This window comes from Schistocerca cancellata, chromosome 3, assembly GCF_023864275.1.
Source record: "Schistocerca cancellata isolate TAMUIC-IGC-003103 chromosome 3, iqSchCanc2.1, whole genome shotgun sequence".
Classification (NCBI taxonomy): Eukaryota; Metazoa; Arthropoda; class Insecta; order Orthoptera; family Acrididae; genus Schistocerca; species Schistocerca cancellata.
The window spans coordinates 10,163,384-10,307,562 of record NC_064628.1 but is presented as its reverse complement, the minus strand read 5'-3'; the positions used below and the strand labels follow the sequence as shown (position 1 = coordinate 10,307,562).

Below are 144,179 nucleotides of genomic sequence, written 5' to 3'. Positions count from 1 at the left end.
TCCCAAGTTTCAACCCCAGCCATGTTGCATCTCACCAGGTGCGCCTTCGGCCATGCAGAACAGTGTGCTGCCCTGCCAGATGTGTGTCATTCACGTGTTCTGGACTGCCACCTGCCTCCACACACAGCACACCACCATTATACGTCACCACTGATGCCGCACTCCCCTTGCACACCCAGCCATTTTCACCCACCACACATTACACCCTGCTGTCAACACGGCGGCTGTTAGGCAATACGGACCTGCCCACGCCATCGCCACCAACACTCACCTCTGTAGCACCTCCAATAGAGTTGAGAAACGAAGGAGGGGGGGGGGGGGGGGGGGGGGGAGGACTGTGTGGTGCCTCTCTAAATTCTAAAATTTTGTGAGTCCCACAGTCTGCCATGGCAGACGACTTTCCCCTTGCATTTGCACCTAGACCCTCTCCAAAGCACCTGCACCATAGTGGACACCTATCAAATGGAATGTCTTTTCCCCAACTACTGCAATCTGCCTGCTGGTGCTTCTGCTCGGAATTCCTGTCTGCGTGCGAGGTAAGCATTCTTTGGCATGTGTTAGTGATGAACGGTTGATGCAGCATCAGTGCAAATGCTCCTCCTTTCATTTGTGAACCAGTGCTTCCATTTCAGACTAGTGCTTTCAACGAGGACTCGTCGCACAATGCTTTTTCGAGGACAAATCTGGTGAATCGACCTTGTGCATTGCTTCAGGCTGATACCGTGTGAGTGCCCTAGCTTCTTGAGCAGGACCAGTCACAATCCAGTGATTTATGGCATACGCTCCTTTCCCCGAGTCTGTTTGGAGAGCTGCCTTCAGATTTCCGGAGGTAGTTAATTCTACGTGCAGTGACACACATAAATGCAATGTACGTTGTGTTGCTTGGTGTCAGTGCTGAGTACCCTCATGGACCAGTCCATTCAATTATCACACTGCTTTGCACACACCACAGTGTCCCCATTACTTTGTCATTATCTGCGGCTGCTGCTAAGGACAAACTTTTAGTGTGTATGCTGCACTTTTGAGCTTGTATAGTTCTTAGTGAAGGCTCCTGCTGAACAACTTTAAACATGTATTTGTTCCTGTACCGGAACTAATAAACTGAGAACTTTTGCTGTGCAAGTTGCACATACAGATTGTACATTTCACTTTTTGTTTTTGTTAAATAAAATGTAGTAGTTTGTCGACCTTAATAAATGAAAGCATAGGGAACAATGCCATCATCAAATTGAGGGTGGATGATTATGTTTCATTAACACATATTTATCTCGATTTTCCCAATTCATAGGTTGGGGAAAACTTCCTTTAGGACAGCTGAGATGTGGCATCTTCTCACCTGGCTCATCTTTCAAGTCTGAATTCATCACTTTTCTGATGAAATCATTCCATAATTTCATTCCTGATTTGCAGATTGTCAATTGTACTATATCCAGTTCTTAATAAATACTTCGTGTTGCCAAAAATTTGTTGCTTTGCTTTTTTGTTGCTTCACTGGAACATGCGGTCCATGTCGTTTCCTGCCTTCTCATTCTTTTCTCTTTAACATCTCTTGCCTGAAAGCTGTGATGTGCATTGTGCAGTGAAATATTTACGGTGCTGCCAGTGTTACCACAGCTCACTAATGGTATATTTTAAGTGTTATGTTATCATTATTCTAAAAAATCAAAGACCATTAAAAACTTGAGTTTCCACACACTGTTGACTGCACCAAGCATTTGGAAATGGTGTAAACACGAAACTTGTTTGGAAAATCTAATCCTTTACTTGCTCTTAGGCCAAGTCAGTGGCAGCCAGAAACGCTTTCATTTCAATATCATCTGTATCCCTCCACCTTGGGAGGAATTTTTTGACACTAGATTCAATAAATAAGTGGAGGAAAACATTTCTTTCAACTCTTCACAATCGTTCAGGCAAACATCATAGCCAGACAAGTGATTCGCCACATCTGCACTGATTATGTTGATATTATGATCAATCATCATTTTGGTTTCAGAATTTTAGCTGAGCTCCATTCAGCTATAATGGAAATGAAGTGGCATTGTTTTTTATGTTCTTTGGAAAGACACCAGATATATTATTTTGATTTCTGCTTCAGAGCCAAGAGACATTCTTTTTTGAGAAACGTACACCCACCACTTTTTCTCCTCGATACGAGTCTTGAGAAATGCAGACCTTTATGTTTTTGATCACAGTTCACATTGACACCACCTCTAGATGTTGATGACCTGCTACCAGTCTTCAGCAGGCCACTGGACACAAGAGCCCAGAATGTGGTTCTTGATGGCCTTCCCATTCTCATCTTCCTCTCTGTGACTTTTCATCAACTGGCTGGAGGGGTGATAGGATGTTCAGTGACGTCAGAAGTATGATGGATGCCACACTGAGCCAAGACTTCACTTTGGAGGCAGCAGCATGACAATAACAGTCTCGTTCAAACCATGACTGCAATACAGTGCATGTCACATTTTTGTATTCCTTTGCCTTTTGTTGTTTTTTTTCTGTTGTTCTTGTTATCATTGCTGCTTGTTCTATCTTCAGCCAGGAAATAGGGCAATAATGTGTGGAAGAGTGAAGCTAACAACACAGGAGGTAGTGCAGCACCTGTTACACAAGCTGACAGAGATACCCACAATCCTTCTCATCCCACCCAAAGTCATATTCCACAGTCCATTCAATCTATGCAATTTCCTAACCCATCCTTGTGTCACACTCACTCCCAACCCTTTGCCACATGGGACACACTCTCTTGGAAGACATAGGGACAAGACCTATCAGATATTTCCATCCAGCACATCCCATCACAAACTTATTCTATCCTACCAGAGGCAAGTCGACCTGTGAAATCAGACATGAAATACACCAGCTCTATTGCAAGCATTTTATTTGCACATGACCACCAACTGTGTACCACAATAAATGACCACTGTCAAACTGTGGCCATCAGTTGACTGCGATTTGCTCAATTTCAATGGTTGATTCACAATTCGTGTCTTCACAATCCATCTCCTTCGTGACAGTCTCTTTGAATTACACAGATGCGAGTTGGTTTTGCAACACATCCTTTGATCCCATAATCATCTTGGCCTTGATCTCTCATAGCCCTCTACCGCACACTCATCTCCACCTTGCCCCAGGACCCTAACTTTACTCAGCCTGCACTCACACCCTTTTCCCTGAAGTCTCCCCTTCCTCTGTTCTGTCTCCTCGCCAAATATATTCCTCGATGTCACTGTGTGCACCACAAATTCATCTACTACAATGTCTGTTCTACATTTCTATCCTCTGTATTTGCTACCTCTTCCTCCCAGCAGCCAACCACCCTCCCCCAAGCCCCCCTCCAATTATTCACCTCACTTCTCCCCTTGCCCAAGCTAGTGAACATAACCCCTCACCCTAGTTGAGCTGCAGTGCCCAAGTCAGCCAGTGTATTGCAGCCATACAGTGTGTGTGTGTTGGGGGGGGGGGGGGGGGGAGAGGGAGTGAGAGAGAGAGAGAGAGAGAGAGAGAGAGAGAGAGAGAGAGAGAATTAAGTGGCAGTGTAAAAAGTGAGGTGTTGGTCTATGTTTACAGTCTGGTGTACCATACCCAACAATTATACAAGCTGATATGTATTAAATCTGATTTCAAGGCAACCAATAGGATATTTAAATACAATGCCATAAGGTTAATGCATAATCTTCACTAAAATTATCACAAACTATGCAGAAGAAAAATTAAATTTTAATATCAAAAAGGGACAAGCTGGCCTTGGTAGTGGATATAGTGCAATTGACAATCTTCAAATGAGAAATGAAATTATGGGATGACTTCATTAGAAAAGTGAATTCAGACTTGAAAGATGAGCCAGGTGAGAAAATGCCACATCTCAGCTGCCCTAAAGGAAGTTTTTCCAAACCTATGAATTGGGAAAAATCAGGAAGAAATATGTGTTAATGAAACATATTCATCCATCTTCAATTTGATGATAGCATTGTTCCCTATGCTTTCAACCATGAATGAAAGATTTTAACAAAGTCAGAAGGTCACATGAAAATAAATTTTACTAAGACTAAAATATTATATAACCACCATATCAAAAAGGAGATACAACAAATTCATAAACGAGTCATAAGACCATAGCTGCCATCCTCGAGAACAGGCTGTCAGTAATCCCATTGCAAATATGTATGGGGGTCTAGGTCGCCCTATTTCCCCCCAGAAAATTTTAAAAATTACATTTGTGTTGTGGTCTTCAGTCCTGAGACTGGTTTGATGCAGCCCTCCATGCTACTCTATCCTGTGCAAGCTTCTTCATCTCCCAGTACCTACTGCAACCTACATCTCTTGGTCTCCCTCTACGATTTTTACCCTCCACGCTGTCCTCCAATACTAAATTGGTGATCCCTTGATGCCTCAGAACATGTCCTACCAACCGATCCCTTCTTCTGGTCAAGTTGTGCCACAAACTTCTCTTCTCCCCAATCCTATTCAATACTTCCTCATTAGTTATGTGATCTACCCATCTAATCTTCAGCATTCTTCTGTAGCACCACATTTCGTAAGCATCTATTCTCTTCTTGTCCAAACTATTTACCGTCCATGTTTCGCTTCCATACATGGCTACACTCCATACAAATACTTTCAGAAATGACTTCCTGACACTTAAATCTATACTCGATGTTAACAAATTTCTCTTCTTCAGAAATGCTTTCCTTGCCATTGCCAGTCTACATTTTATATCCTCTCTACTTCGACCATCATCAGTTATTTTGCTCCCCAAATAGCAAAACTCCTTTACTACTTTAAGTGTCTCATTTCCTAATCTAATACCCTCAACATCACCCGACTTAATTCGACTACATTCCATTATCCTCGTTTTGCTTTTGTTGATGTTCATCTAATATCCTCCCTTCAAGACACTATCCATTCCGTTCAACTGCTCTTCCAAGTCCTTTGCTGTCTCTGACAGAATTACAATGTCATCGGCGAATCTCAACGTTTTTATTTCTTCTCCATGGATTTTAATACCTACTCCGAATTTTTCTTTCGTTTCCTTTACTGCTTGCTCAATATACAGATTGAATAGCATCGGGGAGAGGCTACAACCCTGTCTTACTCCCTTCCCAACCACTGCTTCTCTTTCATGCCCCTCGACTCTTATAACTGCCATCTGGTTTCTATACAAATTGTAAATAGCCTTTCGCTCCCTGTATTTTACCCCTGCCACCTTTAGAATTTGAAAGAGAGTATTCCAGTCAACATTGTCAAAAGCTTTCTCTAAGTCTACAAATGCTAGGAACGTAGGTTTGCCTTTCCTTACTCTTTCTTCTAAGATAAGTCTTAAGGTCAGTATTGCCTCACGTGTTCCAGTATTTCTACGGAATCCAAACTGATCTTCCCCGAGGTCGGCTTCTACTAGTTTTTCCATTTGTCTGTAAAGAATTCGTGTTAGTATTTTGCAGCTGTGGCTTATTAAACTGATTGTTCGGTAATTTTCACATCTGTCCACACCTGCTTTCTATGGGATTGGAATTATTATATTCTTTTTGAAGTCTGAGGGTATTTCGCCTGTTTCATACATCTTGCTCACCAGATGGTAGAGTTTTGTCAGGACTGGCTCTCCCAAGGCCGTCAGTAGTTCCAATGGAATGTTGTCTACTCCGGGGGCCTTGTTTCGACTCAGGTCTTTCAGTGCTCTGTCAAACTCTTCGCGCAGTATCGTATCTCCCATTTCATCTTCATCTACATCCTCTTCTATTTCCATAATATTGTCCTCAAGTGCATCGCCCTTGTATAGACCCTCTATATACTCCTTCCACCTTTCTGCTTTCCCTTCTTTGCTTAGAACTGGGTTTCCATCTGAGCTCTTGATGTTCATACAAGTGGTTCTCTTATCTCCAAAGGTCTCTTTAATTTTCCTGTAGGCAGTATCTATCTTACCCCTAGTGAGATAAGCCTCCACATCCTTACATTTGTCCTCTAGCCATGCCTGCTTAGCCATTTTGCACTTCCTGTCGATCTCATTTTTGAGACGTTTGTATTCCTTTTTGCCTGCTTCACTTACTGCATTTTTATATTTTCTCCTTTCATCAATTAAATTCAATATTTCTTCTGTTACCCAAGGATTTCTACTAGCCCTCGTCTTTTTACCTACTTGATCCTCTGCTGCCTTCACTACTTCATCCCTCAAAGCTACCCATTCTTCTTCTACTGTATTTCTTTCCCCCATTCCTGTCAATTGTTCCCTTATGCTCTCCCTGAAACTCTCTACAACCTCTGGATCTTTCAGTTTATCCAGGTCCCATCTCCTTAAATTCCAACCTTTTTGCAGTTTCTTCAGTTTTAATCTACAGGTCATAACCAATAAATTGTGGTCAGAGTCCACATCTGCCCCTGGAAATGTCTTACAATTTAAAACCTGGTTCCTAAATCTCTGTCTTACCATTATATAATCTATCTGATACCTTTTAGTATCTTCAGGGTTCTTCTATGTATACAACCTTCTATCATGATTCTTAAACCAAGTGTTAGCTATGATTAAGTTGTGCTCTGTGCAAAATTCTACCAGGCGGCTTCCTCTTTCATTTCTTAGCCCCAATCCATACTCACCTACTACGTTTCCTTCTCTCCCTTTTCCTACACTCGAATTCCAGTCACCCATGACTATTAAATTTTCGTCTCCCTTCACTATCTGAATAATTTCTTTTATTTCATCATACATTTCTTCAATTTCTTCGTCATCTGCAGAGCTAGTTGGCATATAAACTTGTACTACTGTAGTAGGTGTGGGCTTCGTATCTATCTTGGCCACAATAATGCGTTCACTATGCTGTTTGTAGTAGCTTACCCGCATTCCTATTTTCCTATTCATTATTAAACCTACTCCTGCATTACCCCTATTTGACTTTGTGTTTATAACCCTGTAGTCACCTGACCAGAAGTCTTGTTCCTCCTGCCACCGAACTTCACTAATTCCCACTATATCTAACTTTAACCTATCCATTTCCCTTTTTAAGTTTTCTAACCTACCTGCCCGATTAAGGGACCTGACATTCCACGCTCCGATCCGTAGAACGCCAGTTTTCTTTCTCCTGATAACGACATCCTCTTGAGTAGTCCCCGCCCGGAGATCCGAATGGGGGACTATTTTACCTCCGGAATATTTTACCCAAGAGAACGCCATCATCATTTAATCATACAGTAAAGTTGCTTGCCCTCGGGAAAAATTACGGCCGTAGTTTCCCCTTGCTTTCAGCCGTTCGCAGTACCAGCACAGCAAGGCCGTTTTGGTTATTGTTACAAGGCCAGATCAGTCAATCATCCAGACTGTTGCCCTTGCAACTACTGAAAAGGCTGCTGCCCCTCTTCAGGAACCACACGTTTGTCTGCCCTCTCAACAGATACCCCTCCGTTGTGGTTGTACCTACGGTACGGCTATCTGTATCGCTGAGGCACACAAGCCTCCCCACCAACGGCAAGGTCCATGGTTCATGGGGGGGGAAATTACATTTAGGCCTTTAAATGCTATATTTCAGACATTTTTTGACCCTAAGTCCAGAAAATATACTTAATTGGTCATATAATAATTTTTTCATATTAAAATTAATCCAAATTATTATTTTCAATTAAGTAAATGTCTTCGCCGTGAATGTCCCTCACACTTCCTATGAATGTGAAATGGGAATGTGCAGTTGATGATTGCCTACTGACTGGTGCCTCCTACACAAATTCATTTCTGCCTCATTGAAAGCCCTGTCTTTCTTTTTCTTTTTTTTTTCACCATCTGTTGATGTGGTGGCAGCTCACTAACTTGTAGACGAAAAATTTTCCAAACTCAGATGATGAATCCTGTTGTTGCTGCAATGGTGAAAAATGAGGGACTTAATTGTTTAAATGTATTTCACTGCTGCTGGTGCAAAGCAACACAACATTTTTTGTAGAGAGTCATGCTTCTGTTTAATATTTTTATAACTATGACTTTGAACATTCAAGAGACAAGTTTATAAATTGTTCTTCTTATCCATTCCATTTTGTGAAGGAACTCACATAAACAATGTAAAACACTACAGAGACAACAAAAACAAACACCACAGCTGCTAAACAGTGATAGCAGGTCAGAAACAATGTTTGTCTGATCTATACCTCCACAGCTGTGGACAACATGTTTTGAATATCAGTAACCCAGTACTAGCTGTGAACAATGGTGCAAACTGTCTTACATGACATGTTTCAAACTCAGTGAAACATGCCTTAGTAAGCTGTGGTGAAAAAATCATTCTTAGATGGGTTTACTGCATACTTGGGAAGGAAATCATTACAACTGTGGGGACATCAGTACTACTGATGTCACAGACCCCAAGAGTCACTGCTCTGAAGTGGGATTTCTGTGGGACTGGAGATCCAAGACACTCTAGTTTCAACCTTTGTGTTGTGTAGATGTCTTGTATGTGTTCTGTAGTAACTAAGCTGTGTTATCTATTGATAACCATGTCAACTGAATCATTGCTATGCACACCCACATCTGTAGATAGATCTATCCCATTGGTGATCCATGACTAACATGCAAATTTTTCTATCAAACCTTGTGTGACAAATGGGGTGGTTTCCATAGAAATTTGAAGGACGGGGTGTTATGGTTTCATTGAGGCAAATGTAGTGTCGAGGAAACGGGGGTAGATAATGAGGCTCTTCCGTGGCAATGTAGGTTATGTAGAAAGGCCAGAAAAATCGCTGAACAGCAGGCAAAAATTTGTGCCCTTAAGGCTGAATTATAAAATGCAAATTTGGAATTATGTAGGCTAAGGGAGGAAAAAGAGAGGGGGTGCTGCAAAAAGTAGCTAGCAAAGGGTGAAAAAGGGAACTGTTGAAAAAAACTTTTGAAATTCAGTTAGTAAATCAGTTTAGCCTGCTATCTGAAGTAGTGGAGGAAGAGCCTCATGCAGATGTAATTGAATGCAGAATATTAGCTTAAAGAGAAAAAGATAGGTCAGGATCAAATCAGAATAGGAAAAGAAGAATTCTGCTTCTAGGTAGCAGGGACAGGTGTAGGCCAGCAGCTTCAGGAGAAACTAGGTGCAGGATGAGAGGTCACAAGTTTTGTGAAACCAAGTGCTAGCCTTAGCCAGGTGACAGAAAACTTAGTTCAGCTATGCAGGACTTTGAGAAAGAAGATCAGGTAATTATAGTTGGGGGAGCAGGAAACAGCCCGACTATGACTACAAGATAGAGTATTAGTAGTGACCTGGTTAAAATAGGAGCAGGAACTGGGAACACAATGAACAGGATCCTCAAGACATTGGCAAAATCTCACATAAGTGTTGTTCCACCTGATGTTACTGGTAGGTGGGGATACACTACACATGGCCTACACCTAAACAGGAAGGGGAAACATAAGTTAGCTTCTCTATTAACAGATACTGTAAGGGGGACCACAGTCACACAAGGGATGATCCCTGTAGAACCAGGCAGATAGGATTTTTCAGGTTAAAGCCAAAGTCCAGACATACAATAATCAAGAAAAAAAGAATAATAGAAGCTTCATGTACAGTAAATAGGGATAACGTTAAGGGTAGTATCAGCTTACTTCATCAAAATATCAGGGAAATAAGAAGTAAAGTAGATGAGCTGTTAATGTGTTTAGACGATCTCATAAATAAGAATGAGATTAGACTTTGTCTGTCTGAACAACATGTATCTTTGGGGATGGAAAGTGTCAGTATAAATGGGTATAATTTAGCATCTTACATTTGCAGATCTAGCATGGATAATGGAATTGCCATTTACACAAAGCAAGGTTATAAATACAACATTGTAGAAGTAAGGCAAAATTTTGTGATGATCAGCACTTTGAAGTTTGTGCTTGTGAACTACAGAGCTATATAATGTAGTGTTGATATTAGCAACAGTGTACAGGTCCCGATTAGGAGACTGGGAGCTATTCACAAAAAACTTTGACACCCTATTATGCTGTCTGTCAGACAAAAAGAAGAAGTTATTAATCTGCGGTTATTTCAGTGTAAACTTTCTAAGCAATTATGATAGGAACAGTGGACTAGAATTGTTATTAATGGCATATAACTTAGAATCAGTGATTGATTTCCCTACACGTATAGCTCAAGACAGTAGCACTCTAATACAGCAAGAGGATGTAAAACTAACACACGCTTTTCCTGCAATAAATGGATCACCAGATCATGATGCAAAATTGATTAACTTGCAAAACCTTACAGGATGTACTGTTCAGAAACCATAAAGCAAAAGTGTAAGGTTGCTCAAACTGGTATCTGTAAAGCACTTCAGAGAAAGTTTGAGAAATGTTAATGGAGGAGATGTGTATAATGGACCAAATGCTAATCACAAATACAACATATTTCTTGATAAATTTATATCCCTTTTTGAACACTGTTGCCTAAAAAAAATTACTAAATGTAATACCAAACAGTTTTCAAAGGAACCTTGTGTGCTACAGGTATTGGAGTGCCTTCAGAAAAAAAAAAGAAAACTGTGTGAGATAGCAAGACCCAGAAATAATTTTATGCTCAAAAATTACTGTAACATACTGGGAAAAGTTGTCAGAAAATCAAGAAATATGTGTGTTAGAGATGAAATTAACATCTTTGGCAGTAAAATCAAATCAATATGGAGTGTTGTTCGAAGGGAGACAGGAAAAGTAACCGCTGGGGTAGGTAGTATTACCATTAAAGAGAATGAAACTATCTTAACCAACAGTAGACAAGTAGCTAATGTATTTAACAACCATTTCTTAAGGGTAGGTGAAGAAATTGGTGAGAGAAGTTGAAAAGAAGAAGCCAAGCAGTACATGGAAGAGTCAGTTTTGAGAAATCTTAGTCAGATTAATTTTCACGTAACAATCTCTTGTGAGATAAGGAAACTCATTAAATCTTTGAAAAATAATTGTTCTGATGGGATAGATGACATCTCTAAGAAGATATTATAACAACATGGAGCAGCTACAGCTGATGTTCTGAGTCACAATGCAATGCATCACTAACTCAAGGTATTTTCCCAGACAGGTTAAAATTTGCCATTGTCAAGCCTGTCTACAAAAAAAGGGGACACCACAGTTGTCAATAATTACCAGCCATCCTTGATTACAGCATTTTCAAAAACCACTGAGGAAGTAATGTACTCAAGAGTGGTTAGTTATCTCAACAGTAATGGGATACTTAGTAAACCACAGTTCGGTTTCAGAAATGCTGTTCTGCTGGGACAACAATAAACAATTTCACTGCCCACATAATAGAGTCTTTAAATAGTACAATGTCACCAATAGGAATTTTCCGTGCCTTATCCAAAGCATCTGATTGTGTGAACCATAACATTATGTTACAGAAATTACAATTTTATGGTGTAAATGGAACAGCATATGAGTCATATCTACAGAACAGGAAGCAAAAAGTTTCTTTATATGGTTTACGCAATTTAAGGAAGTTTGCCACTCCATCTAACTGGGGTGAAATTACATTAGGTGTTCCACAAGGTTCGATCGTGAGTCCCCTTCTGGTCTTGATAAATGTGAATGACCTCCCTTCTTATCTGAAACAATAAGCTAAACTGACACTGTTTGCTGATGATACAAGCATCACTATCAATCCAGTAAAAGAAACTCCAATAGAAAATAATACAAATAATGTCTTAGGAAAAGTTATTAATTGGTTTTCTGCGAATGGGCTTGCTCTAAACTTTTAAAAAACACAGCACACCCAATTTTCTGCTGCAAGGAGTACAGTTCCTTTAATAAATATAACACATAAAACAGAAATCAGTAGCCAGGGAAGAAGATACTACGTTTTTGGGTGTACATATAGATGACAATCTTAATTGGAAAATTCATATTTTGGATCTCCTAAAGTGAATATATTCAGCAACTTTTGCAGAATAATTGCCAATTTTGAGGGTTTAGAAATTAGTAGGCTAACATACTCTGCAAACTTTCACTCTCTGATGTCATACGGAATATGAAACTTCCTGGCAGATTAAAACTGTGTGCCCGACCGAGACTCGAACTCGAGACCTTTGCCTTTCGCGGGCAAGTGCTCTACCATCTGAGCTACCGAAGCACGACTCACGCCCGGTACTCACAGCTTTACTTCTGCCAGTATCTCGTCTCCTACCTTCAAAACTTTCTAGAAGCTCTCCTGCGAACCTTGCAGAACTAGCACTCCTGAAAGAACAGATACTGCGGAGACATGGCTTAGCCACAGCCTGGGGGATGTTTCCAGAATGAGATTTTCACTCTGCAGCAGAGTGTGAGCTGATATGAAACTTCCTGGCAGATTAAAACTGTGTGCCCGACCGAGACTCGAACTCGGGACCTTTGCCTTTCGCGGGCAAGTGCTCTACCATCTGAGCTACTGAAGCACGACTCACGCCCGGTACTCACAGCTTTACTTCTGCCAGTATCTCGTCTCCTACCTTCCAAACTTTACAGAAGCTCTCCTGCGAACCTTGCAGAACTAGCACTCCTGAAAGAACGGATACTGCGGAGACATGGCTTAGCCACAGCCTAGGAGATGTTTCCAGAATGAGATTTTCACTCTGCAAAAATATTCACTAGCCATGGACCTTCCTTGCTACCAACATTAATGAAAAAGTATTAGGCATGGACTTTATTAACGTTTTTGCCTATCGAGTAGCATGCCTCTGCCAGTGCACTCTCTCTCTCTCAGGTTTAGCAGGTTCAACTAACAACATTAACAATGAACCCTCATCCAAGTTTGTGAGACAGCTATCGACACGATCATGGTGACACAGCAACAATATCTCAACACTTATCAACAAGCAGAGAGTCTCTGGGGTAGAATGAAAACCTATTTCTTCATCTTCCACAATGTTTTGTGAGATCTCATGCACATTCTTGAGCAACAGAAGACGCTAGGGTTCGTCCACCCACATGATGGCCGCACCCTGCTGGATATCCCCAACAAGCAGATGTGCTGCTGATGCAAACAACTCACCTTTACACACACAAGTTAGTTCGGTGCTTTTAGCCTCACCTTTCAGTTCACCAACTCTGCATTCCACCTTCACCATGATGAGCACAAATGCTTACCTATGAGCCATTCACAATGGCACAACGTATACCATCCTTACTATCCCTGGTCCATCAGCACACCACAAGGCATGCCGATTAGCTCCTGCTCTCCTGCAAGCAGCCAAGACAGCCAGTAACCACTTTCAACCAGAGATCATTCCCCTTTCTGACAGCTTGTGGGCTCGCCCATTAAATTCATCCTGAAAAAGAACGGTTCTCTCTGACTTTGTGATGAGTACAGACGGATTAATTCTCAAAATATATAAAATAGTTATCCCATCCCCAAAATATAAGATTAAACACACTCCTCACAGGTGTGATGGTCTTCAGTGTGATCGACTGCAAAATGGCATGTCTTCAGCTACTGATGCATTCAAAAGACATTGATAAAACAGTGATCACTAACTTGTCCAGCCTGATAGAATTTCCGTTCATGCACTATGGTCTGAAAAATGCTGCACAAATTTGGCAGAGATTCATTGATGGTATCCTGTTTAAATAAGACTATTGTTATGCATATCTCAATGAGATCTCGATTTTCTCCCACTAAATGAAGACCATTAGCGTAACATCGAACCAGTTCTCACTGCTCTTCAAGAGGCTGGGGTCATCATAAGAGAAGAAAAGTCTCAGTTGTGAAAATCAAAGGCAGCCTTCCTAGGGTACAATCTAATCATTGATGGCATTAAACCCACACCAGAACAGATTTAATTAGGGAAACAGCTACAGCCTCCAAAAATATATCATGATTTACAATTCCTTGGAATTCTCAGTTTTTACCAATGTCAGCCGTCACACACAGCCAAAATTCAAGCCCCATCCACCAATGCACTTGCCAGACCAAACACACATGGCAAGAAGAAGCAGGTATGGATACTGCAAATGCAAACTGCATTCGAACAAGTAAAAGCTGATCTCACACAAGCAGCAGTGCTTGGCCACCCCCGTTCCCAGATGCACCCCTCACAGTCATGACGTATGGGGGCAAGATAGTTATTGGTGCAGTCCTTCAGCAAGTAGTAAACAGTGAGATGGAACCCCTTTGTTTTCTTCAGAAAAAAAAACTGAAAATATCACAGTCAAAGTGATCCACATTCGACTGAAAACTCTACACTGTGTACGAAGCCATAAAGACATCAAAGTGTTGTGACTCGCCGATTATACAAAGTGCCGCCGCGCAATTACGCACGTCCTCTACGTGCGGCGCTGTCTGCCAGCCAAGCAGCAGCTGCGCCACCTAAGCGGCCAGCCGAGCAGCGGCCGCTATACAGACTCAGTGTTTAATCGAATGCCGACTTGTACACAGGTCAACTTACTCAGTGACTTATATGTGTTGTTGTGTTGTCCGAAACATATGTGTTAAATTTGAAGATTTAACAATTGGCGACGAGGTAGTGGATTTTTACTTTTCACCGTTGACTCACAGGGTTCCATGGCTACTGTCGAACAACTCTTGCAAAATCTCCTCGAACAGCAAATGCTTCTAACAGCGGCGATTCGCGATTTCATCGCGGCGTCAAATGTGGGGCGTTTCTCGTTGTTGGCTGTACCTCCTTTTCCACCTTGCGACGAGACGGCGGAAGACTGGTCTGATTATGAAAAACGTCTTCGACAGCACTTCTTGGCATTTCATGTCACGGACGAACAACCATGTAAGTCTCTGTTCCTTTCCTGGATTTCACCTCAAATGTATTGGTTGTTGTCGCAATTGGCTCCTTTGAAGGATCCTGCGTCTTTGTCCTTTGCTGAAATGTGCTCACTTCTGTCTGTCTATTTTCAAAAGCAAACGCATGTGGTAGCCTCTCATGTTGCCTTTTATCGTTGTCAAAAACAACCGAATCAATCCTATCGCGCTTGGGCTGCTGAACTTCACGGCCTCAGTCGAAAGTGTCAATTTGTTACTGATGTTCACAAAGAATCCTATGGCGATTCCATGGTACGGGATGCTATTATCCGGTCGGCACCCGACAAAAAAGTTCGGCAACGTGCCCTTCAGCTGGCGAATCCGACTCTAGATGAAGTTCTCTCCATTGTGCAGTCTTTTGAAATTTCTCGCGCCGCTGGGGCGCAAATAGAAGCGTGGGGTGACGTCGGGGAAATACAACCTCTGTGCGCTGTTGACGACGCGTGCGGCGTGTCCCCGCCAGCCGATGTGGCCGCAGTACGCTCCCACGCACAGCCTCGGCCTAGCCGTAAACAACCCACTAAGAAACTGCAGCAAAATCCCCGGCAACTTCCTTCATGTCCGCGGTGTTTTACGAAACATTCACGCGAGGATTGTCCCCAACGTTGGGCTGTGTGTCACAATTGCAAAAAGAAAGGTCATGTGTCTTCCGTTTGTAAATCCGACCGCATACATGATGCTCATGAACGTGATGCTGATTCTGATTCTGTGTTGTCTGTCAATTGCACTTCTTCCCTTTCAGGGAAGCTATTCCTCACTGTCCAAATCCTTGGTCGAGATGTTCGCATGCAAGTGGATACCGGTTCTGCTGCCACTATAATTAATTCTCAGATGTATCTTCAGCTGGGTTCTCCACTCCTGTCCCCTGTCACTCGGCAATTACGGACGTACAATAAACAGAAGATTTCTCTCTTGGGACAGTTTAATGCTGAGGTATCTTACAAATCTGTCGTTCGCATTGTTCCCATATTTGTGGTCGACCAGAGCAACGCAGAAAATCTTTTTGGTTTCGATGCCTTTCGCGTTTTTGGGTTCTCCATAGATGACTCTGTCAATATTGTCTCTGACGCTATTCCTTATGCTCAACTGGATTCCTCGTCGACGACATTTTCGTCCCTTTTTTCTCCTGGGTTAGGCCGTGCAAACGACTTTGAAGCTCATATCACGCTCAAACCCACTGCTCGGCCTAAGTTTTTTCGGGCTCGGCCCACTCCTGTGGCCCTTCGTGATCAGGTAAAACGGGAGTTGGATCATCTCACTGCTTCAGGGGTCTTGCTTCCTGTCACTTCCAGTGAGTGGTCCTCTCCTGTCGTTGTAGTTGCTAAGCCCAATGGTGATATTCGTCTCTGTGGCGATTTCAAAGTCACTCTAAATGCTCAATGCCTCATCGACACTTACCCTATGCCCCGTCCTGAAGAACTGTTCACTAAACTCGGTGGAGGACAGTATTTTTCTAAAATTGACCTGTCAGAAGCTTATCATCAAGTTCCTCTCAACACTGCTTCCCGGCAGTTTCTGGTCCTTAACACGCCTTTCGGCCTCTATCAATACCAACACTTGCCATTCGGGGTTGCTAGCGCCCCTGCTCTCTTTCAGCGATTCTTGGAACAATTATTGCTCCCTGTCCCTGGGTGTATCAATTACATGGACGACATTGTTGTCACTGACTCCACCACTGAAGAACATCTTCAAAATCTCCGCACACTTTTTAATGTCTTACAGACTGCCGGTCTTAAGTGTAATCTTCAGAAATCACAATTTTTTCAGGCATCTATCACGTACTTGGGGTTTCAACTCTCTCGGGATGGTATTCGTCCGCTTCAACACACTGTCGCTGCAATCGATGCCCATCCTAGCCCTACACTTGTTAAGGAACTGCAGGCCTTCTTGGGGAAAATAGCATACTATCACAAGTTTTTACCGTCTGCGGCATCGGTGGCTCAGCCGTTGCATCGCCTGTTGCATAAAAACGTGCCTTTTCACTGGTCCGCGTCATGTGACGCGGCTTTCCGGAAATTAAAGACTATGCTGAAACAGGCCCCGTGCCTGGTTACTTATCGACCTGGCCAACATCTTGTTCTTGCCACGGACGCCTCTCAATACGGGGTCGGTGCAGTCCTTGCGCACCGTTTTTCTGACGGTTCGGAACAACCCATCGCTTATGCCTCCAAAACGCTCACGGATGCCCAACAAAAGTATTCTCAAATTGAGAAAGAAGCTTTGGCCATCATTTATGCTCCTCATAAGTTTGGTGTTTTTCTCTATGGCTCAAAATTTCATCTTGTTACGGATCACAAACCACTTGTTTCCTTGTTTCATCCATCAACGTCACTTCCCGACAAGGCTGCACACCGCCTCCAGCGTTGGGCTCTTTACTTGTCCCGTTTCAATTATGAGATTCATTTCCGGCCAACGGCTCAACATGCGAATGCTGATGCTCTGTCTCGCCTTCCCATGGGTCCTGATCAGGCATTCGATAGGGACGAACTTTTGTGTTTCCACCTGGATGTTGCCGAGCAGCGGGTTGTGGACGGGTTCCCCATCACTGGGGACAGGCTGGCGCCTGCTACGGGTTCTGACACTACCCTCTCCCAGGTTTTACGCTGTAGAAGGGTTGGCCAGATCGCCCGTCCGCTAAGACTTATGATCCGTTGCGGAACTACTACACTTTGCGCTACTGCCTCACGGCTAGGGATGGTGTTATCCTCCTCTCCACTGACAATGCTTTGCCGCGTGTTGTGGTACCTGCGTCTTTGCGTGCTTCGGTCTTGCGCCTCCTTCACCAGGGGCACTGGGGTGTGTCTCGCACAAAATCTCTGGCGCACCGTCATGTGTACTGTCCTGGCATCGACTCTGAAATAGCACACATGGTCGCTGCCTGCGCATCCATGCTGACTTTGCGGGACCCTTTTTAGGTACTTATTGGCTCCTCGTAATTGACGCCTACTCTAACTTTCCTTTCATTGTCCGTTGCACGTCACCTACCACCGCGGCAACCACCAGTGCTCTCGTCCGCATTTTTTCTTTGGAAGGCCTCCTCTCTACTCTTGTTACTGATAATGGTCCGCAATTTGCCTCTTCCGACTTTGCAGATTTTTGTGCTCGTCATGGCGTTATGCATGTCATGGCCCCGCCGTTCCATCCACAATCCAACGGTGAGGCTGAACGACTGGTCCGCACATTTAAGGCTCAGGTGCGGAAACTTCTGACTTCTTCTGCTGCTGATGATGCGCTTCTCCAGTTCCTGGCTTCTTACCGTTTCACCCCCATGGGCGATCACAGCCCGGCTGAGCTCTTACATGGCCGACAGCCCTGCACGCTACTTCATCTTCTGCGGCCTCCCACCTCACGGCCGCGGGTGCCTTCACTTGGCCGGTTCACCGCCGACGACCTCGTCTGGGTACGGGGATATGGCAGGCGGCCAAAATGGAGCCCGGGCCGTATCTTAAGACACCGCGGCAGACGCCTGTATGAAATCCAGACGGACACGGGTGTTGCAGTGCGTCATTTGGACCAGCTTCGGCCTCGGGTGCCAGCAACGCCTGTTCCGAATGCCGCCACACCACCTTTGGCTCTACCTGATGCTCGGGATCTTGGCATCTCTGAATACTCACGACGCAGCCCTCTCACCGTCATCGCGATGCCAGCACCAGAACGGACGCCACCAGGAGACGTGCCCATGCAGGAACCGGAGGACCATCCTCTGTGAGAGTACATCTACTCGCCTCCTCCTCCAACGGACGCCGACACATTGCCCATGTCTCCTGTCATATCAACTGGACTTGCCGCAACGGGCAGATTGGTGCATGGGGCCCCAGCAGATTCGACCCCTACGTCTCCTGTCATCTCGACCCGTTATCATCGGGGACACTTCCGTCCGTATGGGAAGCCTCCTCCTCGAGACTTTACGGTGAGTCAAACGACGCCTATGGATGTTAGCCATCTCCAGGACCCCTCCATCAAGACCAGTGCAACAATTTCAAAGGGGGGAAAAGTGTTGTGACTCGCCGATTATTCAAAGTGCCGCCGCGCAATTACGCACGTCCTCTACGTGTGGCGCTGTCTGCCAGCCATGCAGCAGCTGCGCCACCTAAGCGGCCAGCCGAGCAGCGGCCGCTAGACTGAGACTCAGTGTTTAATCGAATGCCGACTTGTACACAGGTCAACTTACTCAGTGACTTATATGTGTTGTGTTGTCCGAAATATATGTGTTAAATTTGAAGATTTAACACAAAGGAAGACAAGTAGTGATATACATGGACCATAAACCAGTAGCAGATGCAATATGCAGCCTGTCCAAGGACATCAACCCCTGTTGTTTCCGTCACCTGGACCTGATCTCTCAGTATGCTACAGACATTTGATATCTGGAAGGAGCTGATAACATTGTTGCAGATTACTTATCACGCATTAACACTACACCACCCTCGCTCATGACCATGTGCTCTAACAGCTGATCGCCAATCTCATCAACAACAAAACATCAAGCTTACAAAGCGTGCAGCATATTATGCCCATCGCCGACATTTGATTACTGTGTTATGTCTCAGAAAATATAGTGAGATCCCTCCATGCACTGTGCACTATTCAACGAAATTCACAACCTGGCTCACCCAAGTGTCTAATCAACAATGCAACTGATGACCAAATAATTCATGCGCCTAATATCAAACAGAACTGCTTTACATGGATGCAGGCCTGTCTGCCATGCCAACACAAGACAAGGTGTCATGTACAACTGAGACTCGGTTACTTCAAGAGACCATGTGCCTCATTATAGCATTTGGATCTGATATGCCCACTTCCTGAATTGAAAACCTATTATTACATACTCTCAGTATTGACTGTATCTCTCACTGGGTTAAGCTGGTACCCATCAAAGATATTGTGACTGAATCCAATGTCCGTGCATTCATCAATATGTGGGTATCCCACTTTGGCTGCCCCTGAGACAACTATTACTGACCAAGGATGCCAATTTGAGTCACACGCTTTGAAGCCCTGTCACCTCTGCAGCATGACCGAAATGCTGAAGACCATACTCGTGTGCCACATGGAAAATTGGACGGAAGTACTACCCTGGGTCTTGCTTGGCACCCATGCAGCCTTTAAGAAAGATCTTCAGTCCTGTCTGGCCAAAGTCCTGTATGGAGAAACCCTCATCCTTCTAGCAGACTTTTGTACTAGCAGCAACTACATACGTTCTCTCAGAACTCCCAGCTTTGGTACAACATGTGAAACAACACATCTGTAACTCTCAAGTCCCATCCTCAAACGCACACACTATACCTAAAAAATTTGTGCACAAACTGCTGTCGGAGTGTGAATTTGTGATGTTCCACGATGACAGTGTTTGCCCTTCATTACAACCTCCTTACATGGAACCATTCCGAGTCATCATACGACGGCCGCACGACACATCAAGGTAACTACAGTATCCCTCCACAGACTTAAGCCAACCTGGATGTTGTGGGAACTAGCCGACACTGACATGGAGAATGTAAACGTGCCATCACTTCACAATGTTCACACACTATCAAAGTTTGCATATTTCAGCCAGAGGACCTCACTGTGAAAATAGTTAATAATGATCTCATTACTGATGCACACCGAGGTCTTCCAAGCACATTCTCAATTCAGTTCATTCACCTACTATCACACTGCCGTCGACAACCCTGTCATGTCAGGTGCAAGGCCCGCTTATTGCACCAGTCCTTGAACGGCATCTTCACCTACCCGCATCCGCAACACCACCAACGTTGCTCTCCTCACCTGAAGTATCTCTAAAACCGCAGCAACACCCACTGACATGACCCGCTCCACCGCATTTGAGGTTCGGCTGCACACTATGACCACTGGCACCCATGGCTCTGTATCAAGTACATGCTGCCTCCATCACATTACAGACACAATGAAAAAAGTGCTGATAGCACATCCGGTTGCGTGCAGCTGCACCCACACCACAACACAGTCGATGTGGGCCAGTCACCTCTCCCTTTAGTGCTCCGCCCTACGGGAGGGAGGGAAGGGGGGCTCTGTGGGGACAACAGCACTATTGATGTCAGAGACTAAAGAGTCACAGCGTCAAAGTTTGACTGGAGACCAAATACAGTCTGGTTTTGACTTTTGTATTGTACAGATGTCTTGTATTCACTCTCTAGTAATAAAGTGTTATCTATTCATAACCACGTTGACCGACTTATTGGTACTTTCTCCCATATCCGTATCGGAGATCTACCACTCAATCTATAGCACATTCTAACTGCGTATGTTTAGTGAAATGTAAACAGTTACTTTTTCAATCTTTCTTTAAACATCAAATTGTTAAATGGCTGCTTGCATAATTTTTAGTAACTTCCCGTAACTCTGTAATTAAAGTGATATATCTGTAAAAATTATGGTCAATCCTTAATAGTTGGCAGCCATGTAAGACCAGAGAAATTCAGAACTGAAAGACGAGTCAGGTGACAAAATTTCACATCTCAAAAGTTCTAAAGAAAGTTTCTGACCATTAACACATATTTCATCCTGATTTTTCCAGTTCTAGGATGTGAAACTTTCTATAGAACTGCTAAGATATGAAATTTTCTTACTTAACTCGTCTTTCATTTCTGACTTTTTCACTTTCCTAATGAGGTGATCTATAATTTCATTCGTGTGTGTTGCCAGTTTTGGTACACAGCAGTGAGACGTGGACTTTGTGAAAACCATTTAAAAACTGGGTATTGGTCCATAAGGTATGGAGAGATGTGTTACAAATCACTAGGAGAGTTAGAAAAGCAAACAAACAGATCAGGGAATGTACATGAGTGGAAGGTATAATTATGACACTAACAAAAAAGGAATGGAGATAGGCAGGGCATGCCATTTGAATGGATATAATGGATGAAGAAAATTATTTATGGCATTTCAAGGGATAAGAGAAGACTGGAATGGTGAACCAATTACAGGTGAGCAACTAACAAGAAATGTATGGGAGCAACAGAGATGCATATGACTGAACACTGTAAAACATGGATAATTCTAGAGGTGGATTTTGTCCAGTAGTGGGTATCAAATGGCCATTGCTGATTATGTTTCATAAGTGCACACACATCTTGCTGCCACTGATGACCATTTGTATAAATGCCCCACCAACTCAATGAAAAAGAAATTGCTTGTACAAGTAAGAGTTGTTTGTACTCAACTGAATTAAAATTTCAGTTTGAATTAAAGAATACTAATAATAATCAACATATTTTATAATAAACACATACTGCAATTATTAAGAAAGCTTTCATCTGACAGGTATGTATCTTCTCTTTGAGAAACTTCTACCTTTTATTCTGGATCACTAGTGAAATATCATTGATTTCTGGTTCAGCTTACTGCTCACAATTTCAAAATCATACAAAGCTGCAAAATACTTACAAAAGTATTACTACTTTTGCCATTCTGTGAACTGTGGACAGACTCAAGTGGCTTATTTGTGCTGTGCTCTAATGGCAGAACAAAATAGTTCTCAAGGCAGGCTTTCCCAAAAAGCCTATGAAGATGCACTTGATATTTTACAACTTAACACCAAAGAGGAGAGTAGTGTTTATGTCTTACTCAAATTTATATAAGCCACATGCTTGTCTGGAATTCCAATGCATATTCACTCATATCAGCATCATGTTGTAAGTGATAAAGAACATACACAGACTCCAAGGACCAGTTTACAGTACAGTCACATTAAAGGAAACAGGAGACTGTAGTGCCTAATAATGCTGTGATAATCCACACACAGAAACTGAGATTTATCAAACATATCTTTTTCTTTATTTATTTATTACCAATGTAGCATGTTAGTTATTACCTGTAAATGTAATTAACTGTAAAAAGAAGCATAAAATAAGCCTTTAGTTATAATGACAGTTGTTCCATAGCTCTGTTTGATGCTTTACCTAATATTTTGTTTTCTCCATCTTACCTCACAATTCATGCTCTCACTGTGATCAGTGCTGTGCATTCTGTTAAATTAATGAAAAGGAGGAAAGGCAATTTATATTAAGTGTCGTTGGAAAGCTTTGTAGATTAGTGTGGACTAATGACACTATTTTACAAAAGTCAAGACTATTTCTAACATTATTTTATTAAAATGTCAAATATAAAACTACATGCACATTAAAAATTATACAGTATAAAACTTTACATTTTGCACATAAAATACAGTTAGTTCCTGAGAGATGCATGGAGACACAATTTCATCACAAAATCGGTTTCATCACTGAATTTTAAACATTGCATCTGTTGCATTTTTGTCGTGACTTCTCAGCTGAAGAAGGTTGAATTTTCTGGAAACCTGAGCAAAATTCCCATGTCAACAGTTTAACAAACAAATAAGCAAATGAAAAAAAAGAAAATTTTATCTAATGTCTGAATGTGAAACTTACCATCAAGGTCTGTGCCACATGTAATCATCCTACTTCTCACAGACTCTTCAGACTTTACAGAATTCTCAAATGCCATACATGCTATCCTGTAGAACAACTCTTGAATACCTTCACCAGTGCTTGACGAAACTGCCCAAAATTCTGCTTTCAGATCCGTGGCCATTTTGATTGCATATTTCTCGACTTCCTTATATGCAATGGCTGACTGAAATAAAAAATAATAGCCCTGGATTAGTCAGAATGAAACTAACAAAAAAAAAAAGTGATAGACCTCTAGGTAAGTGGAAGATATGACCAAAGTTAGTGGGTCATTTTTTCTAATAAAAAAATGGACCCAGAGAGAAAGACACACACACACACACACACACACACACACACACACACACACAGAGAGAGAGAGAGAGAGAGAGAGAGAAATATTTTTGGGACAAACAGAATTTCACACCATTAGATTTTGGGAGAGGAACCAATGAGAAAGGTGGAGTCTGGTTCAGATTTTCAGCAGCAAGTATGGTTTGGTACAGCTTATTTGTCAGGCAAGAGACAATGACAGCTTGTTTGAATCCTAGGGATGTGCTCTTGGGATGCTACTTCCAGTATTCACTTTGCTGGATGGTGTACAGCATGCTCCAGGCACTTCCTTCACTTTGTCATGTCCCTGGAGTCGACAGTGCATACACAAAGTTTCTATTCATTGCACAGTAGTTGTTCATGGAACGTAGTTTGTAAAATAATTGAGGATGTAATTTGTAAAATATGTGATGTTATTCACTTTACAGAAAGTATAATTAAAGAATCATTATGAAGTCCCCCCCCCCCCCCCAAATAAAAAACAGCAAGCCAATACTGTTCGGTTCAATGTAGATGTGACTGCAACCATATCTTCTGATTGGGCATACAATGTGTGTATGCACAGTCTTCTGCCACTAATTATAGGGTGAGGTGGTAATTCAAAGATCTACAACATAGGTACAATTGAGGGGCCTAGTGAAAGAGAGATCTATCCAACACATATGGGGTAAAATGTGTTTTTGGGACACTTAGCTCTTCATGTCATCAGTTAATAAATGTCAAAATACATAATGAAAGCGCTGGCATGTTGATAGACACACAAACATACACACAAAATTCAAGCTTTCGCAACCAACGGTTGATTCATCAGGAAAGAGGGAAGGAGAGGGAAAGACGAAAGGATGTGGGTTTTAAGGGAGAGGGTAAGGAGTCATTCCAATCCCGGGAGCAGAAAGACTTACCTTCGGGGGAAAAAAGGACAAGTATACACTCGCGCGCGCGCACACACACACACACACACACACACACACACATATCCATCGGCACATACACAGACACAAGCAGACATTAGTATGGACACAGGCAGACAGTGTTTGTTGGTAATGAGGATCACCCAGTGGCTAAACATGGCTTGGTGCACGGCCAGCACATCTTGGCACAGTGTTACACTGTCCGGGTTATCTGGATACTTCCCACTAGGGATCCTCACAGTAACCTCACAGTATATATATTCACTTATGAAATTTGTTGTTAATAATCCAACTGAGTTCAAAAGTAATAGCAGTGTGCATAGCTATAACACCAGGAGAAAGGATGATCTTCACTATGCAGGGTTAAATCTGACTTTGGCACAGAAAGGGGTAAATTATGCTGCCACAAAAGTCTTTGGTCACCTACCAAACAGCATCAAAAGCCTGACAGATAGCCAACTAACATTTAAAAATAAATTAAAAGAATTTCTAGATGACAACTCCTTCTACTCATAAAACACAAACATACACACAAAATTCAAGCTTTCGCAACCAACGGTTGCTTCATCAGGAAAGAGGGAAGGAGAGGGAAAGATGAAAGGATGTGGGTTTTAAGGGAGAGGGTAAGGAGTCATTCCAATCCCGGGAGCGGAAAGACTTACCTTAGGGGAAAAAAGGACAGGTATACACTCACGCACACACACACACACATATCCATCCGCACATACACAGACACAAGCAGACATTTGTAAAGGCAAAGAGTTTCGGCAGAGATGTCAGTCAAGGCAGAAGTACAGAGGCAAAGATGTTGTTGAAAGACAGGTGAGGTATGAGCGGCGGCAACTTGAAATTAGCGGAGGTTGAGGCCTGGCGGATAACGAGAAGAGAGGATATACTGAAGGGCAAGTTCCCATCTCCGGAGTTCTGACAGGTTGGTGTTAGTGGGAAGTATCCAGATAACCCGGACGGTGTAACACTGTACCAAGATGTGCTGGCCGTGCACCAAGGCATGTTTAGCCACAGGGTGATCCTCATTACCAACAAACACTGTCTGCCTGTGTCCATTCATGCAAATGGACAATTTGTTGCTGGTCATTCCCACATAGAAAGCTTCACAGTGTAGGCAGGTCAGTTGGTAAATCACGTGGGTGCTTTCACACGTGGCTCTGCCTTTGATTGTGTACACCTTCCGGATTACAGGATTGGAGTAGGTGGTGGTGGGAGGGTGCATGGGACAGGTTTTACACCGGGGGCGGTTACAAGGGTAGGAGCCAGAGGGTAGGGAAGGTGGTTTGGGGATTTCATAGGGATGAACTAAGAGGTTACGAAGGTTAGGTGGACGGCAGAAAGACACTCTTGGTGGAGTGGGGAGGATTTCATGAAGGATGGATCTTCACACGTCCGTCCACATCAAACTCACCAACAAGCAACAGTACCTCCATTATGACAGCTGCCACCCATTCCACATCAAACGGTCCCTTCCCTACAGCCTAGGTCTTCGTGGCAAACAAATCTGCTCCAGTCCGGAATCCCTGAACCATTACACCAACAATCTGAAAACAGCTTTTGCATCCCGCAACTACCCTTCCGACCTGGTACAGAAGCAAATAACCAGAGCCACTTCCTCATCCCCTCAAGCCCAGTTGCTTGTTGGTGGGAAATAAAAACTTTGAGGTTCACCAATGACATTCAAAGGCCTTTGAATATGTCTGCTTGTGTCTGTATATGTGTGGATGGATATGTGTGTGTGTGCGAGTGTATACCCGTTCTTTTTTCCCCCGAAGGTAAGTCTTTCCGCTCCCGGGATTGGAATGACTTCTTACCCTCTCCCTTAAAACCCAAATCCTTTCGTCTTTCCCTCTCCTTCGCTCTTTCCTGATGAAGCAACCGTTGGTTGCGAAAGCTTGAATTTTGTGTGTATGTTTGTGTTTGTTTGTGTGTCTATCGACCTGCCAGCGCACTTAGACATTAGTGTCATGCAATATTTTGTGTAATGTAATATCTTGTACCGACATCTTTTATTAACCTTACACGTTCCACATCATTACGAAGTGTTGTATTCATGATCTAAGGAACAAGTATTAATCTAATCTAATCTAAAATGTACACAGTATGTTACAATTTCTTGATTTCAACATTATTTTAGAGCCTTAATGTAATTTCCATAATTAATCATATCAGTGAAAGCTAGAATATGTACATGTTAGTTTGTGTGTATAAACTGGAAGTAAATGCTTTAGTTGGTGTTTGGAAGATAAAAAATATCTAGTAATAAATGCAAAGACAGGAAGTCTTACTCACAAGCAGGATACTGGTTATGTGTGTAAGATTTATGTAGCTAGTTCTAGTGTTGACTGGTGTTGTTGTGCTTCATTAGATAACTGAATGGGTATAATACTCAGAACTAATTTTTATCAGGACTGATTTTACAGACAGAGTGTACTCATGATAACAGATGTGACCATAGTGGTCCTTCAGTAAGGGAACAATAATATTCTTTTTGAGCGTAAGGTGAAACTACGAAATGATGAATACGAGACAGTCTCCATGAAATATTTTGTATTTTCAGCATTTCAAAGAAGAAACTTTCCACAATTACCAGGTTGTGTGAAAATGATAGACAGGATAATGATCTTGGTAATGAATAATGAGGAAATTTCACATCACCTCACTTTTATCAGAAACATAAGCATGCACACATAACAAAAGTGTCTTGGAATCTATATGGGATCGTGTAAAAAGTTCCCATTGCACATTGGTCATTATTCTTGAAGTGACATTACTAACATAGTGTATACAAAAACACTGGGTGATCCATATTGCTAGATGTGTGAAAGATCTCTTGCGCGTCGTTTGGTGATGATCGTGTGCTCAGCCACCACTTTCAATTTTATACTGACTTTTTGATCACCCGGTACAATGAATTCTGTAACTGAGACGTATCATCTATGGGAAATGGAATGCGAAGACAGGCATAAAGACTGTATTATTGTATACAGCCCACACACTTTAGTACAGATTTCACTTAAATTATTTTTGTCTGAAACCTGCAAAGGATGCAATGAGTGGGCTGCTTCAAAAAATGAAGGTTGAAGCTAATGCAGCTCACACCTTCCTGCAACAGTTGTATAACTGGGTACAAAAAGTAATGAATATTGTTACTGCTTGGTAAGGTATGAGTTACAGCAAACATTACCCAAAATTACTGGCTGAAGCAGTCTGTGATGCCCAACACTCTTTTGCATACAATCTTGGCATTCATGTATGAAAAACAGACATTGTGTATATTTGTATCTGCGCACAGAGTACAGACCCATACGGTCTTCTGACATGGTGTGGTGTTTGCAGCAGAAAATGTGTTTCATAAATGGAATCTGGCTTTATTTCCAGATTAATGTTCAGGGCAGAACTAAAATAACTGTTTTCATCCTGTATTAAGAGCTTGTTGACTTGGGTATAAATGATGATAAGGAGCAGTATTTCTTCATACTAGGGCACACCTGCCTTTCTAATGAGCAGTAATGTGTGTTTGGTGCTGCTGCGGTAGTGTACGGGAAAGTGTCATCACTGAATGGCTGTAGGAGGATACAGAATGACTTGGATAGAATTTCTATTTGGTGTCATGAATGGCAGCTTGTTCTAATTGTGAAAAAATGCAAGTTAATGCAGATAAGTAGGAAAAACAATCTTGTAATGTTTGAATGCAGTATTTGTGGTGTTTGTTTAACACAGTCACATCAATTCAATATCTAGATGTTGGAATGAGTATGTAACATCAGCTGTAGTGAAAGTGAATGGTTGATATTGGATTATTGGGTAAATTCCATGAAAGAGTAGTGCATTTATTCAGGAGACCATATACGGAACACTTGTGCGACCTGTTCTTCAGTACTGCTCGAGTGCTTGGTACCTCCACCAGGCCAGACTGACGTAAAACATCCTGGCAGATTCCATTAACATGTGTGCATTGTGGAAACGCTCCAGAAACTCAAATGAGAATCCCTGGAGGGAAGAATTTACTTTTATGAAACAATTTTGACAGAATTTAGAGGACCAGCATTTGTGACATATTGCAGGAGAATTCTATTGGCAATGAAATACACTCCTGGAAATTGAAATAAGAACACCGTGAATTCATTGTCCCAGGAAGGGGAAACTTTATTGACACATTCCTGGGGTCAGATACATCACATGATCACACTGACAGAACCACAGGCACATAGACACAGGCAACAGAGCATGCACAATGTCGGCACTAGTACAGTGTATATCCACCTTTCGCAGCAATGCAGGCTGCTATTCTCCCATGGAGACGATCGTAGAGATGCTGGATGTAGTCCTGTGGAATGGCTTGCCATGCCATTTCCACCTGGCGCCTCAGTTGGACCAGCGTTCGTGCTGGACGTGCAGACCGCGTGAGATGACGCTTCATCCAGTCCCAAACATGCTCAATGGGGGACAGATCCGGAGATCTTGCTGGCCAGGGTAGTTGACTTACACCTTCTAAAGCACGTTGGGTGGCACGGGATACATGTGGACGTGCATTGTCCTGTTGGAACAGCAAGTTCCCTTGCCGGTCTAGGAATGGTAGAACGATGGGTTCGATGACGGTTTGGATGTACCGTGCACTATTCAGTGTCCCCTCGACGATCACCAGTGGTGTACGGCCAGTGTAGGAGATCGCTCCCCACACCATGATGCCGGGTGTTGGCCCTGTGTGCCTCGGTCATATGCAGTCCTGTTTGTGGCGCTCACCTGCACGGCGCCAAACACGCATACGACCATCATTGGCACCAAGGCAGAAGCGACTCTTATCGCTGAAGACGACACGTCTCCATTCGTCCCTCCATTCACGCCTGTCGCGACACCACTGGAGGCGGGCTGCACGATGTTGGGGCGTGAGCGGAAGACGGCCTAACGGTGTGCGGGACCGTAGCCCAGCTTCATGGAGACAGTTGCGAATGGTCCTCGCCGATACCCCAGGAGCAACAGTGTCCCTAATTTGCTGGGAAGTGGCGGTGCGGTCCCCTACGGCACTGCGTAGGATCCTACGGTCTTGGCGTGCATCCGTGCGTCGCTGCGGTCCGGTCCCAGGTCGAAGGGCACGTGCACCTTCCGCCGACCACTGGCGACAACATCGATGTACTGTGGAGACCTCACGCCCCACGTGTTGAGCAATTTGACGGTACGTCCACCCGGCCTCCCGCATGCCCACTGTACGCCCTCGCTCAAAGTCCGTCAACTGCACATACGGTTCACGTCCACGCTGTCGCAGCATGCTACCAGTGTTAAAGACTGCGATGGAGCTCCGTATGCCACGGCAAACTGGCTGACACTGACGGCGGCGGTGCACAAATGCTGCGCAGCTAGCGCCATTCGACGGCCAACACCGCGGTTCCTGGTGTGTCCGCTGTGCCGTGCGTGTGATCATTGCTTGTACAGCCCTCTCGCAGTGTCCGGAGCAAGTATGGTGGGTCTGACACACCGGTGTCAATGTGTTCTTTTTTCCATTACCAGGAGTGTACATCTCACCTAAGGATGGAAGCATAGAGACAGTCATTTTTGTCTAGATCCATTTGAGAGTGGAGCAAGAAAAGGAAAAACTAACAGTGGTAAAAGGTACCCTCTGCCATGTACCTTATGGTTGTCAGCAGAGTATATATGTATGTGGACGCAGAAAACTTCTTAAACAGTTTAATGATTTATTTTTAAAATTATCCATTTATAACACTACTTTGTTGTTTGTTGTTGTAGTTGTTGTGGTCTTCAGTCAAGAGACTGGTTTGATGCAGCTCTCCATGCTACTCTATCCTGTGTAAGCCTCTTCATCTCCGAATAACTACTGCAAACTACATCCTTCTGAAATTGCTTAGTGTATTCATCTCTTAGTATACCTCTACAATTTTTGACCTCCACACTTCCCCTCTAATACTAAACTGGTGATGCTTTGATGCCTCAGAACGTATCCTGCCAACTGACCCCTTCTTCTAGTCAAGTTGTGCCACAAATTCCACTTCTCCCCAATTCTATTCAGTACCTCCTCATTAGTTACGTGATCTACCCATCTAATCTTCAGCATTCTTCTGTAGCACCACATTTCAAAAGCTTCTAGTCTATTCTTGTCTAAACTATTTATCATCCATGTTTCATTTCCATACAGGTCTACACTCCATACAAATACTTTCAGAAAAGGCTCCCTGACACTGTGGGGCAGTGGGTGGAAAATTTGTTCTATTGTTGCTGTTCTCAACACAAGCTATCTAACTACAATATTGGCAACCAGAAAGTGATTAGCAAAAACGTGATGCCTGTAATTAAAGTTCACTGTGCCCACTCTGATGGAGAAATAAAGTTATTGATCATTGAAGTTCATTACGCTGAGGATTTAGGATGTCTGGGATTCACAGAAAATGCGGTTTACTATAACACTTTTCACTATATTCTGAAAACAATAAAGTGTAAAATTTCAGACAAATGTTTACCCAAGCAATGCTACTATCAGCTATTGTACTATCAGAGCTGTTCAGAGTCTATGGTGCAGATCCTATTATCCCTAGATAATGAAACTGTTCAATAATCGTTATCGATGTAAATGTTCAAAGTGAATGCTCGCCAAAATTTGATGTTAATACTCATCAAATGCCATGCTAGTAATGGTACAAGGTCTGTCCTGCAGTGACATGATGAAAATACGACATACACAAACTGAGAATAAATCACTGAAGTCGTTCCGCAATTAACACTTTACCACAATACGAACTCATTGTTAAGTGCATACCGAGTTACATAATACGGCATCTGAGGCTGTTCCTTGCAACTGCACGGATGCGACGTGGCTTCCGACACGGAGTGCGCACTGATACGAATCTAGAAGAGAACTGGGGTCTGACTCTAGCTCACAGCGCTCTTATTTATACAGCCACGGTGCAGACTGCTGAAGGCGCAGCCGACAACATTTGCCTTCTTGACTAGCCGCTGGGGCTAGCAGAATTGCTTCATTCGCTGAAGGCCAATGAAGCTCTCAATTTAATTGTGCCATCAGCACACAGGTAAGTATCTGTAATAAAATTCCGACGTGGCTAAGTCAAATACTTTTGGTGAGAGAATTATTTTAGTTGCACTGCACGCAATAGATGAGCTCTGAGCTTGCCCTTTGGAGAGACGCTACAACTGTAGTTTAATAGCTACCTTTTGGAAACTTCTCACATCTTTGTTATTATAGCGTATCTCCATTCTACCTAAATCTAAACATCCTAGCTTTATTTAATCGCTTACTTAATCTATCTTGCTCCCATACTTTTAGGACACAAAAACAGAAAATCATGAATTTCAACCAAATATTACTTTGCTATCCAGCATGTTGTTTCCATTAAATTACGGTGAAAAAGGAATCCGAATATAAATTTTGAAGTTTCTAGCTCCTTCCTGTTGTGCTGATGACTTTTACATAAAACGTCCAAATTTCGAAAACTGTTGAAGTTACTAAACTGAAGCTTACACATTATTACTTTAGCATCACTCCTGACATGCTATTAACTTTTCAGATCACTTACTTTACTTTAAAAGTATTGTGCAACATTCGTGACGTCATAGCTAGTTAGAGCGGACTAGGCTGGCACACAATGGAAAGCATATGGATTCTATATGGCGTGAGCAGGCTGCTTCCCGACAACACTTAAATCTATGCTTTATGTTAACAAATTTTTTTTCTTCAGAAGTGCTTTCCTTGAAATAGCCAGTCTACATTTTATATCCTCTCTACTTCGACAATCATCAGTTATTTTGCTCCCCAAATGGCAAATCTTATTTACTAATACCATCATTATCGCCTGATTTAGTTCAAATACATTCCATTATCTTGTTTTGTTTTGGTTGATATTCATCTTATATCCTCCTTTCAAGACACTGTCCATTCTGTTCAACTGTTCTTCCAGGTCCTTTGCTGTCTCCGACAGAATTCTTCCTGTCCATTCTGTTCAACTGTTCTTCCAGGTCCTTTGCTGTCTCCGACAGAATTACAATGTCATCGGCAAAGCTTTTATTTCTGCTTCATGGATTTTAATTCCTACTCCAAATTTTTCCTTTGTTTCCTTTACTGATTGCTCAATACACAGATTGAATAAGATTGGGGGCAGACTACAACCCTGTCTCACTTATTTCTCAACCACTGCTTCCCTTTCATGCCCCTCGACTCTTATAACTGCCATCTGGTTGCTGTACATGTTCTAAATATCCTTTCACTCCCTGTGTTTTTACTCTGCCACCTTCAGAATTTGAAAGAGAGTATTCCAGTAAACACTGTCAAAAGCGTTTTTTAAGTCTACAAATGCTAGAAACGTAGGTGTGCCTTTCCTCACCTGTCCTCTAAAATAAGTCGCAGGGTCAGTATTGCAGAATCCAAACTGATCTTCCCCAGGGTCGGCTTCTACCAGTTTTTCCATTTGTCTATAAAGAATTTGTGTCAGTATTTTGCAACCGTGACTTATTAAACTGATAGGTCAGTTATTTTCATGACTGTAAACACCTGCTCTCTTTGGGATTGGAATTATTACATTCTTCTTGGAGTCTGAAGGTATTTCGCCTGTCTCATACATCTTGCTCACCAAATGGAAGAGTTTTGTAATGGCTTTCCCTCCTAAGACTACCTTATATTCTTAAATAATCTCAAGTTTGTAGTACTACACCAATTTTTTAATAAACAAATTTCCAGCAAAATGTAGTTTTTCTCAGATTTAATAACATGTTGGGTATCTCCTGTTGGCACTAGCCCCCTCAATTTCTGTCAAGAAAAAAATATTTTGACTACTAATAATATGTGAGATTATCTGTGACTGTGCTGGCATGTCATCAGTTTGTTATGATGAGTGTTGGTACATTACTGGATCTCTAGTATTCCTCACTTGGTGTACAGTCTAGGAGCATCACTATTTTATAATTTTATCCTGCATTTTCTCTTAATATTATCGGCAAACCTCAAAATTTTTATTTCTTTTCCATGGATTTTAATTCCTGGTCCTAATTTTTCTTTTGTTTCCTTTACTGCTTGCTCAATATACAGCTTGAATAATATCGGGGAGAGGCAACAACTCTGTCTCACTCCCTTCCCAACCACTGCTTCCCTTTCATGCCCCTCGACTCTTATAACTGCCATCTGGTTTCTGTACAAATTGTAAATAGCCTTTCACTCCCTGTATTTTACCCCTGCCACCTTCTGAATTTGAAAGAGAGTATTCCACTCAACATTGTCAAAAGCTTTCTCTAAGTCTACAAATGCTAGAAACGTAGGTTTGCCTTTCCTTAATCTATTTTCTAAAATAAGTCGTAGGGTAAGTATTGCCTCAAGTGTTCCAATATTTCTGCGGAATCCAAACGATCTTCCCCTGAGGTTGGCTTCTGCCAGTTTTTCCATTTGTTTGTAAAGAATTCGCTTTAGTATTTTGCAGCTGTGACTTATTAAACTGATAGTTCGGTAATTTTCACATCTGTCAACACCTGCTTTCTTTGGGATTGGAATTATTATATTTTTCTTGAAGTCTGGGGGTATTTCACCTGTCTCATACATCTTGCTCACTAGATGGTAGAGTTTTGTTAGGCCTGGCTCTCCAAAGGCGGTCAGTAGATCTATAGGAATGTTGTCTACTCCTGGGGCCTTGTTTCGACTTACGTCTTTCAGTGCTCTGTCAAACTCTTCGCGCAGTATCATATCTCCTATTTCATCTTCATTTTCATCTACATTCTCTTCCAATTCCATAATACTGTCCTCAAGAACATCGCCCTTGCATAGACCCTCTATATACTCCTTCCACCTTTCTGCTTTCCCTTCTATGTTTAGAACTCGTTTTCTATCTGAGCTCTTGATATTCATGCAAGTGGTTCTCTTTTTTTCCCAAGGTGTCTTTAATTTTCCTGTAGGCAGTATCTATCTTACCCCTAGTGAGATAAGTCTCTACATCCTTACATTTGTCCTCTAGCCATTGTTGCTTAGCCATTTTGCACTTCCTGTAGATCTCATTTTTGAGACGTTTGTATTCCTTTTTGCCTGCTTCATTTACTGCATTTTTATATTTTATCCTTTCATCAATTAAATTCAATATTTCTTCTGTGACCCATGGATTTCTACTAGCCCTCGTCTTTTTACCTACTTGATCCTCTGCCGCCTTCACTACTTCATCCCTCAAAGCTACCCATTCTTCTTCTACTGTATTTCTTTCCCCCATTCTTGTCAATTGTTCCCTTATGCTCTCCCTGAAACTCTGTACAACCTCTGGTTCTTTCAGTTTATCCAGGTCCCATCTCCTTAAATTCCAACCTTTTTGCAGTTTCTTCAGTTTTAATCTACAGTTCATAACCAACAGATTGTGGTCAGAGTCCACATCCGCCTCTGGAAAAGTCTTACAATTTAAAACCGGGTTCCTGAATCTCTGTATTACCATTATATAATCTATTTGGAACCTACTAGTATCTCCAGGCTTCTTCCATGATTCATGATTCTTGAACCAAGTGTTGGCTATGATTAAGTTATGCTCTGTGCAAAATTCTACCAGGTGACTTCCTCTTTCATTCCTTACTCCCATTCCATATTCACCTACTACATTCCCTTCTCTTCCTTTTCCTACTATCGAGTTACAGTCACCCATGACTATTAAATTTCTGTCTCCCTTCACTATCTGAATAATTTTTTTCATCTCGTCATACATTTCATCAATCTCTTCGTCATCTGCGGAACTAGTTGGCATATAAACTTGTACTACTGTGGTAGGTGTGGGCCTCGTATCTATCTTGTCCACAATAATGTGTTCACTGTACTGTTTGTAGTAGATTACCTGCACTCCTGTTCTTTTTTATTCATTTTTAGACCTACTCCTGCACTGCCCCGATTTGATTTTGTATTTATAACCCTGTATTCACCGGACCAAAGTCTTGTTCCTCCTGTCAACGAACTTCACTAATTCCCACTATATCTAACTTTAACCTATCCATTTCCCTTTTTAAATTTTCTAACCTACCTGCCCGATTAAGGGATCTGATATTCCACGTTCTGATCCATAGAACGCCAGTTTTCTTTCTCCTGATAACAACGTCCTCTTGAGTAGTCCTCGCCCGGGGATCCGAATTCAAGACTATTTTACCTCCGGAATATTTTACCCAAGAGGACGCCATCATCATTTAACCATACAGTAAAGCTGCATGCCTCGGGAAAAATTACGACTGTAGTTTCCCCTTGCTTTCAACCGTTCGCAGCACCAGCACAGCAAGGCTGTTTTGGTTAGTGTTACAAGGCCAGGTTGGTCAACCATCCAGACTGTTGCCCCTGCAACTACTGAAAAGGCTGCTGCCCCTCTTCAGGAACCACACATTTGTCTGGCCTCTCAACAGATACCCCTCTATTGTGGTTACACCTACGGTACGGTATGGTATCTGTATCGCTGAGGCACGCAAGCCTCCCTACCAATGGCAAGGTCCATGGTTAATGGGGGGACTTATCTCTTATGTTTATAAATTAACAAAAAGCACTATTTACAATGCACTGTATTAATACATATTAATTGGCTCAAATGGCTCTGAGCACTATGGGACTCAACATCTTAGGTCATAAGTCCCCTAGAACTTAGAACTACTTAAACCTAACTAACCTAAGGACATCACACACACCCATGCCCGAGGCAGGATTCGAACCTGCGACCGTAGCAGTCCCGCGGTTCCGGACTGCAGCGCCAGAACCGCTAGACCACCGCGACCAGCCACATATTAATTACAGTTTATCATAACAACATAAGGAAAAAAAGTATTTTTAATAAAACAAAATATCCCAAACTGTCATGAATTAGCAGAATTATACACACTTATGTCTTCGAAATAGACTGTATTATGTTCAGTCCACAGTAATACTGAAGTACAATATTTATTAAATTTCATGTGTGTTTTTCTGTTCAAGATGTTTAATCTCACATTTTTGTAAGTGTAAGCTCATTCACTCCATAGCACAGTAGTTGCTCATTTGTTTTGTTTTGTTTTGAAGGCAACCATCCATTTGTAAGCCAGTCAGTCAGGCTCCAGCTCTCAGCTGATATATATCTACAGAGCAGCAAATCTGCAACACTGTTCCCAGAGTTTGATCGGGGTCCTCTTGTTTGGAGCCAAGTACAGGGTCTCAGCCAAATGCTTCGTCAACTCTGTGACATTCTTGGCTGCAGATTTCTAGACCTGCGTTATTGTGTGGGGATTTGTAGGACTCCTCTTGGTAGGTCACGGGTGCACTACACAAAGGAAGCAGTTAATCGAGTACTTGTGGAGTGCAGTAATTTGAGATGCTCTGATGAGCACTTGCCAGTCAATGCGAAGCAAGGAAAGTCAGACAGTGTTCAGAATAAAGACACTTCGACAGAAAATTTTATTAGTAAACTGTTAAAGTACTCATAATAAAGTTCCACAATTTACTACCCTCCAAGAAAGTTCTATCGCACAAAATATTTTTGGGACTGAGGGCTGACTGAAACTCACGGTGGAGAGTTCTGAGATATTTAGCGAGTCATTAGAAAGACAGATTAGAGGCCATAGGAGTGGGAGTGTTCATTGTGGTTGACAAATACACTACCTCATTGAGGTTGAAGTTGAGTGTGACAGTTCTAGAGTCATTCAAAGAAAGTCTAAAGTCAGTAAGCATGTAAATACCCATATCACGAACCACTACATGGAGGTGACTTTAATCTACTGAGTACAGGCTGTGTTGTCTATGCAAGATAATTTTGAACACTTTTCTGAAAACTGTCTTGAGCAGCTAGCTTGGCAGCCCACACACAATAGAAATATATTGCAGATACAAATAGACTGGACATTATTGAGAATGTCAGTATAGAAATGGAGATTAGCGATCATGATGCCAATATAGCAACTATGTTTACGAAAGTTAATAAATCAGTAAAGATGGCTAGGACAGTGTTTCTGCTGGATAAAGCAGATAAGCACTTGTAAGTACCTCACTTAAGAATGAATTGATGTCACTTAGCTCCAGTAAGATGGATGCAGAGGAATTATGAACAAAGTTTTAAGCAGATTATAAATCATGGTCTGGAGAGTTATGTGCCTAGTAAGTGGATAAAGGACGCAAAAGATCCACCACAGTTTAATGATGAAATTTGGAAGAAGCTGAGGCTGTTGCCTTCTCGGTTCAAAAAAACAACACAAAATGATGACAAGTGAAAGTTAATAGAGATTTGTGCATCTGTGAAAACATATGTGTACAAAGCATACAGCAGCTATCACCATCACACCTTAGCAAAAGATCTGGCAGAGCACCCTAGAAAATTCTGGTCCTATATAAAATCGCTAAGGAGACCTAAGGCTCCATTCAGTCCCTTGTTGACCAGTCAGGTGTGGCAGATGGAGACAGCAAAACAAAAGCCAAAGTTATAAATTTCACCTTCAAGAAATCGATCATACAGGGGAATTGTGCAAACACAGCATCATTTGACCATTGGACAGACTCCTGCACGGAACACATACACTCCTGGAAATGGAAAAAAGAACACATTGACACCGGTGTGTCAGACCTACCATACTTGCTCCGGACACTGCGAGAGGGCTGTACAAGCAATGATCACACGCACGGCACAGCGGACACACCAGGAACCGCGGTGTTGGCCGTCGAATGGCGCTAGCTGCGCAGCATTTGTGCACCGCCGCCGTCAGTGTCAGCCAGTTTGCCGTGGCATACGGAGCTCCATCGCAGTCTTTAACACTGGTAGCATGCCGCGACAGCGTGGACGTGAACCGTATGTGCAGTTGACGGACTTTGAGCGAGGGCGTACAGTGGGCATGCGGGACGCCGGGTGGACGTACCGCCGAATTGCTCAACACGTGGGGCGTGAGGTCTCCACAGTACATCGATGTTGTCGCCAGTGGTCGGCGGAAGGTGCACGTGCCCGTCGACCTGGGACCGGACCGCAGCGACGCACGGATGCACGCCAAGACCGTAGGATCCTACGCAGTGCCGTAGGGGACCGCACCGCCACTTCCCAGCAAATTAGGGACACTGTTGCTCCTGGGGTATCGGCGAGGACCATTCGCAACCGTATCCATGAAGCTGGGCTACGGTCCCGCACACTGTTAGGCCGTCTTCCGCTCACGCCCCAACATCGTGCAGCCCGCCTCCAGTGGTGTCGCGACAGGCGTGAATGGAGGGACGAATGGAGACGTGTCGTCTTCAGCGATGAGAGTCGCTTCTGCCTTGGTGCCAATGATGGTCGTATGCGTGTTTGGCGCCGTGCAGGTGAGCGCCACAATCAGGACTGCATACGACCGAGGCACACAGGGCCAACACCCGGCATCATGGTGTGGGGAGCGATCTCCTACACTGGCCGTACACCACTGGTGATCGTCGAGTGGACACTGAATAGTGCACGGTACATCCAAACCGTCATCGAACCCATCGTTCTACCATTCCTAGACCGGCAAGGGAACTTGCTGTTCCAACAGGACAATGCACGTCCACATGTATCCCATGCCACCCAACGTGCTCTAGAAGGTGTAAGTCAACTACCCTGGCCAGCAAGATCTTCGGATCTGTCCCCCATTGAGCATGTTTGGGACTGGATGAAGCGTCGTCTCACGCGGTCTGCACGTCCAGCACGAACGCCGGTCCAACTGAGGCGCCAGGTGGAAATGGCATGGCAAGCCGTTCCACAGGACTACATCCAGCATCTCTACGAACGTCTCCATGGGAGAATAGCAGCCTGCATTGCTGCGAAAGGTGGATATACACTGTACTAGTGCCGACATTGTGCATGCTCTGTTGCCTGTGTCTATGTGCCTGTGGTTCTGTCAGTGTGATCATGTGATGTATCTGACCCCAGGAATGTGTCAATAAAGTTTCCCCTTCCTGGGACAATGAATTCACGGTGTTCTTATTTCAATTTCCAGGAGTGTAGTAATAATCATCCCCTGTGTAGAGAAACAACTGAAAGATTTGAAAGCAAATAAATCTCCACATCTGGATAGAATCTCAATTCACTTTTACAAACAATAATGTACAGCATTGGCCCTTTACCTAGCTTGCACTTATTGTGAATCTCTTGCCCAGCACAAAATCCCAAGTGACTGGAACAAACTGCAGGTGTCTCCAGTTTATAAAAAGGGTAAAAGAACTGACCTGCAAAATTACAGACCAATATCCCTAACTTCAATTTGCTGCAGAATCTTTGAATGTATTCTCAGTTCAATTATGATAAACGTTCTTGAGACTGGGAATCTTATATCCACAAATCAGCACAGTTTTAGAAAGCATCGCTCGTGTGAAACTCAGCTTGCCCCTTTCTCACATTATATATTGTGAACTATGGATGAAGGCAACAGGCAGATTCCATATTTCTAGATTTCTGGGAAGCGTTTGACACGGTGCCCCATTGCAGGTTGTTAACGGAGGTGTGAGCATATGAAATAAGCTCACAGATATGTGACTGGCTCGAAGATGTCTTAAGTAATAGAACTCAGTATGTTGTTCTTGACATCAACAGGGTGTATACGCGGACAAGGAAAAAAAATTCCCCGATTTCTCCCGGATTTCCCGGTTAAAAATACACTTTCTCCCGGGTGAAAACATACGTTTTCCCTGTTAACTGACAGTATATTTTGTCTCGGTACTGTATAACATATAATTCCTTTGAATGATTATGGTTTTATACATGGGCGTGGGATTTCCCGGCGCTTTAGAAAACGAAACACAGAAAAAAATGTGTTTTGGAAAGATCTTTGATGTGCAGCAACATGTACGCTGCATATTTTCGCATTACGAAAGTATAAATTCGTATTCCACCAAACACTGCATGCTACTCTCCGAAGCATTGAAATCAAGATTGCGATGCCCTTATGTAAGCCACTCATAGCTCATGTCGCGTGATCTTGCCAGCCGATCACAGCGGGTATTTAGAGCTTAGGATACGTGATGCAGTCAACCAATAGCAACATCATTGTTAAGCAGCGCGAACACAAACAGAAAAAGTTAACGGTTTAAATTAATATACATAGTGTTGCTACACGAAACCCAAAGCTTCCACATATAATATTGGTCTATAAGATTAATAAGCTGCAAGAGAAGCTAAGCTTTCACATACAATGTTGGTCAATTATATGCGTATTACAATTTAAGATATATCACACAAAGGGGCCAGTAAAATTTTTAATAACGACATAAATGTCTGATCTTCTGGGCTTGAAATTCATCAAAATGGTTCATCATCAAAGAGTTGACCATTAAATGAGAGTCAAACACTCTGTGATGTAACAAATTCATCGTACATTAACGCACATAGTTCCGGTGTAACTGTCAGAATGGTACTTTGATGGTAACGCTTTTCAAACCATCATTCGGAATATTTTTCCGCGACCTGTTAGAAATAGGTTCGTTTCTGCAGTTGCCAGAGAGCACCAGATGACAGGTTTCACCGCGCTTGCGCAGCTACGATGTCGCAGGGTGCCCGTATGTTCGTACGTGTAAAACATTAAATGATCTTACATTATGTCATAAAAGAAACAAGACATCAGAGGATACTCCAAGAGGATTGGAATTTTGTAACCCATACTAAAATGTGCACATTTAAAGTGCACATTTAAAGTGCACATTCGTATGTCCAGATTCCCAGTGAAGTAGGCCACAACCTGATATTAAGCTTTTCAATGTGGTTTTTGGGATGTAAATTTTCTTGGAGTACCAGTACTGTGTTATCTCATGTTTGGTTCTAGAAGTTGAAAACGAGCACTTGAAATGCAGCGAACAGCGTGTGGAATTAAACACTTCATTTCAAATATATTGTCTGCCTCAGCGCAAAAGATTAATAAAAGAAAATTTATTTAGCAAACTGACAAAAATAACTTCAGTGTTCTGCAAGGCAATTAATGCTCGACTGACAGAAAGGTGGAAATAAAATAAAACCTGCAACTAATAACACATTTTAGCTTTCCGTAATTATGTGAATGTATTTTAATTCACTTGATAGCTCCCGGCCACAGAAATCTATTTTGTTTTCATTTGACATGAGAGCAGTAAACGAAGAGGAAACAGCAAAATCACTAAATGTAAGGACGAGTCACGTGGAGACTACCTACTTCCCCACTGTAACTCAGTGTCAGACTGCTCTGCGCATCAGCCACAGATCTCTAATATTTCCGAACCGGGGCAATACCCCGCCATTCCCTCGAGTGTTGGAGATAGGACGTCAAAAATCTAAAAAAATCGAATTTTCAAAAATATGTTCATTTTGTAGCACACATCTTTCTGAAGCGTCTGATGCATAAAACATATGTGTTCGAGGAAAAGTAAGACATGTTATTTGGTCGTAAGTGTGCCAAAGTGCAGTGCCTCGTCTCTTCACACAGCATTCTTCTACCGCACATCACTGTACTTCGCTCTGTGGGATTGAAACGTGTATATTTTGTAATGGATGCCATCAAACCATATTCAGGAAAGTGGAAATTAAAATGTCCTATGGTGCCTCTCCTGCTCTTCAGAAAATTTGCACTCTTTGTTCTCTATCAGCTAACAACTTGCTGCTTTGTGTGACATAAAATTAAATATAGGATACATAAACCCAGTAAAGACATGAGACAAGCAAGACAATACACATTTCTTCAATTCTTAGCTCCTAGAATTTTTTTCTCTCTAATCTTGGAACAGCATTACATGGCGTGCTTTCCTTTCTGCGAAAGAATCTATTACCTCATCAAAGTTCGTCAAATGTTTTGCTACATGAAAAGTCAAAATGTCGTTGTCTAATACTGAAAAAGCTGTTAATACAAATAGGACCCAAGACTGGTGTGGTTTCCCGATCTGGTTACGTCTATTTTGTCATTGTCTGCTAGATAAAACAAAATAGACATTTTTAATACTGCGACAATTGTAATACACACAAAATAAACGAGACTGTTTTGGCACGAACGGTCTTTTTCGTAACGACAGAATATAACTCACAAAGTACCAATATCAAATGCCTATTAGGCCTATTACAAGCAAAAAGCTTTACGTTAGGAAATAGTTTCACACTTCATTCATATACTTCAGTTTCTCAAGCATGAGATCGAAAAGTAATAGTACAAAATTTTTATACAAACTTGGAATCGTCATATTGTTCCATAATTTGTGTGAGGTCCCCGTTTCTTTTCCTTCCTCGTTCTAACAAACAGTCTTGTTCTCACTAATTCTGTAACTATTCCTGCCAATGTCAAAGCAGCTTAACTTCACTAACTCTACCAGAATCACCGGTTTAGTTACTACACTATTATTCTCCGGTCAGGCGTTGTTACATGTTCGTACAACGCATTTTCCATGCTTCTTCCAGAATAGAACTTAAAGCGGCTGCTAGCCGGGGACTGTATAACTGGCCCTTACTAGTATAGCGATCTGTCCAAAAATTTTCTGTCAAAATTTCATTTTCTTGGATGCACTGAGAAGGTAATACGTAATCTTTCTCACCTGTTATTCGTTTATTTCCACTCCTGTAGTCTGAATCTATGAATTTCGCTAATAATTATAACAACGCTCATCTTTCGAATACCCAATCAACCACAACAGCGGTTGGCATTCATCCGTTCGGCCTTACTCCGCTCAGCTCGTACAGCCCCTTTTGTCTGTAGGAAAGTTTGTTTCTACATGAGATGAGGATTCCCCTGACAGAGACACCATGTACACTATGCACGCATTCACAAATAAACTTACAATTCATGCAGAAATCAACTTAGAATGTGCTAAAAACGTTCAAAAACCGACAGGTATGTGTTTCAAAGTCATATGAATAATTGATAGACTAACGTGCGCTGGATGCTAGTCGCTTTGTGAAACAAGGTTTTTTCCCTCAAAAATATGAATTTGCTCCCCCCCCCCCTCCCCCTCCTAGATCTGGGCCTGCTGTGCATGCATGAATCTGGCAGCTTGGGCGCTCCAGTAAAATTTTTCCCGGTAGCATCTAGCTGCTTCTGCGACTGCTCATACAGCCAACAGCCACCAGCCACATTTCTGTAGCCAGAAGCGGGAAAAGGTACTACTCAACTGCGCATGCACATGATCTCGCTCGTAACTGCTAAAACGAATCTAATGTACACAGTTGTGACGTCACGCTCATTGGAGGCAATTTGTTGTTACGAAGCATTGCACAGTTTTGTTGCTATATATGGCGCATTTCCCTTGTAATTTAAGTTTTATTTTCGTTTTTTCTCTCGTTCATGTTTTAATGGTGCAGTATTATTCTGTAGTAGCGGGATACACTAATATCCTTTGTTAGAGTAACGGTTCTTACCAGTCAAAATTACAAAAATTTAACTGAAAACTAAAACAACGAAAAATTCCCGGAATTCTAAAAAATTCCCGGATTTTTCCTGGTTTTCTCCCGGGTGAAAAAATTCCCGGGTTTTTCCCGGATCTCCCGGGTCGTATACACCCTGATCGAGTGTTCATCAGAGACAAGGGTAGCCTAGAGTCCCCCAGGGAAGTGTGATAAGACCACTGTTGTTCTTTGTATGTACTCAGCAGCAATATAGTATACCAAATTATATAAAACAGTCTGACAATGCTTAATTCGTTTTTTGACTTCATGCCTGTTGACAGAATGTTAGTTGGGTAGCACTTCATTGTCTTGCAAATTATGCTGCATCAGAAACTGCAAAATTGTGCATTTCAGCTTAATGATAAGGTGAGGGGTCTCACGAATTCTAACAAGGATTGCACATTTTACGTTCTCCAGTTTTATGTTTTTTGTGATTCCACTTCATAAATTTGTGGCGCCGATGAAATCGACACCAACATCGATATACATCCATCTTTGGACTCTAAGCATTATCTTTGGCCCTTCTGTCACGTTCAGTTCTTTGTGATCCTTGTATGTGTTAAGGTTAATAAATGACCCATTGCGAAATGGGTATGATTATTGGCACAACCAACCCGGTAATACTCCTCACTGGTGACCCCGAGCTGCAACGTCTTCCGTTTTCGCCGTTATACTGTGTCCGCGACCTCCGCGTCGGTTATTTTCGTGCGCATTACATCGACACAGCATTCGAACAATGACTTTGGCCCAGCGCCTAATGCCGGATATTGTGACTGACATGCATCGTGTTGCGGGTGATGGACACCCGCCAGGACAGCAACACGATGACTCTCACTCGATGATTCCACCGATTTTGCTGGACGTTTTCGAGCCTGCAACAATAAGTGAGGTTAGGAGTGCGCATGACTCCGGCTATCAAATGCCTTTGTTCCTGCCACATGTGCCCTCCCTCATCGACTGTGCAGTCACCTCTTACAGATCTCTGTGCAGTGCGGGACCAATGGCGATTTCTGCAAATGCTTCGTCGGACAATCTACTACCGCCAGGACAATGATTTGCCATGCCGCAATCTGTGCAGTACCATGTGGATACCTGTCACGTGGCCAGAACTGCTTCGCTCACAGGTCTACCTCCTCAGCATCCGACCAAGCCCACGCCTGCCTCGGTTCAGCATCAGCACATGCCTTCCTACTTCGATACCTCAGCCTTCAACAGGAACAATAACTTGTTATCTGTGCCTGACATCCACCTCCGTCCCACTGCTACGCCTCAGTGTTTTGTGCCATGACATTCACCTTATCTGCACACCATTTTGAGTGGAGTGACTATGAACAGTGAAAATTCACACACCCTGTCCCATGTTAGACGCCATTTCCCACACTGTGCTTCTGGACAGCCCACACCTCTGCAGCCTCCCTGCAACACAGGTGGCCCCGGCTCTGTTCATACGTCGAGCTTTCCACGGACTAACACGTGTTCTCAAACTTTGAACTTTTTCTCACCTGTCGCCCCTGTGCTGGCTCCAGTCGAAATTCCGCTACCTTTCTTGGCACATCCCGGTGCCTGATCCACGTTGGTCTTCCGCGACGGGTCAATCCGAACACACCCACAATGTGCGGAGCTTCCGCAACCGCAATCGACACATATGGTGTTCAACCGTGTCGGCCTTCCGCGTCGCGACTGATAGTGCTCAACCACAACGTGTCACCTTCACACTGCCACCCGAACAGCCTTCGTTGCCACATCCCCTGGAGGCAAACTCTCCTGGAATACTACAGCAACAACAGCTCGATTCAGGCAGTGCCCCGACAAACTCAACTCAACTTGTTCTTCCGAACATTATACAACACTTACCAACGCTGCCGCTGTTTAATCCTGACAGAGCAACAACCTGGTTCGAAATTGTGGACGAAGCGTTCGACCATTACAAACTCGACGAATCAACCGGGTTTCTGTGCCTCATCACCCACCTGCACGACCAGGAGGACTTGATTGCTGAACTGGTCGATACCCCGGACTCATCTACCTGGTACACTCTAGCCAAAAAGACAGTTCTACGTCAGCTTGCACGCTCAACTGAGGCAGCAATACGGCAAGTGCTCCACGTCGAGCAACTAGGCAACGACAAACCTTCCCAGCTCTAGAGAGAGCTACATGCCCTGGTCAGCGCCAATCTACTCTGACACAGCTCTCCTCGCCATCTGGCCAGATAAACTATCTCCTCACATCGGCTTTGCTCTGGCTCAAAGGTCTCCTGAACCTGTCGAGCAAAGAATGACAATTGCTGACAAGCTACACGATGCATCACTGCTCTATTTCGCCAGCCACTGCCTACCTGACAAACCGTTCCGTTTGCTCTGGGAAGCAGTAAACAAGCAACTGGGATGTCACCGGCCCTGTCCACGGTCACGCCCCCTCCTGCAACTGAACCTGCAGCGGCCACCGAACCTTGGCCACTGGCAACGAACCTTCTGCAGGAAATGCAACCGCACTACCCATACTGTTACTTCCACATACGGTTTGGTGAGGCAGCACAGAACTGCAGACCAGCCTGCTACCTCCCAAACGCCAATCGCAGGTAGGTCCGGGTGCCGCCTGCTGTGCACAACATGACAGGCACCCCCCCAATGCTCCATTCAGTCTGGGAACTACCGGATAATTGCGGACAACTTTACATTAAAAACATTTCGTCGGGACACCATTTCCTAGTGGACACAGGTGCCGATGTTCCGCTGCTGCCTATGTCCTTAGCGTCGTCGAACATCCGCCCTCATCATACTTCACTGCAAGCCGTGAATTCAACTAAACTACAATGCTCGGGTTCAGCTTCCCATGTTGTCTCACTTTCCGCAAACTGCAAACTCGAGTGGACTCTTTTAGTGCGCATTGACTTCTTGCGACATCACAAACTTTCACCGGACCTAGTGCGAAACACCATGTTTCATCATCTGTCCAAGACTCACTTCCCCACTTCCCCTGTGCTCCGCGAGCAACACCCCCCCCCCCCCCCCAGTGACACATCGGTCCGGGCTCATCTCATCCGTACATACTCGTCTCTGTCGACGACGTTACAAGAACCCATGCACAAGTGCCTTGTCGAGCTTGAACACGTCGCTCGCCTGCGCAAGGAAAACTTCGAGCTCTCCCTCCGGCTCCACGAAAACCAGCTCCAGCTCTCCGATGCAGCAAAGGAATTACAGACACTACAGCAAGGACAAAGTAAGGTCAGTAAGTGCACCAAACCTGCTTGCAATCCCAGCAATCCAGCCTCTGTGTGTTTACCTCCCGCAACTGTGCTATCAAGACTGCCATAACGTGTACTGACAGTTCCGCAGGGCCACACCCTCCTAACACGGCAGCGTTTGACACTCAGCCAGAAACAAGTGAACATGCGCGAAGAGCATCACATGTTACGTGTTCCCAAACTGATGGCTCCTACCCCGCCCCTCGCGGTCAGCACCTCAAATTATGCAACTTCGGCTCCTGCATGCCGCCGTGCGACCGCCACTGACAACACAAACAGTGCACTCACTACAAGCGTTTCGCCCGCGACTGTGCTGCCACAGGCCACGCCCTCGAACAATGGACTCACTAATGGCTCACGAGCTCTACCGAGCTCACCCGACCACAGTGCCACTGCTTCGGGCCGGCGGCCATCTTGTTGCGTTGACTCCTCAGACACTTTGCTGCCTCGGCTCCCGTCGGATCTGCCGAATGGCTCTGAACACCACGACCACGCCTCGCCTGGCCCGCCCACCACACATTGTAAACAAACCGCCTCCCGTGCCGCCGGCAACATTTCCATCATCACCAACGGCATGGTTCACAAGCTTCGCTTCACACTAGGTCACCCGATCTACAGTAAACCACGTTGACTTTGTCCCAAGCACCTCTCTGACCTTAAAAATCACATTTCTGAACTACTAAGCTCCGGCATCATTGAACCCTCTGCCAGTAGCTAGTCTATGCCCATTCATATGACACCCAAGAAATACGGGTCGTGGCGCATGTGCGGAGACTACTGTCGACTAAACGCAGGAAAAATTATGGACACCTACCCCATACCCAACATTGCCGACTTTACCAGTTCCCTCACAGGTGCGACCACGTTCTCTGTCACTGATTGCAAATCGGCCTACCACCAGATCCCCATGGCACCTGAAGCCATCGAGAAGACAGCAATCACCACCCCGATCGGGTTATTTCAGTTTCGATTAATGCCCTTCGGTCTGAAAAACGCAACCCAGACCTGGCAACACTTCATCAATGAAATGTTATTTGAACTAAAATTCTGCTTTGCATATCTTGATGACATTCTTGTGTTCAGCTCCTCCATTGAGGACAACATTCGACAAGTGCAAACTGTTATGAACACTCTCGCGGCAGCAGGCATAGAACCCAACCAGGACAAATTGCAGCTACATCAACCCGCTGTCACTTTTCTTGGTTTTCTGGTCTCTGCCGACGGCATTTTACTGCCCCCTGAGAAAGTACAAACAATACTAAACCTACCCAGAACTTCATCATTCAAAGAGCTCCGGCGCTTTCTGGGGACGGTTAATTATTATCGCCGACATCTACCTCCGGCTGTGGAGATTCAGGCTCCACTGAAGAACACCTTGGCAAGCACCAACACTTCTGGATCTTGGCCCGTTCCATGGACCCCTGCTATGACTGACTCTTTCACTGCCCTCAAAAATCTTCAGGCCGAGGGCTGCACCATCGCTCATCCTCATCCCAATGCGCAGCTTTTCATCACCACAGACGTGAGCGATACTGCCACCGGCACTGTCCTTAGCCAGACAATCGATGGCCAAACTTCGCCTCTGCAGTTCTTCTCGCGCAAGCTCACCAATGCACAATGGAAATATTCCACGTTTGACAGGGAGTTGCTCGCATTCTACAAAGCGATTAAGCATTTTAAGACTGACGTTGAGGGACACCCTTTCTATGTTTTAACGGACCACAAACCCCTGGCTGCGGCCATTACAAACCCGCCAGCTGACCTGCCTCCTTGCTGCTTCAGATACATGGACTTCATATCTTAGTTCACCACCGATGTCAGACACATAAAGGGTGCTGACAATATAATTACTGATTTCCTTTCACGAGGCTACGCCGTCCATTCGCTGTTAGACCTCTCTGAACTGCCTAAACTCCAACCTGCCGACGAGGAAACACAAAACCTGATTTCAGACTCTACTTCTTCACTACACTTCCTCTGCACTACCTTCCCTGCCATTTCTGGTGAGACGACAGTACAGGCAAGTTACGCCCCCTCATCCCAATCACACTCCGTCGAGCTGTCTTCAATGCATTGCATAATTTAGCCCACCCCGGTGTTTGTGCGTCTGCCCACCTCGTAGCAGAGTGCTTTGTGTGGAGAAATATCAACAAAGACTGCCAGCAATGGGCACGCTCCTATGTCGCGTGCCAACGCTGCAAAAGTACACGAGCACACTTCACCCCCCCCCCCCCCTCGGCACCTTTTCGATCCCGCCTGGGCATTTCCAGCATATTCTCCCCCTCTATGTCCCCCTCCCCAATATTATGGCAGAAACTGTTGCTCGAGCTTTCGTCGAGTCATGGGTATCGCATTTCCGATGTCCAGCTATCATCACGATTGACCAGGGCAGACAATTTGAGGCGGCTCTGTTCAACGAGATTTGTAACATTTGCGGCATCCGGCGCATCCATACCACAGCATATCACCTGCAAAGTAACGGGCTAGTCGAGCGCTGGCACCGCACTTTCAATGCGGCTCTTCGATGCCACGACTCTCTATGGACGGAGGTCCTTCCCCTTGTGCCACTCGGCATTCGTGCGATCTATAAGGAAGACCTCAAGGGCACAATAGCCGAGTTCGTATACGGCCAGAACATTGTTCTCCCTGGTGAACTTGTGAGCCATTCCGCTTCTCTCCCTCAGTCTGACTTACCTTCCTTCATGGACCGCATCAGACGCCACTTCATCAACCTCCATATTCCTTCGCCCGCCGCCATTCCCGCCCTAAGATTCTCTGGACAATAGCGAGTATGTCATGCTCCCCTCCAACCTCCATATACTGGCCCGTACCAAGATCTCCGGCGCTCAGCCAACACCTATAACATCCAGATGAAAGATTCAGCTGTTACAGTCTCTCTCAACAGACTTAAGCGACGACCATGCCACTCTCTGTCGTGGCTCACTACGCTCTGACCACTCCCCCCACGTCGGACTTACACACTCGATCGAGTGACTTCCAGGTCCAATCGTCGAGCTCTCCTCCGACCTCGCCCTCTACTCCGGTCTCACGCACTCTGTCGAGTGACCAAATGCTCCCCACGTCGAGCTTACCTACGATCATGCCCTCCCCGTCGGGCCCTTCGCCGGTCCCTTCGATCTCTCCACCATCGCCTGCCTCCTCGCTCGAGGTGTTTGTGCATGTCCCCCCGGACATAATCCATGACATCTCAATAATACTGCGCGATTATACACTGTTTGTCGTATGTTTCTCTTCATCCAAAGCTCACGACACAACCTCTGCCATTCCCTGCCACCTGGTGAAATGTGTTCCCCTCCCGCCCGACGTCGACCTGGACATGCTTCGTGTGTTCGTCACGCCCACCGGAGACATCGTCGTCGTCGCTCCGTTCCACCTGCAAACTGCCGGCCTACCTGTCACCGCATGACCAGCATGCCCAGTATGACGCCCGGCTTGCTTCAACGACTTCCAGGTTCGGTGGCCGAAGCTCCCCGGGAGCTGACCGTGGTCCAGCTCCCGCGGACCACTCCTGCCAACGCCATATTCACCCCCCCCCCCCCCCCCCCGGCCTCTCAAGAGTACTCCGTACTGCGGGAGGCTGGGGGGGGGGGGGGGAGTGGAGGGGGGGGGTTTGCTATGTGGCGCTGATGAAAACGACACCAACATCGATATGCATCCATCATTGGACTCTAAGCATTATCTTTGGCTCTTCCACCATGTTCAGTTCTTTGTGATCCTTGTATGTGTTAAGGTTAATAAATGAACTATTGCGAAATGGCTGTGTTTATTGGTGCAACAAACCCAGTAATCATCCTCAAATTCGTAGCCCCTGTGAAAAACCCACAAGACCAGTGCTAAAAAAATCCCTGATTTTACATTTCTTCCTAGCAAGGTTTACCTTGTTCTTACTCGATTCTTATTCGACTCTCAATTTGAGTTTTTCTGTTTTCTTCCTATTAACATTTTATGTGACTGAACAAGTTATAAGTGGCACAAAAGAAATATGGTTTGTACCACGAGTGGTGGCGGTATTAAGGAAATATTTAGGCCATTGTGAGAGAGGAAAAGCTGACATAATCCATGATAGACCGAATGATTTATCTACTTTACTTTGCTTTGAGTTGTACTTGCTGGTTGTTTTCTTTTCTTATTTTGAAATGAGTATAGAGAGCAATCTTGTTCCATCACAGGGTTTGAATATGACTTTCACAACACCAACTTCAAAATAATTAGTAGGGACGGTATTAGAAATCCATTCATTGCCCCTTTTTGTTGGTAAATAAATCTGTCACTCTCAAATTGAAACCTGCAATTTTACACCCAAATGACTTTTCGCAGGATAGCATCACTAAGGCACTCAGTCATTCTTCTTTCATGGTGCTTCATAGGACCTTTTTAATTCTCTTGAGCATTCAAACGCACCGTGCTCGGATTCTGATGTCAAGATAGGCGTCGTGATCAGCAGTTTCAAAACTTTAACAGTCTCATCGAATGTATCACAAAGTTCATCCTCTAGAATTAGCGAAAGAAACGGAGCTGCACCAGAAACTGCTCTCAACTCAGGCCTAGCATAGAAGACGTGGAGCTCACCCTTCACCTTTCTTTTTTTTCCAGAAATGTATATACGTCTGTAATTTCAAGGTATTTGTCTGGAAAACTTGTGATGTATTTGTCAAACTGATTTACATAAAATAAGTTGGCTGCAATGAGGTGTCCAGTGAACTTAACACGTAATTTTATTTCAGAAAGGATGGCATTGCACACTTTCAAAGCATCTCTTTTTTTTTTATCATCGAGAATCCATGTCTTCTTGGCAGGCATCGTTTCGACATTTTCGAAACAAATCTCGTTAAGGATGGAGTCAATGTTGCCTCTGTTGTTTTGCATTACCACTTCAAATTTTGTTTTGCATTACCACTTCAAATTTATGGTTGCCTTGCTTCGTTTTGGTCGGTTCGGTTATCTTCTTCTGAAGATGTTTAAAAAGTATGTCTGCATGAGCCATTATCTTGTAGAACAATGACAGCCAGAAAATGAATTTTTTACCTTGCAGTCTTTGTTTGTATGAACCAGCTTTTTCAATAATAGAAGGTAGTTTTATGCTCTCACTTGCTTCAATGGCTTCCACAACAGTAATCAGATTTTCCCTGCTATCAAAAACATCTTTTACTACTCACGAATGGTAATTCCATCTTGTGACATACACATAGGGCAAGCTTTTTTGAATAAGACTATCCAACACTTTTGACCTCTGTGGCGAGTTCGAAAAGAAAGAAGAAATACCTGAAAGGTGTGCAAAAAAGATGTGGGCTTTGCGATTAACAGAGGCTGCCATAGACATAACAATGGACGTAGTTTGCATTTGGGTATTTTTCTTTAGTTAATTTCTGAACCCCATTCGACTTGCCACTCAAAACATTTGCACCGTCGTAACTCTGAGCTTTTAGTTTTGCTTGGTCATCACTAATTAATGGTTCAGTTTCTTTCAGGACACTGTCAGCGTTAGTATGAGTATTCTGACTTTCTGGATTAATAAAGTTCCAGAATCTTTCAACAGGTTTTCCCTCAACGGCATAACCTAAAACAATAACCAATTGAAATTCACAACACACATCTGTGGTTTCATCTGCGATTATTGCAACACAATCAGCACATTTTATTTCTTTAACAACTTCATGATGATGTGCTTCCAACATGCATTGCAGTAGTTTGTTCTGAACAGTCTTAGAAATGCCTTTGAACACTGATGCTTGACTGAGATGAACTTGAAGATTTTTATCTAGTTCTTGTTGTGGCTGTCAATAGTCTGTCTATATTGCATATCTAATTTCCGGTGAATGTTGGTTTTGCCTACAAATGAAAGACTAAGCATGTTATCCATGTGTCAGTTTGACATTTCATGTACTTTCATTTTGGACCACTTATGCCCAATTTGAGTTATTCTGGTCTTACACCAATGAACATATCCTCCAAATAACACACAAGGAAAATGAAAAACAGCATTGCTTTCTTCACAGCCACAAATACATTTGTTCTTCTGGTAAATTTCTGGACTGAACTTACGCCATCAATTTTTTGTTTGCTGCTGAAAATTCATATTCGGGAGTGGCCTACCTAGTGTGTTTTGTCTGATTTTTTTCCCTGAGAGTCCTGTTGCTAAATGACGTTTTTAATAAATTATTTATTTTGTTCCTGTCTGCTGTTTTCACAGTCAACTGAATTTTCCCTTACAGACAACACTGTGCACACAGCTATATACAGTCAGTTACCTTACCGCACAATAACTACAATGTTTTACTGTATTACACGAATGTAACAAGTATAAAGAGAAATACTACACTGTTGCTTGGAAAACAGGTGCTCAACAGGTAGTGAACATGTTAGTTTCTTTGTTCTGTAGCAATAGCCTTGCAGTTGAGAAATATACCAATATTGAAATAATGCCTCTTACATTCAAAATCTAAGAGCATAATTATATTTAAATTATATATAGCTATTTGTAGCGATATTTATGTGTATTATTACCGTATTCATTTAGAAATGCATTAGCATTAACTTGCAAAACTGGATTACACCGTTCTGTTAGTCACGTCAAGGATGCTGTGGTGGCGTCAGTGTAACAGAACGTAGCGCACAGTGCGAGTGGTGTAGCTAGTAACTCCGTGTTAACGGCGTCGCACCCCTCGGTTGTAACATGTATCGTGGTAGGTAGAATGAAGTCACGGTCGGTCGGAGACCATCGCTGCGTGGGATGTTTCTGCGGTGTGCCCATAGAATCAGCAGCGTGTTTTGTAAGCATTCTCTGCTTGATAAATTCATGATAGATTGTCGGCCCACGTGGTGTGGGGTTCACTACAGGCATGGCGGTGATGTCTGGCTCAAATGTGACGCACTTCGTTGTCAGTGTGGGTGGTATAGCAGTCAGGGTGTAATTCTGATACCCATTTTGTGGTCGTGGTGCTGTTGATGCACCTTTTGGTGGCATCATTGTAGCTGTTGATGTGTGGTCGTGGTAAAAGTCATGTCGTGCATCCGTACCAGCATGTGGTGGGCATCAGCATATCCTGGTGTGAGCTGGGGTGTTGGGAGTGGTGCAGCCGGTGGGGTCATGACACCATGCCTGAGGTGTACCGTGGTACGCAGTGTGGCTGCCGTGACGTCACCCGTGAGACGTGAGAGTGCAAAAGCGGTTTGCAGAAATACGCCATTCTGCTCAAAATCACTGTTACCTGGCATTATCTGTCCCTGAGACCACCAAATACACTGACCTGCACGTTTGTTTGTTTTCAGTGATTGTTCGGCATTTGTTACATCACTGTAGTTGGTGTCTGTAATTAGCCTGTCAATACCTGAAATCTCAATAATGGTAGAGTCGCTCGGTTGATAGGGAGATTTGTGAGTAGCTAGCTGAATGAACATCAATTGGAATATTGCATTTGTGAATTGTGGGGGTGGCAGGGTAGCGCCATTCTTCGTTACCGCTGATCGTCATTGCCCCTTCATTATGTAGTTTGACGAGGTTAGTGTACACATAAGCATTTGTAGCACTACTTTCAGTGTTCATTAAAGGCACTCTAGTCAATGGAAGTTTAATATTGTAGTCCTTATGTGTGCACTGATGTGACAATGGTTGCATTGTTGTTCGGGTATTATACACAGAAGTATTGCAATATTCTTCTTGTTGATACATAAACACTCACAATACTTGCTATCATTGACTGTATCTGGCTGACTGCCAGTGTGTGTAGGAACAATGATAGCAAAGCAAGGTGTTGGATTCTCATGTCAAATTGAGGTGGAGCAACGTGACACACGAAAATGTCGCGGCTCGGTTGTCAAAAGACTCTGGGTCACCGATATAGGAACTGGGTAACGAACATGATGCTCTTGATGTGTAATGACAGTCAATGTTACCAATTGACATACACAATATTTATTTATGTGCATTATACGGGCAGATAACACTTAAACACTTGCTGTCTCAGAACACACTTCCCCTGGTCCAGAGATACTGTTCTTGCAGCGATATTCTTGTGGACGGAAGTCCGTAAAGCTTATGTCCCCACAATGTATTTTACACAGTAATCTCCATCAGGGCTAAGTATATTTCAGTAAATCTCTTTTCATCACTATAATCTTTACTGAAGATATATGAGCTGCTGAACATTGATTCCTTAAGAATGAATTATATTTCCTTGGGATTACTCCAATAAATCTCAATCTGGTGTCTGCTTTTACTTTAACTAGCTTTATGTGGGTGTTCCACTTTAAATCACTCCTGACACACATTTCGAAGTATTTTACAGTTGTTAATGATTCCCATTATGTAACTGAAAAATAAAGGATCTCTCCGCCTATATAAGTACAGGGTGTTTATAAATGAATATCAGGGTTTTAACGCTTTGTAATATTTATTACATTAAACATACAATTATAAATGATATGTCAAATGAAAGAGCAACTCAGACAGTTGTGTTTGGCACCAGTGCGCACGCGCAGTGCACAATGTTTCTGCTGCAATCTGCTAGATTGGCTGAACTTCACTATACCCAAGCACTGGATAGGCTGCAAGGGACCCAATAACAGGGCTTGCTTTGCATGACCTCCACATTCATCCAACCTAACGCCATGTGATTTTTTCCTGTGGGGCTTCATTAAGGATTGTGTGTATGTGCCTTCGCTACCAGCAGACTTCCCTAAATTAAGAAACCGGATTGAAGCAGCTGTTGCTACAATCACTGAAGACACACTTATCAATGTTTGGGAAGAACTTGGCTATAGACTTGATGTGTGCCGTGTGACAAATGGTGCTCACATTGAACATTTATAAGGTTCTTGGTAAAACTGTTTGAGTTGCTCTTTCATTTGACATATCATTTATAACTGTAGTTTAATATAATAAATATTACGAAGTGTTAAAATCCCGATATTCGTTTATAAACACCCTGTATATTACTTTACATTTTTTATGCTGTGTGGCAACTGCCTACCCTGCCTCAATCTTACATTTTGCTACAATTTTCTAGAGTTGGGACTTCCTTATATGAAGCAGCATCTTCTAAAAACAGCTGCATGATTGCCAATAACAAAAGATGTGAAGGAAGCAGTTAAAATGACATTCTTGATTGGGAGTTGTCAAGTGATCTTTGAGCCGCTGCAATAACCTTTTAGTTTTGATTAAGGATGCAATGGTCCATTAAGATTACTTGTAGAGATCAGATCAATGAGCAGTATTAGTGGCTCTTGAGCACTAGGGGACTCAACATCTTAGGTCATAAGTCCCCTAGAACTTAGAACTACTTAAACCTAACTAACCTAAGGACAGCACACACACCCATGCCCGAGGCAGGATTCGAACCTGCGACCGTAGCAGCCTCGCGGTTCCGGACTGCAGCGCCAGAACCGCACGGCCACCGTGGCCGGCAGCAGTATTAGTATTTCAGAGGGCTGATACAGGCCATTACAAGACATTCATACATATTATAAAAATGTATGAATGTGTGTGTGTGCGTTTGTGTAGAAGACATTCATACATATTATAAAAATATATGTGTGTGTGTTTTCCATATCTTCTCATAAACCATTGGACTAATATCAACCAAACTTGCTACACACATGCCTTACTATCAGGTAACAATCGCTGTGGGGGTAAGAACCACCTACCTTTCATAGTTCAGAAGATATGATGTCATAAAAAATGAGATGCATGAAAAACTACCACATCATCCCTGACATTTAAATGTATTGCTTCCGTGTCACTAACTGCATTCACAATAAATTTCAGAGGTAATATCCACATACGTTGCTCACTGGACCTACACAAATATAGCATTGTACAATGCATAGTTCAAGATGTGTAACTTGATAAACACTGTATCTGGGGGGAGAAAGGGGGGGGGGGGATGCTGCATCATACTTTAGGTTTTAATACATTTATTCTTTACTGTTAAGACACTCCTACATTCAAGTCAACTTAAGAAAATCACTGACACATGGCAGCACTTTTCACAGCTTCAACTGTGAAGTTCAAACAGCTGTAGGTGAAAACTATAGCCATCTATAGAGCTATGAAGAGGCGTTGCCATAGAGATGTTTACAAAATCACATTGTGGACACGTGAAGCAGCTGTGCCCAGTGTACAGAAACTATCTGGGATCATGTTTCTCAATTGGGATATTGTACTTATACGTTTGTACATTATGCATCTTTCTTTGAATGACTGTTTCATAATTTCAAAGGTGTTCTCATGAATACAAGGAACTGAAATTTTTCGATACGTCATTACAAAAACAGTTTTTTTCCTTTCCTTATAGAAAACTGGCAAAGTGAATAACGGAGCAATGCTGGGTTTGTCAGCTAGTCTTACACAAATTGGAATATTTAATATTTAAAGTATCTGTCAATAGCAGATATGGTTACAAGTCACTAACAAATTTACCTGATTGACAAATGACAAAAGTATACAGCTTTTCTGGTAGACAATTAGAATATTATTCAGATAATGTGAGGAAAGACTAACTGTCGGTCATTATTCATTCACTGTCAAAATGAAACTTTTAGGTTGGACAGACAGTTACTTATCCTGAACTTAAAAACTGTGCACTCTCTCTACTGTTCTTCATGTTTGTAACTCAGTGTAAATGTGTCCTTTTACCAAAACTAGATTCAGGAAGTGATTGATTAGAGCCAAAATTTACACAATTAGCCAATAACCAAAAGAAGCAGGAAGTAAGGTGAGAGCTTCAACTTCCTGTCATGGTTATCAGAGATCAAACATGATTATGTGTTGGATAAGTGGAGGCATGTTTCCTTTACCAAAGAAATTTTTTGTTTGCCTGTTTTCAAGCTCATGACACTTAAGAAATAGATAATAAAGCAAATAACAAACATTCACAAATTCATTAAGTTTCCAATATTCCATAAAGTGGAGAGAAGGTTTCTATTTTCCTAAAAGAGAAATAAAACTTCTAAATGAGTTCTGTGAAAAGAAATAAAATAAAGATAGTGTTATAAAACACAGAAGTTTGGCTACAACTCAGATTGTTCATACAGCATCTTGTTGTGGGATATACATACACAGACCAAGTAATTTATTAAAACAACAAATGATTTTAAACATAGTTGTTACAGAGATAGTTCTTACCATCAGATCTCTCTTGGTTCCGACAAGGTATCTCTGTGGATTGCCTGAATTTACCTTTGTTGCTTCCTTGAGCCATTCAGGGCTATGTGATAGTGACATGAGACTTGTCAAATCAAATACAATGACAATAGCTGAAACACAATCAAAAGAGATGTAGTTCTGAAAAACCATTACAATTGGTTTATTTGATAAAATATGCGTATATTATCAATTATTGTGTAAGCATTTCGCTAATGTTAATAGAAAAAAACAGCTTATATTTATTGAAAAATAAAATAATTTAGTGCAAGCATTTTTTTCATTTCCCTAATTGCATACTACAGAATGTGGAAGAATATTTCCCTCTGTCTAACAATATGACTGTTTTGTCCTGTTGTGTATCCACTTGATTAATAACATGATATCAAAAAGGTGACAGAAGCTACAGGATCACTAGTAACATGCCCATTGTAAATAGAATCAGTGTGAAAATACTTTTTCTATTAGTAGAATACTTCTGATTGTGAGGCTCTGAGTCAATAACTAAGCTGAATAACACAAAAATGATAGAATGTTTAATACTGCACAGGAAAATTTAAAATCTATAACATAGTGACAGGAAAAAAAGGCTACAACAGAGACTGCTGTAACCTACAACAATAAATAAACACTTTTACTATTACAGTATTTACTGGCCATTTAATATTAATACAGCTTAAATTGCTAGACTCTTGTATCTAGGAAAAATTAAAGTCAACAATAAAATAAACAACATAGAAGTAACTGAAGTTTCACAATTTTGGCATCTCTAATGGAGTGCAACTTGTGAGACTTGGTAACAACAACAGCAAGTTCTATATATTCCACATGACATAGGCTGTAGTTGCACAGACATCTAAGTAAATGTTTCTGAGTCTATCACCTGTAGTGAAGCACAACTGGCAGAGTCAGAGGCCCAAGGCAGTACAGTTGGGTGGGATGACACATCTGACGGAGTCTAGTGGAGAAGAGCAATGTCATACTTGGAGTCCAGCGGCAGCGGTAGAGAGAAGACAGCAGCTTAGTGTGGCTGGTGATAACCTGCATGAGCTGCCTGCATGAAGAGAACTAACTTCCATCTCCCTGCAGGCAGTTGAATTGCACGTTTGATGACCGGCAGTTAAGTGGCATAGTTAACACTGCTTGTGGTAGAGCTGCTAAATCTGTGCTGTCCATATTCCCAGCCACTGATGCATCTTCATCCATTAATGGCAAAGATATAAGATCTCACAACCCCAATGATGCCGGCTATGGCTGGAACACTCATCATGTTGCATGTGGTTGATGCAGTCTGGAGTATGGAGGTATTGGTATGGCTGCTGGTAATTAGTGTGTACTGCTGTTTTCCATTGATGCTAGTGTTGCTTCATCTTCCACTGGGAGTGGTTATGGATTGGTGCGGCTGCTTCTGCCATCCACGTTTGGACACATGAAAATCTCCCATTCTGCTGGAGCTGATGGGCTGGCTTCTAGGTCGAGTTGCAATAGCAATGGTGGTGGTTATCATGCAGTCACTAGTAGGGACAATGACTTGCCAGGCATGGAAACCCTTTGACAACACATCTGGTGATGTGTCTCCAAACCATTGCTGCCTGGGTTTGTGCAATGACCATCACTGTACCCTACAGCTTAATGACCATGCCCAGGGGACAAAGAGATTGACACCCAAATCCATGAACAAAGAATGTATCTTGATCTCAGAAGGTATGCTGGGACTGAAATGCCATCACTGGTTGTCTCCCACAAAGCTGAACTCCATTAGTGGTTGTAGTATGATACATACTTAAAAATTTGGTCAGTGTTGTCCCCTAATTCTCCTCATACATGGTTTGGGCAATATGTGTCTTGAACATTGAGGTGGTTATTCCTTGTTGTGGGTTGACTTTAAGTGATAGATATGTTGCAAGATGCCTAGTCTTTACTCGTTCCCATCAAAAACAGTTACCTTCTTTTCCTAATTTACCAATCACCATCTTGTTTTCTCTTAATGTCGTGGTCATGCTATGGAGTGCACTGCACTTAACCATTGACTTGTAGTGGAGCAAGGGCTATAGGAGAGGTTCTACCTTTAAATAACTAACTTTGAAATCATAAAATACTGCTTCCATAATTCTTCTATATTGAAATAAGTTATCACCTCACAACATCTCATAATTAACGAAGCTTTTTAGATAACATGTTCATTCATTATGCTTCACCAAAACGATGAGTTTGTATTTAAATCGAGATAGCGTGGCGTACAACAATATTCTTTTTTTTGTGCTTGACCATTCTTGGCAGGCCCCTTTCTTCTTTGGAGTCCACAGCACTCTCACAACATGATTGCAAAGTGCAAGTGAGCCCTTACTGGCCAGTCCACATTATACAGCTGTCGTCACTTTATGGGTTGTGCCCGTATTTTTCTTCTCATATCTGCAAATAAATTTCAACAAACCTGGGAGCAGTAGGTGCTCTGCACTCTACTACCAATTAAAGCCACATTCTTCACATGCACGTTTCATTGATCTAGTAAAAGGAAAGTGAAATATGTTGTTATGCTTTGTAGCAACCTCTACCACTATAACATTCGTACCACATGTCCTACTGGGGCAATGGAAGGAGGTTGTAATGGAGCAAGTAGAAGGTCCTGTATGTCACTGACAACAGAAAAGTTTGAAAAGTTTTGGGACGGGAATTGGGGCTCATTGTCCTAGACAGTAACATTAGGGAAGCCTTTTATTGCAAATATGTGGGCTTATGCCTGATTGGTGGCTTCTGCTGAGGTGAAGGATATTTGTCAGGTGAAGGTCATTTGTCTCACACACGGTAGATATGAATAGGCATCCGTTGCTACCATCCACATGCGTAATAAATATAGTGCCACAAAGTCTATGTGGACATGGTCCCAGGGATCCTGTATTGGTGGCCAGAAATTAAACTGCTGATACAATGCCAGCTGGAATATGATGCATACCTAACAGCCTTCAAACATCTTAATGATGTGTTGATTTATACTATGCCAATATACACACCGAGATGCAAGTTGTTTGCATCTAGTTACACCCGAATGACATTGATGGAGGACTACTAGCACCTCTGACTTCAAGACTTCCAGCGTAATCACCCAGTTGCCTTCTGCAGCTGCTAATAAAAGAAGTACTCCTCGGTCCATTTTAAGATGGTGCTGGAATGAGAAAACCCTGGTGGCCACCCAATTCGTTCGAAATCCCAAAAATGCTGTAAAAGGTGGCCTTTAGCCATCAAAGCTGTTAATGATAAGACTGTTAGTACAAAATTGGTTAAAGCTGGTGGTTGTTGGTCATCCATTTGCCAACAGACCACCGGGAGGCATAAAACACTTTGTCTGGAACTGCTGGTAACTGGGATGAGGCATCTGCATAGACATGACAAGCTGTGAATATATATATGATCTCACAGTGGTAAGTACTGAGAGACAGTGACCAGCACTACAGACAATGGGCTGTGCGTTTTGGGACGTGGCACTCGGATACAAATATTGCTAGCAGTGGCTTTTGGACTGTGACCAACTCAAATACTCTTCTGAAAACATTCTTGAGAAATTTTTGTGTACCACAGATAATAGAGAGAGCTTCCTCTTCAAACTGTGATTAATTTTGTTGGGCATGTGATAGAGTTTTAGATGCACACAGAATTGGATGTTCAAACCCATTGTTTGTGATGTGACAATAATGTGTCAGTTCAATAATGGGAGGCATCTCTTGCTGGGATGGAGAGCATTCAGCGTGAAAATGGGTGGGGGATGGAGCTCACACTAAACAGTGCCGGTGAGTGGAGAACATTTGCTTACATTCAGAAGTTCACCTACTTGGAGGGAAGCCGACTTTCCAGAGTCTGTTCAACAGTGCACTTATCGTAATAGCATTTGGAATTATTCGTCTGTAATATTTTACAAGTATTGACTGATGTTCTTTCAGATTGCTTGGTCCATATAGTTTCAGTAAGGCTTGTAGATGTGTGTTCTACTGATCTCTCACACTGTCTTATCCTATAATATGTCCAACATACTTTACTTCTGGTTGAAAAAATAGGCACTTTTGCAGTTTTCAATGGAGGCCTGTTTGCTCCAACAGTGTGACAACTGGCTGGAGGCCTTCTTTATCGATTTCAGTTATATGATGTTCAAATAATTTGAGCAATGGCATATAAGTCTGCAAAAATTTCTCCATGAACCTTTGAAATTGCTGGGGCGCTTGATACACCAAATGACCACCTACAGCACTAGTGTCATACAAATGATGTATTTCTGATAATAAAAGTCTGAGACTCTGTATCAAGGGGAAGCTTGAAGTATGCTTCAGAGATATCGAGCTTTGGGGGTGTGACCAGAGACTTGACAGAATTCAGTGCAGAGTATTCTGGGCCATGTGGCAATTGAATATGTTCTGTAGAGATTATTTGACCGCATAAGACAATAGGACAAGCGTGTCTCAACATATGATGAAAATCATTTTGCATATCCTAAACCTTGCTGAAACAATAATGGAAGATTGTTAAAGATGTTGATTTCATGGATGGGAATGATTTCTGATATCATGCAAATGGTGTCTATAATCATGAAAAGGAATTATTTAAGAGTACATGCCAAATACATTTGGGACATACTTCAATATACAGCTGAAGCAGTAACTAGTAGCCAGCATTGTGAAGGTGTCATGGAACCCATCCTGCATCTTGTGGACAATGCGGTAATGACCTTACAGTCCATCTTATGGTTTTGTAACAGATGGTAATGCTGTCTATGTGACCACAAACTACTAAAACAACCCTGCGATGGCAGGAGTTGTGGCTGAGGTGTCATAAACACTCTGGGCAGGAGGGAAGCTATTTTCAAAGCTGGTGAGCCAGGCCAGCTACCTGGTGGATGGCGATGACAGTTGTAGTTTGAGTTGTGAAGGCTACACCCATCCAATACAATGTCGAACACTGCATTGTCTGTGTTATTTCAAATGATTGGGTAATGGGCTAGGACTTCTTCCAAAGTAGCATCTGTTAACTTAAGAGTGTTAATCTGAACTTGATGACCTGATGCACCTTGAACTCATCTATTTTGTAAGAGTCGAGCACAATCCTCTGCTGTACAAGTGAATTACAGTGTTGACTAATGCCTTGGAGTTTTATGGTACATTATAAGTACGTCTGCCCTCATTGTTTAGCACAGCGAAAGAAACACAGTCATTCTGATACTACATACACTTGGCGGTCATAATATTGGATCAGTTTATCCAAGAGCTCATCCAGGTGAAGGCTAAAGGCCCTTGCAGAAGAGTGATCTGTACCTTCTGAAACACTTTGAGGAAGTAGTCCTGGCATCAAACAGTGCCAGTAACTTGTGAGACGATGGAGCAGATGTGCTGCATACGAACACCATTCCTTGTGGTCATTGTTGGACACAGGAAATGGGGCACTGTGGGCTACACAGGCGGGGTCATCTTGGAGTAAAGCAATAGTTGCTTAATACAATGTGTTTTTTGCTAGTACTTCTGCAGCTAATATCATTTTGCATGTAGTTCCAGTTAGTTTTGCTGTTGTTTGATGAGTTTAAGAAATGTCACCTCCATCTTTGACACACTACCTTGTCTTAATGAACTGGCTATATCTAGATACTGCTCTACACAAATAATGTTTATGGTAACTGATATTGTAGCTGTCTTGTGCACATAATGTATTACTGCCATTTGCTGTAACTTATAGCAATAAATAGCTTAGTTACTTTTACAATTACAGTATATATTGGCCATTAAATATTAGTACAACTTAAACTGCAGGGTACTTGTATCAATAAGAAAATAATCAAAGTAGAAGGAACTGATACTGGAACTTCCAGAAGTTCAGCATCTATAACAAGATGTAATCAGTCGTACCTGACAAGTTCAGAGTTTTCCACATGACATAAACCACTGCAGCATGAACATCCAGAGAAAATGTTCCCAAGCGTATCACCTCCAGTCAAGCGTAACTAAAAGAGCTAAGGCCCATCACAGTACAGCACTGAGGAGTGATGAATTTGGCAGAATCTGGCAGAGTGGAGTGATGTACTAAGAGTTTGGTGACAATGGCAGTGGCAGTGGTAATGAGAAGATGGTGGCTTAATGTATCTGGTGATGATCTGTTTGACATGGCTTCTGGAAGAGAACTCACTTCTGCTTGCTCTGTGATGTGCTATATTGCATATTCATAGTTCCTCAGGTGGGCCAGTTGCATGGCCGACAGTCAAGTCGCATAGTAACTGCCGGTTGTGGTGGAACTGCTAAACCTGCACTGTACATGGACCTTCATCCATCAATAGCGAAGCTGTAAGACAGACATGATGAATGTATGTATGAATTTGGTAATGCAAAACCTCATAGCAATAATTTCTTTTTCTAGCACTGCATGATCTGGAATTTGGTACTAACCTATAAAGAGCACACAATTTTGCAATGTATTTAGGAAATCTGACAGATGAAACTACTCGAGTCTTCTGGAAAGAATAGCAAATAAAACTGGTCTCACAAATTCAGCTGAAAAAACCGAAAGTCCATGACAAATACGAAAAATGCACCAAAATACACAGAAACATAAACAGGTAAAATAGGGTGAGCTAGGAAATTTAAATACCTTGGAGAAAATATACAGCAGAAAGGAATAGAAAACTTTAGCTGCAACAATTAGTAAGCAAGTAAATGCTTAAAAATGAACTATAAGCTGTACAGAAACTGGAAAGAAAGATTACTGGAAAAATAATGGATGCAATACAAAATACAGGGCTATTACAAATGATTGAAGCGATTTCATAAATTCACTGTAGCTCCATTCATTGACATATAGTCACAACACACTACAGATACGTAGAAAAACTCATAAAGTTTTGTTCAGCTGAAGCCGCACTTCAGGTTTCTGCCGCCAGAGCGCTCGAGAGCGCAGTGAGACAAAATGGCGACAGGAGCCGAGAAAGCGTATGTCGTGCTTGAAATGCACTCACATCAGTCAGTCATAACATTGCAATGACACTTCAGGACAAAGTTCAACAAAGATCCACCAACTGCTAACTCCATTCGGCGATGGTATGCGCAGTTTAAAGCTTCTGGATGCCTCTGTAAGGGGAAATCAACGGGTCGGCCTGCAGTGAGCGAAGAAACGGTTGAACGCATGCGGGCAAGTTTCACGCGTAGCCCGCGGAAGTCGACGAATAAAGCAAGCAGGGAGCTAAACGTACCACAGCCGACGGTTTGGAAAATCTTACAGAAAAGGCTAAAGCAGAAGCCTTACCGTTTACAATTGCTACAAGCCCTGACACCCGATGACAAAGTCAAACGCTTTGAATTTTCAGCGCGGTTGCAACAGCTCATGGAAGAGGATCAGTGCAAAACTACTTTTCACTGATGAAGCAACATTTTTTCTTAATGGTGAAGTGAACAGACACAATGTGCGAATCTGGGCAGTAGAGAATCCTCACGCATTCATGCAGCAAATTCGCAATTCACCAAAAGTTAACGTGTTTTGTGCAATCTCACGGTTTAAAGTTTACGGCCCCTTTTTCTTCTGTGAAAAAAAACATTACAGGACATGCGTATCTGGACATGCTGGAAAATTGGCTCATGCCACAACTGGAGACCGACAGTGCCGACTTCATCTTTCAACAGGATGGTGCTCCACCGCACTTCCATCATGATGTTTGGCATTTCTTAAAAAGGAGATTGGAAAACCGATGGATTGGTCGTGGTGGAGATCATGATCAGCAATTCATGTCATGGCCTCCACACTCTCCCGACTTGACCCCATGTGATTTCTTTCTGTGGGGTTATGTGAAAGATTCAGTGTTTAAACCTCCTCTACCAAGAAACATGCCAGAACTGCAAGCTCGCATCAACAATGCTTTCGAACTCATTGATGGGGACATGCTGCGCCGAGTGTGGGAGGAACTTGATTATCGGCTTGATGTCTGCCGAATCACTAAAGGGGCACATATCGAACATTTGTGAATGCCTAAAAAAACTTTTTGAGTTTTTGTATGTGTGTGCAAAGCATTGTGAAAATATCTCAAATAATAAAGTTATTGTAGAGCTGTGAAATCGCTTCAATCATTTGTAATAACCCTGTATAGATGTTAGGAAATTAGAAGTAATAAGAAGTCATATAAAAATACAAAGAAAATTTGAGAAATAATGGCAAAGCAGAAATCTGTATTGTTTAGGAAAGTTGGAAGGAGTATATAGAATGTCTATACAAGGAAGATGTACTTGAGGGAAATTTATAGAAATGAAGAGGATGTAGATGAAGATGAGACAGGAGATATGATACTGCATGAAGAATTTGACAGAGCACTGAAAGACCTAAGTCGAAACAAGGCTCTGGGAACAGACAACATTCTGATAGAACTACAGATAGCCTTGGAGGAGCCAACCATGACAAAACTCTTCCATCTGATGAGCAACATGAACGAGACAGGTGAAATACCCTCAAACTTCAAGAAGAATATAATAATTCCAATTCCAAAGAAAGCAGGTGTTTACAGATGTGAAAATTACCCAACTATCAGTTTAGTAAGACTTAGTTACAAAATACTACCACTAATTCTTTAGACAAATGGAAAAACTGGTAGAAGATGACCTAGGGGAAGATTAGTTTGGATTCTGAAGAAATGTAGGAAGACATGAGGCAATACTAATCCTACGACTCCACGTAGAAGATAGGTTAACGAGAGGCAAACTAACATTTATTGCATTTGTAGACTTAGAAAAAGCTTTTGACAATGTTGACTGGAATACTCTCTTTCAAATTCTGAAAGTGGCAGAGGAAAAATACAGGGAGTGAAAGGGTATTTACAACTTGTACAGTAACCAGACAGCAGTTATAAGAGTCAAGGGGCATGAAAGGGAAGCAGTGGTTGAAAAGGGAGTGAGACAGGGTTGTAGCCTATCCCCGATATTATTCAATCTGTATATTGAGCAAGCAGTAAAGGAAACAAAAGAAAAATTTGGAGGAGGAATTAAAATCCATGCAGAAGAAATAAAAACTTTAAAGTTTGCCAATGACATTGTAATTCTGTCAGAGATAGCAAAGGACCTGTAAGATCAGCTGAATGGAAATGGACAGTGTCTCAAAAGGAGGATACAAGACAAACATCAACAAAAGCAAAATGAAATTAACGGAATGTTGTAAAATTAAATCAGGTGATATTGAGGGAATTAGATCAGGAAATGAGACACTTAAAGTACTAAATGAGTTTTGCTATTTGGGCAGCAAAATAACTGATGATGGTCGAAATAGAGGGGATATAAATGTAGACTGGCTATGGCAAGGAAAGCATTTCTGAAGTAGAGAAATTTGTTAACATCAAATATAGATTTAAGTGTCGGGAAGTCTTTCCTGAAAGTATTTGTATGGCATGTAGCCATGTATGGAAGTGAAACATGGGCGATAAACAGTTTAGACACGAAGAGAATAGAAGCTTATGAAATGCAGTGCTACAGAAGAATGCTGAAGATTAGATGGGTAGATCACATAACCAATGAGGAGGTACTGAATAGAATTGGAGATAAGAGAAATTTGTGGCACAACTTGACTAGCAGAAGGGATTGGTTGGTAAGGCATATTCTGAGGCAAAAAGGGATCACCAGTTTAGCATTGGAAGGAAGCATGGAGGGTAAAAATCGTAAAGGAAGACCAAGAGATGAAAACAGTGAGCAGATTCAGAAGGATGTAGATTGCAGTAGGTACTCAGAGATGAAGAGGCTTGCACAGGATAGAGTAGCTTGAAGAGCTGCATCAAACCAGCCTTTGGACTGAAGATAACAACAACAACAACAGACACCTCTACCGAATGGATTAGAACAGGCTAATGAAACAAATGCTCCTATTTTTCTGTAGAAAAAAAACCTGACAATATATCAATGAGCACAGAAATAAGAAAATAACTAGAAAAGAAACAACATTAAAGAATTGTAAATAGCAGAAAGAAACTGTTTTGAGAATAAAACTCTAAATTTAGAAGGCTTTCAAGTCAGAATAAATAATAAAGTAGAACACACATAAGAAAGGAAAAGACAACACGAAGAGAAAGAAAGAAGAGGAATTGAAGTTGTTACATTATCTTAGTTGGTCAAGATATACTTCCATGAATATGCCCTATCTCTACCAGCACCAAAGTCACTAAAATTTGTTTTCACATGGGAAAAAAATATCCTCTGCATAAGTATATTATCTTGCTGAGTATTACTAAGATAAAACAATAATGCAGTAAGCATAAGATTAACACATCCAGTGTTCAAGTATTACTTCCCTCCACCTTACGCGTCATATGACCCTCTCGGAAATCTGTGTATGAAAATATCAATTTTTGAAAATATATGAAATTCTATAGATAAATAACTACTCATCAAGTGCCGGCAGGAGAGACAATTGAAAAAGTTAAGGAAATGTGCAAGCTTTTGGAGCCAGTGGCTCCCTCTTCTGGCAGAGGAGTTGATGGGGAAGAAATAATAATGTACAGAAAGTTCTGGTTGAGAATAATGAATTATTTAGGAATAAAGGAGGCAACTCACCTAAAGGCAGAAGTGCTGCGTTGTCTTGACAGATACACACACAAAAGGTATACAGCTTTACTTGGTTAGTGGTGGGGTGTGGGGGGACAGCGAGGTTGCGGGAGCATAGGATGTGCCCCATATGTGTCAGCTAGTAGTGTGCTGCCATCTCACAGTCTAGTCTATGAAAGTGAATGCAGCCGTGTACCTCATGCCTCCTCTACCTGCACCCCTAGCTAGCCCACGGGGAGCTCCCAACTCTCTCAACCCACTCCTCACTTCCCCCACCCCCTCCCTGCCTCCCACCTCTCTCCTCATCCCTCACTCCACCCTCACCCCAGCACACTCACCGTGGGCCAGAAAAGAGCTAGCAGCCAAATGAGCACAATGTAGGGAGACAGGTGTGTGTGTGTGTGTGTGTGTGTGTGTGTGTGTGTATGTGAGTGTGTGTGTGTGTGTGTGTGCGCGTGCATATTTCTCCTACAGCTCAAGAAAGGTATTCCATTTCGAATAAAGCTTTGTATCTTTTGTGTGTGTATCTGTTGATGACTCAGCACATCTGACTTTAGGTGAAGGGGAAGAAAGATGGATGAAAGAAAAGGACTGGTGAGGTTTAGGAAACGGAGAGTGTTGTGGAAAAGTCAGCAAGGACCCCCAGGTCAAGGGAGATTTACTGCCCAGGATGAGAAGGAAAGACTGATTGATGGGGACTGCACCAGATGAGATTTGAAAACCTGAGAGCTTATAGTGGAAGATAGGGAAATAACATAACAGAGATTACTGACAGAACAGTGTGCAAGATTTAATTGGACCAAAAAGCTGAGTGCATTATATGGGGTAGACATATGAGGTGACAGGTGCACCAAAAAATTGACATGTCAGAAAATGAAAGATATAGAAAACTAAAAGGGTGCAAAGAAAGGAATAGTTACCCCCAGTGGCATTTCTTTTCAGTAACTATTTCTTTCCTCACTCAGTTTTAGTTTTCTATACCTTTGGTTTTCTGACCTGCAGTTTCCCCATCCTCACATTTCTACCAAGAGTAATGTACTTTTAAGCTTTCCACTCTTGTTAAACCCTGACAGTGTTTTGTACACTAAATCAGTCTTTCATTCTCATCCCAACTAGTAATTCTCCCTTCACCTGGAGTTGTGGGTGACATTTCCATTCCTTCACGCCTCTTCCTTAATCTTTGACCCTTCTGCCAGAAGCTTGTGCATTTCCTTAATTTTCTGATGTGTGTTTTCTCTTGCCGCCACTTGGTGAGCAGATTTTTTATTTATCCAGTTACATTGTGTATATATTAAATATTACACCTTGGACTTCACACTGGAGCATTGGCCCCTCATTTAATAACTTGTTGAGATTATTTTGAGGTTAAGGAAAAGAGTTTTGCTTGTCTTATTAAAACTTACTTGGATTCACTGCTCCATCTTTGAAAGAAGTGCAGTTTATTAAACGCATGTAAGTTAAAATAAATGTAAGGTGTTGAAATACAGAATTATGATAGACATGCCTCACAAAAATGGTATTTGTAGATCAACAGAACTGATCTTCGGAAATATAGAGAAAAAATTACTGTTTTGACAGTATCAGAGGAAGCAATGAAATAAATGTGTCTAGTTAATGAAGGTATGCAATTGTTCCTTTGCACAAGAGATTGCATATTTTAATATAACTTTCACAAATGCACTCTTGTGATAAGAGATTGAATGACTTGTAGAAGACTAAAGGCAATGTTTATTTTGACAGTGCCCGTCTAAATGCTTCCAAGAATGGAATAGCCAAAATACTTCTTAATGCAATGTGAGATCGAGTAGCTCATTTCTTTTCTGGGTGATCATTCCTTAAATTAAAAGGGAAATAGGAGAGGTAGAACTGGATAAAGAAGAGACCCACCAACTTTCAATGCCAAGTAGACAATTTTCTTTTTTACTTTAAAAAATCTTGCTTTATGAATGTTTAAGAATCCTTTCCACAGGAGAATAGCGAAAGTAGGAAATAAAAACAGGAATAAAAGTATGGCAACAAATGATGGAGGCAAGCTAAAATTGTCCCACATTCTTGATTAGGAAATACATACTGTACAAAGAAGCATTTGGAAGAAACAATGAGGAAACCCATGAAAACTACTACCACCAAACTAAGGGATTCTTCAAAATTAGAGCAAAATATATCCTCTATGTCTGTGAGAAGCCTGAATTTCTGCTCTTAACACAGCAGCACTTCTAACGGGTTTGGTGCATGTCTGTAGCTACTGACAGAGTGTTTGGCACTTCTTCTGTCCTACCTTCTCTCATCCATACATGTCAGCCTTTCATCTACATTCTTTGACTTACTTCCAATGAATAAAACTTTACAAAAAATTGCAATATACATACTCTGAAAGTAATACGAAGAACATGCCATGGTTTCATAATAATGTACAGTAAAATGAAAGTGCTTATTTCCAGAATTGTTCCAGCTTCAACCTACAGGTCATGCTTGAAATGAGCCAATGGTTTGTATAATTCTGCATCATTATTAATATAAAGGGCATGGCAAAAGACATTTTTATTGTATGATACATTAGAGCTTCTTTCTATTCCATTCACGGATGAAAAGTAGAAATAGTTATTGTTACAGTACTTCTATGCAGTTATATTTTACATTACATAAATCATACTCCAAAAATTCAATGAAAGGATTATCTGGATGTGGACAACAGAAATATGTATTTCATTTAAGTGCAATACAACAGAACAACTTTGATTTATGAGGTGACACCAGTATATGTATATGTATAGGTCAAACAGAGAGCTCAGTTCTGCCTGCTTTGCACTTAGAAATTTCTCTCACTGTGCTAAGTGGAAAATAGGCAGCTAGACATTCACTCAATACTGTTCTATGGTACAATATTCAATACGACTAGCAATGCGATGGAGATGCTGACACCTGGGAATATCCCACAAGAAGGTGTCATAAATGTGCCAAAATTAGTCTATCATGCATATTAATGTAAATATAATGTGAATGAGACTGTTCTGTAATAAAATTATAATGTAATTTTCACTGGAATTTAATACCTAGTTTGTATTACTTTCCATACATACATTCTTATTTTATCTCATAGACCTGTGAGGATTCAGTAATTGTGTGTGTTGAATTTTGTGATGAAAACTTTCTAGTATCATTCTAACTGACTGGTAGACAGTCCCACACAAAATGCTACTTAAAACAATGGAAAAACCATGTTGGAATGTCAACAATGTGGTCAGAAATAATGGCTGTGTGTGTGTGTGTGTGTGTGTGTGTGTGTGTGTGTGAGAGAGAGAGAGAGAGAGAGAGAGAGAGAGAGTATTTTCCCCTTTTCCATCATGGAAATGTTGGCATTAGTATGTCGTTCTCAAATATAGACTCAACGTATGTTCTGGGTCTTCTGTTAGTTTCGTGTGGTTTAAAACATCCTGGCTTTAAATGTTGCCATCACAGTTTTCAGCAAGGTGACATTATTGTGATATTACAAAATACCTTTGTCTTTTGAGAAAATGTCACACTGTGAATTGTGTTTTATTCATGTCATGACATACACTTGCAATCCATTTGGTTTGCATACAGGAGACATGTCAAAAATTTATAAAACAATTACAATGATTTTTACATTAATAAATAATAGCACTAAAACAAATAACGACACTATAAGGATAACACATTGTACCCAGCTCAAATTTCCAGTTTGTCACACACGAATTCATTCACTGAGTAATAACACTTCAGTGTCAGTACCTCATATAGCTTTTTTTAAGTGAACCTAAATTCATCTGCATCAACTTGTTCCCTTTTAATTTATTACAAATTTTCATTCCCATGTACTGAGGTCCCTGGGCATATAGTCTGAGAGGTGGGGAACATAAAATTTTCTTTGTTTCTGGTATCATGTGAATGGACAAAATGGTTTCCCTCAAATAATTGATGTCTGATGTACAAAAATATAATAATCTCATATATGTATAAGGATGGCAGAGTTAATATTTTAAGTTTTCTAAATAATGGTCGACATCGTTCTTTGTGATTTGCAGTGCACATATTTCATATAATTTTTTTCTGTAATTTTAGTATCCGCACTATGTTTGTCGAGTTACCCACAAAAAAAGTACCATACCTAATAATGGATTTGAAGTAGCTTGTATATGCTACTTTTTGTGTGTCCATGTCAGCTGCAGTTGACAATATTTGCATTGCAAATGCAAAGCTACTCAGTTTGTTTGCCAGGTATTCAATGCATGCCTGCCAGCTCAAATTTTTATCTACATTTAAACCTAAGAATTTGACGGAGTCAACTTCTATTGTACCTTTAATCTGCTCACATTTTGACTGTTTGGCTCTGAACTGAATCACGTGAGTCTTAGGTATGTTTAGATTCAACCCATTTAGCTGAAACCAAGTTCCTAAAGTACTGAGGGTACTGATCACAGATTTGGGAATTTTTCCTGAATCCTGATCTTCAACTAAGACAGAAGTATCATCTGCGAACAGAACTGATGGGGAGCTGATATTTAATGGTAAGTTATTAACATAAAAGAGAAATAGGACTGGGCCTAATATGGAGCCTTGTGGAACACTCTGAGATATTTTTTTCCCGCCAGAAAAATAATATGTGCCATTTGAAAAAATGCTAACTCTTTGCTTTCTGTTGGATAAGTAGGAGTTAAGCCATTGTAGGGCACTGCCGCAAATGCTATACTTCTCAAGTTTGTAAACAAGCAATGCATGGTTTACGGAATCAAATGCCTTTGTGAGGTTGCAGAAAATTCCTGCCACCTTATTTCTCTTGTCTAATGATGTACTTATTTTCTCAGTGAAACTGTTTACTGCATCGATGGTGTTTTTACCCTGCCGAAAACCAAATTGATTGTTTAGAATAACAGAATATTTTGCAATGAAGTTTTGGATTTGTGCAACAGCAAGTTTTTCAAATATTTTAGATAGGACTGAGAGAATCGAGATAGGATGATAATTTCCCATGATCTCTCTTGATACCTTCTTGAAGAGTGGTTTGACTTCAGCATATTTCAGTACCTCTGGGAAACAGCCCTCTTCAAAACATTGATTTAAAATCTCAGCTAGTGGGTTTGCAAGAGTACCACTTTAATAACTTTGGTGGGTATTCCATCCCAACCTGCAGATTTTTTGTTTCTTAATTTTAGAATAGTGTTTTCTACATCCTCCACAGAAACTTTTGAGAATTTTGTAAAGTTTTCAGTTTTCGCCTAGGCCAAAGGGATTTACTTTGTTGTGATAATCTGTTACATCTACATCAGACTTTGCTACATTTATAAACAATTCATTAAAGTACTCTGGTATTTGAGTTGGATTTACGATAGTATTTCCTTCAATGTCAACTTTTGGAATTTCTTGGTTACAGGCTTTAACACCTAACTCAGATTTAATGACTGACCACATAGCCTTTGTCTTATTTTTATGATTTAAAATTAGCCTGTTATTTGCTCGTTGTTTTGCTGCCTTGACAACTCTTTTAAATACAGTTTTATAGAGTCTAACATATTTAATGAAATCAATATCTTTATTATATTTTAGTTTTCTGTGCAGTTGCCTTTTCCTTACACTGGAAATTTTTATGCCCTGGGTAATCCACTTTACTGTATTTGTTATTTTACTGCTGCAGAGTCTAGGGAGAAATGCTTCATTAAAGTCTCCAAGAAAACTATTTAGAAATTTCTCAAACTTGAGTTACAATAATCAAAAGTCCATGTTTTCTCTTTTAACTTCTCACTAAATGTTAGAAAGTTTTCTTTGCTAAAGTTCCTGCTTATATGGGTTCTCATATTGAAACGTTCCTGTCTGTCTGTGGCAGCTCAATGAACAATGCACAATGATCTGAAATACCTAGATCTAGACAAAATTTATACACATCTTCATATACATAATTAGTTAGAACATTGTCAATGCATGTTGCTGATTGCCCATTGTCTCTGGTAGATTCAAAGAAATTCAATTTTAAACCATATTTCTTTACTAAGTCAGTGAAACTTGAAGTGTGGCTACTATCACATTTCATCAATTAAAAATCAAGGTATCAACTGGCAGAATGTTACACAATATAAGAATTAATTATGATCTTAAACTTCTAAAAATAAATTCTAATGTTGTATTTTCATATTAGAAAAAAATTACTGAAAACTTTATTGGCTGCATTTTATATATTGTTCTACCAATGCACATTTTAGATTAACTGCACCAAAAATTTCTTACCATGAGCACCACGAAAATAGGATGACGCAATTGCTTTGAATCTTTCTTGTCCAGCAGTATCCCAACTGAAAGACAAATTATTTAAAACAAAGATTTAGTCTTTTACTTTACACAGTATGCAAATTTTTCACATCACTTTTCTGCTAGCCAAATGAAGATCCCATTTTGGCATTCACATATGGTGTTGCATCTAAAATGTGAAAATATCAGAGAGAGAGAGAGAGAGGGGGGGGGGGGGAGGGGGAGTGGGGATTGGGCAGCGGGTGTAAGGGGAGGAGAAGAAGAAGAACAACAACTTGTCTAGACTGACAACAATCACCTACAGAATTATTTGTATTGTACTACTTTTGAAATATCAGATTTTCATCTCATTACAAATGTACTCTGGTTATAGGTTTGCCACCAACTAAACAGGTGCCTCTCTTTTAATACTTGCTTCTCCTATAATGCTGACAGTGGTTTATTTTCATATGGAGACCTACTGTGAGTTCAAAGTCTGGCAAAGTAACATGTGTGCTATTGCTCATTACATCTGTAACTTAATTGATATTTAAGGTAAATCAGCTGCAAATCATGTGCCACATTGAAACAAACAATTTGTATCAACTGCATGTTATATTTACATCCGACTCCTATATAGGTTAGCAGAAGCATTTAGGACAAATACTATACATAGATTTGTACCATTCTAACCAAAATAAATGCTCCCAAAACAGGTATCTTCTCTTTGAAGGCAGATGGGACATTTTTAATAACAAAGGTTACAGCATCCTGTATATATTTTTTCAGGAAATAATAATAATAAAAAAAATGCCATAGTAATCCAGATGTTACTTTACTACTGTGTTCTGACATGTAGCAGAACAGTAATTTTTTAGATGAATGTATTTTTCCTCATTAGTCAACATAGATTCCAGAACAACTCAATTTACTTTCATACGAAATACTGCATTCTCCACCCTTTCCGACCCCATTTTGCACTGACCAACCAGGATCAGTTCGTACTTCAGTTTATCTCTCTTATTTTTGTTCTGATCCTTTCAATATTCTCTCACGTTCTCTGCATATTGTCTCCCCCCCCCCCTGCCCCCCCCCCCCTCCAAATCAATGTTGCATTACATGTTATCAGAGCACCTGCCACATTAATTTTCTATGAGAACCCAAGCTTTCCACAGTATTTGCCATTGTCCTTGTCAGCTAAGCAACTTACTGTGGGAAAAGTAACAGAATTACATGGATGTATACGATGTACTAATGCCGTATGTCATAAGAAATTATACTGATGCCAATGTTGAAGCGTTGTCTGCAGCATCTTCGTTTCCATCATTAAGTATAATATGGGACATACTGCTATGCAGTCTCTCAGTATAAATGCCTTCTTCCATGGACAGCTGAGTGTGTAAATTCTATTTCTATTAAATCTGTTGACACACATTCTCATTTCCACAGCCTCTTTGATGTTACTCGCATTTGAGAAGATAATGGTTCAGACCTGCATCCAGCGATCCAAATTTAGGTATTCCATGATTTTGGAAAATTGCTCCAGGCAAGTGCTGGGATGCTTCCTTTGAAAGGGCAAAGCTGATTTCCTTCCCTATCCTGAACTTGTGATTAAACCCTAACCTTCCTTTCCCTTTGATGACTGAATCCCAGTAGTTCAAAGTGTGCACCTGAATGTGTCTGTTCAAACAAGGTTTTATGTTTATTTCACTGATTTCACTGGCAAAAGCAGATATTACATAGCCAAAAGATGGTTGTAATCCAATGATTTTCTTAATCATTAGATGTTGCTCTGCAAAATGGGAGGAACATAGTGTGCTGTTCTTGATGTATTACCTGGTTGAATATACACTCCTGGAAATGGAAAAAAGAACACATTGACACCGGTGTGTCAGACCCACCATACTTGCTCCGGACACTGCAAGAGGGCTGTACAAGCAATGATCACATGCACGGCACAGCGGACACACCAGGAACCGCGGTGTTGGCCGTCGAATGGCGCTAGCTGCGCAGCATTTGTGCACCGCCGCCGTCAGTGTCAGCCAGTTTGCCGTGGCATACGGAGCTCCATCGTAGTCTTTAACACTGGTAGCATGCCGCGACAGCGTGGACGTGAACCGTATGTGCAGTTGACGGACTTTGAGCGAGGGCGTATAGTGGGCATGCAGGAGGCCGGGTGGACGTACCGCCGAATTGCTCAACACGTGGGGCGTGAGGTCTCCACAGTACATCGATGTTCTCGCCAGTGGTCGGCGGAAGGTGCACGTGCCCGTCGACCTGGGACCGGACCGCAGCGACGCACGGATGCACGCCAAGACCGTAGGATCCTACGCAGTACCGTAGGGGACCGCACCGCCACTTCCCAGCAAATTAGGGACACTGTTGCTCCTGGGGTATCGGCGAGGACCATTCGCAACCGTATCCATGAAGCTGGGCTACGGTCCCGCACACTGTTAGGCCGTCTTCCGCTCACGCCCCAACATCGTGCAGCCCGCCTCCAGTGGTGTCGCGACAGGCGTGAATGGAGGGACGAATGGAGACGTGTCGTCTTCAGCGATGAGAGTCGCTTCTGCCTTGGTGCCAATGATGGTCGTATGCGTGTTTGGCGCCGTGCAGGTGAGCGCCACAATCAGGACTGCATACGACCGAGGCACACACAGGGCCAACACCCGGCATCATGGTGTGGGGAGCGATCTCCTACACTGGCCGTACACCACTGGTGATCGTCGAGGGGACACTGAATAGTGCACGGTACATCCAAACCGTCATCGAACCCATCGTTCTACCATTCCTAGACTGGCAAGGGAACTTGCTGTTCCAACAGGACAATGCACGTCCGCATGTATCCCGTGCCACCCAACGTGCTCTAGAAGGTGTAAGTCAACTACCCTGGCCAGCAAGATCTCCGGATCTGTCCCCCATTGAGCATGTTTGGGACTGGATGAAGCATCGTCTCACGCGGTCTGCACGTCCAGCACGAACGCTGGTCCAACTGAGGCGCCAGGTGGAAATGGCATGGCAAGCCGTTCCACAGGACTACATCCAGCATCTCTACGATCGTCTCCATGGGAGAATAGCAGCCTGCATTGCTGCGAAAGGTGGATATACACTGTACTAGTGCCGACATTGTGCATGCTCTGTTGCCTGTGTCTATGTGCCTGTGGTTCTGTCAGTGTGATCATGTGATGTATCTGACCCCAGGAATGTGTCAATAAAGTTTCCCCTTCCTGGGACAATGAATTCACGGTGTTCTTATTTCAATTTCCAGGAGTGTAGGTTTGGGTTTTCCAAAGAGAGTTTATTTCCAGTGCCCAACAGCCATTTTGTCTGAACACAGAGGTTAGATGGTTTATTTTGGCACCAAGAACGTATGCGTCCTACATACTTTTAGCTCTTTCTATCACAGGGCTGAGCACAGCCTCTTTTGGGCAGGATGGGCACTGTACCAAAAATCAGTGGCACATAAAATACAGAAATACAGAAAAATCTGTTGTTGCTAAAGCCAGCCTTATGAACAAGCATAAGACCTTTTGTGAGGAGACATGATGGATTCTGGCCGACACTTCAAACTATTGGGATACAATTATCAAAGACGCTGCGAAAATTAGAATGTGTGTCAACAACTTTTATGGAAATGTGAATTACACACTCAGCAATGTGTTGAAGTGGGCAGTTGATATCGAGAGACTGCATTGGAGTCCCATATCACACAACGTGATGGAAAAAAATGTGCTGCAATTTCACTGTTGATTTTAATGAAATATCTCATTACTTTGGACACCACTGTATCATTTACATCTACGTGATTCCATTACTTCTTCAACATTCCATTGCTTTCCCATTGAAGAAAATGGTGTTTGCTGTCGAAAAGTTGGCTTTTTAGAGAAAATTAATTTGACAAGTGCACTGAGAACATTTAATACAGCAAATCTACTACAGAAGACTTCTTGCTTTCTTAATGCTTCTGTTATCTTGGCTTCCTTGGCTAGCAATCCTAAGTTTCAGCCTTTTTTCAACAGAAATTTTTTTCTGTTATTTCTGGTCCTTAAATATTACACAGACTACCCAAAAGTAGCCTATATTTGACTACAAGTAAAATACTGGAATAATTAAAGCAAATTTATTAGAAAAATCTTAAAACTTCTCTATATGGCCAAAATTCAGACTTAAGCATTTGTCAAACATTTGCCACCACCTTCCCAGTTGATAAAGTTTGTCATGCTTTTTATGGGTTGTTGGACAAGGCAGTATGATACCACATCATTGACTGCCAAAATTCTCCACATTAGCATAAGAAACTTGTGTCTCACCTTCACCTTCTGCATCCTGACAAAAAACGAAGTCCAGAAAAGGAATTATGGTCTGACTGTGAAACAATGATTTTCACAATTTTTTTCATAAATCTGCTGTGCCAGTTAATTGGTAACTACAAATGAATAGCCACTTCTGTCATTTTCATGAACATTCATCCATCCACTCACAAAAAGATGATACCATTGGCGCACAACACCTTTACTCAACATGTTAAATCCATATACAGAGCAAATTTTGGTATTTTTGCCACCAGAAACTTTATTACCAAATGGACTTCACATTTTGTGGTTTTTCAGTTGCAATGTCCGTTTTGAGTGGCTACTGTAGGCAAACGAGATGAGATGTGCCTTTCTTGCTATCAAGTCTCTAAGCACACTCACATACTGTGTGAGTCATTATAGTGACTTATCCTCCTTCTCACTTCTTCCCATGCTATTTTACTGAGTAGGCCTCATATTTATTTCCTGATCTTTTTTCCCTGGCTATCACTGATTTATTTTTTTCAGAGTTATTTGAATATGTGTTTACTTATTGTGTCCTCACTTGATCTTTTATTCTGTCTGTGAATACAAAGAACTAGCTCTGTACCTTTCCTCCCTCGGTACTGGATTTTGGCCATTTCCAAAGTGCCAGACTATAGATCCAATGGTCACAGGTTGACCCCTAGTAAGTACTAAGATTTTTATTGCGCAGGGGTCCACGTTAAACTGTAGGTCCCTCTATAACTGAATTAGAACGTCAGTTCAAAGGTTGGAAGACGGCAATGGCATTCCATCAGGACCAGCCTGGTAAAGTACTGTGGTGTTTGAACCAATCTTTGGATTGATTACAGCTTTATTTTTTTTACCATACCACCATCCAATACATTTACATATTTATTTTACTACATATTTTATTAGATACTGTTTTAAGCACCATCCAATACATTTACGTATTTATTCTGCTACGTATTTTATTAAATACAATTTATAGAAGATATAGTTAGGAGCAAATGATTACATGACACCCTTAGAAAAAAGAGTAACATATGGTAAATGTGTATACAGAAATTAAAAAAGGAATACATATTTCACAAATCATAAACATAATGTCTTTAGATAAACCATAAATCTTAAACATCACATTTAATACCAGTCTATAATCAAGAAATGAAAGCAAGAATGTTACCTACATCTACACCTACATCTACATTTATACTCCGCAAGCCACCCAACGGTGTGTGGCGGAGGGCACTTTACGTGCCACTGTCATTACCTCCCTTTCCTGTTCCAGTCGCGTATGGTTCGCGGGAAGAACGACTGTCTGAAAGCCTCTGTGCGCGCTCTAATCTCTCTAATTTTACATTCGTGATCTCCTCGGGAGGTATAAGTAGGGGGAAGCAATATATTCGATACCTCATCCAGAAACGCACCCTCTCGAAACCTGGCGAGCAAGCTACACCGCGATGCAGAGCGCCTCTCTTGCAGAGTCTGCCACTTGAGTTTGTTAAACATCTCCGTAACGCTATCACGGTTACCAAATAACCCTGTGACGAAACGCGCCGCTCTTCTTTGGATCTTCTCTATCTCCTCCGTCAACCCGATCTGGTGCGGATCTCACACTGATGAGCAATACTCAAGTATAGGTCGAACGAGTGTTTTGTAAGCCACCTCCTTTGTTGATGGACTACATTTTCTAAGGACTCTCCCAATGAATCTCAACCTGGTACCCGCCTTACCAACAATTAATTTTATATGATCATTCCACTTCAAATCGTTCCGCACGCATACTCCCAGATATTTTACAGAAGTAACTGCTACCAGTGTTTGTTCCGCTATCATATAATCATACAATAAAGGATCCTTCTTTCTATGTATTCTCAATACATTACATTTGTCTATGTTAAGGGTCAGTTGCCACTCCCTGCACCAAGTGCCTATCCGCTGCAGATCTTCCTGCATTTCGCTACAATTTTCTAATGCTGCAACTTCTCTGTATACTACAGCATCATCCGCGAAAAGCCGCATGGAACTTCCGACACTATCTACTAGGTCATTTATATATATTGTGAAAAGCAATGGTCCCATAACACTCCCCTGTGGCACGTCAGAGGTTACTTTAACGTCTGTAGACGTCTCTCCGTTGATAACAACATGCTGTATTCTGTTTGCTAAAAACTCTTCAATGCAGCCACACAGCTGGTCTGATATTCCGTAGGCTCTTACTTTGTTTATCAGGCGACAGTGCGGAACTGTATCGAACGCCTTCCGGAAGTCAAGAAAAATAGCATCTACCTGGGAGCCTGTATCTAATATTTTCTGGGTCTCATGAACAAATAGAGCGAGTTGGGTCTCACACGATCGCTGTTTCCGGAATCCATGTTGATTCCTACATAGTAGATTCTGAGTTTCCAAAAACGACATGATACTCGAGCAAAAAACATGTTCTAAAATTCTACAACAGATCGACGTCAGAGATATAGGTCTATAGTTTTGCGCATCTGCTCGACGACCCTTCTTGAAGTCTGGGACTACCTGTGCTCTTTTCCAATCATTTGGAACCTTCCGTTCCTCTAGAGACTTGCGGTACACGGCTGTTAGAAGGGGGGCAAGTTCTTTCGCGTACTCTGTGTAGAATCGAATTGGTATCCCGTCAGGTCCAGTGGACTTTCCTCTGTTGAGTGATTCCAGTTGCTTTTCTATTCCTTGGACACTTATTTCGATGTCAGCCATTTTTTCGTTTGTGCGAGGATTTAGAGAAGGAACTGCAGAGCGGTCTTCCTCTGTGAAACAGCTTTGGAAAAAGGTGTTTAGTATTTCAGCTTTACGCTTGTCACCCTCTGTTTCAATGCCATCATCATCCCGGAGTGTCTGGACATGCTGTTTCGAGCCACTTACTGATTTAACGTAAGACCAGAACTTCCTAGGATTTTCTGTCAAGTCGGTACCTAGTATTTTACTTTCGAATTCACTAAACGCTTCACGCATAGCCCTCCTTACGCTAACTTTGACATCGTTTAGCTTCTGTTTGTCTGAGAGGTTTTGGCTGCGTTTAAATTTGGAGTGAAGCTCTCTTTGCTTTCGCAGTAATTTCCTAACTTTGTTGTTGTACCACGGTGGGTTTTTCCCGTCCCTCACAGTTTTACTCGGCACGTACCTGTCTAAAACGCATTTTACGATTGCCTTGAACTTTTTCCATAAACACTCGACATTGTCAGTGTCGGAACAGAAATGTTCGTTTTGATCTGTTAGGTAGTCTGAAATCTGCCTTCTATTACTCTTGCTAAACAGATAAACCTTCCTCCCTTTTTTTATATTCCTATTAACTTCCATATTCAGGGATGCTGCAACGGCCTTATGATCACTGATTCCCTGTTCTGCGCTTACTGAGTCGAAAAGTTCGGGTCTGTTTGTTATCAGTAGGTCCAAGATGTTATCTCCACGAGTCGGTTCTCTGTTTAATTGCTCGAGGTAATTTTCGGATAGTGCACTCAGTATAATGTCACTCGATGCTCTGTCCCTACCACCCGTCCTAAACATCTGAGTGTCCCAGTCTATATCTGGTAAATTGAAATCTCCACCTAAGACTATAACATGCTGAGAAAATTTATGTGAAATGTATTCCAAATTTTCTCTCAGCTGTTCTGCCACTAATGCTGCTGAGTCGGGGGGTCGGTAAAAGGAGCCAATTATTAACCTAGCTCGGTTGTTGAGTGTAACCTCCACCCATAATAATTCACAGGAACTATCCACTTCTACTTCACTACAGGATAAACTACTACTAACAGCAACGAACACTCCACCACCGGTTGCATGCAATCTATCCTTTCTAAACACCGTCTGTACGCTTGTAAAAATTTCGGCAGAATTTATCTCTGGCTTCAGCCAGCTTTCTGTACCTATAACGATTTCAGCTTCGGTGCTTTCTATCAGCGCTTGAAGTTCCGGTACTTTACCAACGCAGCTTCGACAGTTTACAATTACAATACCGATTGCTGCTTGGTCCCCGCATGTCCTGACTTTGCCCCGCACCCGTTGAGGCTGTTGCCCTTTCTGTACTTGCCCGAGGCCATCTAACCTAAAAAACCACCCAGCCCACGCCACACAACCCCTGCTACCCGTGTAGCCGCTTGTTGCGTGTAGTGGACTCCTGACCTATCCAGCGGAACCCGAAACCCCACCACCCTATGGCGCAAGTCGAGGAATCTGCAGCCCACACGGTCGCAGAACCGTCTCAGCCTCTGATTCAGACCCTCCACTCGGCTCTGTACCAAAGGTCCGCAGTCAGTCCTGTCGACGATGCTGCAGATGGTGAGCTCTGCTTTCATCCCGCTAGCGAGACTGGCAGTCTTCACCAAATCAGATAGCCACTGGAAGCCAGAGAGGATTTCCTCCGATCCATAGCGACACACATCATTGGTGCCGACATGAGCGACCACCTGCAGATGGGTGCACCCTGTACCCTTCATGGCATCCGGAAGGATCCTTTCCACATCTGGAATGACTCCCCCGGTATGCACACGGAGTGCACTTTGGTTTTCTTCCCCTCCCTTGCTGCCATATCCCTAAGGGGCCCCATTACACGCCTGACGTTGGAGCTCCCAACTACCAGTAAGCCCACCCTCTGCGACCGCCCGGATCTTGCAGACTGAGGGGCAACCTCTGGAACAGGACAAGCAGCCGTGTCAGGCCGAAGATCAGTATCAGCCTGAGACAGAGCCTGAAACCGGTTCGTCAGACAAACTGGAGAGGCCTTCCGCTCAGCCCTCCGGAATGTCTTTCGCCCTCTGCCACACCTTGAGACGACCTCCCACTCTACCACAGGTGAGGGATCAGCCTCAATGCGGGCAGTATCCCGGGCAACCACAGTCGTAGTCCGATCAGGGGATGCGTGGGACGAGCTGGCCGTCCCCGACAAACCCCCATCCGGACCCCCACAGTGATGACCGAAGCCAACACTGCCTGAAGCTGGGAGCGAAGGGATGCCAACTCAGCCTGCATCCGAACACAGCAGTTGCAGTCCCTATCCATGCTAAAAACTGTTGTGCAAAGAACGTCTGAACTAATCTACAGAGAGCGCAAACAAATCGACACAAAATTTAAACGGTTATTAAAATACAAGATTGCCTAGTAAATGCAGTAATGCTGCCACTTGTGCACTGCTGACACACTGCTCGGCGGCGGAAGGAGACTACGCGATTTTACACTATTCAGGTACTAAAACGCGATGCTACAACTCTCAAATACTATAATACGCCCGAAATTTATGAATTAAACAATGCAAGTACCAAAAACACGCAAAGAAATTAAGAATTAAACTATGTAACAAATGAGTGAGCTAGGATTATACCTATGTTTCAAAAGGAAAACCTGCACTCACCAATGCTCAGATGAAATATGTTTGATATGATTCAAATGTATGATATACATAAGTACAATTTATGTCAGCTGGGTGAAAATATTAAACAATTCAAGTCTACTTCTGCACTGCATAAACTGCATATATAGGTTCCATCAATCTTATTCATAACGCGTAGATTGAATATGTGCCTTGGTTTAATTATATGTGTGTAACCGTTATGCATCAACTGCATCAATTCTACTTGGTAAACGATTTAAATGATGTCAGTTTTGGTTACAACATATCACTGTGTCTGCCAGTCATTCTTTAACCTCACAATTTCTTGTAAATAAATGTTTCACTAACAGCATCACTAAAGCCCATTGTCCAGTTTCACTACAAGCATCACAACTACCTTCCAGACTTCACATAAAGTTTGTTTCTATTCTTGCCATCTTATTTGTAACAACTTTTTTTTAAAAAACTAATGGCTATAATTATAGATGACACAATATTGTACTATTTGGGATTTTAGAGCCTCTTTGAGGTGGGTTTAGAATAGTCAATTTCAGAATTTCATTTCGTGTGCAAGATCTCCCATACTTCACGCTTACTTAATTGTGATGGCTTCCCTATTGTAGACAGCTGCCTCCTTAGTAAACAACACAGAGGCTGAACATTTTGTGCTGGATTATGTACTGCACATATTACTTTGTCGCCATCTGTGATCTTTGATCCACCATAAATTTTTGTTAATTTCACAAAGACAGTAATAAACAACATGTTTATTTTAAAGTTTAATTTTAAAGTGTTTTTATAATGGATTATATTATTTGAAAAACTAAAATCTTTTTAGTTGAATAAAGCTTGGAGTTCTATTAATATTTTTCATTTGTGTATTTTAGTTTCACAAGAGGTCTGCCATCTGAGTGATTTCATAACCAGAAGCATCCATTCCCTGTGTAGTAACATTCTGCATGTCTGACAAATAAAACGTTAACATGTTGATGGGCTGTTTGTGAGATTCATTCAACATGAGATGTTCCAAAAATTTTTCCTCCTGATACTCAACACAGTTTGTCTGCAATATGTGGAGCATTCACTGATTCACTGGTGAGAACAGCATGACTATGATGCATGTTCAAATACTGAAACCCAGTGAGGTGGTACAGAAGATAGCACAATGGACTCATATTCGGGGCAAATGGAGTTCAAACATCTACTAGGCACAAAGAGTTATTTTTTGTGGTTTCTCTAAATTCATTAAGGTAAATGCTGGAATGAATGAAGTGATGTGCACTGGCTGTAAAATACTTACTAAAAGTCACGACAGGTTTTGCATCAACTGAAGATACGAAAACTGGTTGTTAAAGACACTGAGGATTATTTCATCCAAAATGCGGAAATTTGGCTGATGTTGCCTGCAATTTGAAATAAAATGTTGGAATGCTTTCTTTAAAAAGAAATCAGCTGATTTTCCTTTGCCAACTTTGGCCAGGTTGAACTTGTGCTCTGTCAATAATAAATTCACTGTAGATATGATGGGAAAAAAATCCTAATCTTCCTCTGGAGTGTGGAAATCTGTCCAGTTTGGCGATTGCCTTCATTATTCTACAAGCTACAATTACCATATCAATTGATGTCTGAATAACATTTTTATATTAACAGTCAAAATTGATTCCTGTAATTTTGAAAGCAGTTTGCCAAAGAATGGTGATTTCCTGTCTTCCCACATTTGACAATATTAACTAATTAACTGATTTACAAATATAGCAGTTGCCAAGACAATGAACATGCGCCTTTGGTACTAAATATTATACATAAATAAATCTGTGGTATTGACAGCATCTTCCTTGATCGGACCAGACGTGCTGCTCACAGCTATGCTAGGGACGGCACTTTTGAACCTCTCAACAGCTTGTCTCTTGGTGAGATTGCTCTCCATCACTTGCAGTTTGCTGAGGGGTGGCACCAAACCTATATGTCACCAGAGGATGCAGAATTGAGATGACCTCACTGCATGCAACTCCGAGTAGCCGGCACATCCTTTTAAGCAGCTGCGGTTCAGAGCTCCCCCAGATACAGTACATCTATAGATTATAAACATTAGTGTGGAAAACAGCAGTGAGGATAATACACTCTCACAGCTCAACACCACATATGCATTGCTAATATTCAGAGTTATATAAGTGTATTAGCATTCAAGACTATTTGCTTCTATCAAGAACATTGATAACCTTATATAATTCAGTGCCACTGTATAACCTACGGGCACTGGAAGTTACATATAACTCCATTACTATGTGTACGTAGTTTAAATAAACTTATTAATGTATTACCTCTTTGTAGATGTATTTATTGGCCACCTCAACCACTGATACAACAAATCAATGGCATATAACCAAATATAAAGGACACTTCAGGACTCAACAATTAGAAGAGTCACTGCAAAGCAGAAGCATGTGTTCTCTCTCTCTGTCTCCCTCCCTCCCGTCTCCCTCCCTCCCTCCCCCCCCCACCCTCTCTCCCCCCTCTACTGCTCCTCCCCCCTCCCCCTGCCCCTCTCTCTCAGAGCTGGCTCTGCAACGTAACTGAGACGTGTCCCAGATGGGGTCCAGCAATGGGAGACAATATATCAATTGAGTATAAAATATTATAAAAATAATCAGCAAAAAACAAAAACAAAAATTCCACTCTCTTCTTTATCTATGCCTGGCTTTGAGCTTCTACATTTTCCAGTACCATATTCTTCTTTATTGTATGCATTCTGCCCTCAACCTACTAAGCTGCTGACATTTTACGGCAAAGGACTGAAGATGTCTTTCATGTGCTCATACATTCAGCTTACAGAAAAATGTTGATGTAATTCCCAACTAAAGAAAATGTGTTTTTAAGGAAACTGAGCAAAACATGTAATCGAAGGGAAGATTTCTGGAGAGGTGTAATGCACCACATGGATAGCATACTAACCACAGATATATATGTTAAGCCTACAAATATTTCACAGCAACTTCCTAACACTACCGCATACTGATGATGCACACATCTACTGTAAGAAAGGCAGTTTGGGCTGATGCACTAAAAGTTGTATTCCAAAGTCTCAATGTGATGTGTGATAACAGGTATGAAAAGTAGCAGTATTATTAGTCAACATTCCTGTTCTGATGACATACGATATGTGTACCTTATAATGCCACACGAATCTATACAATTTTGCACCCGAGTTCCTTATTCCAGTTATTGTGGGTAGATTACACACTTTTAATCAGGTGGTATGTGCTCTAATTTGAGAAGGCGCACCAGAGTGCAAAGAGGTACTGTGCTGCCCCTAAGCAGTAAAAAGAACGATATGAACAGGTAAAAGACATGAAAAATAAATTAAAATAAAAACAAAACAAATACAATCAATTAAATAAATGAGAAAAGGTCATAAATTAAAACATTACAACTCTTTTAAAAAATAATGATGCAGTTTGAATACTTGTTTGTTGCAACAAAAGGAATACTACACAGAAAGATCACATAAAGGGGAAGTATTAGTTAGTTTGTAAAATCTGATGACAACATTTGTGACAGTTCAAAATTATGTGCCATACAGAGACTCCAACAGAGAGGTATGCATTTTACAGGCAGTTCTGTTACAGTTGGGTCATCTGAACAAATGTCAAGCACTACTGTACTTCAAACCACCCTCCCTCTGTCCAGTTCGAGTTACCAGCTAAAGAGTTAAAATAAAAAGGTGCGAGTTGTGGAAAGGAGAAGTTTTCTATGCTTAAGCAATGGCTGTGAGAGGATGTTGAAGCATTTGCTGACCGTATCCACAGAAACTCATGCCATTCTTATACAGGGTGAGGCATAATAAAGAGTGAGTTTTAGGAGGCCAATAAGTAAAAACACTCTGTTGAAATTTTTCTTTTTCTTTCATAACCTCAAAATACATGAAGAAGCATTTTCTGCAATGATAAAAAAAATCATTTATTTCTTGAAAACAACTCCGGTAAGATGGAGTCCATTTAGATGCACACATTCTTTCAGCCAAGCCTCAAAGTGACTCATCACACTGTGCAGCATTGCCAGTGGGATTTGACCAAGTTCCTGTCGGATCCGCTCCTTCAGGGCATCAATTCATCGAGGAGAGTTAGCTTGCTAAACTTTGCTTTTCAGATAACCCCACAAGCAAAAAATCACATGTCGTGAGGTCCGGTGAATGAGGGGGCCATTCAGTATCCCCATTTCGGGAGATCACATGATTTGGAAACAAACGATTGACGATATTCATGCTTACTTGAGCAATGTCGGAGGTTGCTCTGCCCTGCTGGAAAAACGTCTCATTGTTCACTTTGTAGTGTGCAAGTTGTGGAGTAAAAAAGTTTTCCACCATGTCTGCATATCTGTGCAAAGTCACTGTTACAGCACTGCAAAAGCCATCGTCAAAAAAGTATGACCCCATGGCCCCCACTGAAGACATGGCACACCACAACTTCTGCGGAGTGCAATGGTTACTGATGCAGTTCTCTAGGATTAATATCACTCCAAAGCCAAAAGTTCTGCTTGTTCATATAACCGGAGAGATGGATGTGAGCTTCGTCATTCATCCACAAACGGTTTACAAAGTCCTCGCCTTGATTAAGCATGCCGCGAAATTCTAAGCAGAACCAGCTTCAGCTCACATAATCTCTTTCCTTAGGGGCCTGAACCATTTGGATTTTGCAGGGGTGAGAGAACAAATATTGGTGTTGTGGCGGCAGCACCGTCCAACGCACGAAGGGCTGAACTACGGCACTGCCGACACAAGTAGGGGCAGCTGTACCGTTACGCAGAATTTCGGCAACGGTGCGTCGCACACCGGACCGTACGGGAACAAAGCAGGCGGCCAGTGCGAGCTAGTCGACGCGACGCGACACACGTCTCCCCAGTTCTTCCGCCACGGACCATGTGCGTCGAGTCAACGCGACTCCGCCGTAAATGCGTATGCGCGGTCGTAAACGCAGTCGCCGTTAAACTGTCTTTCGCTTCTTCGCGGACGTTACGGCGCCTCCGGTCGCGCCAAGAGCAGAACATTCTGTGACGCGGCCTTTTGTCTCGCTCGGTCCACGCGGTCGCGCCACGGTTCGTCACTGGAGTGTACACCCTCCGGGATCGGTGACCGAGCCGTGCCGCCAGTGCAACGCGCCTGAACAGACGGACATTAGCGAAGTAACTCTTTTGTCATTTTGTAACGGTAGGAAAAATAAATGTGTCCTGTCCAGAAACTGCTTTAGTCGTTTATTGCTAGAAAGCCTCTCCCTTGAGCATAGTGCGTGGGCACGGCGATAAAGCCGGTTCACTGCACATGAGAGACTGTAAGCGGAGATACAACACGTCCCCGCTTCACTGGTGACCCCGACGTGATCTGAGGCTAAAAAAAAACACGTGGTGACGAACGTTCGCCGGTACGAGAGACGTGGAACCGCGAGTAGGCTTGCTCGTATACGCCCGCGGCGAACAGTGCTCCGTAGTAAAAATTTTTTTTTAACTAACTTTTTTTTTGTATTGTTTTTTTGCGCGTATGTTTTGATCGCAGACTGCTTAGTGTTATTTTTTTTTCCGTGTGTTTCCCTTGTGTTATTTTCACTGTGTACTTTCCTCTTGTACGAGGATTCAACTCTGAACTAAGATGGCGACACTAGAGGAGTTGCGAAAGACCGTTGAAGAACTGCTCGCACGCAACACGAGGCTAGAGAGTGAGCTACAGGCGCGGACTACACGTGCGGACGCCGCGCAGTCACAGATAGCTCAGGACAATGTCGGCGCGCAAATCCCCGCCACACCGACGCCTCCTACGACCGCCGGAATGCCGACAAGCGCTGGACGGGCATTGATCAGGCTGCCTCCCTTTTGGCCGCGCGACCCTGTAATGTGGTTCAGCCAGGTTGAGGCGGTATTTATGAGCAACCACGTGACCTGCGACCTGGCGAAATTTGGGAACGTAGTGAGCCAGCTGGACCAGAACTATGCGGCCGAAGTGCGCGATATAATCACCGCCCCGCTGATACAGTCAAGCTACAAACGGCTCAAGGAAGAGCTGATCCGGCGGATTTCGTCGTCAGAGGAACAGCGAGTGCACCAACTGCTGCGGCAAGAGGAATGCGGCGATCGGAGGCCCTCGCAGTTTCTGTGCCACTTGCGGAGCCTCGCGCAGTCCGATATGGTGCCAGATTCGCTGTTATGCACTATCTGCATGCGCAGCCTCCCAGCTCAGGTGCAGGCAGTGATAGCCGCACAGACGGAGATGCAGCTGGACGCCGTCGCTAACTTGGCCGACAGGGTGCACGACGCGCTGACAACGGCGCCTAGCACCGCGGCTGCGGCAGTTTACGACTCCGTCCCCCCACCTCCGTGGCGGCCTGCGCCTCCCGCACCCGCACAGGATGCCGACCTGCACCAGCTAGTGCAACACTTGACCGCACAGGTGGCAGCTCTCTCGACGCAAGTCGACCGGTTGGCGCGCTCGCAGCAAGAGGGCAGCACGCGCCGCAGCGGCAGCAGACCGGGCGACAGGCGGCGCCGCTCGCGCAACCGGCAACGCAGCAACAGCCGCTCCAACGGTACCCCGCCGACGTCACAGCACGCACAAAGCGGCTACTGCTGGTACCACGCCCGCTTCGGCAACGAAGCAACCAGGTGCCGCGCTCCTTGCTCGCACCCAAACGCCAGCTGCGACCGGACCTAGGCGCACCCGGCTGCAATATGATTTCGAAGCGTCTGTTTGTTGCGGAACGGGGGGCAGGCGTGAGGTACCTCGTCGACACGGGTTCGGACCTCTCGATATTCCCCCGTTCTATGTTATGAGACCGCAGGCGGGCTGAGGCACTCTGCCTTACAGCGGCGAACAATTCCGCTATTAAAACTTACGGCACACACAGCCGCAATATAGATCTAGGCCTACGGCGCACGTTCTCGTGGACTTTTATTGTGGCCGACGTCAATGAGCCGATCCTGGGCGCAGACTTTCTCGGCCACTACGGGCTACTAGCCGACATCGCAAACGGACAGCTCATCGACGCCACAACTAATTTAAAGATAGCGGGACAGCACCGGCAGGCTGCATACTACAGCGTTAAACCTGTGAAATGCCCCGGACCATACGCTGACATTCTTGAGCAATTCCCCGACCTCACCCGCCCAGCTGGTGCACCGAGAGACATCAAACATTCGACGGTGCACCACATAATAACCACATCCAGAGCCCCCACATCGTGTCGCCCACGTCGACTCGCGCCGGACAGACTCGCAGCAGCAAAGGCAGAGTTCGAGGCCATGCTGCGGCAAGGCATCGTGCGACCATTGAGCAGCCCATGGTCATCGGCGTTGCATTTAGTGCCCAAAAAAGACAATTCGTGGCGCCCGTGTGGGGACTATCGCGCCCTTAATTCGCGAACGGTGCCGGACCGATACCCAGTCCCACACCTTCAAGACTTCAGCTACGCCTTGGCAGGATGCGCGGTGTTCAGCAAGATTGACTGCGCAAAGGCGTACACCCAAATACCGGTGGCGCCCGAAGACATCGAAAAAACAGCCATCGTAACGCCCTTTGCGCTTTTCGAAAGCCTGTTTATGACTTTCGGTCTTCGGAATGCTGCCCAGACTTGGCAGCGGTTCCTGGACGGCGTCTTGCGAGGCTTGCCATTTTGCTTCGCGTACCTCGACGACATCTTGGTGTATTCCAAGTCGCCCGAACTCCACCGCCGCCACTTAACGACCATCTTTCAGCGCCTGAGTGAAGCCGACATCGTCATTAACCCCGCTAAATGTGAGTTCGGCGTGACGGAAATTGAGTTCCTCGGCCATTTAATTACACCCACCGGATCGACACCGCTACCAGAGAAAGTGAAGGCAATACAGAACATGCCGCGTCCGCAGACGCACAAAGAATTACGACGTTACCTCGGCATGTTGAACTTTTATCGACGACACCTGCCCAACGCTGCAGCCGTGCAAGAGCCACTGACTAAGGTGTTACAAGGTCCTACCTCAAAAGGAAAGACCCTCGTGAATTGGACAGACGCAATGGAGCAGAGCTTCACGGACTCAAAAAGGAATCTTGTGAAAGCGACGCTGCTCGCGCACCCGGTTCATGACGCGGACTTAGCGGTAGTCGTGGGCGCCAGCCAGGCCGCCATCGGCGCGGCGTTACAACAGCGCGTCGGCGGGAGTTGGCAGCCTCTCGGTTTTTTCTCTAAAAAGCTTTCCGATTCGCAACGGGCTTGGAGCGCTTATGACCGAGAGTTGCTTGCGGTGTACGCGGCAGTGAAATACTTCCGACCGTCCATAGAAGCCCGACAATTCGTCATTTTCACCGACCACAAACCCATTACACACGCGTTCGAGAACAACCACACTAAGTGTTCACCGCGCCAACTCCAGCAGTTAGAGTACGTGTCGCAATTCAGGACTGACATTCGACACATTTCGGGGATAGACAATATCGTCGCCGATTGTTTGTCCCGAGCGTGTGCCGTTATTTCACCCCCTGTGAACTTTGAGGACGTGGCCCAAGTACAGGAGAGTGACGAAGAACTGCACCGCTTCCGTCACAACACTTCCAGCGGCCTGCAACTGGAGCTGGTGCCTGTCCCCGGCTCCGCACGGAAGATTTGGTGTGACACCTCAACCGGCACGCACCGACCGTTCCTCCCGGAGAAATTCCGGCGCAGTGTCTTCGACCGTGTCCACGGACTGTCACACCCCGGCACCAACACCACTGCGACGCTCGTGGCTGTGCATTTCGTCTGGCCCGGGCTTCGGAAGGACTGCCGCGAATGGGCGCGCACTTGCACCGCATGTCAGCGCGCCAAAGGTGGGAGGCACACCCACGCACCCGTGGGCACCTTCCCGGACGCGACACGCCGATTTGCGCACGTTCACGTGGACCTCGTCGGCCCGCTTCCTCTCTCACAAGGCAAGCGGTACCTCCTAACTATGGTGGACCGCTTCACTCGCTGGCCGGAAGCAACGCCCGTCGCGGACGTCACAGCCGAGACCATCGCCACCGCATTCGTCGACACCTGGGTGGCACGCTTCGGATGTCCCAGTCACGTGACAACTGATCGCGGCCGCCAGTTTGACTGCGCGTTGTTCACGCACGTCGCCAGACTGTGTGGCACCCGGTTACACAGGACAACCAGCTACCATCCGGCGTCAAATGGCATGGTCGAACGGTTCCACAGGACTCTCAAAGCCGCTCTAACCTGCCACGACACCTCATGGCCAGAGGCGCTTCCACTGGTGCTGCTCGGCCTGCGAGTCACACCGAAGGAGGAGATCGGCGCGTCACCTGCCGACCTCGTTTACGGGCAATCTCTGACAATTCCGGGCGATTTTGTCGAAGATATAAGACTCCCACGCGACGCCGTGGCACCCACTCTAGCGGAACGTCTGCACAGTCACATGGCCGGCCTCCGAGCGCAAGCACCGACGCGGCACGGCACCGGGAAGATATTCGTCCACGCCGACCTGCAGCGCTGCATGCACGTCATGTTGCGTACCGACGCAGTACGGCCACCTCTCCAACTGCCCTACAGTAGACCGCACCGCGTGATCGCCTGAGGAGACAAAACGCTGGTCCTCGAGTGAAACGGAAAGCCGTCGACAGTGTCAGTCGATCGCGTCAAACCAGCCTACGTCTTGCCCGCTCCATCAGCCACGCATTTCTTCAACCCGGCAGAAGATCTGCTCACGGACGACACTTCCTCTGCCAGCGGTCAGACGGAACCCGCACCCGGAGCCGCCGGTGACGCACAGCTGAGCTGCAGCCTGCTGTCATCGCGCCGCCACGTGCGCCTCCCACCACCACGCCCAGGCAGCTGGTACGGCCGCCCGGACCGTGCCCACCGCAGGCGTACCGGTCGCCCCCACCACAGCCGCCAGCGGACTACGTCACACGCGCCGGCCGCCGCGTCCGATTCAAACGGCTGTGCTGCGTCGCCAGCGCGCCGCGACACCCAAACCGGCAATCACGCGCCCGAGCCGCCGAACGCCGTCAGAATTCGGCGCCCACGAGCCGCCGTCCGCTGTAGAGACCCGGCCTCCAGCTGCAAGTGCCTTCGGCCAGTAACTCCAGTCGAGCCCCGGACACCATCTCCTGCGTTCGTCACAGCTCCTGGACCCGCGTTTGCGTCGTCTGCCTCCGCCGCGTCGGGCGTTGAGGCCGGATCGGCATCCGCGCCAGCTTACCGCATTCACTTCTCCGTCGAGTTCCGGACATCGCGCTCCACACCGCCCGGCTTGTCCGTAGCAGCTCCCGGACCCACGTTCGAGTTCCGACGGTACCGCACTCGCGCAAGCACCTTCGAGACGTCTCCACCAATGACCTGCAATGCGCATCGCTACGGACAGTCGCAGCCAGTGCCTGCTGCCGCTGTCACTAGCCGCCAGCGCGAGGACACGCCCACCGCATGCTCGCCGGTCCGGCGCGCTAACGTCACGGGCCGCCGCCCGTCCGACGCCGACCGACCCCCACCAAAGCTGCCGCACTGCCATCACGCAGCGCGCGAACTTTAAACACACGCGTGCCACCGAACGATCGCTGCGTTTTCGCAGCTACGGAGCTCCGCTCTCCAAGGGGGGATCTGTGTGGCGGTAGCACCATCCAACGCACGAAGGGCTGAACTACGGCACTGCCGACACAAGTAGGGGCAGCTGTACCGTTACGCAGAATTTCGGCAACGGTGCGTCGCACACCGGACCGCACGGGAACAAAGCAGGCGGCCAGTGCGAGCTAGTCGACGCGACGCGACACACGTCTCCCCAGTTCTTCCGCCACGGACCACGTGCATTGAGTCAACGCGACTCCGCCGTAAATGCGTATGCGCGGTCGTAAACGCAGTCGCCGTTAAACTGTCTTTCGCTTCTTCGCGGACGTTACGGCGCCTCTGGTCGCGCCAAGAGCAGAACATTCTGTGACGCGGCCTTTTGTCTCGCTCGGTCCACGCGGTCGTGCCACGGTTCGTCACTGGAGTGTACACCCTCCGGGATCGGTGACCGAGCCGTGCCGCCAGTGCAACGCGCCTGAACAGACGGACATTAGCGAAGTAACTCTTTTGTCATTTTGTAACGGTAGGAAAAATAAATGTGTCCTGTCCAGAAACCGCTTTAGTTGTTTATTGCTAGAAAGCCTCTCCCTTGAGCATAGTGCGTGGGCGCGGCGATAAAGCCGGTTCACTGCACATGAGAGACTGTAAGCGGAGATACAACACGTCCCCGCTTCAGTGTAAAATTCTCCTTACTGTTCTGTTTGAAATCCGAAGTATGGTGCTGCATCTGTGAGCTGAGCGATGAGGGCTTCTTCTCTTAAAAGTCTGATGTTTGCAGATGTGCACACAGTTTTCGGTCTCCCATTTTTCTTCTCTGTCATTGACGCCATCTCCTCAAAGCTCTCAACCCCCGTTTTAATCACACAGGCAGGTGGCACCAGATGATTACGATTAAAGTTGAAGTGGTTGCAGAATGCACGACGTGTTAGCTGGTACGAAGTACCGCTTTGATAAAATGCTTTGACAGCGTATGCGCGATGTTATGGGGTCCAGTGTTCCATATGACTAAGTGCTATTTCGCGCCAAATGTAACTGATGCTATCCCTGCTACCTCTCTCCAATGCAGCTTGATTAGTGCGCTTTTTAAAATTGCTTGATACTGTGCCTCATGCTGCACTTAGGGATGAAATGGGACACAAAATGATGTCTTACTTGAAGAAGCAGACTTGAAGAAGCAGAGGAATAGGTCATGCGATGTATTTATCAGAGGAACAGATTCATAAATTGGGCATGAAGTAAAGATTTTGTCATCCTCGTCTTTGCAGGAAGAAATCTGTCTTGCAGTATTAACAAAGGGGTTGCACATACTAATGACCCCTGCCTTGTACTCACCACTGCGTCATATTGTAGGTGATGCAAGTGGCTGTGTCATTTCACTGATATGTGTCAGACTCCTTGCTGCCCTCACTGTAGGGAAGTTGGTAACTTTGGTATTAACTGTCACTGGCCATGATGTTGGTCGAACCATAGCTGGGGATGGGTTTCCAAAGTTTTGGGGGCAATGCAAGGCCTGCACAGAGAAAATGCAGAGGGGCTGCAGCAGCCATCCTTTTACAGTCTCAGTAAGATCTGGTAACCCTGCTAAGTTTTGTGGGTTCAGAGGTGTGACAGATGTGATTGTGAATGGCAAAATGTGAGATAGAGAGAGAGGCATGAAAATTTTGATAGATACGGGTGCTCAGGTGACCCTGGCCAAAAAGGAGGCACTGAAGGTGCACACTGACAAATTAATGGTCTGGGGACAGAAATGATAAATCCATTGGGGATTCGCCATGTTGAAATCACAATTGGTGGGAGAAGGTATGTTTTTGAAATGGTGGCATTAAGAAAAAGAAGACAGGATTTTGATATCATTCTGTGTCACTTTAAGGGTGTCACTGACTATAGGTCATAAACTGTCCAATTCAATAACGCAATACACTGCTACAAAGATGTGAGAAACCCATGATGAAAGACCTATTTACTGAATTTCTGTTGAGCAGTGTATCTTGTGTTAAAAATCAGTGCACCTGAGACCATACCTGGCGATTTGAGAAAGAGCTATTGGTGGCAAACAAAATCTGAGAACCCAGTACAACTATCATTCCAGATTATATGCTCAGCTAGAATGAAGTTTTAGATTGCCTCATTCAATAATTGGGTTTCTGCCAGTTATTCGCGTCTTTCCTGCTCGATACTTTAACTGCATGATATGTAGTATCAGACAGTGCCTTAAGAAGACTGTGACTCAAAAACTTCACGAATCACAGCTTATGTAAACATCGTAACTGACAACAAAAGCACAGATATTAAATAGCACCATTCTTGGTACATATTCTTTGAATGTATTCGTGATGAAATATCATGTTTGTACCTGTAGATATCGACCTATGCATGGATGCATTAAAACCAATCTGCATACGATACCATTAGCTGTACATAGAGAACTTGTAAGTGGTAACAGGTTGGTGTTAATTGGTCGTGATTTTTTTATAAATGAAAATTTGGTAAAGAACTATAAAGAATTTTTATAAAATGTTTTAAAAAAAATTAAAATGATATAAAAAGGTTTATGTATAAATTGTGTTTTAAGAATGTTGTAGACGATTTTATAGACAATTTTTCTTAAAAATGTGGAATACTGACATGGCTTATATGTTATGATAATAATTTAAGTACATGTAATTATGTGGAATAGTAGATCTATGCCTTAATCTAATATGAGATGATAATTTTGATTCGTACTACCACTGCGCCATCTGCTGTACTTACGTATATAGGAAAAGATAGATTGCTACTTACTGCAAAGGAGACATGTTAAGCGGCAGTCGCACTTAAAAGACACTTACGTGGAGGTTTTGGCCACAGTCTTCATCAGTAAAAGAGAGACACGCACCATTCACACACATGAGCAAGTACACATCGTGTACACATGACAGCCACCTCCAGCATCTCAGGCTGAAATACAACTATCACACGCGATGCAAGCAGCAATCTCGATGGGGCAGAGAAGGGGAAGGGATAGTAGTGTACGGGCGTGGAGAGAGACAAAAATGTCTGGCCGAGTATGCAGGGACCAGGAATGCCGACGGGAACAGCGTCACGAGGTTGTGGGGCAGGGAGGTGGGGGAAACGGGAGCGAGAAAGGAGAGGAAAGAGAAAGATGGGCGAGTGCATTGGCAGAGGGCAGCCAACAAAAAGAGGGTAGGAGATGAGATTGGGGAGGAGATGACAGGACAGATGGGGTGGAAATTGTTGGGTGGAGGTTGTGGGGACAGCATGTTACCTTAAGTTGAGGCCCGAATAGTTACGGGAGCTGAGAATATGTTATAAAGATAACTCCCACCTGCGCAGTTCAGGAAAGCTGGTGGCGGAGAGTAGTGAAGCAGCTGTTGAAATGAAGCATGTTATGTTCAGGTACATGTTGTGCCAGAGGCTGGTCTATTCTGCTCTTGGCAGTGGCCATTCACCCTGGTAGATAGCTGGCTGGTAGTCATACCAATATGAAAATCAGTGCAATAGTTGCAGCAGAACTGGTAAATGGCAAGGCTGCTTTCACAGGTGGCCTGACCCCTGACAGATGGCCCCCGCCAATTACCTGACTTTTCTACAACCTCTGCCAGAGCGATCCCACCCCAGAAGTCCAACACAACCTCCAATCCCTGCTTAAAGCCTTAGGCCCTTCCCAGAACATCTCCCCTAAATCCATTTCCCTATGACACCCTGTACACCCACCTTGTACATGCTCCCCAAAATCCAAAACCCAACAATCCCCATTGTGGCTGGTTATTGTGCCCTCACTGAAAGAATTTTGGCTGTCACTGAACAACACCTCCAACCAGTTGCCCATAATCTAGCCTCCCAATGAAAGACACCAACCACTTCCTTCACTATTCCCACCCCACTTCCTTCACTATTCCCACCCCTTTATATCCTGGATCCCTACTCGTCACTGCTGATGCCACCTTGCTACACACAATATCCTTTATACCCACGGCCTCCTTTATACCCACGGCCTTACTGCCATTGAACACTACCTGACTCCAAACCCACTGCCTCATTCCTCACACAGCTTACTAACTTTATCCTAACCCGTAACTACTCCTGCTTAGAAGGGAAGGTACACAAACAAATCTGGGGCACAGCCGTGGTCACCCGCATGGCACCTTCCTATGCCAAACTGTTTGTGGGCCATCTAGAGGAAACCTTCCTGCCGTAGCTTCATGACCTGCACTCAGGACCAACATACCCTATCTCCGTTCCTTCACAACCTCAACACATTCCCTCCCATCCATTTCAAGTGGTCCTCCTCAACCCAGCATGCCACTTTTCTAGATGTTCACCTGCTCCTCTCTGATGGTTCCATCCGCACCCACCAATCACCAACAGTACCTGCATTTCAACAGCTGTCATCCATTTCACACCAAAAAATCCCTCCCATAAAGCCTGACCACCAAAGGACTGTGTGCTTGCAATGACAAGAAATTCCTAGCTCAGTATGCTGGGGGTCTCACCAAGGCCTTCAGAGATACGCATTATCCTCTGGACCTAGTCCGCAAACAGATCTCCTGTGCCAATTCCCCCACCCCTCCCACCGTTTCCAAGAACCAGCCACAAAGTAGTGTCCCTTTCTTCACCCTGTACCACCCCAGACTGGATCAGTTGCACCATATTCTTTGTCAGCACTCTGATTACCTGTCATCATGCCCCAAAATGAGGGACATCATACCCAAGATACTTTCCACCCCTCCTAAAGTGGTGTTCCATCACCCACCCCACTCCCCAACATCCTAGTCCAACCCTATGCTACTTCGCAATCCCCATACCTTGCCACAAGGGTCATATCCCTGTGGAAGACCCAGGTTAAAGACCTGCCCAACCCACCCACCCAGCATTTCCTATTCCAGTCCTGACACAGGTTTATCATACCCCATCAAGGGCTGGGGCACCTGTGCAAGCAGCCATATCATCTATTAGCTCTGCTGAAATCATTGCAGAGCTTTTTATGTTGTTATGACTGCTACTAGCTGTCCACAAGGATGAACAGCCACTGCCAAACTTTGGCCAAGACCAAAGTACACCACCCTGTGGCACAACATGTAGGTGAACATAACTTACTTGATTTCATGGCTGCTTCCTTGCTCAAGCCATTTGGATCTTCCCTTCCACCACCAACTTTTCCAAACTGCACGGATAGGAGTTATCCTTACAACACATTCTCTGCTCCTATAATTATCCCAGCCTCAACCTATGATAACATGGTGTCCCCACAACCTCCACCCAACAGTTTCCACCCCCTCAGAACTATCATCTCCTAGGTCAGTTGTGTTGATAATTCTTTTTTTGATTAGAACAAGAAAAGACCATCATGTTAATGTAGAGGAACTCTTGGCAGCAGGTGGAACAGGAATGCTAATAATTATGGCTGCAATGAGTTACAAGAGGGTTTTGTTTCTTCTATACTGTACACAGTTTGATGTGATAGAAACAAGAAATGACAGGAGAACAACTGGTAAGTTAAATGCAGTTCATACAGTACTGGAAGCTTTTGTTGCTAACTGACAAAGTTTGTACAGCCTGAGTGAATTCACCACAACCGTGAGACTGCTATGAATGGATTCAGTATATACAACCAGAAGGGCAATATTGAGTATGTAATGCATCTGAGGGCATAGTGAAGAGACTTGTGGTGCCTATGCCTGCAGAAAATTCTAATAGGAAACTGGCAACTGGTACACAACCTATCTCCTTTCTGAATGTTTGTTGCAGAAGAAATCACCTTCATAGGAACAATGAGGAAGATCAGACATGAAAATTCTCCAGAATTTGTCCAAAACAAAACAAGAGAAATTGGAAGAGCAATGTTTGGATTTCAGAAGGGATAAAGCCTTAGTTTCATAAGTTCCTCATAACAACAATGCTATCAACTTCTGTCTGCTATGAATGACACAGTAATAGTTGATGAAGAAACACACAAACCTCAAATAATAATTGACTACAATGTGACAAAAAGTGGAGTTTATATCGTAGATAAAATGCATGCCTGTAACTCCATTCCAAGAATTACACAAAGATGGCCATTTGGCTATTTTTTCACTTTTCTGAACACGGCTGGAATTAATTTACAAAGCCACAGAAAACTACACGAAGGCATGTTTGTCTGAAGAAGCTAGCAGAAGGCCTTATGAAAGAACAACTCATAACTAGAGCTCAACTCAAATTGTTGCCAGCTGATTTCAACAATGCAATTGTCTGCTGAACCATCAGCTTCTGAAGATCAGAGCCTTGAACCTCCAACGAAGACGTGTGGGACCTGTATCGGTTATGGACATGACAGTATTCATCCACTTCAATTAAATGTGATAGAAGTATGAACATTATTTGTAAATGGTACACTAAGAAACAAATTGTCCATGAAAAGTGTTAGGAAACTGAACATATGTCAGAATAACTGGCTAAAATGTTGCCAAAAGAACTAGAAGAGCTAAAGTTTTTGTTATAACAGGCGATGATAGTGGATGTGAACTGTTTTCTTCAATATATTTAATAGTCTCTTCAGCACAGGCTTGCTTTTGCTTAAAAATATCCATGTTGTAAATTTTACAACACATGCCAACCTATATGATAACTGTGGTGTCACCGCCAGACACCACACTTGCTAGATGGTAGCCTTTAAATTGGCCGCGGTCCATTAGTATATGTCGGACCCGCGTGTCGCCACTGTCAGTGATTGCAGACCGAGCGCCGCCACACGGCAGGTCTAGAGAGACGTCCTAGCACTCGCCCCAGTTGTACAGCCGACTTTGTTAGCGATGGTTCACTAACAAATTACGCTCTCATTTGCCGAGACGATAGTTAGCATAGCCTTCAGCTACGTCATTTGGTACGACCTAGCAAGGCGCCATTACCAGTAACTATTGATTCTGTAAAACATGTACCGTCAAGAGCGATGTTCACCAATTATGGATTAAAGTTAAGTATTCCAGCAGCTACGTACTATTTTTGTTAGTCTCATTTACCTGACCTGTTCCAGACCTCACGTCAGCCTGCGTGAGCTTAAATGCGTGCCTTTCGGCTTCCTCCTAGTGGCTTGGCTGTCTTGCCAAGTCACAACAATAACATTACACACACCTGCTACAAGGTTAATAATCTGAAAGGAACATAACTGTTGTACTATCTAGCCCATAGGACTTCTCTCTATTAAGTGACTTACATTACTTTCCTCTACTGAGGGTACCTCCTTTCAAATGGTCCATGTTAGTGGCTGTTCATGATTCAAATTCTGAATATTTACTGCATCTTTGTTGAAAGAATATCAGAAAACTATGGTTCAGTAACTCCACTTTAATAGCACTTTCATCAGCAACATACCATTGCTATTGTGCAGTGAAGGTATTGATTGTGTCTTACGGCTGGTATACATGAAACTGTGGCAACACTGACGTGCCATAACATCTCTGGCACATAGAAACTCTTTGGGCCAAGGCGACCATTATGTTCTGTCTATGTGATACTTTCGATGTGTGATGACGTATATCTGAAGTGTGACAGTAAATGTGCTCATTGTTTTAACAAGTGGATCAACAGTTTGTTATTTATAAAGATAAGGACCCAAACTCCCACATTGGTGACCCCGACGACAGTTTGTGACGCTCTTCCCGTATTCTACCTGAGTTCAATAACAATAACCAAAAACAATAACAATCATGACATACCTGTATCGTCATGTGGCCTACGCAATGAGGTGTACCGCCGTACGATTTCTACGGTCAGAATCCGATCATGCCACCCACCTGCACTGCACATGGACTCTATACATCGAACATTTCGAGGCCCTCTGACCTGCGAGTGGATTTGCAGTACCACAACACTCACAGACAACGCGTACGTACCGCCCGCCATCTTGCCTCAAGATCGTTCTTTCGAACATACAGGACAAAGTGTGAAAAGAGATCCGGACATTCCACCATTACCGTCGCAACTCCCCTCAGAACTTTGCACCAACCTTTGCAGCAGTGCCACTACACGGCTGCTACATCATCCATACCGCAAATCGGTTCCGCGCCTGGCTACGCACAGCCTCAATTTTCTGATCAAACTGAACAGTGTATAATGAATGTGACCTCTCCTAGTACCTTGCCCACTTTTGCTAGACATCAGACAGCAATAACAACCGATTTGAGGGGTGTAACAGTTTACAAGCCGCTGGGCCTACCCCCCCCCCCCCCCCCCCCAGCAGACGCCATATTGACTGCTCCCGCACCTGTGGCTCTTGCACACCCAGTGGTCGTGGATTCCAAACCAACAAAGTTACCTAAACTGTCGACTTTTGCAAAAATGCAGCCCAACACATGGTTCGCGTTAGTTGACTCTACATTCGCCGCCACAGCCATTGACTCAAGAATCACGCTTCGTGTGTTTGGTGGGACATTTGCATGACCATTTGGATTTGATTAGCGACATTGTGATCAGCCCGCCGCCTTCACCGAAATATACGAACGCGAAAAGACTCATTTGTGAAAGACTTTCTTGAGCTCTGGACGAGATTATTCATCATATCATTCACGAGGAACACCTGCACGACCTCACCCCATCGGGACTATGGCGATGACTCCGCACCCTCGCACCTGTGGATTTGTTACCCGATACAGCGTTACGGTCGATGTGGCTCGTGAAAATGCTGGAAGCTTTACAACTACAGCTCCTGCCGCTCACCAACAACACCTCAGACGAGAAGCTTTCGGTCGCGGATCGAGCTTTCAGGATTATTAACAGGCGAGCGCACAGCATGAAGAGTGGGGTAGCCATCTCAACAGCACCCCCCCCCCCCTCCCCCCTCCAGGATTCGGGCGAGCTCGCTTCCTCAGCGCTCACGCTACGACAGCGGTGACATCTGCCCGCCGTCGTGGGGAACCAGATACAGCCTCCACATCTGCCATGACAACCGACACCGCACTGCAGCGCTCCACATCGGACACAGCCGACACCAGGAGCTCTACATCACCCCCGCCTAACGCAGCCTGGCCGCTGTGTCGGTTCCACGCCAACTTCGGCGACGCGGCCAGGAAATGTCGTAGCCCTCGCGCGGCGGGGAAACGCAGCTCGTGAGGCACCATATGCGCAGCATCTCGTGCACAGGAAAAAAAATGCCTTACAGCAGCAACAGCATCTAACACGGTAAGTGCTGACGGTTGTCTATTCGCTCTCGACCTCATCTCAGGAACTAAATTCCTCGTTGACAGTGGTGCCGGTACTAGTGTGATACCCCCAGCTCTCGCACCTACCGTGTTAACTGCCTCGCCCAGACTGTTCTGCGCGGCTAATGACTCTCATATCAAAGTGTTAGGTACGGCACCTTTAACGCTCAAACTGTCAAAAGACTTTAAGTTTTCATGGACTTTTCATGTGGCACAGGTGACTTGTCCGGTCTTAGGCATTGACTTTCTGTGACACCACAAATTTTTGCTAGACATTCCGCGAAGTACATTAGTCCACCAACTTCACAAAAGACTATCGCCCTCACGGCCACTGCGTCTGTATCACCCATTCGGTCAAAAAACATTGACATTTCTCTATTGCAGACCGAATGTGCTCTTCTTGCGGCCAAGTTAACTAGTAAAAGTTGCGATGTGCTACTACAACGAGAAGAAATCAGTGAACTCGAGCAAACGCAGGCCAAGCTCACCTCTCTTATCGAGCGTACCGAACAGACATTACAGAGCACGAAATCCAAACTCGCCTCACTTCGAGGTATTCGCTCTTCGCACAAACCGGCATGCGCTCAAATCATTGACTCATTGCACCAGTGCTTGAATGCTAACAAGGCACCCCGAGTGCGTAGCATGTTATCAATCCTGAGCGGCGCATGTCACAAACTCAATACGACTCAGGGCCCTCCGGTCAGACACCGACTACGATGCCTGAATCCACACAAACTCAAAGTGGCGAAAGCAATCATCTTGGATCTATTAAAAGCAGGCATTGTACGCCCATCCTCCAGTGACTGGTCATCACCGATTCATCTCACACCAAAGAAGGATGGTTCCTACAGACTCTGTGGCGACTATAGACGTTTCAATGACCGCACAATCATGGGCAATTATCCAGTACCGAACATTCAGGACTTCGTTTCTCAGTTGGCAGGCGCTAAAATTTTCAGTGTGGTAGACTGTGAGAAAGTGTGTCACCAAATACCAATGTACGAACAAGATATCCCTAAAATGGCCATCACCACACCCTTTGGCCTCATCGAATACATTTACATGCCTTACGGATTGAAAAACGCCACCCAAACCTGGCAGAGGTTCTTACATACAGCGTTACGACCCCTACCTTTCTGCTACACGTACCTGGACAACATTTTGATCTTTTCTTCCTCTCGGGAGGAACACGAGCTTCACATCTGGGCGCTGTTTGAGACATTACAATCCCACGGTGTGATCGTCAACAAAGACAAATGCAAACTGAGACAGGATTCAGTTGTTTTTCTGGGACACACAGTTTCTGGCCCACAGAAGAGAAAATAGACATTATCAAACAGCTGCTGATACCAGAAACATACCATAAACTCCGCCAGTTCTTAGGAATGATCAATTTTTTCCACTGCCACATTTCAAGAGCCGCCGAACTACAGGTCCCCCTCACAGACGCACTGCGTGAGCTCCAAATGTCAGGCGACAGGCGTGTGCTGTGGACAGAGGTCATGCATGCGTCTTTGAAAAAAACACAAAACCGCACTCGTGGAAGCCATTACGCTTGCCCATCCACACCTGGATGCAACACTTTCGCTCTTCACAGACGCTAGCGAAATATCTATTGGCGCAGTACTTCAACAACACAGAGGAGATGTGGTGCAACCTCTTAAGTTCTTTTCAAAAAAACTTTCTCCCTCTCAGCGCAAATGGTCCACTTTTGACAGAGAGCTCTTTGCTGTCTACGAAGCCATTAGATATTTCCGCGAAGACGTTGAGGGACGCCCCATCACGATCTTTACAGACCACAAACCTCTCACCCAAGCACTCACAAACCCTCCAGCCGACCCACCTCCTAGGAGGTTCCGTTATTTTGACCACATTTCACAATACACAACTAATGTACAATACGTTCGGGGATCCGACAACATAGCCGCTGATTATTTCTCCCGGATCTCAGGCATATATTCCTCAATCAACTTCAACGCTCTTGCTCTAGCGCAAACAAATGATGACTCCTTGGTGAGCCTTTTATCTGGCAATAATCACTCTCTGCACCTGGCGTGCAAGACGATCCCCGGCACATGCTCGGAGCTATGGTGTGACACTTCCACTGGCATGCCATGCCCCTCGCCCCCTCCTCTTTGCGTCGCTCGGTGTTTGACGCACTGCACAGTCTCGCCCACCCGAGCATTCGCGCAACCACGCACATCGTCGCCGAGCGTTTCGTATGGCCTTCGCTTCGCAAAGACTGTCGCGACTGGTGTCGCACTTGTGTTTAGTGCCAGCGGGAAAGTCGGACGCCACTGCACGCATCCCTCAGGCATCTTCCGCTCTCCTTCTGGCAGACTCCACCACATCCACATTAACATTGTCGGCACCCTTCCCCAGGTGGACGGTTACCAATACTTGCTTACTATTATCGACAGAGCAACTAGATGGGTTGAGGCAAGCCCTCTAGCCGATATTTCGGCCGAAACAGTCACCAATGTTGTCCTCTCTACATGGGTCGCACGTTTCGGCTGCCCCGAAACCATTTCTACAGACCAAGGCCGTCAATTCGAGGTTGTCCTCTTCACAAAAATGTGCGAGCTCTTCGGCGTCGGCTGCATTCGCACGACAGCCTACCACCCCAAATCAAACGGCTTAGTGGAACGATGGCACCGCACATTAAAGACGGCGCTAATGTGCCACGAGCAACGGTGGTTACACGCCCTCCCGTGGGTACTGCTAGGCCTCCGTTCTGTATATAAAGATGACCTGCAGTGTCGGTGGACGAACTGCTCTATGGCGAGCCGTTGACCCTACCAGCCGAGTTTGTCGAGCCTTCACCACTCCAAGATATGATCGAATACCCCGTGCTAATCGAGAACATATGACAGACAATATGAGTGCAGAGAGCACCCCCTCCAAAAGCACACACTCCGCCTAAAACATTCGTGCATCAACAGTTAGCCACATGTGAAGCTGTGATGCTTAGGGACGATACAGTGCGCGCCGCCCTGCAACCCCTATACACAGGCCCTCACAGGGTACTTAGGTGCTCGTCGAATACATTCGACATCTGTATCAAAGGCAAAGCCTCGACAGTGTCAGTGTCTCGAGGCATGGGTCACTGCAGACAACAACACCTCCAGCGACCTGACGACCCGACGCCACTGACCACGACGTATGATGACCTCCACACCGCCGCCTCCTCAAGGGACGACACACCGGCCACACCCTCTTCCCCAACGCCAGGAAGCCTCACTGGGCAGAGTCCGGGATCCATGCCCTTCACCCCACCTTCTCCTGCTATGCCCGTCACACACTTCTCACCCGACATTCAACAACCCACTACCGTCTCCATCGACATCTCACACTTTTCACCATCTGACATCTGTATAACTACCACAAATGATTCTCTCTTAGTCATCCACACCCCCCCCCCCCCCCCCCCACGCTCCACAAATGATGACACCTTCCAACTTTCCATTCTCCACTCCTCACCGATCCCGATCCCCATTTCCTTAGATCCTTCCCTCATTCAATCTTTCATTGACGCCACGGGGACACTGTACGTGTTGTACCCCGTGTCTCTGTCTATTCCTCCCACTCCCTCTGTCACCTCACGAACCGGTCACCGCATACTCCCAATGGTGTGGCACCGTGATTATATTTTTCCTTCCTAAAGGGCTCAGACCCCCGGCCCTGCCCCACCCAGTTCCCTCTCCGGACGAAGACGGCGCGACACCTGCACCCTCCCCCCAAAACAGCCAGAATGCGGCCGACGCCGAAAAGCTCACACATTTTTGTGAAGAGGACAGCCTCGAATTGACGGCCTTACTCTGTGGCAACACTGACCATCTCTGGCGGGCAGAAACTCTTTGGGCCAAGGCGGCCATTATGTTCTGTCTACGTGATACTTTCAATGTTTAATGACGTATATCTGAAGTGTGACAATAAATGTGCTCATTGTTTTAACAAGTGGATCAACGGGTTGTTATTTATAATGATAAGGACCCAAACTCCCACAAAACCATAATCTCTGGATTTTCTGCCAGATTTTGAGATGAGTCTCCTTATGGAAACTCATAAATGATCTCACATTGGCATCTGCAAATGGGACAGGTACAGTTCCTTGTAGAAAGAGAGAACAGGTAACAGTGTTCCTGGCTAATCCAAGCTACTGAAGTGAATATCTGTGGTCAATTTTACACACAGAATCTGGTGGATACTACCATATCTAGAGCTGCACAATGAGCAACATACTGGATAACATCAAAATGGGAAGAAAAAAAAAAATCTGCAAACAATTAATCAACTGAATGTTTTACTCTTACTCTGGATTGCAGCTGCAGAATATGCTAAGCACAGCATGCTAAGCATCTCCCTTTCCCCATTCTCTCAATGAACATCCATATTTGTGGTGGTGGTGGTGGTGGTGGTGAGAGGGCGAGGGGGCGGGAGTAGTAACTTATCACTAGTTCAGTGACAGGATCATACAGACAATAAAGAATGAAACAACAGATTCAAGTTTCAATTGTTAGTTTTAACCATTTCTTAAGTTCTTTTTTCATATCTGAAGTGAAGTGACTCCTAAACAATATCAGTTACTGTTAATTTCAGATGGAAAGTATTTTTAACAACCTCTATTATGGTACTTACATTTGTAGATTGAATGGCACATTAAGTATATCAAATCGTTCTACTTCAAAATCTACACCAATTGTTGACTTGTAGTTTGCATCAAATCGCTCGTGACAAAACCTGAAACAACATTTACCATGGAATGATTCTTAATACTGCAGAAACTTACCACTATTATCAGTACAAAAATATCAAGTTCATTTTTTTACTACATCTTTCAACAGGACAATAAACACGCCCACTAGAATTTTTCAAAGTCCTAGTGGAAAATTCTGTCTAAAACTATATGTATGTTCTTGAGTTATCTTAAGAATATTATGGGTAGGTTTTAATTATTGATCAATAGACGAAAGAGTAATTTCAACTTATTAACAAGGAGAGGTTGTCAGCAGAGCGATGTTTTGAAACTATCTATATGGTGATGTAGGTTAAGATCCCTTGTATCACACACTGTGGCCATTCACCCTGGTGGGTCCTCGATTGTGAGTAATTGACAGGGGGGAAAAAAAAATTTTGTGTGACTCAATAGCATTAAAAAAAGTGTATGTTCTTTAGTCTGGTTGGGTGGTGTAATGGATAGGATAGCAGCTTCACATGCAGGAGGTTGAGGGATTGAATCTTATTAGGCACAGTAAGTTTTTCTTGTTTTTTAAACTTTATTGAAATGGATTTCATCATTATTTTTAATCAGTTAAGTGCCTGAAATGTAATTTTAAATTCATTTCCTTTGTCACATAATTTTAATCACAATATCAACTTCTTCACTTTCTCTAACTGTTCTTCCTACAATTCTTTTTCCACTTGAAATCTTTGTTCATGTGTTTTTAATTAATTTTATACATTAATTTTGATTTAATTTCTTTTGTTTTATCACCTATTTTTTCCATCCGCATTACTGTGTTCATTATATATATTTCTCATTTTGCTAGAATTTCGTTTTACTTATAAATTCATCTTTCATTTAAATTTTCATCTGCATTATATTGTCCATTGTGCAATAAGTATTTAGATTATGTTTTAAATGTTTGTATGAGGGTTACCTTGCAAAAAAACTGCATGTATGATAATAAAAATAGATTTGTCAAACCACTGCACAAATATAAACAGATTATTTTGTCTTTTGTTTTTTAACTGATACATCAGAACTGTCAAATAATTGAATATTGTAATAGATAAATATCATTAAATTCATATTCACAAAAATTCCGATTGGAATAAGAATGATGTAAAGAAAAATGAAACAAATGGAAAAGTTGATACAACGATTAAAATTATGTGACAAAAGAATAGAAATAAAAATTGCATTTAAACTATATAATTGGTAAAAATAATGATCAAAGTAATTTCAATACAGATTTAAAAATAAATAAAAAAATTGTGCACACGATGAGATTCGAACCTACAACCTCCAGCTCGTCAAGCTGTTTTCTTACCCATTATACCATGCAAGCATGCTAAAAACTGTAACTTTTTTAATGGTATTGAGTATCACACAAAATCCCAAAATTGTTGTCCATTTCTTGCAAATGAGGGCTCACTGGGGTGAATGGCTGCAGTGTGTGATAACTTGGATCTTAACCTACATCACTGTATAGATAGTTTCGAAAAGTCAATTGCGCTGCTGGGGACCTCTCCATGTAAGACCACACATCAGTCAGCTACATGTGAGCTGCTGATTTTCCTTTAATTTATGTATTGTTCCATTCAAGAATTTCCATTGTTATTACAGTTCACTTACGTGCATTCAGATAATGCTTGGACAACATACAACATCTTCACATGTAGTTTCAAGTAGAGTTTGTTCTGTCTGAGAGAAAGTACCTGTGATTGTGTAAGCTAGGAGAAGAACCTCTACTAATCCTTGATCACTGTCCAGCTGATATGTTGCAATCAGATGATGGTAAAATAAAAATGTAATGGCGTTAACTCAGCTGCTCAATCAAGGCATGTGTACTTAGGACTTATTATTGCTGTGAACTGCTCACTTCAGTATTGATATTACATGAAGAAGTGGAAATGTTCTTGAACTCTATAAATCTGAAGATTGTTGTGTACTCAGTATGACAGGTTAAATCATAGTCTGGGCACTATTAAGGACTCCTAGGACAAGTGTTCTAGTGAAGAAAATGTAGAAGATACACTATTAATGACAGAAGTTGAGTGCATTATTGATCTTTAAGACTGAACTGCCTGGCAGTCATTGACAACAAGGAACTGAATTCAGAGATCATAGATGACAAAGACATCACTGATACTGTATGGAATGAGAGTGGTAAAGTGTTTGGAGATGAAAAAAAAAGCATAAAAGATGTTCCCAGTACATATGAAATATTGGATAATATGAACAAAGTCAATTCGCTTTTTGCCTCTTATAAAGATAAAACAATATGAACAAGAGAAAATACACAATGACTCACCAGAAAAGGCTGACTGATTCATTTATAGCAATGGAAAACTGAACCTCCAGTAGTTTTCAGACAGGATTGTAAATAGTTCCATGTTTTGTAGTGTTTCATATACTGTAGTGCAATACGATATTTCATTTGGAACTACTGTAGTGTTACTGTTCGGTTGCTGTTTGAGTAAAGTTTATTTAGTTGCAGTATTTGGTAACTTTTTAAAATGTTTTACTTCTAATGTTCTTTAAATTTATTAAATTTAAATACTTTACAGTATATAGTTCACTAACTCATCAAATAAGGTATAAAGACATGAGATATGATTATGATATTGATGATGATGACAACGACAAAATGTGTACTATATAACATTGCATTACATGCTCTTTAAAAATTTCAATGTGTAATTTTTCATTCCATGTCTCACTCACGATATACAGTGGTAACAACACAAAGCAAGGGTGAAGCATTCCCCAAGTTGAAATGTTCAGTGCAGCTCAAGAACACACATTAATTCAGCAAGCTTTCTTAGTATATTTTATGAGACAATTCATGTGCAATATGTGTTGTATTGCTAAATACAAACTGTTTGAGGACCTAAATTACCTATCAAATGCAATAATACCCAAAGGGGAGTCCCCATATAGTTATATGAAAGAGAGCCGTATTTTCTATTTTTATAGTTTTTGTGCCCAGTTATAATGTTTCTGCATAATGTTCAGGTTAACAGACAGTTTCTTTTTCCAGTAACACCAGTGCCATCCTAAAAGTTATTTTGAATTATTCAAAATAAAGTGAAACACCAGAGTTTTTGCTGCTTAGGTAAACCAAGGAAAATGGATATAAGCTCCTTTAACCCCTCCATTATAGATATACCATATTACATTTTTGTGGCTTTTTTGTGGTTGCCTTATGCTGTACTTTCCACTCTTAAGTATACTAAATAACTTTTCCTTGTCCTGGAGATCATTCTACACAGGAAAAAGTGCTAGTATAAAGAACATTTTCTACCAAAAGGTTTTAACCCAGCTATTGAAAAAACAGAACCACAGAGAAATCCCAAAGAGTAATGCACAGTAAAATTCTCACTGTAGAGTGTAGGAACTCTGGGGGTTGAAGGGACCAGACTACAAAGGCCATCGGTCCCGCATTGGCTTGTTTCATGTTAATAACAAAATAATTTTTAAAGCAGACTTTCATATACCCATTCAATAGAACAGTCCCAAATTAATCTAGAGCAACATTCACTTTATCAATATTTGTGAGAGACATTCAATAAAACTGCAACACATTCTTTTTTTCTCAGCCAATTTCAGTTGAAAAAAATGCAGATTGGTTGTGGGACATCGTAAAGTATTCCTGCTTCAGCCTCTATGGCTTCATGAAGTTCTGATAGGTGGTGGCACTTTACATAGCCTCGAAAATGGCTTCATAATGGAGGTGCGTTCCAATCACAGAGCTGTCACTGAGTTTCTTTTGGTGGAAAATCAGTGCATCATACAAATTCATAAGTGCCTGCAGAATGTCTATGGAGATGTGGCAGAGGACAAAACACAGTGAGTCACTGGGACACACACAGTCATCTTGAACAGGTCTTTTTAAGAAGTTGGAAATTCTGACTACAGATTATATTTATTCCCTCATGAAGTTTTTAAAATATAACCGGTCAAATAAAAAAATCTACTCACCAATCAGCTGTAACAGAAAACACATATTAAAGTTAAAAATCATTCAAAAGCCAAAAAGCCAAGATCACACATTTTCTACTTTTTTTATTCAAGACAACTTGGTTTCAACAGTCTCAGCTGTCATCTTCAGATCTTAGACATTTTTTATACCAAAACATGTTCCTTTTACACTGACCTCACATGAAAGATGTCAAGTGGATAAAACTCAGCACATTATAAATGTTTGTCATGGATAAAATATTTTATCCACTTGACAAACATTTATAATGTGCTGAGTTTTATCCACTTGACATCTTGTGCATGAAGTCAGTGTAAAAGGAACACGTTTTACTACAAAGAATGTTTAAGACCTGAAGATGGCAGCTAAGAGTGTTGAAACCAGTTGCCTTCATTAAAAAAAAAGTGTTGTGTGATCTTGGCTTCTGAATGGTTTTTAACAATTAAAACATACTGCCCTTCAATATTCTCATACTCAGAAGTTTCAAATATATTACAGTTATGGAAACATGCAAGCTTTTGGAGTTGGGGCTCCTTCTTCTGGCCAAAGGGTTGAAGTCGAAGGAAAAAAGATGAGGGTACGGGACTGGCACAGTTTAGGAAATGGGGAAAGTTATGGAAAAGTTGCCCAGAGCCCTGGGTCATGGGAGACTTACCAAACAGGATGAGAAGGACAGACTGATGGAGATTGTACTGGATGAGCTGTGTAAACCTGAGAGCTTAAATGTGAAAGGCAGGGTGATAAGCAAGACTATATGTGGTAGGTGGGTAGGTAGGGGAGAGAGGGAGAGGATGGACAGTGCTGAAAACTAAAAGGGAATGTAGACAAGGAATGGTTACTGAAAAGAAACGCTGAGACCAAAGAAATTAATGTACATGTAGAACAGGTGGATGGCAGCAAGAACCAGGGACACGTAATGCAAGTTCCCAAACCATCTCTAATACTCCAAACCTTCCTTTCTTGTCACAATGAATCCGATCACATATTATATTCAGTCCTTTTGAAAACATGCTTTTGCACTACCCAAACTAAGATCCCACATTCTGTTTCTTGAAACCTCTTGTCTCTGGGAGTTACTTCCAAGCCCTGTTTCTGGATCTAACCCTACTCTTCACCAACCCCTTTTACAGTTTCAAATACAGCAATCCCCTGCACTTACCTGGCTAATCTGTGATCTATATACCTCATCTGCCAATTTCCACTCCACCAGACTTCTCTTCTTCTACAAAATCCTGCAGTTATGTGCTCCTCATGTTTATTTGGATGGTACTGTTCGCCACGGCAACTTGAAACTGCAACGACATGCCAAACTTCACTGCAAAATGCTATCCTATCTTCTACTAAACTACATCAACAGTGGTGTTTCCATTTCTGTCCCTGTCCCGCTTCCTAAACGACCACATCATCAACCACCACTCCTCTCCCACAAACTGAACTTGACCAACCTCCTTAACAACTCCAGCCTTTAACACTGCCTCCCAGAACTTTGGTAACTCATGATCACAAGAATCAGCCACAACAGCACAGTGTTCTCAATCTGTCATCTAAGGTCCCCTCCCCTCCAGAACTATCAGTATTATCCAAGCGTCTCACTTTCAAGGAGTCTGTAACTGAGGGTCCACATGAGGTTTCTGACACTTCTACACCCAGCACCTGCCACCGAGATCCCATCCCTGTGATAACTGACATACAGTCCCTCCTTGAAATCTCAGGCCGCTGACAAGGACTACCACATCAATCCACATAACATCTTACCCTACCTAAACCACACAATCCCACCTTTTACCTTCTTCCTGGGATCCAGAAACCCAAACTCCCTGAGTCTCCCATAGTTGCTAGCTTCATAAAACTCACTGAATGTATATCTGCCTTAGTTGATCCACAGTTGCAACCTATAGTAGTACAAAGACTCCCCCTATAAAAAATGGTTCAAATGCCTCTGAGAACTATGGGACTTGACATCTGAGGTCATCAGTCCCCAAGAATTTAGAACTACTTAAACCTAACTAACCTAAGGACATCACACACATCCATGCCCGAGGCAAGAATCGAGCCTGCTACTGTAGTGGTCGCACGGTTCCAGACTGAAGTGCCTAGAACCGCTCGGCCACTCCCGCCGGCACTCCCCCTATATTAAAGACACCGACCATTTTCTAGGTTGTCTGAAATCTCTGCCCATTCCACACCCACCATATACCTTGCTTGTCACCATTGGTGCAACCTCCCTCTGCACCAACATATCCATGTACATGGTCTGTCTGCTGCTGAACATTATCTCAACCAACCTGATTCCAAAGCATGATGTCCTTCCTGCTTATCTTTACTAACTTTGTACTTATGAACAACTACATTACCTGTGAGGGGCAAACATATAAACAGATCAGGTGCACAGTCATGGGAACCAGGATGGCTTCCTTCCATGCCAACCTTTACTGGATCACCTGCAGGGCGATTTCTTAGGATCCATAAGCCTTCATCACCGGGTTCAATTTAGGTACATTGATTACATCTTTGCCACAAATTGATTTGTTAAAATTTTTGGAATCTCTAAGTACAATCTCCAAATTAAATTTCACATAGTCTTATTCTGAATCCCATGCCACTTTCCTTGGTGTTGACATCATTTCACCAAGCATCACCTACACTACTGTTCAAATTAAACCTACTAACAAACAATAGCACTTACAATTTGACAGTCGTCATCCTTTCCATGTCAAACATTCCCTCCCTTGCAGACTTGGCTTTCAAGGCAAACATATTTGTTCAGATGCAGACTCTTTACCAGAAATACACCACCATTCTCACCTCAGCCTTCATTGGATATAATTATCCCATCAGTCTAGTTCAACAGATTTCCTGCGCCAACACATCCAATTCTGGTACTGCCAATGCCTCCAAAACATACCTTGTCACTCAGAATTATCCTGAGTGTTGAAAGTGTTAATCAACTATTTTGATAAGGCTATGACTTCCCAAAATCATGGCCTGAAATAAGGTCCATTCTTAAAAAGCAAGTTCCAATCAAAATGCGTGCCTACAAAGTACCATCTCAGTTGTGAGACTCGATTCGTGATTTCCTGTTAGTAATTGATAGAAAGTGACTGAGTAAAATGGAAGTGATATCTGGCATTTCCCAAGGAAGTGTTATAGACCCTCTGCTGTTCCTTATGTACATAAACAATTTAGGAGACAATCTGAGCAGCCCTCTCAGATTGTTTGCAGACGATGCTGTCATTCATTGTGTAGTAAATTCATCAGATCAAAATCAATTGCAAAATGACTTATACATGATATCTGAATAGTGTGCAAAGTGGCATTGCCTCTCAACAAGGAAAAGTGTGACGTCACCCACACAAGAACAAAAAGAAATCAGTTAAATTCCGATTACACAATAAATCACACAAATTTAAAGCCAGAATCAAACAATGGAAGATTCAGGACGGAATAACGATGATATTAAGAAAAGGATAGATTGCTACTCACAATATAATAGGGATGTTGAGTTGCAGACAGGCACAACAAAAAGACTGCTAAATAAGTAAGCTTTCGGCCAAAGTGCCTTCTTCTGAATACGACAACACACATACACACCATTGCAACTCACACACACATAACCACTGTCTCTGGTTGCGGAGGCAAGACTGTGAGTGATAGGGAATGATGGGAGAAGCAACCTGGCTAGTGGAGGTAAGGAGGATGCTGATGGTGAGAGGGGGGGGGGGGGGGGGAGGATAGTAGGAGGCAGTAAAATGCTGCTTGTGGTGGCGATGAGGTGGGGAGAGGGTAGGGGAGCTAGGTGCAGTCAGGAGGTTATACAGAGGGTGGAAATTGAGAGAGAGAGAGAATACTACTATGGGTGCTTTGTTGGAGTAGAAGGCTGTGAAGTGCTGGAGTGGGAAAAGGGAAGGTGATAGGTGGGTGAAGGACAGTGACTAATGAAGGTTAAGCCCAGGAGGATTATGGGATGCATGACATACTGTGGAGAACAGTTCCCACATGTGCATTCAGAAGAGCTGGTGTTAGTACGAAGAATCCAGATGGCACAGGCTGTGAAGCAGTCACTGAAGTGATGAACGCTGTGCTGGGCAACGTGCTCAGCAACTGGGTGGTCCAGCTGTTTCTCTGACACAGTTTGTCAGTGGCCATTCATGAGGGCAGACAACTTGTTGGTTCTAGAATGAAATTTTCAAATTTTCACTCTGCCCCGGAGTGTGCTCTGATATGAAACTTCCTGGCAGATTAAAACTATGTGCCGGACTGAGACTCGAACTTGGGGTCTTTGCCCTTTGTGGGCAAGTGCTCTACCATCTGAACTACCCAATTGCAAAATGACTTATACATGATATCTGAATAGTGTGCAAAGTGGCATTGCCTCTCAACAAGGAAAAGTGTGACGTCACCCACACAAGAACAAAAAGAAATCAGTTAAATTCCGATTACACAATAAATCACACAAATTTAAAGCCAGAATCAAACAATGGAAGATTCAGGACGGAATAACGATGATATTAAGAAAAGGATAGATTGCTACTCACAATATAATAGGGATGTTGAGTTGCAGACAGGCACAACAAAAAGACTGCTAAATAAGTAAGCTTTCGGCCAAAGTGCCTTCTTCTGAATACGACAACACACATACACACCATTGCAACTCACACACACATAACCACTGTCTCTGGTTGCGGAGGCAAGACTGTGAGTGATAGGGAATGATGGGAGAAGCAACCTGGCTAGTGGAGGTAAGGAGGATGCTGATGGTGAGAGGGGGGGGGGGGGGGGGGGGAGGATAGTAGGAGGCAGTAAAATGCTGCTTGTGGTGGCGATGAGGTGGGGAGAGGGTAGGGGAGCTAGGTGCAGTCAGGAGGTTATACAGAGGGTGGAAATTGAGAGAGAGAGAGAATACTACTATGGGTGCTTTGTTGGAGTAGAAGGCTGTGAAGTGCTGGAGTGGGAAAAGGGAAGGTGATAGGTGGGTGAAGGACAGTGACTAATGAAGGTTAAGCCCAGGAGGATTATGGGATGCAGGACATACTGTGGAGAACAGTTCCCACATGTGCATTCAGAAGAGCTGGTGTTAGTACGAAGAATCCAGATGGCACAGGCTGTGAAGCAGTCACTGAAGTGATGAACGCTGTGCTGGGCAACGTGCTCAGCAACTGGGTGGTCCAGCTGTTTCTCTGACACAGTTTGTCAGTGGCCATTCATGAGGGCAGACAACTTGTTGGTTCTAGAATGAAATTTTCAAATTTTCACTCTGCCCCGGAGTGTGCTCTGATATGAAACTTCCTGGCAGATTAAAACTATGTGCCGGACTGAGACTCGAACTTGGGGTCTTTGCCCTTTGTGGGCAAGTGCTCTACCATCTGAACTACCCACGCACGACTCGTGAGCTGTCGTCTCAGCAAGGCAAAAGGTCCCAAGTTTGAGTTTCAGTCTGGCACACAGTTTTAATCTGCTAGGGAGTTTTATATCAGCACACACTCCACTGCAAAGTAAAAATTTCATTCTGGAAACATCCCCCAGGCTGTGGCAAAGCGATGTCTCCGTAGAATCCTTTCGTCCAGGAGTGCTTGTTCTGCAAGTTTCACAGGAGAGCTTCTGTGAAGTTTGGAAGGTAGGAGATGAGGTACTGACAGAATTAAAGCTGTGAAGATGGGTTGTGAGTCGTGCTTGGGTAGCTCAGACGGTAAAGCACTTGCCCGCGAAAGGGAAAGGTCCCGAGTTCAAGTCTCGGTCCGGCACACAGTTTTAATCTGCCAGGAAGTTTCAACTTGTTGGTTGTCATGCCCACGTAGGACGTAGCACAGTGATTGCAGCTTGGCTTGTTGATCACATGACTACTTTCACAGATAGCTCTGCCCTTGGTGGGAGAGGTGATACTTGTGACTGGACTGGTGTAGGTGATGGTGGGAGGATGATGTATGGGACAGGTCTTGCAGCTAGGTCTATTACATGGATATGAGTTATGAGGCAAGAGGTTGGGAGCAGGGATTGAGTAAGGAAGGACAAGGGTATTGTGTAGGTTCGTTGGGCAGTGGAATACCACTGTTGCAGGGATGAGAAGGGCAATGTGGTCAGTAACTGGATGGTCTAGCTGTTTCTCGGCCACAGTTTGTCGCTGGCCATTCATGAGTTCAGACAGCTTGTCGGTTATCATGCCCACATAGTGCACAACACAGTGATTGCAACTTAGCTTGTTGATCACATGACTGCTTTCACAGGTAGCCCCGCCCTCGGTGAAATAAGTGACGCTTGTGGGTGGACTGGAGTAGGAGATGGTGGGAGGATGTATGGGACAGGTCTTGTAACTAGGTCTATTACACAGATATGAGCCATGAAGCAAGAGTTTGGGAGCAGGGGTTGAGTAAGGATGGATGAGGATATTGTGTAGGTTCGGTGGGCAGCAGAATACCGGTGCGGGCTGGTTGAGAAGGATAGTGGGTAGGACATTTCTCATATCAGGGCTCGATGAGAGGTAGCCGAAACCCTGGTGGAGAATGTGATTCTGTTGCTCCAGTCCTGTGTAGTACTAAGTCACGAGGAGAATGCTCCTCTGTGGCCGGATGGTGGCACTTCAGGAGGTGGTGGCTGACTGGAGAGAGAAAAGCACAGGAGATCTGTTTCTGTACAAGGTTGGGAGGGTAATTACAATCTGTGAATGCCTCAGTGAGACCCTTGCTATATTTCAAGAGGAAATGCTCATCACTATCGATGCAACGGCAACTGGTGGCTAGGCTGTATGGAAGGGACTTGTTGGTGTGGAATGGGTGATATCTATCGAAGTGGAGGTATACTGGTGGTTTTTAGGTTTGATATGGATGGAAGTACTGATGTAGCTATCTTTCAGCTCGAGGTCAGCATCGAGGAAGGTGCTTGCTGGGTTGAGGAGGGCCATGAGAAACGAAGGGGGAAGAAGGTGTGAGGTTCTGGAAGGATGTGGATAGGGTATCCTGATCCTTGATCCAGGTCACGAAGATATCGTCAATGAATCTAAGCCAGGTGAGGGGTTTGGGATTCTGGGTATGTAGGAAAGATTCCTCTAGATGGCCCATGAAAAGGTTGGCATAGGATGTGCCATGCGGTGCCCATTGCCCTACCATGGATTTGTATGTAGGTGATGCCTTCAAAGGAGAAGTCATTGTGAGTGAGGATATAGCTGGTCATGGTGACCAGGAAGGGGGTTATAGGTTCCAAATCCATTGGGGATTGGGAACGGTAGTGCTCAACAGTAGTGAGGCCATGGGCATTAAGGATGTTAGTGTAAAGGGATGTGGCATGAATAGGGAGTAAAGGAACAGGAAGTGTTGAGAGTTGGTGGAAAAAATGGTTGGCACCTTTTATACAGGAGGGTAGGTTGCGAGTAACAGACTGAAGGTGTTGGTCTATGAGAGCAAAGTGTCTCTCAGAGGGGGCATAGTAACCACCCACAATGGGGCGTCCTGGATGATTGGGTTGAGGACGGGCTGAAGGTCCTGATGGATTTCTGGAATGGGCCACTGTGGCAGGCTTTGTAGGTGGGTGAATTGGACAGCTGGTGGAGTCCTTCTGACAGGCAATTCTTGCAGTTCAAAACCACAGTGGAGGAGCCTTTGTCAGCAAGTAGGATTATAAGGTTGGAATCAGTTTTTAGCTAGTTACTGTGGTTCTTTCTGTGGATATAAGGTTAATTTGGATGTTGAGGGACTTGGGGAATGATGGTGAGGTGCAAGATTCGAGGTTAAGACATTATGGAAAGTAACAGGGGGTGATCTGAGGGCAGGGGGAGTATCATGGTTGGATAGAGGAGTAAACTGGGTCGGGCATAGTTCAACATTAGTCTCTGGTTGAGTCTGATTGGTAGGGTTGGTGGCAAAAAAATGTCTTCAATGTAGGGATTGGGAGAAGGAGAGAAGGACTGTAACAAGTCCAGCATGACTGAATTTGGGAGTGGGGTAAAAGGTAAGGCCTTTTGAAAGGATTGATACTGCCATGGGACTGACGATTTTGGAGGAAAGTTTCTACATGAGCATGACAACCAACACGCTGTTTGTCCACATGAAAGGCCACTGACAAACTATAGCCAAAAAATAGCTGCACCGCCCAGTTACTGGGTACATTTCCCAACACAACGTTCTTCATTTCAATGACTGCTTCACATCCTGTGCCATCTGGATCCTTCCTACCAACATCTGCTTTTCTGAATTGCACAGGTGGGAACTCTCTTTGCAATATATTTTACATACCATAACCCTCCTGGGCTTAACTTTTGTTAGTCACTGTCCTTCACCCACCATCACATTCACTGTTCCTACACCTGCATTACATAGCCTTCTACTTCACCAATGCATCCATAGTATTTTTCTTCTTCTTCTCTTATTTTCCATTCTCTGTCTAACCTTTCATGTGAACTCGGCTGCCCTACCTTCTCCCCACCTTATCCCTGTGTGGTACCACAAGCAACATTTTATCGTCTCCCACCCCTATCCTCCTATACCTCCCTCCTTACACCAGCCTCCTCCTTATTCCCACCACTAGACTGCTTCTCCCATCAAGACTATCTTTTTAATACTATCAAAGACTGTGTATTGGAAGAACACTTAGATTTTTTAACACATCTACTAAAGAGACTGTCTGCACTACACTTGTCCGGCATTTTCTGGAGTACTGCTGCGTGGTGTGGGGTTCACATCAGACAGGATTGATGGAGAACTTCAAGAAAGTCGAAAGAACAGGAACACATTTTGTATTGTCAGGAAACAGGGAATAAAATGTCACAGACATGATATGCAAGATAGGGTGGCAATCGTTATAACAAAGGCATTTCTTGTTGAGGTGGGTTCTTTTCAAGAAATTTAAAATATTAACTTTCTCCACTGAATGCAACAATATTTTATTTGTGTCCATCAATGCAGGGAGAAATGGTCATAGTAATATAATAAGAGAAATCATAGCTCAGGGTTCTTTTATCTTCCGCACTGTTAGAGTGTGGAAAGGTAGATAAATAACTTGAAGGGGTTAAAAAACCCTCTGACAGGCACTTAATTGCAAGCTGCAGAGTAGTCATGGAAGTATAGGTGTAGATGTGACACAATGAATCTTCTAGAGGATATTGAGATCCATATACATAAGAACACTTTTCTTCGGCTAATTATGAGTGAGCAAACAGAGTCATCCAACATTGTTTAATTTAATTTTTTTACCCTTTTGTGTAAAAACAATATAAATTGTCTATACCTTTATTGTAAAACTCACATTTATATGGTATTCATAGTCTGATATACAAAAACATTACAACTTATTTCTTACATTTTAAGTGGCCAACCAGTAAATTGTATCTCATCAATATTTAAAGCAGGTTGCAACTTTAGACCTGATGTTCAAACTCATTTTTAACACTGTCCACCCCCCCTCCTCCCCACCCCCCAAAATCTTACTGACCTTTTTTTAATGTATCAGTCATCCAACGTACATGTTCAATCTGCTTCTGTTCAGCACACTAAGATAGCAGCATATCTCATACGTTTTAACTAGGCAATCAGCATAAAAGAATAATAATGCTATTTATTTTATAGAATGCAACTTTAGATTCAATTTTTATACTCAGTTTTATTATTGCAGCAACAACAGACAAAAAAGTGTTATTGTACTCTTGTATTTTACATAATGTTTGTCATCTGACGCCCAAGTTCAATGCTGGTTCCAATCTACAAATACCTTATCTATTCACAATGTGACATATATTAGATCTGGTTAGATAGTTCACACAAACCAACCTTCCATTGTTTATACACAGGATGATTATAACTAAAGTTAAACTTTTGAAATGCTGTAGAGATAACATCATTGGTTAGAATGATGTCAAATTGTAACAGAATATCATCGGAGAAAGGGGGGGGGGGGGGAGTGCGAAAATTGATCAATAGATGGTGCTGTGTGTGTCAGAATAAGTAAATGAAAACACCTGTCACGCACACGACCCCTTGAAGTTGGTATAAACAAGCCAGGTACACAGTTTTTCCTCTTTTCACGTCTGCGACGTTCGCCATGACTGTCTCAATGCAGGATCGTGCTCTGCTTGTAAAGCTGTATTACAAGAATGATGACTGTACACACGTTTCTCTGCAGAAGTTCTGGACACTGAAGGGTTTGAAAAAAGGTGTTGGTCCAATGACTGCTGTGGGTCTGGAGAAAATGATTCGGAAATTCAAAAAGATGGGAGGAAACAAATTGATTCAACTTCAGTGGAAGCAGTGGCCACAGCAATACAGAAGGAGATGAGGGGTGGTGTGCAAATGTGTAGTGCACGGAGAATTGCCCGAACATTGGACATATCCGTGAGCATGGTGTGTAAAATCCTACAAAACATCCTTCTTTGCTATCCATTCAAAATTACCCATGTGCAAGAGTTGCTTTCTGTTGACCTGCCAGCAAGAGAAACCTTTGCTTTAGAATTTCTTGCTCGCATGGAAGTGCGCAATGATTGGCCATGGAAGATTTTGTGGACAGATGAAGCCCAATTCCGTCTGACAGGATATATCAATACACAGAACTGTCAAATATGGGCAATGAAAAATCCACACGCAAATCAACCAGTGCCACTTCACCCTGAAATGGACACTGTGTGGTGGGTTTACGGCATCATTTATTATAGGGCCATATTTTTTCGAAGAGGCAGGTGCTTCTCGTCCTGTTACCTGTACCGTCACTGGTAAGTGCTATGAGTGTATGTTGCGCAACCACATCGTTCTGTGATGAAGCAAGTTGAGATAATTTTACTTCCCCTCTTGTTTTGCCATCTGCCTCCTTAAATTCGCTTTTTTACTTTCAACTAATCGCCATTAACAAATGTGAGTATAATCTGCATTTTCATAAAAGAGAAAGGTTGGCCCTCAGTTTTAGAGAGTAGAACACCAGATCTATTTTGTGCTTAGTTTTATGTATGTCATTTGAATTTATAATTTAGGTGAAATCAGTAATTGTTTCATAACTTAAATTCTATTGTTGATGTAAAACAAATATAAATTCTGTAATAATTGTGAACATTTGGAAGACAAAATGCTAGTATTCTTAAAATATCTATTTGTTTCTAGTCGGAAACATGTTAGCAAAACCAGCCCTTAATTAATTCCAAAGTAATTAACAGGTTTGTCAAAAGTATTGTTTGCGTAGCTGTATTTGTTAATTTCATGATTTAAGCAAATAATTCAGCTTAACCCTTGTAGTAGAAGAAACTGTTAAAAAGAACCAATTTTTCAATGTATTCAGTTAATTTAATGAGTTAAGTTTTAATTGTAATTTCTGTAAATATAACTTCAAACAATGTGTAGATTTGGTAGCTATTTTTGTGACAATATATAACGGCCTGATTTTTGGTCACAAGACAGTCAGTCCACGGCCGAGTTTCAGCTGAGAAACCTGTGTCGGTTAGAACAACAACAATGCTTCAACTTAACTGTGGAATAATGTGTTAAACAATTAGGCCATGTGTAAAAACAATGATAGTGTCTACTCCATACGTATCTTTCTATTCTTCAAGAACTGTGAACTCTGTGGTTAGGTTTTTACTGCTCGCAGATGTTCAATAGTAAATTATTTTAGCAGCATGTGGACATTCGCCTTCAACCTAATAATGAGGCTTATCGAAAGTTAAACAATAGTGCACTGGCCATATAGCGGTGTATTATTAGGGGTTTGTGAACAGTGAAATTAAAGTACTTAGAAATGCAACTGTGCACCTGTCAGCTACATTATTTACAGAAGTCAGTGTCGGAATCCACAACCCATTTTTCAGCCAGTGTAGCAATGCAGTACGTCGACACCAAGGACAACAAATGAAGACATAAAGCAGGCAGAACCATCACAATGCCATCTCTCCAACAGCGTGGATGTATCAATGGGATCATTTTTATGCAAGATGGCGCACCTCTGTACATTGCAAGTCTAGTTAAGCAGCTGCTGAAATGCCATTTCGGAAATGCTAGAATTATCAGCAGCCATTTCCCTACAGCCTGGCCATCACAGTCACCTGATCTTAATCCGTGTGACTTCTGCCTGAAATATGTTGTGTTCAGTGTTCCGATGGCAAACTTAGCTGCATTGAAGGCATGCATTGCGCAACATGTTCATGTCGAATAGTTGTGGAACATGCTGTTTCTCAATTTCAACTTGCTGCAGAAAATGGTGGACAGCATACTGAACATGTTTTGTGCCAGTCACATGGAAATTAATAATCCGATTTTATTTCCATTGATGCCTTTTATGTGACTTTTGGCCTCAGGACAATTAAAAACCAATGTTGTTGATGCTTTTTATGTGGTTTTTGGCCCCAGGACAATTAAAAACTGATGTGAGTGATGCTCGAGGTGATATGACCTTGTCGTGGTGGGTAGGCTTATGTAACTAACAGTATCGCACCTGTACACCCATGCACACTGAGTAGTATAGTTTGTTTTAATGTCAAACATACACCTTAAGCATTGTTGTACGATTCATTTGTCATTTGTAGTCGACCACTATTAAATTATGATGCTTACAGTGCCATCTACTGCTATATTTTGTAACTATTTATTTTTATTCTGCCATATGTTTTCCCACTTCTCCAATAATATTCAGTTGCAATTTGAAGTCATTCTGACTAGTTGTGTTATTTTACAGTGGTTTGAAGTTTAACTTTAATTATAATCACCTTGCATAATATTTGTTTTTGTAATCTTACCCATTCAATAGAATGCCATTTTGAATTTATTGTACAAAGTTTTAATCCTCCGTTTGACTTTTGAAATTAATGTCATCATCACTCTAGCAAAAACTTATTTTACTGTGACTACACACTCTTTACTAGTCTAACATCTTTGAAACTGTTGGCTATGTCACTCAGGTGAAGCTAGACAACATTTTGTAAATGGTGAGCATGTGTGCTGTCATAAAACATAAAATAATTCATGTTAAAGTACTTTCCAGAGAATTAAACAGCACTCACATAGTGCAAGTGAAAAAAATGTGTTAATTTTAAAAGCATACTACACAAGTATACACCATATAAGTTTTTGCCACATTTAATGTTTCATTGACTTGAAAATCATATCTCGATTTTTCTGTGAAAAAGGGAAAAGAAGAAGAAAAAAATCTCTTGTAAGTTTATAAAATTGTGAATGAAAAATGTTTTGCTTGCCTTAGTGCACCCAAAACAGTAAATGAGTACAAATCAAGGCCCCAGTAGAAAGCACTTGAAGACGAATTTTTAATAATTCTGAAACCTGTAATGGTCTGATTTAAATAAACTTTTTAAAACTATACCTGAAGCTAGTTGCTGTTTAAATTACAAACTTTGCAACTGTACTACAGCAAGTGTTCTCAATACACCAGCTTATCAACTTTCAGCAAGATAGCTGTGCTACCTTATTCCAACTCCTACTACTCAGCTAACAATTTCTCTTTGTCAGATTTCCCTGAAAACATATACATTCTTCCACTTTCCCTTACACTGATTCCAAAAGTTATCTCAGGTAGATTCTCTCCTGTCATGGCATCCAAACATCGAGGGACCAGGTGCAGTATAATGACGATGACACAGTCAATGACCCATCTCACATCTGTGTGGTATCTCCAGCACCTTAATATGTTGCTTTGAGCCAGTGCTGCATGATGAGTAGACGATAAACCAAAACCATAAGATACTGTTAGAACACTGATTAAATTTTATTGGCACTGTATCATGGCTTTGGAGATAATGTAGTCTTCTCCTGGGGATCTGTTCGTTTTAGTTATTTTATGACCTCCTCTATCTCTGTGAGTGCAGGCAGTTTTGGATATGGATTTGGTACTTTTTTCATGAAGTGTAATTTTTCTTTAGGTTTGTTGTAGTTGATAAGTTTATCAAGGATTTTTTTAAAAAAATTCCAGTGTTCTTTACTAATTATTTCTAGAAAATCATCCCTTCTTTTAAAGAAGATATTTGAAGGATGATAAGCCTCTGTGTTCTCTCTGAATATTCTGTAGAAATTTCTAATGTTATTTCTCTTGAACTCTTCTTCGATTTCATTTAGTCTACTTTTGTTGTATGCCCTTTTCACTCTTCTAATATCTTTCGAGGATTGTTTCTGAACTTTGTAGAAATTCTGCCAAGTTCCTGTTGTTCTGTTACTCCTAAACTACTTCTGTGCCTGGGTTATATGTTCAATGGTCTGAGGCACGGAAGTTGGGGGATGGGGACAAAAAGAGGGAGACCAAGGGTTGAATCCCGTCAGCAACTTCAAATGGATATAGGTTGGATAGTTATGTGGAGATGAAGAGGCTTGCACAGGACACACTAGCTTGGAGAGCTGTATGCAATCAGTCTTCAGACTGAAGACCATCACAACAACAAGAAGCTAAGATTGCCCGTTATCTTTGCTAATTTGAAATTTACCAGCTCAGGGCTGAAGATGAAGATGTTTTGACTTTCAAGACATGATAATTATGAAGCAATGAAAATTGTTCACTCAAAAATGAAAGAAACTGGCACTTGTTATCAGTAATAAATTACATTAATAATTTTTCTCTTCATTTGGAAATGCTACTAGTCAACACCTAAATTATAAAACCATTTCCAGCAATTCACAAAATATTATTTATCTTTTGTTTTTATACCACTACCCTTCTTAAAAGCAACACATAAATCACAAAATGTGCGTGAAATCAAACTTCACATTTAAAGAACATGCCACTAATTTTTGGAAAGTGATTCTTCAAGTAACGAAGTGTGTGTGTGTGTGTGTGTGTTTTAGAGGTGCTCAACAACAAGGTTTTCAGTTCTCATATGAAATTAGGAGAAATGAATGTAGTTAAAACAGAGGAAATGTGAGAAAAGACATAAAGAGCAATCTGAGACAAAATCGCACTCACTCTTCCCCAATCTCACTCATGATCACCTGTACAATCACACTAGCTCACATCATGGACAAAAATGTTAACATTGTTTAGAAGTTCTAAAACTGTTAAGTAAATCTAAGAAAGATATAAGGAAAACCAAAATAGACTTACAGGAATATGTGACTGATTGAGCACTTGCAAAAAACATGGATGGCTCTCTGATAACACATTAAAAACATAGCTGCAATGTTTTAGGGAGCATGTAGGTCAATTCACAAAATATTAAAGTCACACCACCTTTGTTTAGTTGTCAATTAAAACAGAGGACAAATCTGTCGTTAAATGATCTGCTCAAACTAAAACAGTCTAGTAAAATGTGGTGCTTTGTGATCTGTAAACCACTAGCAACGCACATTGGCGAGTCCTCTCGCCGAACAAGAAGCCACGAGGGCTGTGCCTATGTGAAGGCGAGCAAGGAGGATCTCATCCCACCTGGGTGGTTGGAAAGAGGTATGCCACGGCTGCATTCTGGACTTTACTAGATGCAGCCACTCTTCCTCCCACCAACACTTGACTTTATACCTCATAAGAACAGCAACAGCAGGTAGGAGGATGACACACTGAAGTAACTGAGGATCATATTGGACCTCCTTGGCTGCTACATCTGCCCTTTCATTCCTCTTAATACCCATGTGGCCTGGCACCCAACAGAAAGATACCTCATTGCCCAGCCTTTGTGGATGAAGGAGGCCATCCTAGGTATTCTTGACTATTTTATCTGCTGGCTACAAGTGTTGTAGAGAGTGAAGGGCACTCAGGTAGTCAGAACAGACGAGGAATTTAGCACTCTCAACACATCTCATCTGCTCCAGTGCTGCAAGTTGTGTATAATCCCACAATGAAGACAGTAAAGTCTTGATGCAATTGTATCTTGAGGACACGATCAGGGAAAACTATGAAGCAACCAATGGAGTTTCCCTGTTTAGACTCATATATAAATACAACTACAGAGTTGTGATGTTCAGTACCAGTGGTTTCTGCCTGAAACAACCATTTCATTAATTCTGTTCGGAAGGACCAGTGGCATTCGTGCAAAACAACAAATGCTAGTGCAAAGCAGAGACACCTAGTGGTGTGCTGACGAACTTTTATGGCTCTGCTTCTTCTAACCAGTGACTCAGAGCTTTCATGGGAACAGCTGGCACACAGTTCTTGCTAGCGGTTGTTGGTGATTTGTTTTTGCTTAACTTCATGCTATAATTTATGATATAATTTACTTCAAGTGTACTGATCATATTGAGGCGGTAACTGACAGCCAATGTAAGTATGCTGGAAATTTTTTTACGTTAATTTCAATTTGTGGCATAGGTTTTATTGGTGATTTCAGTCTGAAACCACTAGGACAGTATGCGGTTCCATACATTTTGTACTGTAACATGAAATTATTACATGTTGTGATAGGTTTGCTGCTTTTCATGGAGCACTTTTATTTGTTTTAGGCATTATGATTTTGTGGAGGTACCGAGATGACACTCATGACCTCATAACCGGTATTTTAGTCGAAATTATGAGACGTGTAGATTCTGACGTATCTGAGGCAGACAGTGACTCCGAGGATGAAGCTTCTCTAAGTGGTCCACAGTCATGTACCTCAGCACCATTGCCACATTCTGAATTACTCACTGACAATGGAGTTGATGAGGATAGTGATGGTGACACTAATCAGGAAGATGCCATAGTAATAAATTCACAAACAACGCATCGTACGTCATACAAATTACCTATTATGTGTGACTTCTCTGCAGAATTTGGACCAAATATTGATGACATCTGTGACTCTCCTGCTGTAAACTTATTTCCAGGGAAATTTATTTCGAAACTTGTATACCGGACTAATTTGTATGCCACCAAAAAAAAGGAGGGAGTACCAATTTTTCACCTGCAACAGAAGAGGAAATGAAGATCTTCCTTGCACTTAACGCACTAATGGGAGTAAAAGTTCTTCCAAGCTACAAGGATACTGGTCTTCAGACCCTGTACTACGAGACAGATATATTTCATTGAAAATGTCTCAAAATGGTTTCATTTGGTACTTATCAAATCTCCACATCAATGATAACATCTGCCAGCCACAACATGGAAGTGACAACTTTGATAAGTTATATAAACTTTGTCCCCTACTAGATTTGCAAGCTAGGACTTTCTTAGATTCCTACAAACCTACTAAATGTCAGTCTGTAAATGAATCAATGCCAAAATTCAAAGGACATTCTAGCTTCTACCAATATATGCCTCGAAAACCAATATAAAAATCAGAATTCCAGTTTTATACAGGAAAAACTGGTAAATGTCGAGAAAAACAATTGGGTCAAAGGGTAGTGGAGAAATTTACTCAGAAAGTGGTGAACAAATATCACAGATTTATTTTGACAGTTTTTTCACTTCTGTTAGCCTAATGAAAAATCTTCATGATCATGGTGTGTATGCTTGTGGGGCAGTAAAAAGAGGTCAAAAGGACTTGCCCAAAGATTTGGAGCCTGTTTTTTCAGTGTCGTGAATGTGACTACAGATGCACAGAAGAAGGCATGTCTGCACTGATATGGAAGGACAGGAAGGGAATTTTATATCTATCTAATTATCATGATCCAAGACAGTCAACAACAGTGTCTCAAAAACAAAAACATGCTTCAGTAATTGAGATCTCTTGCCCCACACTTGTGAAACAGTACATCCATAAAACAGACATGCCAAAATCTGTATGAGAGATTGATAGGAAAAGTAAAAGACGGTGGCTTAGAATTTTTTTACCATATGCTGGATGTCTGCATTGTAAATGCATTTTTGTTGTTCCAAAAAAGGAGTGATGGGGCAGCAATGTTTTTGAAGGAGTTCCGGATTGCGGTGGTCCATGAACTTATCGGCACAACAAATGGTACACCATCAAGAACATGCACGATTCAAATGCAAACAAATTCTAAAAGACGGTGCTTCGAGGACTGAGGGAAACCAAGTCTGAATACATGCCAATACAAGCAAGATCTGGTCGTTGTGCACACTGCAGCCCAAAAGCTGAACCCCACATAACAAAATGGCATTGTGATGTGTGTAATGTCGGATTGTGCCTGGGGAAAGTCCAAAACTGCTATAAAAAATGCCACTTGAAATTATACATGGTTGAAGACCATGTGTCCCAGTGGTCTGGCAGTGTAACCACCTCTATTAAAGAACTAATTTTTAAATTTTTTTAAAATTATTGTATTCATCGCTTATGACACTAATAAAAGCGACTTTTGTGAAAATTATTAGAAGTTTAATATGAATATAATACAGGGAAATATTCCACATGGGAAAAATATATCTAAAAACAAAGACGATGTAACTTACCAAACGAAAGTGTTGGTATGTTGATAGACACACAAACAAACACAAACACACACACAAAATTCAAGCTTTCGCAACCCACGGTTGCTTTATCAGGAAAGAGGGAAAGAGAGGGAAAGACGAAAGATGTGGGTTTTAAGGGAGAGGGAAAGGAGTCATTCCAATCCCAGGAGCGGAAAGACTTACCTTGGGGGAAAAAAAAGGACAGGTGCACTTTCACACACACACATATCCATCCGCACATATACAGACATGATGTCTGCTTGTGTCTGTATATGTGCGGATGGATATGTGTGTGTGTGTGAGAGAGTGAATACCTGTCCTTTTTTCCCCTCTAAGGTAAGTCTTTCCGCTCCCGGGATTGGAATGACTCCTTACCCTCTCCCTTAAAACCCACATCCTTTCTTCTTTCCCTCTCCTTCCCTCTTTCCTGATGAAGCAACCGTGGGTTGCGAAAGCTTGAATTTTGTGTGCATGTTTGTGTTTTTTTGTGTGTCTATCAACATACCAACGCTTTCGTTTGGTAAGTTACATCATCTTTGTTTTTAGATATATTATTACAAGTTTACTTATTTTTGACATATTGGGACTCTAAATCTAAAATTACTCTGGGCCTTTGCAGCAACTAGGGTGGAAGGCGGTTAAAACCCTGGATTTGGGTTTGCGTTCGCTCCACACCAAGTGACTCCAGCATGTGTTGCACACAAATTAAAAATGCCCTGTCGCTCGTGGACAACTGGAGCAAACACATTTGAGAGAGAGAGATAAGCAACAGTATGGTACATTGGTGAATTTGGAGCACAGAGGAACTTACAAGCCTGACATACCAGCTGCCACTCGATGGTGAGTGGTGCACCCCTAGCCTCGGCACAGAGACTAGGTATGAGGCAGGTCCTATAGGCGCCCATGACCAGCCTAATGCCCTCAAGATGGATGTTACCAATAATCTTCAGATATAAAGGCCTCACTGATCCATACACAGCACAACCATAGTATAGCTACAATCTCATGAAAGCCTTATACAAATGGGGCAGACATGCTCTGTCTGTTCCCCAAGACCTGTGACTAAGGCACTTTCACGATGTTCAGTGCCTTCTGGATCCTGGCTTTTAGGTCCCTCAGATGTGGTAATCACAGCAGTATTCTTTGCAAAATACATTACTCCCAAAGATTAAACTTCACGAGTGGTAGGGACAGAGCATCGAGTGACATTATACTGAGTGCACTATCCGAAAATTACCTCGGGCAATTAAACAGAGAACCGACTCGTGGAGATAACATCTTGGACCTACTGATAACAAACAGACCCGAACTTTTCGACTCTGTAAGTGCAGAACAGGGAATCAGTGATCATAAGGCCGTTGCAGCATCCCTGAATATGGAAGTTAATAGGAATATAAAAAAAGGGAGGAAGGTTTATCTGTTTAGCAAGAGTAATAGAAGGCAGATTTCAGACTACCTAACAGATCAAAACGAAAATTTCTGTTCCGACACTGACAATGTTGAGTGTTTATGGAAAAAGTTCAAGGCAATCGTAAAATGCGTTTTAGACAGGTACGTGCCGAGTAAAACTGTGAGGGACGGGAAAAACCCACCGTGGTACAACAACAAAGTTAGGAAACTACTGCGAAAGCAAAGAGAGCTTCACTCCAAGTTTAAACGCAGCCAAAACCTCTCAGACAAACAGAAGCTAAACGATGTCAAAGTTAGCGTAAGGAGGGCTATGCGTGAAGCGTTCAGTGAATTCGAAAGTAAAATACTAGGTACCGACTTGACAGAAAATCCTAGGAAGTTCTGGTCTTACGTTAAATCAGTAAGTGGCTCGAAACATCATGTCCAGACACTCCGGGATGATGATGGCATTGAAACAGAGGATGACAAGCGTAAAGCTGAAATACTAAACACCTTTTTCCAAAGCTGTTTCACAGAGGAAGACCGCACTGCAGTTCCTTCTCTAAATCCTCGCACCAACGAAAAAATGGCTGACATCGAAATAAGTGTCCAAGGAATAGAAAAGCAACTGGAATCACTCAACAGAGGAAAGTCCACTGGACCTGACGGGATACCAATTCGATTCTACACAGAGTATGCGAAAGAACTTGCCCCCCTTCTAACAGCTGTGTACCGCAAGTCTCTAGAGGAACAGAAGGTTCCAAATGATTGGAAAAGAGCACAGGTAGTCCCAGTCCTCAAGAAGGGTCGTCGAGCAGATGCGCAAAACTATAGACCTATATCTCTGATGTCGATCTGTTGTAGAATTTTAGAACATGTCTTTTGCTCGAGTATCATGTCGTTTTTGGAAACTCAGAATCTACTATGTAGGAATCAACATGGATTCCGGAAACAGCGATCGTGTGAAACCCAACTCGCTTTATTTGTTCATGAGACTCAGAAAATATTAGATACAGGCTCCCAGGTAGATGCTATTTTTCTTGACTTCCGGAAGGCGTTCGATACAGTTCCGCACTGTCGCCTGATAAACAAAGTAAGAGCCTACGGAATATCAGACCAGCTGTGTGGCTGGATTGAAGAGTTTTTAGCAAACAGAACACAGCATGTTGTTATCAACGGAGAGACGTCTACAGACATTAAAGTAACCTCTGGCGTGCCACAGGGGAGTGTTATGGGACCATTGCTTTTCACAATATATATAAATGACCTAGTAGATAGTGTCGGAAGTTCCATGCGGCTTTTCGCGGATGATGCTGTAGTATACAGAGAAGTTGCAGCATTAGAAAATTGTAGCAAAATGCAGGAAGATCTGCAGCGGATAGGCACTTGGTGCAGGGAGTGGCAACTGACCCTTAATATAGAGAAATGTAATGCACTGCGAATACATAGAAAGAAGGATCCTTTATTGTAAGATTATATGATAGCAGAACAAACACTGGTAGCAGTTACTTCTGTAAAATATCTGGGAGTATGAGTGCGGAACGATTTGAAGTGGAATGATCATATAAAATTAATTGTTGGTAAGGCGGGTACCAGGTTCAGATTCATTGGGAGAGTCCTTAGAAAATGTAGTCCATCAACAAAGGAGGTGGCTTACAAAACACTCGTTCAACCTATACTTGAGTATTGCTCATCAGTGTGGGATCTGTACCAGATCGGGTTGACGGAGGAGATAGAGAAGATCCAAAGAAGAGCGGCGCGTTTCGTCACAGGATTATTTGGTAACCGTGATAGCGTTACGGAGATGTTTAACAAACTCAAGTGGCAGACTCTGCAAGAGAGGCGCTCTGCATCGCGGTGTAGCTTGCTCGCCAGGTTTCGAGAGGGTGCGTTTCTGGATGAGGTATTGAATATATTGCTTCCCCCTACTTATACCTCCCGAGGAGACCACGAATGTAAAATTAGAGAGATTAGAGCGCGCACAGAGGCTTTCAGACAGTCGTTCTTCCCGCGAACCACACGCGACTGGAACAGGAAAGGGAGATAATGACAGTGGCACGTAAAGTGCCCTCCGCCACACACCGTTGGGTGGCTTGCGGAGTATAGATGTAGATGTAGAGTGTAGCTGCATTAACTTTATTTCTTCTTCTTCCAACAATTCAGTCATGTACATCTGGGTTATCTTCAGGGCGAGCTGTCAGTCTGAAGCTACAGTAGTTGTTCCATCATTTTAAACCACAGAAAATACAAGTGCCGGAGATGTCAATTGGTAGCAAAAGTATGCATAAGCTGAACTTGTGGCAGAGTGGTTGATCCATGCTGAGACATTGATGTGTCAATACTAGTTGCACTGTAGCTATATTTTTATGAGTTTGTTAAAGCCAGCAGTTTAAATTCATTTGGCAAAGAATTAAATTAACAAAGACAGTGGTTTCAACCTAGACAAATCATGGAATCATGGAAGGGAGAAAGACAGGCAGTTGCGTTGGCAGAGGATGACAAATAAAAAAGCTGGCAGATGAGAATGGAAAGGAGATGATAGAACAGAGGGAGTATAAACTGTTGGGTGGAAGATGTGGGGACTGTATGTTACTGTAGGTTGAGGCTTGGATAATTACCGGAGTGGAAAATGTGTTGTAAAGAAGAGACAAAGTTTATGGTGGGAGCACTTCTGAAATTTAATGGATTAATTCTTATGCTACCAAAACATCAAGATACACATTACTCCAGTTTATATGATTTCATGCTCATTAAACATGTGACAATGTCGATAAACTTTGGTGCAGCCTCTTTTTGCTTTTCTTTTGAAGAAAATGAATAAGTAAAATATGTTCAATTTTTTTAAAACAAGGGTGTCTCAGAACAAAGATTATATTTTATGTGTCAAAATTAATTAGAGGTTGAAGTCTATCAATAAAATCTTTATTTGTTATTGAAATATACAGTTTAGGAATTTACTTCTTAAAATAATATCATTTAAATGCAATCCAGTATGCTTGTGGCTCTCATTTAGACAATGAACAAAATTTTGCATGACAGTTCGGCATGTAGACACTGGGATGGCTGCCACTTCGCTACAGATATTTTCTTTCAATTGCTCCAGAGAAGTCGGACTGTTGACAAACACCTTAGATCTGAGATATGCCCATAAGAAAAAAATCCATGGGGCTGAAATCTAGACTGTGTGGGAGCCAATTTATGCACCCCTCCCAGAGATCAATTTGTAAGTGAAAATTTCATGAACTCTCAGTATAGACACATTGCATGTGTGTGTTCTGTGGCTGCTTCTTGCTGAAATCTTACTCTTTGGTTATAATCAGAAACGTTTTGCAATCCAGGCACAAAAAGGTATTTAACATTGTCACAAAACTTTCCAAATTCACTGTAACTGCACAACTGCTGTCGTCCTCAGAAAAGTATGGCCAATTATTCCTCGAGCTGACATCACAGCCCATGCAGTAACTTTTGGTGAATGAAGAGGTTTCTCATGCTTCTTTCTGTTTATGAATTGTTGCATTCCACTAGCGGCAATTTCACTTACTGATGTGACTTTTCAGGTGAAAATCAGCCTCATCAATAAACGAGACGTTATCAAATGAAAGGCACTCAGTCACATCAGTAATGTCTAGTAACCTGAGGCTTTAATTCTTGCACTAATTGGATTTTTTAAGGGTGCAGCTTAAGGTCTTTTTGCAGACTTTGGTGCAGTGATGATCTATACACATTTAAAGAACTTGCATGCTTACGATCATCATGAGCAGACAGCTTTACACTTTAAATGGATTCACCCATTCCTGATGACCTTGGGTGCTCAGACTTCAGTGTGACCAGTGTTGAACTGGCCTCCTAAAATACTTTGATCCCTTTCTGGATACGGGGAACACTTGGAGCATCATTTACATTACGCAATCCACAACCACTGCTAAATTTCCTCCATGCTGCAGTCACCAAATCACTGTTTCTGTAAAATATCTCACACAGAATGTTTGGACTGCTCCTGAGAAGTGCTCCATGCCAAATGAATTCTTATAGGCCAAGCAAATGATGAACATACCCCACACTCTCCTCCCATTTGTTATGAATGCGCAGAGAGCTCTTCAAGCACAATTAAAGGACACTTACACAAAGCTTTCAGCCACAGCCTTCATCAGCCACAGAGAAACACACACCATTCATACCCACAAGTGAGAGCACTTCACGCACATATGAGCGCTAACTCCAGCAGCTCAGTCAGAATGTAACTATTATGTGGGATAGCAGCAGCAATCTGAAGGGGATGGGGAAGGGATAGTAGTGCACAGGTGGGGGCACAGAGGAATGCTGTCTGGCAGAGTGTGGAGGGACTACAAGGCCAACAGGCAGTGTCAGGAGGTTGTGGTGCAAGGAGGTGGGGAAAATTGAGTGAAAAGGAGCAGGGAAAGACGGGCAGGTGCATTGGCAGAGAGCAGGAAATAAAGAGGCTGGGAGATGAGAATGGAAAGGAGATGATAGGACATAGGGGGTGGAAGATGTGGGGGCAGTACATTACTGTAGGGTGAGGTCAGGATAATTACCAAGGCAGAAAATGTGTTGTAAGGAAGAAACAAAGTTTACGGCGGGAGCACTCGTGAAATTTAATGGAGTAATTCTCATGCCACCATAACATCGAGATACACAGTACTCCTGCTTATATGATTGGATGCTCTTTAAATGTGTGACAATATTGACTAACTTCTGTGCAGTTCAGAAAAGCAGGTGGTGGAGGGGAAGATCCAGGCGGTTCGGGTAGTGAAGCAGCCACTGAAATAAAGCATGTTATGCTACGCTGCCAGTTGTGCCACAGGCTGATCTATCTTGGTCTTGGCCACAGTTTGATGGTAGCCATTCTTCCTGGTGGACAGCTGGTTGGTAGTCATACCAATATAAAAAGCTGTGCAATGGTTGCAGCAGAGCTGGTAAATGACATGGCTGCTTTCGTACGTGGCTCGGCTCCTGATGGGAAAGGCTTGATGACAAGTAATCAAAGCCCTGGCAAAGGATGTGGTTCAGCTATTCCAGTCTGGCGTGGTACTGGGTGATAAAGGGGGCACAACTTTGTGGCCAGTTCATGGTGGGGGTGGGGGGGGGGCTTATGAGGGGAAATGACATGGAAGATCCATTTCCAGAATAGGTCTGGGGGTAGCACGTGTCTGTTAAGGCCTCGGCGAGACCCTCAGCATACTGAGAAAGGGAGTTCTTATCAATACAGATATGCCGTCCCTGTTGGTCGGGCTGTATGGAAGGGCTTTTTGGTATGAAAGAGATGACAGCTGTAGGAATGAAGGCACTGTTGGTGCTTGGTGAGTTTAATGTGGACAGAGGTGTGGATGGAGCCATCAGAGAGGAGTGGGGCAATACCTAGGAAGGTGAGATGCAGGGTTGAGGAGAACTAAGTGAAGTGGATGGGAGAGAAGGAGTTGAGGTTGTGAAGGTATGAAGATAGTGTATCTTGGCCCTGAGTCCAGATCATGAAGGCATCATCAATGAACCTGAACCACACGAAGGGTTTGGCATTTTGGGAGGCTGGGAAGATCTCATCTAGATGATCATGATAGACAGGCATTGAAGAGTACTGCGATGAAAAATAAGAGGACAGCTGCAAAAGTACTGCAGAACTGAATGTCACACTTGCGAACCCTGTCAACCCCAAAACAACATGGAAGAAGCCCCATAAGCACAGAACGGCAGTGCAAGCTGGAATTCCATACCATTCATAAGTGACGCAAATGCCAGTAATAGGAAAATGTGGTGCTGAAGTCATAAAACCTAATCTATACAGCTATGGAAGAAAGTCATTTTCTTGGATGAGTCTTCTTTTACAGTGTTTCCAACTTCTGGCCGAGTTTATGTGCCCAACATGGTGGGGGTTATGGTATTCTGTGAGCCCCATAGTTACTCTGCAAGCTCACATTACTGCCAAGGATTGTGAGACCATTTGGGCTCATCAGATTCATCCCATTGTACAATGTTTGTTCCTCAGTGGTGATAGTGATACTGTGTTCCAAGATGACAGGGCCCCTATGCACACAGCTCTCATCGTCCAGAAATCATTTTGTAAGCAAAAGGATGAATTTTGATGTCTCCCTTGACCACCTCAGTCACCACTATGGAATATTATTGAGCCTTTTTGGTCTACTTAGGAAATAAGGGTGTATGATGGCTATCCACCTTCATCACCATTATCTGAGCTTGCCGCAATTTTGCATGAAGAACAATAAAAACCATACAGGACCTGTACTTATCCATTCTGAGATGACTGGAAGCTGTTTTGAATGCCAACAGGTTTCCTACATCGCATTAGGCATGGTAATGTGTCGTGCTTTTGGTGTTTCTATATTTTTATCCACCCCCTGTATTATGCTGGTATTTGACTACACTACACTTCACAGTTAATGAAAATGCTGTCACTGCTGCTCTCCACTAGCAACATGGCAAACATGAACAAACCCAAGCAACTGTAAGAAAGATTGGTATTAGTTAGAATGCACAAGATCCAAAGTGGTGTACTGCACGTGACTGGTGCTGACCTGATTGTTCCCTATTTTTAAATGTCAATTCAAATGAAGTACTAGGACATGGCATCAGCTATGGAAATGTTGAGTATGTTCAATGAAAAGGAAGACAATGACCATAATGGGCTGAAGTTGGCTTCAGCATTAAGGCCCAAAACTGCAAGAAAGGAGCAGTCAAAGAAAATTCCCCTCCACCAAAGATACAGTCAACTTCTGGGAAAGTTAAATTGTTTTTTTTATTTTTTTTATGTATTATAGATGAATTATCTGCAAAATAACTGATGATGGTCGAAGTAGAGAAGATATACAATGTAGACTGGCAATGGCAAGGAAAGCGTTTCTGAAGAAGAGAAATTTGTTAACATCGAGTATAGATTTAAGTGTCAGGAAGTCGTTTCTGAAAGTATTTGTATGGAGTGTAGCCATGTATGGAAGTGAAACATGGACGATAAATAGTTTGGACAAGAAGAGAATAGAAGCTTTCGAAATGTGGTGCTACAGAAGAATGCTGAAGATTAGATGGGTAGATCACATAACTAATGATGAAGTATTGAATAGAATTGGGGAGAAGAGGAGTATGTGGTACAACTTGACAAAAAGAAGGGACAGGTTAGTAGGACATGTTCTGAGGCATCAAGGGATCACAAATTTAGCATTGGAGGGCAGCGTGGAGGGTAAAAATCGCAGAGGGAGACCAAGAGATGAATACACTAAGCAGATTCAGAAGGATGTGGGAGATGAAGGATGTGGGAGATGAAGAAGCTTGCACAGGATAGGGTAGCATGGAGAGCTGCATCAAACAAGTCTCAGGACTGAAGACCACAACAACAACATCTGCACTGACTATGCAAGAAATGGCCAGATGATTACCAACCGATATTAACAGTATCTTATGACCAACCTGCAGCTTGAGATAAGCAGAAGAGGCAAGGAACAATTGTGAAAGATGAGCAAATCATGCATGAAAATGTACCTGCTCCTACAGTCCACGGAATTGTGGCTATTTGATTACACCCGTGCTATGTTTAATCTTTCCACATTCACCCACTTATTTCTTCCTCTTTTGGAAACTTTAGGGACTTCTGTATTGGCAGTACTTCATCAGTGATGCCAAGGTGAGCAAGGCGAGGAGTTCAAAAATCGTGGCACACAACAGATTGACATCACTGGGAAAAACATATAAACTTATGGGGATCTCATACAGAGATGTACTACTGTACTAATTAACGTGTAAAAGTTGAGATTTCTATCTTTTTTTCTACCAAATGGTAAAAATTTCATGAGTACTCCTCATAAATATGAAGTTATTTACTACCTATATCAATTTGCTTTAATGAAATTTGCTAGAATAACTAACTGGCAAGTGAAATATTCTGTTAAAGTGAGCCATTTAGTTGCATCTTTCCTCTCCTTGTTTTCTAAGTATTAAACTTGGTCACAAATATCAGAATTAAACTTGAAGCCATGCACGTTATTATTTTTTTATTTTCTTTTATGATAACTGAAATCTCAAAATATAATAATTACCTGTTGATCACACAAGTTTTACCAACTGCTACATCCCCAATGAAAATTGCTTTGGATATTTTCAACCCAGTAGTAATGGAGGCATTAGACTTGCAAGCTTCTCTTACTTCGAGGCTGAAGTCAGTCTGTCGATAAGGTGTAGCATCAGTATTGTACGGTGGTACAAACGAGTTTATTTGTCTGTCCTTGTATGCCTTATCACGTAACATTTTGAAAACAGCTGATCGAGATTCCAACATTTACCTGTAAAATAACCATTTCTTTAAAATATAATGAACAATCAACATAATATCTAGTATTCTACTGCTGCTAGCACAGCCTATATAGTTATCCACATGCTCCATGGATTATTTTGCTTGATAAATCATAATGACATGAGATGAGTCACTATACGTTTACATTGCAAATTACTTTGTAAATATGAACACATGTTGAAAATTTATATATTTTTTATTTTTTTTTAAACATACAGATGTGAGCTAGTAATTCCCACCTACCACCTTCTACACGTTATAACAGAAATTCTTCTACAGAATAGGAGTTATAAACGTGAAACTTTTTTAATTTGTTTTTAAATTTTACTTTGCTGTTTGTCAGGCATTTTATATCACTACTTAAGTGATCAGAATTTTTTGTTGCAGCACTGTGTACCCATCATTGTGCTGAAGATAATCTTAAAGTGGAGAAATGAATGTCATTTGTCCTTCTGATCTTGTAATTATGTATGTTATTGTTCTTTTTAAACAGCAGTGGATTATTCACAATAAATGAACACTACATCACCAAATTCTACAAATAAATTTCACTGGAATAAATATGGTGACCAATATTTCCTTACAATTTTTGCATATTTTAATAAATTTTTTTATGTGTCTGCTTTTCCTCTTTTGCCCTGCTCTTTCGCCTTCATAAATTAGCTGCTTCAACAACTTCTTTTTATACATTTTACTTTCCTTTAATTTAATGTCTTTGCATTATTATATGGTTTTCAGTAGTTTTAGCTGCAATCTGCTCACAACACCACATGATCTGTCATTTCCTTCTCTCCAACAAACCTCTTTAGTTTTCTTTTTTCCTTGCTGTCTATAAACAAAACTTTTCGAGAATTTAATTTTAATTCTCCCAATTTTTCTGTCCCCACAAGTTGTCTTATCTTGTTATGTACAGTTTCTCTAGCCTACAACTGCTGTACCACAGAATCATTCCTTTCCTCATCACACTTGCTTCTTAAAAACTGAACAGTTCATCTGTCATTCACACCACCCAGGAAGAAACAATAAGCAAGACTTAACAGTAGCATGATAATAAAAGCAAACATACCTACAGTATGAAAACAAACCTATCAAACGTAGCCAAGGCTACAGTTGTAGCGGAACATCAGTAATTTTTAGGAAACTATTTTAACTCTTACTAATCTCTCTACTTACAGTATCGTGCAACCGCCAAAAACTAATAGTGATTTGTGAATATATCCCACTGCTCTTTCTCACCGTATAGCTGATTCTTACTTCACTCTTGTAATTCTATTCCTCACTATACCCATTTTCACCATCAATCTTCACCTCTTTCAGTTCTTGCCAACTCACTACAGATAAGACCACAACACACTCCCAGATCATAGTCAGGTGGGAGGGGAGGGAAAAGGAGGGGGAGAGTGAGGGATGTGTGTGGGGGAGGGGGTGCGCCAGCATGGGCATATGTGCGCATGTGCTATGATAAAATACATTACCATCAGCAATTAAGTTTTTTTTTCATGTAATTATATACAGTTTAAATCCTGATCTATACAGCAAGTAGTTGGCCTTCTTCATATTAGAATTACACTGTCACTATAAACAGGTGTAAAATTTCCTTTTATATGAGACAACGAACTGGTTAGCTTTGACACAGAGATAGTTCTCTCTGGGTTAACATGGAAACTAAAATAATACTATATATTTTGTATTTTCACTTCCTGTCATCTTACAAGATAATCTGCTGTGGCAAAACAATAAAAATCAGTATAGCTTTCGACTGTAACTGAGTGTCATGCTTCACCAAGAAATTTACTATTTCTTAATTCTTATAGCTTTACAATTATTCCTTTCAGGAGTTTGTTTGCCAACTATTAGTCAGCTAGTAATAAAAATTAAGTTTGGATCAACTTTGGCACGTATAATTTTTACAATGGAATTCATGAAATATGGTGTTTAATGAGAAGAAAGTAGTAGCCTAGTTGCTATGTATTTGTGCCCAGTTGACATTTTCTAACAGACCATTGCCAGCAGTCCTCAAAACATAAATACCATCCTACTTGTATTTAGTGCGTGAGGCTCAGGCATATTTAATATGGACTAGCTCTCCCTCGTTTTTGTCTGACAGTAATTGTGATTATTTATGCCTAAGCATACCATACAGAGATGGAAGCTCTGAGAAACTGACGACTCCTTCATATATAGAATACGAATTATTCTCTGATAGACAGAACCTTCAGTCAATGTACCTATCTACATTAACGTGCATCAAATTGTGCACACATTTCTAAATAATGATGAAAATCACATCATGTGCTGCTCAATTATTTACTTAATTTATTGGTTGTGTAAGTAATTGTTAAACACATTAGAGAGATAAGTATGGTATGTGCGAACGTTATGCTGATCGAAATACTGTAAAAGTACCGGTACCGAACATTTGACCAAATTTAAAACAAAAGTTTTATTAAATGAGTAAACATTTTCACCTACTGCGCCGCCACAAACAAATAGGCATAATTCTATATTATGTCATTATTTCGAATACATTTCATTACTGAATGCCCAAACAGGTGATGGAATGGTCCTGAAATTTCTGTTCGTGCCATTTTCTATATATTTACATTATTATTGATATCAGGACATATTGACAATCATATTTCAACGCATTCCAAATTCTGAAACTGACTAACGCAAAACATAGCGAGTTTTTTGTGTTAAAATATCAACAGGTGATATGAAAAATCTATACCGTACCGTACTCACTTTTACTGCAAAGAAAGCCTTATGAAAACTGCCGTCAGCTGATATAGATTATATGCATCTTCTGACCGTAAGCTTTCTGGTACAATGGCTATTTATTATCAAGTTAATTACTTTCAGTATGTGCCGATCACCATACAAGACTACCGCTAATCCCCTAAGCAAGACGCTGAAACCATGGCAACACGACGTAAATAACGGTTGCCAACATAGATACGCTAAACAACAAATGCAGTTTCTTTTCTGGACAGTGTTCCGTTATTGAAGTTTATTGTTATATCAGTGCAGAAAGTTTTTACGATAAAAAGAAAACTCTACTTCTATAAACAATTAGTAATCTATATATTGCCTCATTACGAGCAGGCAATGCCCTGTGGTCATGTCGTTATAAAATTTTAAGTTGCCTACTCTGAAACCAGAACAAAGCGGTTTGCTTGAAATGATGTCGGGAGAAACATTGTCTACAATTGTAGTAGGCCATCATAAAAGGGAACCGAATGTATTACACAGAATATGTGTCATTACTCTCGGAATAGTTGTTGCCTCGTGA

The 144,179-nt window shown here is 42.7% G+C and overlaps 1 protein-coding gene across 2 annotated transcripts; it reads right to left on the bottom strand.

The window, feature by feature from the left end:
• Positions 1–22,858: 22,858 nt before the first annotated feature.
• Positions 22,859–143,802, bottom strand: LOC126176781 (ras-related protein Rab-34-like). 2 transcript variants are annotated; one of them, XM_049923953.1, is made up of 7 exons: positions 143,624–143,802; positions 140,634–140,876; positions 108,908–109,009; positions 74,884–74,948; positions 58,091–58,221; positions 23,132–23,336; positions 22,859–23,040 (listed from the first exon to the last, which is right to left on the bottom strand). In XM_049923953.1, the coding sequence occupies exons 2-7, from the start codon at positions 140,870–140,872 to the stop codon at positions 22,973–22,975; spliced, it is 810 nt and encodes a 269-aa protein (XP_049779910.1). In that variant the 5' UTR covers positions 140,873–140,876; positions 143,624–143,802; the 3' UTR covers positions 22,859–22,972. The 2 variants fall into 2 exon arrangements, with proteins under 2 accessions (XP_049779910.1, XP_049779909.1); XM_049923952.1 differs by having other exon boundaries at positions 143,633–143,802.
• Between the last annotated feature and the right edge of the window lie 377 nt (positions 143,803–144,179).

Coding starts and splice junctions, on each gene's coding strand:
- LOC126176781 (XM_049923953.1), bottom strand. CDS start 140,872: ATGTTGGAATCTCGATCAGCTGTTTTCAAAATGTTACGTGATAAGGCA. Junction 58,222..74,883: donor CTATTTTCGTGGTGCTCATG/GTAAGAAATTTT, acceptor ATTGTGTTTCAG/CTATTGTCATTGTATTTGAT. Junction 23,041..23,131: donor ATGTGGCACAGACCTTGATG/GTAAGTTTCACA, acceptor AATTTTGCTCAG/GTTTCCAGAAAATTCAACCT.